Source organism: Symphalangus syndactylus, chromosome 23, assembly GCF_028878055.3.
Source record: "Symphalangus syndactylus isolate Jambi chromosome 23, NHGRI_mSymSyn1-v2.1_pri, whole genome shotgun sequence".
NCBI classification, from domain to species: Eukaryota; Metazoa; Chordata; class Mammalia; order Primates; family Hylobatidae; genus Symphalangus; species Symphalangus syndactylus.
The window spans coordinates 44,755,579-44,897,471 of NC_072445.2; the positions used below are offsets into that span (position 1 = coordinate 44,755,579).

Here is a 141,893-nt window from a genome sequence, read left to right on the forward strand (position 1 = left end):
GAATGTTTAGAAGACTGAATTTCCTGACTGGGCACAGTGGCTTATGCCTATAATCCCAGCACTTTGAGAGGCTGAAGAAGGAGGATCACTTGAGTCCAGGAGTTCAAGACCATCCTGGGCAACACAGCGAGACTCTGCAGCAAAGTAAAAAGAAAAGAAAAATTGAAAAAGGAAGACTGAATTTCCTTTGGGCAAGTCATGTGACATTCCTGTGCCTCAGTTTCTTCATCTATGAAGTTAATTCCTACATTTTTGGAGGAGGGGGAGAAAAACTTAGGATAGTGACTGGCACAGGAGAAGCACCATATACTATATATATGTGGATATAATTTGCTTTTATGGTACCATTTTAGCTATCTAATGCAAAATATGAATCTTTTTTTCCTGGGTCTTAAATTATGGAATGTAAGAATTTTCTAAATTCTCTAATTCTGTGTTAGTTTTAAAGCAATGGAGTAACATATCTGTCAACTTGTAAGCCTGATCCACAATTTGACCCCTAGCCACTAATATTTAATAGTACAATGCTCAGAAATTATCAAAGGTCAGAGAAGCCAAACAAATGTAAAAACATACAGGTGCTCAGAAAAGATGCACCTGTAATCTCTCTAAGGAGAAATATTTTCCAAACTGAGTGACAGTGCTTTAGTGAGTTGTGAAGTCAATCTCATGATTTCCAACCTAGTGTTCTTTTAAAAATGAACTAGTCCAAAATAAAACATACTAAAGTGCTGATGCTAAAGATAGTATTGTTTTCTGAAAAAAAAAAAAAAAAAATTTTTTTTTTGAGACAAAGTCTTGCTCTGTTGTCCAGGCTGAAGTGCAGTGGCACAATCATGCTCACCGCAGCCTTGACCTCCTGGGCCCAAGTGATTCTCCCACCTCAGCCTTTTGAGTAACTGGGACCACAGATACGTGCCACCACACCCAGGTAATTTTTTAATTGTAGAGACAGGGTCTTGCTATGTGCTTAGGCTGGCCTTGAACTCCTGGGCTCTAGTGATCCACTAGCCTTAGCCTCCCAAATTTATGGGATTATAGGCATGAGCCACCTTACCTGGCCCGTTTCCTGAATTTTTTTTTTTCAGGTGTTTATGCATATGTGTGTGTGTATGGGTATAACAGAGAGAGAGAGAGAAAGAAACTTTTCTATCTCACTTTGCAATCAGAAGTTTGAAGTCTTATCTTTTGGGTTTTGTTTCAGAAATACTTGAAATGTAGACTCTCTCCTTTACCACACTGTCCTCTTAGGCAAGGTCTTTGCCATTCTTCTGAGACTATTGCAACAGACTCCCAACCTCTGACTGTGGGCCCTTCTCAATAATGATTGTTTATGCAATAAATCTAAACCCAAGACAACTACAACAATACAACAATTTCTCTGCTTAAAAACTTCCAATGTCTGCCCGACGCGGCGGCTTACGCCTGTATTCCCAGCACTTTGGAGGCAGAGGCAGGCAGATCACCTGAGGTGGGGAGTTCGAGACTAGCCTGGCCAACATGATGAAACCCATCTCTACTAAAAATACGAAAAATTAGCCAGGCGTGGTGGTGGGCGCCTATAATCCCAGCTAATTGGGAGGCTGAGGCAGGAGAATTGCCTGAACCTGGGAAGTGGAGGTTGCACTGAGCCGAGATCACACCATTGCACTCCAGCCTGGGCAACAAGAGCAAAACTCTGTCTCAAACCAAACCAAACAAAACAAAACTTCTAATATCTGCCAAATGTCTCACACAAGTATTTGGGGATCTTCACAAAATGGCCCTTATGGAGCTTTCCTTTGCTGAGACCCTATGCTCTGGCCACACTGAACTCATTCAGCATCCCAGAAAGGCCTTGGCCTTTGTGAGCAAGCTCTTGTCTCCAGGCCTCTCACAAAGACCTGTTCCAGTAGAAGCTCAGGGGAGCACACTGTACATTATTCCAACAACCCTTTCCCCACAGCTATGCAGCCAATTCTGCCAGCTCAGTTAATTAATTAAGCAATTCAGAGATGAGGGTCTGCCCAGGCTGGAGTGCAGTAGCTGCAACCTCAAGCTCCTGGGCTCTAAGTGATCCTCTTCAGTCTACCCAGAAGCTGGGACTGCAGGCATGTGCCACCACACCCAGCTAATTTATTTATTTTTTTTGGTAGGAACCAGGCCAACCTAGTCTTGAACTCCTGGCCTCCAGCCTCCCGAAGTGCTGGGATTACAGGCATGAACCACTGCACCCAGCCAACCCGCCCAGTCTTGTTAGACATGGGGTCTGTAGTTTCTAGTAGGTTCTTGAGTCTAGAGTTCCTACTTCATGTTTTATAGTTAATTTAGGGGAGGGACTGTGTCTGTTTATCTGGGGAGGTAGGGGCGGGCAGGGGGATAGAGGGGACTTCAATTAATGAAACCTGAAGCAAAACTCAGTTGAGGGCACTGGTCATGAGAGTGGCCTGATTATGGCCAATCTTACATAATGTGTGAGATCTTGATATTACCCCATCCTTGAGAGTCCTCTATAAAGCTACAGGGACTTGGGAGCACCTTTAATTACAGACAACCCATGTTCCTGTGGATTATGGTTTATTAGATTGCACATGCCTAAATAAAGACATCCTCTGCAGTCTTTTGACAATTCTATAAGCATCTTCTGACTCCGCAATTAGACAGCTAAGAGATCTGTGTTACTTCCCTCACATATATAAATAATTTTAAATAAAAATTATGGCGTGAATAATTTATTTCCTCTACCGATTTGAAGCTATCCATTTGGAAGACCACTCTGAAGAGATGAAATAAATCTTCTGCCAAAAATTACTTATCAATTTACAAGGAAAAGGGGAAGTTTTGTTCCTCTCCTTGAATTTGACTGAAAATCAAGGGCTTTCTCGAATAGTTTTGGCATCCAGGGTCATTTTTCATTAAAAAGCAAAAAGTCATGTGAAATATGAATTTCCGCAGATTATTCAGCACTAGACCCTGGGAGATTCTGTAAAGAGGGGTTTTGTTATAGTCAACTTTTCCGGGTAAAACAAACACAAATACTCCTCCTCCAAGGGGCGGGGGCGGTGCCTAGGTGATGCACCAATCACAGCGCGCCCTACCCTATATAAGGCCCCGAGGCCCCGTGGCGTTTTTTGCTCTTCGCTGGTTATTACGTCTTGTGTTTCTCTATTATGTCTGAAATCGTACCTGCATTTTCTGCCGGTGCTGTTCCAGCCGCTATGGAGAAACTTTTAGCCAAGAAGCGAGGGAAGAAGTCGGCTGGCGTGACAAATGCAAGTCGCAAAGCGCCGAACCTCTCTGTGTCCAAGTTGATCACTGAGGCCCTTTCAGTGTCAAAGGAACGAGTAGGTATGTCTCTGGCTGCGCTCAAGAAGGCACTGGCCGCTGCTGGGTACGACGTGGAGAAGAATAACAGCCGCATCAAACTGTCCCTCAAGAGCTTAGTGAACAAGGGAATCCTGGTGCAAACCAGGGGTACTGGTGCCTCCGGTTCCTTTAAGCTTAGTAAGAAGGTCATTCCTAAATCTACCAAGAGTAAGGCTAAAAAGTCAGTTTCTGCCAAGACCGAGAAGCTGGTTTTATCCAGGGACTCCAAGTCACCAAAGACTGCTAAAACCAGTAAGAGAGCCAAGAAGCCCAGGGCGACAGCTCCTAAAAATGCTGTTAGGAGCGGGAGAAAGGCTAAAGGAGCCAAGGGTAAGCAACAGCAGAAAAGCCCAGTGAAGGCAAGGGCTGCGAAGCCAAAATTGACCCAACATCATAAAGCTAATATTAGAAAGGCCACATCTAAGAAGTAAAGAGCTTTCCGGGAGGCCGATTTGGAAAGAACCCAAAGGCTCTTTTAAGAGCCACCCACATTATTTTAAGATGGCGTAACACTGGAAACAAGTTTCTGTGACAGTTACCTATAGGTTTAAGTTGTGATGCAGCTGAGCTGAAAAGTCTTGAGGTTGGAGAATTAATTCAGGCCAGGCTTCAAGACCATCCTGGGCAACATAGCCGGACTACCATCTATACCAGGGGTCCTCATTACCCCGGCCACCAACCCGTAACCGGTCCCTGTCCGTGGCACGTTACGAATTGGGCCGCACAGCTGAGGGGTGAGCGAACATTAACCAACTGAGCTCCACCGCCTGTCAGGTTAGCTGCAGCATTAGATTTTCATAAGCTCAAACTATTGTGAACGGCACATGCAAAGGATCTAGGTTTCAGGCTCCTTGTGACAATCTAATGCCTGATGATCTGAGGTTGGAGCAGTTTTAGTCCGGAAACCATCGCCCCCAGCCCCTGCACCCACTGGTCTGTGGTATAATTGTCTTAGACAAAACCGGCCTAAAGGTTGGAGTCTACTGGTTTTACAAAAAGTAAATTAAGCACGGTTGGCCTGCTCCTTTAGTCCCTGCGCCCAGGCATTTAAGGATACAGTGAGCTATGATGGTGCTACCTCACTCCAGCCTGGTTGACAGCGAGTCAGACCTTGTCTCCAAACTTAAAAAAGTTAAAACACAAAAAGGGCTTCTTGTCAGAGACTGGTTTATATCTAGAGGTCCAGGAACTAAAGTCTGATGTCCAGTCCTGAAAAGCTCGATGGTGCACTAGAGTAGGCTTTTACATATAAGAGCATCTAAGTTCTGTCAGGGAAGGGAAGTGGAAAGCAATTCGGCATCCAAACATAATTTGCTGATACTTCTTTTTTTTTAACACAAGTAGTTTTTCTGTGGTGTAATTGTAACTACTGTTTCTTTATTATGCTGTCCATTGACTTCAAGGGATCAATAAATAGGAATCAAGATGTCCCAGAATATGGATTAGAGGAGGTTTTTTTTTTTTTCCATCTATTCATTAACCTGTAGTTGAAACTTAGAATTTTCTTCCATTGGGTGTGACTGATAGAAATAACAAATTTGTAGGTTATAGTTGTTGCAAGAATCTTGAAATCGTGCTTGCTTATTTCCAAAGTACTGTTTATTATTAGATATATCAACAAAAACACACATATTACTGTCAAGTGGTTTGATAATTATTTTAATATTACTGGTCTAATACAATTGTAACCCTATGAATTACTTTAAGTATCTTATTTATGAAAAGAATCTGTAAGTTTCATCAGACTGCCAGAGGATTCCGAAGACTGAAAAATTTTAAGAATCCAAACCTTAATGGAAATGTTGGAGGCTGCCCAATTAGGTTCTGAATTCAACCTTCCTGAATCACAAAATTGTTTTAACTCTTGGTCTGAGCTAAAGTACGTTTCTCTTTAAACAAACATAGTTTATTTTAATATTCCTTTGATTTGTGATTTAGTATTCTTACTGATCATAAATACTCAATGCTAATGTTAGTCTACTTTGGACCATAGTATTTCGAGAAACTTTGAACAAAGTCCCATGCAAAACTGCATTGCATTATTTCACATACATTTATGTTTTCCAGACGGTTCAATGGTACCTCACTTTTCTGAACTTATTTGTATAGTTTGGCATCTTTTTAAAAATTAAGTTGTGTCCTATAATGAAAGGTTATAAACATTATGTTTTAAATTTGTATAGATAAAATCAACCACAGACCTTTCCTTGCTTGGATGTAATTGTCATTGTTTCCCAATGAGTTTAGAATTACGAGGATTGTGCAAAATATGCCTCACTTGCCTGACATAGCAGAGAGCCCTTTTGTCTAAATGCTGTGCCCAGCAATGGACTGTCGCCAGATTCTCATCACATACAGTGAGGATGAACAACTGGCCTCTCCCAGCAGCTGGCCGGTCTCTCAATAATATGTGAATCCCTCAAGATGGCTTCCTGCACCTTTGCTCCTCTAGCCTTGTATGTATACAAGGCTAGCATGCCTGGCATACATAAGGTTAAAAACAAAATCAACCAGTTATGGTTCTTCCTCCAGTTCTGGGGATTATTAGACCACTTTTTTTTTTTTTTGTATGGAGCCTCGCTCTGTCACCCAGCTCTGTCACCCAGGCTACAGTGCAGTGGCACAATCTCGGCTCACTGCAACCTCCGCCTCCTGGGTTCAAGCAGTTCTCTGGCTCAGCCTCCCAAGTAGCTGGGATTACAGGTGCCCGCCACCACGCCCAGCTAATTTTTGTATTTTTAGTAGACGGAGGTTTCACCATCTTGGCCAGGCTGGTCTTGAACGTCTGACATCAGGATCCACCCGCCTTGGCCTACCAAACTGCTGGGATTACAGGCGTGAGCCACCGCGCCCAGCCTTAGACCACTTTGTTTTGGCCAATAGGACAACAGCCATAGAACCCTCCGCAAATGAGAGCTTGTGCCTAAAGATGCTTTATTTACATAGCTGTGTGCCACATGAGCCAAAAGGTGATAACCTTTGTTCAACACGCGCCTCCAGCCCTTGGCTTAAGTCCGAAGTACCATTCTTAGAATGCTCTAAAATACATTTTTTTTTTTTTTTTTGAGAGGGAGTCTCGCTCTGTCGCCCAGGCTGGAGGGTAGTGGCGCGATCTCGGCTCACTGCAGCCTCTGCCTCCGGGCTAGCTGGGCCTACAGATGCAGACCACCACGCCCGGCTAAGTTTTGTATTTTTTTTGGTAGAGATGGCGTTTCACCATTTTGGCCAGGCTGGTCTCGAATTCTTGACCTCAAGTGATACACTCGCTTTGGCCTCCCAAAGTGCTGGGATGACAGTCATGAGCCACTGCGCCCAGCAAAATGCTTTTGTGGAGCCAATCACTTTATTAGCGCTTACTTCTCTACGCCTACTTTATGCTTTGAAATTTTGTCACAATGTGGCCGGTCATTGCAAACACAATTCATTGTTATGCAAGCTATCACAGTGAATTCTGCCATCCAAACTCCCGTTCTCGCAACGCATTTCAGCTCTTTAAACGACTTTCTGAGCGGCCCTGAAAAGGGCCTTTGTTTTTTTTGAAGTTCCCAGAAGACCGCGTATTAGCCACCGAAGCCATACAGTGTGCGTCCCTGACGTTTCAGGGCATATACTACATCCATGGCTGTGACAGTTTTGCGCTTGGCGTGCTCCGTATAGGTGACGGCGTCTCGAATAACGTTCTCTAAGAAAACCTTAAGCACACCTCGAGTCTCCTCATAGATAAGACCGGAAATGCGCTTGACGCCACCGCGCCGAGCCAAACGGCGAATAGCCGGCTTTGTAATGCCCTGGATGTTATCCCGGAGCACCTTACGATGGCGCTTAGCACCACCTTTCCCCAAGCCTTTTCCGCCCTTGCCGCGACCAGACATGATTCCTATCGCAGTGAAAACTATGAACTGAAACAGTCCCTTAAATACAAACTTGGCGGACCTGATTGAAAACAACATGAGTTGGCGCGGATTTTTTTTTTTTTTTTTTTAATTAGGTCACCAAGTGGGTGGAGCAAGAAAACTGTTTCATTACGAGTTCATTGTTTTGATTGGCCAGTGAGAGCTCGCTCATTGTGGGACTGGAAGGGTGTCTGCAAGTTGAATGCACTGTATTCCCCTCAGCTTAATGATACTAAGCACAGCCCCATTCCACATTTCTTTTTATTTCCACTTACTAACTAATAAATTACGGAATAGTTTATTGGGGAACGTACAAATAATGTTTAAAGGAGGTCAGATTTATAGGTCAAGGGATTTACCTTCCCAATCATTTTAAAATTTTTATTTAAACCAGGCATTTTGATGGCCTTCTCTGTGCTGGACAAAGTATAAGTTTGGCTATGAAGTTTCACTCCTAAAGACCCTATGTTTTGGGAAGGCAAAAAGGTAGCCAAATAATTGCAAATTAAAACCTCGTAAGTGCAAACTTCTTCCTCGTCACCTTCCCTATCTCGATTCAAATATTTATTGAATGACTTATTTTTCTGCAAAAGTCTGCGAGAGACAGGGAACATAAACTTAAGTCTGGATAATATGTTTTCCCGGGACGCTCTTCCTGGTCTGCTGTACCTGTTTGGTGTGCCTGAAATTCCAAACACTCTTCCCTTCCCTCCGTTTTTAATCCCCTTTCAACTTGCTCCAGCTTTAGAGAAAAGAACATACGTTTTGTACAGTTGGGGATTAATTGAAGTGTAGGGCTAATACTTGATTAAGGTCATTACAAAATCTACAGGGTCTTCCTCTGGGAGGTTTTTGTGATAAGATTATTGGTGTTAAAATAAGGCTAATGCCCTTGAAAAATAAATAGAATAGCAGAATTGGGTCTGAATGTGGTTTGAAGAAAGGGACTTCTCAATTCAAAATTTTATTCTTAGCTTCCTGCCAGAGCTTTCCAGAATGCCCAAAAGATCCACTTTTGTTTAAAAAACAAAAACACAACCCCACCCACCACTCTCTGGTTAATAAATGAATTTCTATTGGGAATATTTAGAATGGGGCTGTGGCCTGTGAGAGACATTATATTGTAACCTCAGACTTGCTCACATGAAGAGAAGAAATCCAGGAATGGAGAAAAAAGACCAAAGAAAGGCCAGAATGCTCTACATGTCATATTGTTTGTATCACTTCTGAAATAGATTACATTATTCTGCCCCAAATTGAGTTCTTAAGTTTTTCCACTCACTGTCCACATGCCACAACACAGACCTTATAACTAGAGACTTAGCTAGGAAGAAATGTCAAACATTACAGAGAAAAAATGCAGAGTCTGAGATCGTAAGTAAAACTCTGAAATCTCAACATGCCTTTTAATTCATGAAAATAAAAAATATAGCAGCATATGCAATATGATAATTCTCTGAAAACATACATCATGTGAACTATCCTGGAACACATCTCGCCAAGTGCCATCTTCATTTAAACCAGAGGTCTAGGATGCCTTTCCTTTATTTTGCCTATTATATCATTTATAAAACTCCATTTTGATTTTGATTTTTTTTTTGCTTTCTATTTCCTGCTCCTAATATCTCCTTTCTAAACTTTTCTCAATGACAGTGACTCAAAAACAATGAATGTCAGAACAAATATTTAAAGGATCTATATATGTAGATATATATTTAAAATGGATTCTTCCACTCTAGGAAGAATTCAGGCATACTCAATCTTATAGTTTGGGAGAGGGGTGGCTCACTCGCCGAATCTGTATGGCTTCTCATTCCCTTTCCATTTCACCTTCCTCTCTTTTCCATTTCACCTTCCTCTCACCCATCAGATCAAACTCATTCATTGAACAAGAGACCTAAGTACTTCAGATTAAAACTCTGCAAACAAGTTGTGATTGAGAGGATACGTGAAGCATTCAAACAAATAAACCTATGATATTAATTAGAGGTCTTGCACTGATGCAGTGGTTCACGGCTGTAATCCCAGCACTTCAGGAGGCTGAGTTGGGAGAATCGCTTGAGCCCAGGAGTTCAAGACCATTTTGGGCAACATAGCAAGTCTTCATCTCTACTTAAAAAAAAATAACCAGAGGTCTTATGAAAATATAAATTGTCCAGAACTACCGTCCACAAACTAACTCTCTCAGAATATTTGATATGAGGAATGGAATATGGCCTGTGTGTATGTGTATGTGAGTGCGTGTGTGTGTGTGTGTGTGTGTGTGTATATGCACCTATATATGGCACCTGTATATTCAACAAACAATTCTGATAATTGGCCAGGGTTGAGAATGACTAGCAGTCCTGCATACACTATCAGTTTTAAGTATATAATTGCGCTTTAGTAAAATGTAAAGAAATCCCAGAATAGAAATATTTTTGAGCTATATTACAGGTGAGAAAATGCATAAGTATAGTCTCACCCAACTTAGACTATGGGGGCTTTATAATGTCACAACAGTTGTTTACAGGCATTTGGGGACATCACCATTGGTCTTGGGCAAATAACTCCTCTAGCCAATGGCTGATTTATCTCACTCCCATCTAAGGCTTCACTGCATTTTTCTTTTTCAGCAACCTAACTTATTTAAAAATATCCATTTTCTGATTAATTTTTTTCTGAATTAAACTGTCAGTGCCATTGGCACACCTTTGGTTCCGTAGTATAACCTATGTCTCTGATGTGGTTTTTTTTTACCTCCACTCCTTACTTTTCTAAGAAAAAAATCTCTGTTTTTTCTTTTCAGTTTAAATTACTTTACAAAAAGTTTTCTTGACTTGCACTTCCTAGGCTTGCTGTCCTTGTGTGGGCACTCTCCCATAAACACTATTAATACACTTCAATTTGTTAAAAATAAAGATATTTGGACAGAAAATTTCTTTTTCTTTTCTTTTTTTAAATTTTTTTAATTTTTAATTTTTATTTGTTTCCTAGACTAGAGTACAGTGGCACCATGATGGCTCATGGTAGCCTACACTTCCCCGGGCTCAAGTGATCCTCCCACCCCAGCTTCCCAAGTAGGTGGGACTACAGGTGTGCACGATCACATCTGACTAATTTTGTTTTTTTGTTTGTTTTGTTTTTTGAGATGGAGTTTCGCTCTTGTTGCCCAGGCTGGAGTGCAATGGCACAATGTTGGCTCACCGCAACCTCCGCCTCCCAGGTTCAAGCAATTCTGCTGCCTCGGCCTCCCGAGTAGCTGGGATTATAGGCATGCACCACCACGCCTGACTAATTTCGTATTTTTAGTAGAGACAGGGTTTCTCCATGTTGAGGCTGGTCTCGAACTCCTGACCTCAGGTGATCCGCCCGCCTCGGCCTCCCAAAGTGCTGGGATTACAGGTGTGAGCCACCATGCCCGACCACTAATTTTGTATATTTTGCAGAGATGGGCTTTCCCTGTGTTGTCCAGGCTGGTCTTGAACTCCTGGTCTTAAGTGATCTGCCCACCTTGTCCTCCCACAATGCTAGGATTACTGGCGTGAGCCACCAGGTCTGGCTGGAAAGATAATTTCTAACATTATCCTGTCTTAAACATTTGTTTCAAAAATTTTACAAACATGATAGTAATTAAATTTGATTTTCGAAATTCCCTTGAATACTTTCTTAATAGCACACAAAAAGCACAAAGTATTTCACATTTGTTTTAATGATGAAATTGTGAACCCAAACTTACACAAAGAAAAACCCGTAACATTATACCCATACTTAAAACAGATGCCCTCATATACATAGTAAAACTCTTGGGGGCAGTAGTGAAGTTGATTATTTACTGTTTTATGAAAGTGCCATTCAGCCGGGTGCAGTGGCTCATAACTGTAATCCCAGCACTTTGGGAGGTCGAGGCAGGCGGATCCCGAGGTCAGGAGTTTGAGACCAGCCTGACCAAAATGATGAAACCCTGTCTCTACTAAAAATACAAAAATTAGCTGGGCATGGTGGTGTGTGCCTGTAGTCCCAGCTACTCAGGAGGCTGGGGCAGGAGAATTGCTTGAACCTGGGAGGCGGAGGTTGCAGTGAGCCGAGATCGCACCACTGCACTCCAGCCTGGAAGACAGGGCAAGCTCCGTCTCAAAAAAAAAAAAAACAAAAAAGTGCCGTCGTAGTGACTCAGTTTTAAGGAAGAAATCAAAGATATTTAACTCAATAGACTACAGTTAGCTAACGTGACTTGCACTGAAAGTTATACAAATATTGGTACTTATTCCCCTGCCCCCAAAGTGTGAATTAAAGACTCCAAAATTCTTTTTAGAATCTTCAGAGTAAAAGCTAGAATTCGATTTTTTTTTAAATAATGAAAAAATACTTTGCATCTAAATCTGGTGTGTAAAATAACTTGGTGGATGACGCTTCAAGGCTATCCATCCCCAAATTTCTCCCTGAATGATAAAGAGAATAAATGAATATGTCATTTCAAAAGTTAGAAATTTGGCCGGGCACAGTGGCTCACTCCTGATAATTCTTTCGGACACTGAGGTGGGTGGATCGCATGAGCTCCGGAGTTCAAGACCAGCCTGGGCAACATAGCCAGAACCCATTTCAATAAATAATAGAAAAAAATGAGCCAGGTGTGGTGGTCCCAGCTACTCAGGAGGCTGAGGTGGGAGGACCACTTGAGCTCAGGAGGTAGAGACTGCAGTGAGCCGTGATTGCACTACTGCACACCAGCCTTGGTGTCAGACTGAGACCCTGTCTCAACAACAACAAAACAAGTTAGAAATTTGGCTGGGCGCGGTAGCTCACGCCTGTAATCCCAGCACTTTGGGAGGCCGAGGAGACCGGATCATTTGAGGTCAGGAGTTTGAGACCAGCCTGGCCAACATGGTGAAACTCTATCTCTACTAAAAATACAAAAAAATTTAGCCATGCGTGGTGGCATGCTCCTGTAGTCTCAGCTACTTGGGAAGCTGAGGCAGGAAAATCGCTTGAACCCAGGAGGCAGAGGTTGCAGTGAGCCGAGATCATGCCACTGCATTCCAGCCTGGGTGATAGAGTGAGACTCCGTCTCAAGAAAAAAAAAAAATTCTGTATGAACGGAACAAAATATCTTTAAATTTTAAAATACATCTGAAAGATATTTCAAAATATTTAGGAAAAAAATTATAGGGATCAGGCAAATTCTGAGATTCCTTTTTCCCTGCAGGAAACATTAGGAGTGCTGCTATTCCAAAAAAGATGGTAACAGTTGCCACACCATATGTTTCCTTGGCTCAGACATAAGGTTGTGTAGTTGTTATTCCAGAATGGCTAGAATAAAAATCCAGCACAATCATTTTCTTCAGCAAGTTAACTATAACCTCTCTGTGCCTTGGTTTCATAACAGCAACATAAGCATAACAGAATAGCAGCCATAGCTCCTACCTACCTCATAAGATTCTTTGGAGGAATTAAATTAAGATTCAGAACAGAGCCTAATATCTAGTAAGTAATAATAATTGGCTAAAAAAAATTTCTAAAGATTGTATATATTCATGGGGTACAAGTACAATTTTGCTACATTCATATATTGCATTGTAGTGAAATCAGGGCCTTCAATCCAACCTGGAAAAAAAAAAAAGTTTTTGAAAAGATTTCTGCCATGGAAAACTTTTAATGTACAAATTCATCCATCCAAGAAATAGAAAATATATAAGTATCGACTCCAAATCTACCATATCTATCTCTTCTACACCTTAAACAATTACTCAGAAATAGAATGCTTGAGATACCAGAATACATGCATATCAAGTAATAAATGTATGCATGATGTCAAGGCATCCTAGGCCTTCAAATAAAATTGTCATACAAAATACTTTAATATTGTAGTAACATTCTACATGTTAGAGTGTAGAAGTTAATCGCTGATGCAAAAAAGGAAAAGAACACATTATACCCAAAGCCTACGGAGAGAATCACAATTACAAATATCAGCCTGCATGTGAAAATCTTTAATTTGAAAGTCAGAAACATTTAAGTGATAGTCATTGTTAAATCAGATTGTGGTTTGAAAAAAAAGTTAGTTTAAAACTGAGTTTATGAGAAATTTGGGGATTTTAGAGACAGTGTGTTGTTTTTAAATGTGTGTGAGTTTGTGAAGAATGTTTTATAAAATACTGACAGTACTATAAGATGACATTATTATAATACAACATAAGAATTTTGGCCTGTACCTCTCAGCAGTCCTCAATCACCTGCTGTACTTGACTCAATGATTATCAGAGTGGCTTGTTTTCCTTCTGTTGTGTTCCCAGTTCAGGCAGCTCAGCAATGGCCTGTGATTCCAGCAATTCAAATAGGTAGTAAGTAGTTTCTTGTTTGTTCTCTCAAAATTTCAGGGGCTTTTCTCTACAAGTGATTTCCAGTTCACGCCCCTCCACCCATTGTTTATTCCTTTACCCTCAGGAAAACCCTCTGCCCTGCATCTCTGGTCACCAGACCACCGTGGTACGTTTACCTATGGCCACCAGGTGTCACCCTTCTCTTTACTACCATGGTTTGTGACTGGTTTTGCCAGAGGTGAATAAGAAAGAATTTAAAATGCAGGTCTTTGATTTTTCAAATGTAGTTGACCTTAAGAATTTATGAATAAAGCCAGAAAAATTAAGCTTAAAAAACACTGAAAGAAAATGAGGACTTAAAATTTCTATTAAAAAAATTAACAGGCCACAGTTGCTGATGTTTAGTAAATGTGTTACCGAAATGTGTTACTGTGAACGCTGGGGTGTTTCTTGAAATCTCAGCCCAGGTGAAATAAAACCAATATAAAACAAATGCTTACCTAATGAATTAATTGTAACATATTCCTTATGAGGTAGAAGAGTAAGTGAAGCCTTATAGCAGTCTGCTTTCAGTATAGTACGAATTAAGAGAGAAAGAATTTGTCATATGCTTTCAGAATAGTTTGTTGGTAAAATAACCAATGTCTTACAACTTAGACGACAATGTCCCTAGAGTGAAGAAACACAATTAATTCGGCTACCACAGTTGAATGAAAATATTCCATAAGACAAAATGTAAAGAAATTAGAAGCAAAATAACTGTCTCCAAAATGACAAAGCGATTAAGTATATACACAAGATGAACAAGAACATCAATAAAATCATGCAGTATACAATACAATGTACATTTATTAAAGTATATGCATTTTTTAAGGCAACAATAATACTAACAGGTAATAAACAAGTTGTTAATAGTTTATCACTGGCTAATTAAATAAGTTTTAATTGTATTCATTTTATAGCTTTTCTACAATGAGCATAAATCACATTTACTTTTTTCTACATAACTTTTCTAACCAGAAAAAAGAAAATGGTTTAAAAGAAGAGATCAGATATCTTTGCTAAAATTTAATGCCTACAGAAGAAACTTTTGAGCTGTACATGGTATCCTGAAGCACCTGCCCTTCAAGACAGAATGCTTGTACCACATTTATGCAGCCAAATGCATGTAGCAACATAAAGTAAACACATGCCATCTGGACATATATATTAAGACTCTTTTGACGGCCGGACAGGGTGGCTCACGCCTGTAATCTCAGCACTTTGGGAGGCCGAGGCAGGCAGATCACAAGGTCAGGGGAGTTCGAGACCAGCCTGGCCATCACGGTGAAACCCCGTCTCTACTAAAAATACAAAAATTAGCCGGGCATGGTGGTGCATGCCTGTAATCCCAGCTACTCGGGAGGCTGAGGCAGGAGAATCGCTTGAACCTGGGAGGCAGAGGTTACAGTGAGCCGAGATCGTGCCATTGCCCTCCAGCCTGGGCAATAGAGTCTCAAAAAAAAAAAAAAAAAAAAAAGACTCTTTTGAACATGGTGAACTGATTTCCCAGAATCTAGCAATTCCTGAGTATCCTGGTTAGATTTTTTTTTTAATGTGCACCGGAACCCCAGTGGCCCCATGGCAGGACCTCGGCATCCTCTAAGCCACTTGGTGGCTTCCATTGTACCATCTCAAAATGAGAGAGCTTACTCCACTTCATCGAGGGAAATACCACCAGAGTTCTGACTCCAGAGGCACTGGCCTAGGGAGGACACTGTGTGTGAAGCCCAGCAGGGCCACTAGCTGTCCCCACCAATTACAGTCCTTGTGTAGGGTCCAAAGAAATGAATGCCAAAGAGAGCAACAGAGGAGCAAGGGAGTCACATTCCAGGACCTTCCTTCAGGGACTTTTAAAGGAAACATGACAACTGAGGATCAGCTGGTTGTTTTCTGCTGTTTCCCTTCATGTGATTCAAGCTCATTCAGAAGAAACACAATGAGACAAGAGAAGAGCCATCTCCTTCCTTCTCTATTTACTCTAGGCATCTAAACTACTGAATGTAGTGGTGTGTGAGAGGTATCAAACGGTCAGATTGACTGAGTTTGAAACCTGTTTCTATCACTGACAAGCTATGAGATACTCTACACTTCACTTTCTTTTTTTTTTTCATTTTTTTTTTTTATTTTTTATTTTTTTGAGATGGAGTCTCACTCTGTCACCTAGGCTGGAGTGCAGTGGCACAAACTCGGCTCACTGCAAGCTCCACCTCCTGAGTTCATGCCATTCCCTGCCTCAGCCTCCCGAGTAGCTGGGACTGCAGGCGCCTGCACCATGCCCAGCTAATTTTTTGTATTTTTATTGGAGATGCGGTTTCACCATGTTAGCCAGGATGGTCTTGATCTCCTGACCTCGTGATCCACCCACTTTGGCCTCCCAAAGTGCTGGGATTACAGGCGTGAGCCACCGTGCCCAGCCTACTTCACTTTCTTCATCTAAAAAAGAAATGGGGATAATAGTACCTATCTCATAGAATTATTGTAAGAATTGCATGCAGTAATGCATGTAAGTAGGTGCTCGGAAGAGTCGGACACAAAGTAAGTGCTTTTATCATCATTATCATCATCCTTATCATAATTTTCATTATCAGAACAAGGAGAGACCAGGTAGAAAGTTACTGTGATTCTTCAGGTCTGGAATACTAGAGTAGCATCCCAAATGAAGGCACCATTAAACTTTGCAAATCTGTATGACACCTTCATGCCAATTAGAAAAAGACACCTCTTCAAAACCCCTTTCAAGATGTTTGCCTCCTACCTGCTAAAAACACCCATCATACTACCCACAGATAGCCATGATGCTTTTTCTGGGACAGGTGCCTCTTCCATTCGTGCAGTGTACAGCCTTCATAGCTGTGCAATTCACATCACAATCAGATGGAAGAATCCCCATGGCTTGGTGACAGATAAGTTACTGGGTAACACAGAGAGAGGATTCAAAGGAAAAGTCGAACGGGTCCAGAAAATGCATAGATACATGTGTAAAATTCTGGTAAGGTTATGACTAGCCATGTCCCAGGGTTCAAAGCTTATCTCAGATGTTAAAATGAATCATGTAAGTCCCCCAAATTTAAGGAGTCCTCTTCCAAAAATAGGAAATGAGATGAGATAGGTGTATGTGTCTGAGGTGATGGAGGAAATGAAGGAAGCCTCTAGATGCAGATTGAGGTTCATGAGAGGCAGTTCCAGGGGAGAGGTCACAGCTAGGGAGAGGTCACAGCATGCAGGAACTCAGAAACCTAAATGGGGAAATCTTTTTGAGGAAATGAACAGAGAAGGCTAAAAGCAAGGAGTTCTTCAGGCAATTTCTATGTTTAGGTTCAACTCTGTCCTGAAACATGAAGAGATCATAAATGCACTCCCTTTTTGAGTCTCTAGTTTTGTCTCCTTCCCACAATGAGTCTGCAGGCTGCGTGTCACTCACGTTCAGCTAAGACGTAGTGCCCCATGGCTCCTCCTGTGGAGACAAGAGACCCAGGAAAGAGGCATCACAAACCTAGGCATCATCTTGCCTCTTCTCTGTTCCTTATTTTCCTCATTCACCCATCTCAATTTAGACCTACGCACTATTGGATTTCAAGAACCATTATCTCTCATCTGGAAATGCTTATTGGCTTTCTAACTGGTCTGCTCACCTCTCATCTAACTTCTTAACAACACATTCACCATATAAAGGAGATTGTGGTCCTCCTTTCTTAGGATCCTTGAATGACACCTCAGTGATCATAACCCAATATCCCAAAAGACCCTTGGACTCTGTATGAGCTGGCTTCTTTCTGATTCTCTTTTCCCTACACCACAGATGTTCAGGGAGTAGAAATGCATAATTGGTGAATGATAGCTATGCAAACTCAGGGTTAAGGTACAGTAATTATTTCTAATCTCCCAATATGCCTTATACTCTCCTACTTGACATGGTTGCTCCGTCTGTGTAGACCTCCCATCATCTTCAACCTCATCTAATGGAATCAAGCTTCTCTTTCAAGATCCAGAAGGCTTTCTTGATCCTCAGCTGAATGTGATCATTCCTTCCTTTGACAACCTAAGCATTTGCTTCCTGCCTGCTTTAGGACTTCATGGTCTTCTTTAACTACATTTACTTGCTATCAATTTCATTCCCTACCAGATTTGCGTTCTGAGAATAGCCACAGTGACTTCTCAACCTCAAAGCCCCTGCACTACCTTAAACAGCTCTTGCAAAATAGTAGGTGCTCTGAAGATGTTTGTTGAATTACAGACTTTTATTCTGGGGAGAACCATTATTTTCTGTCTCCCAGGGAGCTGCTGGTGTCCCCAAAGAATATAAATGAGAAAAATGCTTTCCATGGATGCCAGATCCCCTCTGCCCCTCTTCCCACGGTGCCCTGGGGCAGAGGTACTAAGAGACATACCCCTTGTTCCTACTCACTTGAACTCTGCCTCTTCCTTAATATTATGAACAAAATTCCAATGAACAAGATGACGACAAAAACAGCAATTCCACTGATGACTCCAATGACTAGGGTGCCAGACGGTGAGGGCTCTAAAACAGAAAAAGCAAGTTAAAGCCTTTGATTGCCACCCTCAGCCTACCCCCTAACAAAGAGCAGATCCTCATCTCACTGCCATAATTACCCCCTCAGGCACTCCTCTCAACCCTCAATAGATTTTCTCAGCTCCTGGCTCTCATCAGTCACATACCCCAGATCGCAAGGAGGGGCTGATCCAGGCCTGGGTGCTCCACCTGGCACGTATATCTCTGCTCTTCCCCAGGGGGTACAGCCAAGGTTATCCAGCCCTGGTAGGTCCCATCCCCATTGGGCAATACGTCTTTAGGTTCGAACTCCTTGGCATCCATTGGCTGCCTATCCTTCAGCCACATCATGGTGATGTTCTGGGAGTAGTAGTTCAGGGCCCGACACCGTAGAGTGGTCACTGAAGAGGTCACATGATGTGTCACCTTCACCAAAGGAGGCACTTGACAGGAAAGAGGAAGGATGAGGAGAGGGGATCTGTTTACCCTTGCCAGGAAGATTGGAACTTTCACTTCCTTCTATAGGTTGGAGGAAGGAAATACCCTTTTCAGAAAAAAACAAGCTACAAGAGAGACACCATTTTGTGTCCTAAGATTGGACTCTTAACACAGTGTCACTTGGAGAGCAGTCAGATCAGCTTGTTCTCCTCATATTTAAATATACATATCTGTTACCCATGATCTTTGTTCTGACAGATAAAATTGCCCTTTATGTGCATTGAAAATGATTGAATACAGATGGTCAGTTTCACCTGGGTCAACCTAGGAGGCATTGTTATAAGAAGGGGCCTTGTAAGATAGATATCTTCAGTGATTATTGCTATGTTCTGTGAAAGAAACTTTTAACCTAAAGGATTCTGCTACTCTGATAGTGGCCTCACTTGATATTTTGTCCTGGTATTCATATGATATCTGACATCTCTGAATTCTCTCTTTTTTTTTTTTTTTTTTTCTTCAAGATGAAGTCTCACTCTGTTGCCTAGGCTGGAGTGCAGTGGCATGATCTCGGCTAAGTGCAACTTCCGCTTCCCGGGTTCAAACGATTCTCCTGCCTCAGCCTTCCAATTAGCTGGGACTACAGGTGCGCATGACTGTGCCCAGCTAATTTTTGTATTTTTTTAGAGACGGGTTTCACCATGTTGATCAGACTGGTCTTGAACTCCTGAACTCGTGATCCACCCACCTCGGCCTCCCAAAGTGCTGGGATTACAGGGGTGAGCCACCGCGCCCGGCCTTGACATTTCTGAATTCTTAACAGGTATAAATATACAAAAGATTATTGGTTAAATAAAAAGCAAGGGCCGCAGACACTTCCCTTTGAGTCACATGCATGGAGAAAAGAAATTAAACCCATGACTTGTGGCTGTCTCATACATCTCAATTATAAGGTAGAGACTCTAGGATTGAGAAAGTCCCTTCCCAGAATTTGGAGAGGCACACAACCTCAGCCACCTCTGAAACTCCAACCAGGGATTCCATGCCCTGCATCTTCCTCCACTCTGCCACTAGAGTGTGGGGGCAGAAGTGTGTTTCCACCATACCTTGTTGGTCCAAAACACCTCTCCCCAGCTCCAGCAACTGCTGCAGCTGTGCAGGGCAGTCCCTCTCGAGGTAGGCCCTGTTCTGCCTGGCCCGAATCTTGTGCCTTTCCCACTCCAGCTTGGTGGGCCAGGCCCTGGGTTCTGCTGCTCTCCAATCCAGCGTGTCAGGGCAGAATTCAAGATGGTCCTGCCCATCGTACCCGTACTTCCAGAAGCCGTCGGTACTGTTGTCCTCTTGCATTTCACAGCCCAGGATGACCTGCAGGGTGTGGGACTCTGGAAAAATCCCCAGCCTTGTTACTGCAACCAAAGGAGTAGGTCCCTATTTCCACCATCCCCAAGGACCAAATGATCTCAGGAAGCACATTCCTTCCCTCTTCCCTGCTCCCACAAGACCTCAGACTTCCAGCTGTTTCCTTCAAGATGCATGAAAAGATGAAAAGCTCTGACAACCTCAGGAAGGTGAGGCCCCCTCTCCACATACCCTTGCTGTGGTTGTGATTTTCCATAATAGTCCAGAAGTCAACAGTGAACATGTGATCCCACCCTTTCAGACTCTGACTCAGCTGCAGCCACATTTGGCTTGAAGTTCTCCTGGAAACCCATGGAGTTCGGGGCTCCACACGGCGACTCTCATGATCATAGAACACGAACAGCTGGTCATCCACGTAGCCCAAAGCTTCAAACAAGGAAAGACCAAGGTCCTGCTCTGAGGCACCCATGAAGAGGTAGTGCAGAGAGTGTGAACCTGGAGACAGAGCAACAGGCCTTCACCATATGTAGTAGGAGGGGAGCAGGATGTTGAGGCTCCACACACCTGCATCAACTCATACCATCAGCTGCGTCTGGTCCTCATTTTGTGAAGGGTGAGTTGCAGTCCTGTCTTTCTTCCATATGGTAGTCCTGGCTGCTCTTTCCTTGTGCGCCTTTCTCTGCCACACGTGGCTGCCACCCCCTGGCTGCCACCCCCTCACTGCCCCCAGATCCTATTCCAATACTCATGATTAGACAAACTCCACTAAAGCTGGTGGATTCTAGAAAATGTTAAGGTGTCTCTAGCCATGGTAGTTGAACTCAGGAGTTGGTGCTCAGGGCAAATTAGACCCAAATCCTGAGGAATTCATTCAGTTTTGGTTTTTTTTTTTTTTTTTTTTTTTTTTGAGACGGAGTCTCGCTCTATTACCCAGGCTGGAGTGCAGTGGCACAATCTCAGCTCACTGCAACCTGCACCTCCTGGGTTCAAGGGATTCTCCTGCCTAAGCCTCCTGAAAACCTGGGACTATAGGCATGTGCCACCACACCAGGCTAATTTTTGTATTTTTAGTAGACATGGGGTTTCACCATGTTGGCCAAGCTTGTCTCAAACTCCTGACCTCAAGTGATCTGCGTGCCTCAGCCACCAAAGTGCTGGGATTACAGGAGTGAGCCACCGTGCCCAGTCTTGGCCCTGAATTCTTACACTGAACTGCCTATGTGGCCTCACCACTTGGAAGCCTGACTGGAATCTCAAACTTAACATGTCCAAATGCAGATCCTTGATTTACCCCAAACTGCTCTTTCCTCTGCCTTCACCATCTCAGAAATGGCATTGCCAATTACCCCACTGCTCAGGCCAACAAAATTAAAATAAAGAACAAAGCCAACTTTAACTCTTCTCTTTTCCAGGGGGTCAGGGGAGACAGGGTCTTGCTCTGTCACCTAGGCTGAAGTACAGAGGCACAGTCATGGCTCACTGCAGCCTCAACTTCCTGGGCTCAAGCAATACCCCCCACCTCAGCCTCCCGAGTAGCTAGGATCACAGGTTCATGCCACCACACCAGGCTAATTTTTGTATTTTTTGTAGAGAAGGGGTTTTGCCGTGTTGCCCAGGCTGGTCTTGAACTCCTGAGCTCAGGAATCTGACCTCCTTGGCCTCCTCCTTGGCATGAGCAACCACACCCAGCCAATTCTTCTCTTTCTCTCACACAACATAGAATCCTTCAGCAACTTCATTCAGAATATATTCAGGAGACAAGGGTTTGTCAATCCCTTTTCTGTTCCCACCCAGCCCACTCCACCATCTCTTGCCTGGACTGTGTAACAGCTTCCTGGCTGGGCTCCCTGCTTTTACTGTTGCTCCCTTCATTCTGCTTTCCACATAGCAGCCAGAGCAATCTTTTAAAAGCCTGTGACAGATCACTGTTACTCCTTGGCTAGAATTCACACCACAGCCTACAGGCCCCTGCACAACCTTGTTTGTGGCTCCTCTTCTGAGCCCATTACCTACTTCTTGGCCTCTAATCCCCAGCACTACTTGTTTTTTTTTTTTTTGACCCGAGCTTCTTAACCAGCAGTTTGTCTCCTAGGTGACATGTGGCAAAGTTTAGAGACATTTGTGGTTGTCAAGACTGGGGGAGTGCTCCTAGCACCTAGTGAGTAGGGGGGACAGGATACTGCTAGACATGCTACATGCAGATGGTAGTCCCCCTCCCCCTCCACACACACACGTGAGTAGTGCTGAGAAAACCCACTTTTTAATCCAACTTGCCAGGTCCACTCAGTTTGCCTGGGAAATACTGCCCCCAGTCAATATCATTCTTATTTCCTTCATGTCTCTGCTCAAGTGTCAGCCCCAGAGTGACTTGCCCTGACTTCTCTGCTTCTCACAACACCCATCCTTTCCTGATGTTGTATATCTTTCTGCTTATTTGCTTATTGTCATCTCTCCCACTCGAATGCAAAATATCAAAGGGTAAAGACTTGTTTCCCTGCTCTCTCCCTTGGGGCTTGAACAGTGCAACACATGGTTGGGACTCATTTACACTTGTAAACAATGAAGATTTCTGCTCAACATGAAATTTTATTATTCCACCTCTAATGCAGTGTGATGTTTAAGAATCATAGCTATGAAGTGGAGACATGAGCTCTGTCATCAAAGCCCAGTGTACCATTGAATAAATTTGCCAGGAAGCAGGCCATGCCATATCTCATTCTTGTCATGTGCAAAATGTGGATACACGTAGTACCAAAACCCAAAGTGCTGTGCTGAGGCCGGCGTGTGACCCACAGAACACTGTGCTAGACTACAGGACAAAATCACTGTCAACTAAGATTAAAAGCAGCTGTAGTACTTGAAATAACATCAGAAAACCAGATTACTTATGTTCTTTGTAACCTGAAAAGAGTTATATAATCTGAATTCCAGTTAACTTCTAGTAAAATAAACGTATTATTAGCTCCTACCTCCCTATGTCTAGTGAAAATCAAATAAGATCAGATATGAATGTAACTTACAACTGAGTGCATTGCTTACATGTTCATTATCAGTACTTTGTAGAGAGGCCTCTTAATTACCCAGCACATTGCAAATCAATAAAGCCTGGCCGAAAAGAGAATTGTTCAGTTCAAACGTTCAAAACTAACATATACTTAATTTTCCAGGCAAAAGAACAATTGCCAAAAGTGGGGAAAGGCCCAAGGTAGGCCTCTCTCAGGAGCCTCCCGCCCCAGAGACCTCTACCCCAGGTCTCACCAAAAGTGGGTGGAATGGTGAAGAATTCAGATCTCCAACGCCACTCTTTCGCGCCCCCACCGCCCAGCGCATTCGTTCTGAGGTGGAAACCCCCTGCGGATCCTGCTGTGGGTTCGCTCAGCCTTCTCGGCAAGCTCTCAGGGAAGAACTTCCTGTTTGGAGATGACTGGGGAAAAAACTGCACAGCTGACATTGGAAATAAACTCGAGATCCAGGTCCAAGGAGCCCCAGGCTTAGCTCAGCTCAAGTGAGGAACTACGAGATTTATTTATAAGCATTCTGGTTGGGGGAAGGGAGTGGGCGGTTCCAAAAGTCACTCCGAAAAGCCGGGACAGCCGGGGGAGGGGGCAGGTCCTGGGGCGAGGGACCCCTATCTGCAGTTCAGTGGTAGGCACTCCCTCACGGGGTCTCGACGCAGAAAGTAGGGAGAGGGGCTTGCGGATAGGGTTGAGCAGGTCCTCCAAAGTTAGCAAATTCCCAAGGGCAAAGAAAAGCTAGTTTCGATTTTTCCACCCCCGCCGCGCCCCTAGTTCGCCCGCAGCCCTCGGACTCACGCAGCAAGCGCCCCTGCAGGACCGCGGTCTGCAAAAGCATCAGGAGGAGAAGCGCCGGCCTGGCTCGCGGGCCCATTTCCCCAGCTCTGACCGCACGTCCCTGTTAAGTCTCCGCTTCTTTGGTGGGGCGGGGAAACGGGGATGGCTCCCGAAGTCACCCTACAGCTATTGCCTAGGCTCAGGAGATGCCCAGTAAAACTTCCTGGTGAAAAGCAATAGGTCTTCAGAACTTTAATTCTCTCTCTCCTACAGCAGAAGGTACCTGCTTGTGAAACACTAGGTGATCCAGTGTCCCCCTTGGTTTTTCAATCTTGAAGGGGTGTTGTTGATTGGGGAAAGTACCTTCGCAATGTTCTGATCTGAACTTTAGATATTTAAATATTTATTATTTTCAAAATTCAATTATACATTTAAAAATTTTATCTCAACCTTAGACCAACCTGTGTCTTATTTGACTTAGAAATATAAAGCTTTTTCATTTTGTTTTTTGATTCAAATTAATTAAATCATAATATTAACCAATTAGATCCTACTGAAACACCTTCCACAGCCTTCATAATTGAATTATCTGACAAGTGTTTCACAAACTTTACAGCATTGGGATTATCTGGAGATTGATTAAACATATTGAGGCCTGCTCCTAACCCCAGACACACTGATTTAATGGGCAATTGTTAGGTAGTTAGACATTAGCAGTTGGGAGGGGATGACAGAAGAGAGCGGAAAGGCTGTCACTAAGACAGCCACTGGCCCACCTAAGTTCAGGCCGAAGAGTACCCTAATGCCACTCTAAGGGATGGAGTTTATGATAAAGTCTGTGGCCAAAATATCCTGGAGAAAGAGAAAGGAGGGTACAGGTGGAAATTCCCTAAAGTGGCACATGCCCAATAACACAAAAGCCTGTCCTCAAGTTCACCCCAAGTTCATCATACCATCATTATAATAGAATTTACATACAGTTTTGCCCCCCCCATCCCTGGGAGGCTTTTCTTAATGAATTATAGGTAAGAACATGCACAGTTCAATTTTAGATTATATAGCTATAAACTTCAATCAAATAACAGCATCCTGTCACCCAGATACAGCCCAAACTTCAACTCCTCCCCACAAACCCCATAAAAGCACCTTGAGCTCTGTAAAGAAGTGCTGATTTCACTTCGCAGAAATCAGCCCGCTCTCCCTCAGAGTGTATTATTGTGCTTCAATAAACTTTGCTTTAAGCTTGCATTTTGGTGTTAGTTTGTAGTTCTTTGCTCACTATCACAAGAACTGAGATTGCTGGTTCAGAGCTCCAGCTCTAATAATCTCCTTGGTTAAAGGATCCATCCCAATGCATAATTCCCAGTAACAGTATGGGATGCCACCTGGGCAATGGGATTTTAAAAGCTTTCCTCCTCCCTCAACGAAGTTTAGGAATTATTGCCTTAGACATTTCAAACTATATTAATAAATTTAATACACCTGATTTGCTCCAAACCTTTACATATCTAGCAAATTCAACAGGCATTATTTTTGTAAGCGTGTATGCAGATTTTGTCAATTCAAGAAAATCAAACAGGATATCAGGGCCTCAACTGTAAGTGAACAGATAAAATAACATTGGAAACATGTAGAATATTGATGATGGGCACATTGGGGCTGATAGTACTATTCCTTTTTTTCAATTTTTGGTAACATATAATTCGCATACCATATAATTCATCTGTTTAAAATGCAAAAATTGGCCCGGCTCAGTGGCTCACGCTTGTAATCCCAGCACTTTGGAAGGCCGAGGCAGGCAGATCACCTGAGATCAGGGGTTCGAGACCAGCCTGGCCAACATGGCAAAACCCCGTCTTTACTAAAAATACAAAAATCAGCCGGGCGTGGTAGCAGGCAACTGTAATCCCAGCTACATGAGAGGCTGAGGTAGGAGAATCACTTGAACCCAGGAGGCAGAGGTTGCAGTGAGCTAAGATCGTGCCATCGCACTCCAGCATGGGAGACAAGAGCGAGACTTCATCTCAAAAAAAGAAAATTAGCCGGGTGTGGTGGCATGCGCCTGTAATTCCAGCTACTCGGGAGGCTGAGGCAAGAGAATTGCTTGAACTCGGGAGGCGGAGGTTGCAGTGAGCCGAGATTGCGCCACTGCACTCCAGCCTGGTGACAGAGTGAGACTCCGTCTAAAAAAAAAAAAAAAGAAATAATAAATTGGATGCATTTTATCCTATTAATCTTCCTCTTGTCGGTGGTTTTCAGCGACTCTTCAGAGGCCAAAGAGTAAGTTTTCCCTTAGCCCCTACAGGTTCTTATGTTTAATTTGTTGCTCTCATTTAAGACATAATTAAAGTGGCTTCTCCATGAAGATTATTTCTGCATCCATTATTTGGTAAGATTGGCCATTTTCTCCTTTGATCACTACTTCAAACTGACCCACATAAAACATCACTGCCTGTTTTGTTTTTTTTTTTTTTGAGACCGAGTCTTGCTCTGTTGCCCAGGCTGGAGTGCAGTGGTGCGATCTCCGCTCACTGCAAGCTCCGCCTCCCGGGTTCATGCCATTCTCCTGCCTCAGCCTCCCGAGCAGCTGGGACTACAGGCGCCCGCCACCAAGCCCGGCTAATTTTTGTATTTTTAGTAGAGACGGGGTTTCACTTTGTTAACCAGGATGGTCTCGATCTCCTGACCTCGTGATCGGCCCTCCTCAGCCTCCCAAAGTGCTGGGATTACAGGCGTGAGCCACCGCGCCCGGCCCCGTTTTTTTTGTTTTTTTGCATGTCTTTTCCCTTTTACTGTAAACTATTCCTACTACCAGCGTAGTTATAATTTCTACTGCTTAATAATTGTTTTGGGGAAGTGAATGAATCAATTCACATGAGTTTCTTGTCTATAGGTCCTGGGAGCCAGGCTCTGTATGCTCCGGGGTCCTACTTCAGTTTCCCAGCTTCTCAGTACTGTCACTGTCAATTGTGGGTAATAATTATTTTTGTCCATCAAAAGACTGTATGTGAATGAGTTTTGAAATCTGCTGAGTAATACAGTGTCAACCCAGTTAATGATTTGCCAGGCGGCTTGATCAGCGGCTGTCCCACTACCGGCATTTTGATTTGGAGCGTCATCTAGTGTCTGCAAGCACAAACAACAGCCTACATTGTAAATGCCTTTGGCTACAGAGATTGAAACCAAAGCAAACCTATGTTTCAAATTGTTATTCTTCAGCAGTTCTGCTAGCCTTGAAAAATCTAAAAGTTAAAAAAAAGCTTTATATTTCATTCTCTGCCTAAACTCTTTAAAATTGCTAGTTGACAATTAGATATTTTCAATTTAATGATTTTTTTTTTTTTTAGTTCACAGATTAATATACAATGGGGGAGGGTTCTTATTCTGTTGGACTTTTATATAACCTTCACTTTAGTGCAGTCTGCTTTATGGGGTCTTGTTTAAGGTGCGTGTGTGTTTAAGGGAATGTGGTTTACAATCAAAATATTGGGTTGCTCTTAGGCACATTGTAAAGTCACAAACCTGTATTCTTATTGATACATAATGATTAATAACATTATTATTACAGCCATGATCACCATCATTATTGATATACCTAAATAATGAATTTTATAATTTTGCTTCCTGTCAGGCAAGAGCCAATTTCAGCGCTACCATGTTTGTACAGCAGTATTTATTTCTGTCATCTTCCTCAGTGTAATCATTTTACTTCACTTGATCTTAGCCAAAAGGCCGAGAAGCGATGGTCATTTTACTTCAAAAATGAAAAGAATTAATATTTTTACGTTTCCCTTAAAGACCCTATGTTTAACCTCCACTCCCGGGTAAAATGGTCTAGTCCCTCCTTTTCATATCATCTCTGATATCTTTTGCACAGCCACTATTACCTACCTTGTTCTAGATCCCTATTTTTCAAACACCACCATGAAGGTAGAGCATGTCTTAATTACTGTCTTGTCCCCTGAACTCAGTACATTGTTGGGCTTCTTGAAGATGTCGATCAGTTGTTTGTGGAGTGAATGAATCAGCTAGCATATTTTTCTAGACCACTGAGACAAGAGTCCAAGACACTTGTTCCCTCCCATGTTCTTGCCTGCCTGTGCAATCCATGCAGTCTCATGACTTCCCAGTGCCTCAGAATTATCCCCTGTCAAACAGGCATTATAATTTCTGTCCACTGAAAAGGACAAAAAACTAAGTGTATAGCTAGAAGTTAAAAATTACCGGCCAGGTACTGTGGCTCACTCCTGTTATTCCAACATTTTGGGAGGCTGAGGCGGGCAGATCACCTGAGGTCAGGAATTCCAGACCATGCTGGCTAACATGGCAACCCCGTCTCTATCAAAAATTTTAAAATTAGCCAGGTGTGGTGGCTTGCACCTGTGGCTCCAGCTACTCAGGAGGCTGAGGCAGGAGGATCACTTGAGCCCTGGAGGTTGAGGCTGCAGAAAAATAGGAATATACTCTCTTTCAAGAGTTCCCGGTTTTGACTGCCACCTAGCGTACATCAGAAAAACAGCATGACGTAGGAAATGCCTGTGACAGAGGGGTAAGGTGAGAGAGGTTGATGAAGAATGTACTGAAGGAGTGAAAACACTTCCATCCCTCTACTTACTAAATATATTCGTTAAGTAGTTGGGGCATATTTTAATTCATGCATTTTGTAGATAGAAAGACAAAAGTTTTATTGTTTGATTTCAGTTGATACTTTAATATGTGTGTGTTTAGGATGCATGATTTATAATCAGTCTGCTGCACTTCTTGGAGAAGTCTGAATTCTCATTCTCCACTTCCTTATTGGCAACGTGAGAATGATTACAATGGTGGTTGTCTCACAGGGTGTAGGGAGTCAGAATGAAAATAGTGCATATAATGCCTGGTGCAGAGGAAGGGTTCAGTTAACTGTCTGTATTAATATTACTGATAACATTCATGACAAACAAAAGCTTAACAACAACACCAACAACAACAGTTGCAGAATTGAGCCACCAATTTGCACACAAGATTGTAGGTAAGATGTTTTAGAAAAGTTATTATTTAATATATGTATATATTTTTGTACTTAAAATATTTCAGAGGTTGTTCTAAGAACTATTTAAATATTAACTCCTTAATCCTCATAATGACCCAAGAAACAGGTAGGCTTATTATTGTCCTTTTACAGGTGAGAAAACTGAGACATGAAAAGGTTTATTAAGTCATCCACAGTCACACAGCTGGTAAAACGGCAAAATTGAATTTGAACTCAGACATTCCAGGTTCCAAGCCAGTCTAATTATTCTTTTGACTAATATACTAAGCTGCCTCTGTATTTTTCCTTGATTACTTTGTAAAAGTATGAGGAAAATATAAGTGCTTCAAGTAACCATGAAAAATATAAACAATCTATGTATCAACTGAATCATAATTACAAATCCTTCGATAAGCAAACGTAATAAAACTTTGATATCAATCAAAAATTTTATGTAATGTAAGCAGGTTGAGATGAATTCTATAGTAAAAAAGTGCAGAGTGCTGGAATACCATGCTCCTAATGTATTGGCTAGTCACACCTGCCTGCTATCAAAGGTATGCAGACACCTGGGATGCAGAATGTGGGGACTGGGTAGTTATGTGAGTGTCATCAGAATTCTTTCCCACTTGGGAAAGAATTGTCCATCATAAGCTTGGATGATGGACAATGAGTGAGCTCCCAGAACAGCGATGTGGGGATACATCCTCACCTCACAGTGAGAGTGAGTGTTCTAGACTGTTTACGCACCTACCACTCCTAAATGCACACATATAATTGCTTGCACACACACACACACACACACACACACTCATCTCTTCTCTGATGGTCCAGCTCTGTCTCTAATCATTAGGCGTCTTGGGGCTAGTACCTAGGGCCTGTATCCTTTCAGAGGCAGCTAAGGGAAGCACACATAATTAGAGAGAACGAACCAGCTTGTTGGATTTGGGCTCTTCCCATCTAGCCCTCCAAGTTAAGGAGAGTATCATCTTTCTTAGGGTCACCAAAGGAAATAAAAAAAAGAAACAGAAGGCTATCATACAGCAAGGATCTAATGCAAATATGCCTCAAAAGAGAGGCTACTGTGTGCTTATCCCAATCCCAGGAACTGTATGCACATTATCTAATTTAATCCACACTATATTTCTGGGAGTATTATTCCCATTTTACAGAGAAGGAACTTGGCAGGGTAACCAAGCTCATGAATGGAGAAACTGGGATTAAATATAAAGCTTCCTTGCTCCAGAACTGCTGTCTTTCAGCTCTTCCACACTACCAGCTCAGCTGTGTTCTCAACATGCAGGCAGCTTTACAAGTTTCAGATTAGCCTGGGACTTCCAGGGTTTTGAATGGGTTAGGGAATGGGGAACTTTCGGGTTTACTTTCCATTTTTTCTTCATACATATGTAATATATAACATAAATCTATGGTATATATGGTAATTATATAGCTACATATGAACTATATAATCACATATATGCATTATGAATAAATATTAATTATATAATATTTTTAAAGGTTATCAAATAAATATTAATATAAATAATTAAAAACTTAATACTCAGCTTTGTTTTCCAAAGTGATAAATGCCTATATTTAGCAAAAGATTTTTTGGAGGCCTGATAATTTTTAGGAGTATAAAGAAGTCCTGATATCTAAGTGTTTAAGAACCACTATTTTAGGCTGTTGTCTTCTGTCTTATTTTCCCAGCTAGACTGGTAAATACTTGAAGGCAAACGTTTAACCAGCACATTAACATTTTTATGTTTTTATTCTTTTGTTCTCTCAGTGGCTGTGTCTTTCCTTTCAGATTTCTCACACTATGATGGTTATATTTGTCTGTATCTGTCCCACCAGGTATAAGTTCTTGAGAGGACACACTGCTAGGCTGATCTTAGTTTTTATTATTTCTCCTGGTGTCCTGTGCTTAACAAGTGCTCATTAAGTGTGTAAAAACACAGCACAGTAAAAAGCTAGACATTAAAAAATAATGTCAACCAATCTATTGAAATTTGCATTTCCATGTTTCTTCCAAAATAGTCATTGTGTCAGGTTATGTACTTATTCTGATGAAGACTATTGCCTAATATATGTTTGCATCTTGTGCTTTATAACTGCCTTCATATAGACACAGATTTAGAAGGTGTAAAAATGTGCATATCCTCACAATTGACAAACTCTTATCCTTTGAGGGTAGGTTTGACTTTCTGAAATGCTTTGACATCATTTGAAAGAAGCTTGAAGAATAAGATAGCTGTTAATGACCCAGTTTCCGCCGTCACTTATACAATTATAATGGCAATTTCAAAATGTTAGGTAAATATATTTTGCAATATATTGTTCCTTTTATAATACTTCCTATGTATTTATTTATATTTGTAAATTTTATATTTATGTATTTATTTTTCTGGACAGATGCTTGCTCTGTTGCCCAGGCTGGAGTGAAGTGTTGCGATCATAGCTCTCTGCAACTTCAAACTGCTGGGCAAAAGCGATCCTCCTGCCTCAGCCTCATGAGTAGAGTAGCAGGAACTGCAGGCGCATGCCACTGCACCCAGCTAATCAATGTATTTATTATGCTCTCACTGTGTGCTTTAGTATATTTTCTGTTGTTGTCTGCAACCCATTTTGAAGGCGTGTTAGAGAATACAGATTCAGTAACTTTGGTCTCAGCCCTTGAGGTGAGGAAATATTTAGCCTCAGGTTTAATCTCCTAATTGTTGGCCATCATTTGCCTTCAAAGATTGAAAAATGAGCAAAACTGTGGCTCTGAGTTATATGTTAAAAAAAAGTTTATGGGGCTGAAGCCAGGCAACAGACAAGAGCCCCTACAATCTTATTTAGGCTGAAAATATCCTGGAGTCCCTGTATTGTTGGTCTCACGCAGATAGCAACACTAACACTTACTCTTTGAGGCAGGCACTGCCAGTGGGGTGGCTGTTATTATTAGCCTCATTAATTGGTGAGTCAGGAAAAAACAGCTTTAAATCATTCGAAGTTCTGGCCTATACAGGATATATTAATATTAGGTTAGCTACATCCAAAAGCTGACAGAACCCTACTCTAAGGCTGGGCTTGGTGGTTCACACCTATAATCTCAAAACTTCGGGAGGCTGAGGCAGGAGGATCACTTGGTGCCAAGAGTTTGAGACCAGCCTGAGCAACACAGTGAGACCCCTGTCTCTACCAAAAACAAAGAACTCTAGTTGGCATAGTAGAAGGAAAAAGTGAAAGAAAAACCAGCTGTCACCCTCATTCCTTACGCCTGTCCCAACAACTCCTCTCACTATCCTTTGAATGTATCTTGGCTGTTTGAGTCTCTCTGTAGCCCCATTGCTGATGTTTGAACTTGACATTTTGCTCTGCATTTTTAACTTTTTCTACCAGGGTTTCCAGAGCCTGAAGAGTGTGGCATGAAACAACACTAGTCGACCTATAATATTTATGATGTGTGTGTAAATACAAGAATACACAATATATTGCATTACAATATTTTAACTGTGTCCTCAATTTGTTTGTGGCTTTCTTGAGGACATGAGTTTTGGGTGGGATGACCATATGCTTAATCTGAACTTTCCCTTGGAGGTATTCTTTTGTTTTTTGAATAGAATCTCGCTCTGTCACCCAGGCTAGAGTGCAGTGGCGCAATCTCGGCTCACTGCAACATCCGCCTCCTGGGTTCAAGTGATTCTCCTGCCTCAGCCTTCTGAGTAGCTGGGATTACAGGTGCACGCCACCATGCCGAGCTAATTTTTGTATTTTTAGAAGAGACGGAATTTCACCATGTTGGTCAGGCTGGTCTTAAACTCCTGACCTCATGATCTGCCCGCCTCAGCCTCCTAAAGTGCTGGGATTATAGGTGTGAGCCACCCCGCCCGGCCGGAGGTCATTCTAATAGACTTTTCTGTTGTTGTTGCTCACAGGCTTGTTCAATCTTATTTCAAAATTAGAGAAATACAGTTTCCATGGAACAGCAACCAGATATCAGGTTGCTATGGAGTTAATAGTCAAAAGCTTTGTATCTTCCAGTTTTTCAGAATGGCTTCTAAAGGTTCTGATTCAGAGCTCTTAGGCCAAATTGAACAACCAAGTGTCAAAGCACAATATTCAGGAAGTTAAAAACATGACTGACATATATGTACTATATATAGTGAGCTTGTGTACGTGTCAAAGAATGATTTAATTCATTAATGAAGGAGGAAGCAGAATCACAATTAGGTCAAAGGAAGATATGGGAGAATAAAATAAGTATTTGGTCAGGGAAAGAATGTATACTGGAAGAGGAATGGAAAATCAGATATAAAGTTGTTTAATGCCTTATTAGGCAATACAATAATAACTTTTAGGGTCATTTTTTCTATATTAAGAATTCATTTCCATCTCTACGACAAAATACTTATTAATTTATTAAACTTCTACCAGTGAATGTTTACTTTTAGATAATCTGGAACCAATAAAATGTAAACATAAAGTCAGAGTTACTTTCACGTAGGACAGTGTTGTCCAATAAGGTACCACTAGCTACATGTGATCATTGACCATTCGGACTGTAGCTAGACTGATTTAAAATGTTCTAAAAGTGTGAAATACACACCAGGTTCTGAAGATTTATCATTTAAAAAAGAATGTCAACTGTTTTTTTTTTTTAGCTTATTTATTATATGTTGAAGTGATAATAGTTTAGATATATTAAGTTAAATAAAATATCTTAAAATTAATTTTACTTGTTTCTTTTCATTCTTTCAATATGACCACTAGAAATCTGGAAAGTATTTATATGATTCACATTCTATTTTACTGTCTAGTATTGCCTTACATCATCAGGTACCCCATAAGTAGGCTTTTTAGATAATTCTCTAAATAGCTTGGAAGGATACGGAGAAATATTTTTGCATTGCTTTTAAGTTTTGCAGAACTTTTTCAACACATTTTATAAAGGATCTAGAAAAGGGTTGGTTACATGTTTCTCTGTCTTCTGGCCTCCACCATGTTGCCAGGAGGTTGGGGACAAGATTCTGGGTGGCTGGATGTCCTAATGGCTTGAGGTGTGGACTTCAGATTTGCATATAAAGAGATGTGATTAGATTGAGTCGACTAGAAAAATCATATTAGAGAACTGAATCACAGCGATTAAATTTACATGTCAATTTATAAACCAGGACACCAATTTATAGTGAAAGAAGGTCCAGTTACCTGGTAATCAAGACGTTTCATAGCTATTTTCATGATGGATATACTTAGCTGAGTTTTAAATGAGAAGGGGGTTCATTGCACATAGAATAAGATCTAAGTGAAATGTTCTATTTTTTTTTTTTTTTTTGACATGGAGTCTTGCTCTGTTGCCCAGGCTGGAGTGCAATGAGGCAATATCGGCTTCTGGAGTGCAATGAGGCAATCTTGGCTCACTGCAACCTCCACCTCCTGGGTTCAAGTGATTCTCCTGCCTCAGTTTCCCGAGTAGCTGGGATTACAGTTGCCTGCCACCATGCCGGGCTAATTTTTGTATTTTTTTTAGTAGAGATGGGGTTTCACCATGCTGGCCAGGCTGGTCTCGAACTCCTGACCTCAGGCGATCTGCCCCCCTCAGCCTCCCAAAGTGCTGGGATTACAGGCGTGAGCCAGCAAGCCTGGCCTAAGTGACATGTTCTTATATTGTTTCTTTCTGTTTTTTTTTTTGACTGTCGCCCAGGCTGGAGTGCAGTGGTGTCATTTCGGCTCATTGCAACCTCTGCTTCCCGGGTTCAAGCGATTCTCTTGCCTCAGCCTCCCGAGTGCCACCACCCCCAGCTAATTTTTGTACTTTTAGTAGAGATGGGGTTTCACCATGTTGGCTAGGCTGATCTCAAATTCCTGGCCTCAGGTGATCCGCCCCCGAGTCTCCCAAAGTGCTAGTATTACAGGCGTGGGCCACGGGGCCCAGCCTTATATTATTTCTTTTACTATAATATATTGGTATGATGCAGGTGCTTCAATTGTTTATACACTTTCCATAATTTTGTATAATTCTTATACCCTGTCACTCTGAGGAATGGCCGGTCTAAAGTGTTTTTCCACCACTGCTAATTCATCCATCACTAATCTCATTAGACCGTTAATTCCCAGAGGACATAAGCGCACAAGCAGACAATGTTTACAAATGTTGGACAAATGTTATTTAATAAAACAATGGGGTCACCCTTAAGATGTTTCACTTTTCATTTGTCATTGAACTCAATTTGTAGGTTCCCTTCTCATTTTCCCACAATTTAAGGCTGTTCTCTTTAACACATATTTTCATGAAAACATATATTTGAGCAGAAATTGTTGGTGAGTTGTAATATTACCTTTGTCCCTAAATATGAATCTATAATTATATCAAATATATGGGCAGACAATTTACTTTGCCTTTAATCTCAAGAAAAAAATAGCAATTACTTGGGGTTGGAGAGTAAAATAAGAAGTAGTGAACCTTAAAGTAGCAAACTTTAGAACAGAATAGTTTCAGAGGGGATGAGAAGAGGTGATTTGTCAGCTCATCAACAACAGATCTTATAATAAATTACGTGTTCTGGTACTTTTCTTGTCTTTCTGTGTTAAATTTTGCTATTTAAAAAATAAATTTCAAATATATTGCTCATCTTAGAAGTCAAGAGTGGGTTTTATTAAAGTCAGTTGCTTTATTTGCAACTCAAAAGATATATTTGAGTTCCCAACTGGAGACTGTCCTATAAGGTAACTTGTGTAAGGTATGGTTACTGAAAGTAACCTACAATTTTCATGGGCTGAAATTCATATCTATATTGCAGTGTACAAAAATAAATAAATAAATAAATGCTTGTTTTCTTTGAAAACATATTATCTCAGTGCCTCTAATTGCCAAATCTATTGGCTTTTTTGCAGACTTAAGGGGTCTCCCTTGTTCTTTATTATCTCTATCTTGAGGGCCAGACCTCCTGCCTTACACAACTCAGAAGGGGACCACAGAGCTTTTTAAAAAGAGCCCAATTTCTCGCCTGTAGAGAAGTGAAAAGGATGCCCCGCCCCCATTTATGAAAAGAGGGATTTGATAGTTTCAATGTCTTCAAATCAAAGATTTAAGTCTGTAGCCCCCCACCACCCCGGACCCTACCAAGGCTCATGAACCCCCTCCCATCCCGCCCTAATTGCTTTGGACTGGCCCTGGAATCCTTGTCCCAGTCCACAGTTCCTGTGCGACTGCACGAAGAATTCACAGAGGACCTGTGTTACTTCCCTTGTGAAGAAACAGAATTATCATGAAAATTTAGATGGAAACCATTTCGTTTTTTTTTTCAAAAATAAGGGAAGCATGTGCCCAACCACCCCTGGGAAAAAGAACTTTCAGGGGCAAAGGAGCGAACAGGTAATTTATAAGAAAAACAGAAAGTGGTCTCTGACTGCCCCAGACTTCCTTCGGAGTTGGGGGAATTGGGGACGCCTGGAAGCGTTGTTTTTGTGGTTGTGGAAAAAGTAAATGAAGAGCATGAAGCCCGAGACTTCTGAGATCCTTTCCTGACCAAACCCGGATGATTTGGTGCGGGGAATTTTAATATTTTTCCCCTTTTGTGAGGTGGAACAAACACAACTTGGGAGCAGCGCAGCGGCGCAGAGCCTGCCAGCCAGGCGGGCGACCAGAGCACCAATCAGAGCGCGCCTGCGCTCTATATATACAGCGGCCCTGCCCAAGCACTGCTTCATCGGCGCTTTGCCACTTGTACCCGAGTTGTTGATCTTCAACATGTCCGAGACTGCTCCTGCCGCTCCTGCTGCCGCGCCTCCGGCGGAGAAGGTCCCTGTAAAGAAAAAGGCGGCCAAAAAGGCCGGGGGAGCGCCTCGTAAGGCGTCCGGTCCTCCTGTGTCCGAGCTCATCACCAAGGCGGTAGCTGCCTCTAAAGAGCGCAGCGGAGTTTCTCTGGCTGCTCTGAAAAAAGCGTTGGCTGCCGCCGGCTATGATGTGGAGAAAAACAACAGCCGCATCAAACTTGGTCTCAAGAGCCTGGTGAGCAAGGGCACTCTAGTGCAGACGAAAGGTACTGGCGCTTCTGGCTCCTTTAAACTCAACAAGAAGGCAGCCTCCGGGGAAGCCAAGCCCAAGGTTAAGAAGGGGGGCTCAACCAAGCCTAAGAAGCCAGTTGGGGCAGCCAAGAAGCCCAAGAAGGCGGCTGGCGGCGCTACACCGAAGAAGAGCGCTAAGAAAACACCGAAGAAAGCGAAGAAGCCGGCGGCGGCCACTGTGACCAAGAAAGTGGCCAAGAGCCCAAAGAAGGCCAAGGTTGCGAAGCCTAAGAAAGCTGCCAAAAGTGCTGCTAAAGCTGTGAAGCCCAAGGCTGCAAAGCCCAAGGTTGTCAAGCCTAAGAAGGCGGCACCCAAGAAGAAATAGGCGAACGCCTACTTGCAAAACCCAAAAGGCTCTTTTCAGAGCCACCACTGATCTCAATAAAAGAGCTGGATATTTGGCTTTGCTACCTGCCTTTTCTTGCTCTGCCTTGTTACTAAGGTTAGTCGCATGGGAGTTAGAAGTTATCAGAGACGAATTGGGTAACGGAGTTGGGGAGTGGCCGTAGTGAGGTTACAGCACTTAAACTTTTATTGCGGTTTCTACGTCCTTACTTCCGAGGCGTTTCCCGCTGGCGGATGTTTTTGGGATGGCTGTCAGCCCCGCCTCAGGCCTGTGAACGGCAGAAAAGACCGCAAAGCAAGAGCCAGTTTCTTAGTCCAAAGGAATATCCGGATTGGACTAAGAAAGTTCAAAAGTCCCGCCCTGCTCCCGGGTTGGTCCCTTCTTCTAGTACATGACTTTCCTTCTGTATTTCAATTGGATGGTGGCAGACGTTGCTTATTCTGTGTTTTGCTTCACTGTGACTTAAAGTTTTGCCTCTTTTTCTCTTGATATTAGTGTCCGGGATTTCGGACGCTTTCCATGTTGTTGGTAGTCAAGTTGATGTCTCCTGGAGGTAGTGGCAACATCCAGCCCTGGGAGGAGAGTGCGTGCAGGTACCTTTGTCCTACATTCCTCTGCTGTTAATTTCTCATTCCTGTGGCAACGAAGGAATGCATTTAAAAAAGCCACAACAGCGGCAGTAGCCCTTCCTCCACCCAAGGCAATCGTGGACCTAGGGAGCTTTTTGTTCCTCATATCATATAGCGTTCCGCTAAACTGAAAGATTTGAGCGTATCGATTTTGATCATATCGAAAGCATAACTTTTAGCCAGCCATTTTGTCCTCGCATGACGGTTACTTGCCGTGTTTAGACAGACACCAACATTTAAAAATCGAAGTTCCTTTAAACGTATTTTGTTTGGCAGTCCAAATGTTTCTATGCAGAAAACAAAGTATTTGTACTATTAACTATTTAGTGTATGGATAAATGGGAGACATTTCTAATAAAGGCTTCGTTAATGGTTCCCTCTATTTGACATCCATGCTGCTTCTGAATACAGAAAGCCTATCGTGTTATATTCACTTCTTTTAAAATCTGGTGGGCACATTTTGGTGAGACCCTAAATTATGGGGACCGGGGCTTCTGGAGTTAAGCTGCTCAGTTATTCTACCATCTCCACAATGATGAATGTAGTGAGTTAATTTCTCTGTTAGTGACCACGGATTCATCCCAAGAGAAAGGGGAGGGAGGCAAGAAGAGAGACAGGGAGACAGAGGCAGAGAAGAAGGAAAAAACATTCTCCCATGGTTTAAGTAATTTTGTGTTGTTAATTTTACATTACAGCACAGTTCACGTGGTGAACCCTCTATTTTGGTGTAAGGTTTAATATATGGACATATTTTCTCCCAAGACCATTTATGAACTTTCGTTTCTGCTTCTCCCTTCTTCCTCCCATGGCACCCGCCACACTCCTTTCAATTTTGGCTGTTTTGTCATAGGCTAATAGGCTAAAATTGCATGGACAGCTGGACTGTCTCAGGTTTCTATTTTGTTCCTTTAGTCATTCCCACAATTCTTAAGGTAGAATTGTACTGTTTTAAACATTGTGCTGTGTGCTATCCTCAATGCTGAGATGATTATGTGACAAATGGCAGGTGTCAACTAATACCTAAATCTGTAGTACCTTATCAAGCCTAAGGCTACTTCACAATGCCTACTCCATTCACCTCAGTTTATCGCATTACAGGCATTCTATCATCTCACATCATCACAAGTAAAACAGTAAGCTATTTTGAGAGAGATCACAGTCATATAACTTATATTTATATCTGTATTTATATTTATATTTATTTGTGAGACGGAGTTTCCCTCTGGCACCTAGGCTGGAGTGCTATGGCACGATATCGGCTCACTGCAACCTCCGCCTCACAGCTTCAAGTGATTCTCCTGCCTCCGCCTCCCAAGTAGCTGAGATTACAGGGACCTGCCACCATGCCCAGCTAATTTTTGTATTTTTAGTAGAGACGGGATTTCACTAAGTTGGCCAGGCTGGTCTCGAACTCCTGACCTCAGGTTATCCGCCCACCTCGTCCTGCCAAAGTGCTGAGATTACAGGCGTGAACCACCGTTCACAGACTCAAATAATTTTTATTACAGTATATTGTTATAATTCTGTTTTATTATCAGTTATTGCTAATCTCTTACAGTGCCTGATTTATAAATTAAATTCATCATTGCCATGTGTATATAGAAAAAAACTGTATATACGGTTCAGTACTATCTGTGGTTTCAGGCATCCACTGGGGGTGCAGTTTATTAAACACGCATTTACATTAGTGTCCCCTTTGGGAGACTAATTAACCGAGATGTTGTAACATGACTTTAATAGCTGATAGAGCTAATTTTCTCTCATTATTCTTCTTTTTCAGAATTTTCCTGGTTATTCCATTTTTTTATTTTTCCATGTGTATATTAAGATCTCTTCCACCTCCTCCTGTTTCTCCATCTCAACATAACACAATTAAAAAAAAAAAAGGCCAGGCGCAGTGGCTCACGCCTGTTATCCCAGCTCTTTGGGAGGCCGAGGCGGGTGGATCACGAGGTCAGGAGTTCAAGACCAGCCTCGCCAAGATGATGAAATCCCATTTCTACTAAAAGTATAAAAATTAGCCAGCCATGGTGGCAGGCGCCTGTAATCCCAGCTACTCGGGAGGCTGAGGCAGAGAATTGCTTGAACCCGGGAGGTGGAGGTTGCAGTGAGGCGAGATCGTGCACTCTAGCCTGGGCGACACAGCAAGACTCTGTCATAAAAAAAAAAAAAAAAAAAAGCCGGAAGTGGTGGCTCATGCCTGTTATCCCAGCACTTTGGGAGTCTGAGTCAGGCGGATCACTTGAGGTCAGGAGTTCAAGATCAGCCTGGCCATGAAAACACACAATAAATTAGCTGGGCGTGGTGTTGCACACCTGTAATCCTAGGTACTCAGGATGCCGAGACGGGAGAATCACTTGAACCCAGGAGGCAGAGATTGCAGTGAGCTAAGATGACGCCACTGCACTCCGCCTGGGTGACAGAGCCAGACTCTGTCTCAAAAAACTAAATAAATAAAAATAAAGTTATGGTACATTGAACTTCTGTGTTCCTTTCTCCCTTAGATACTATCATGGCTACCCAATTAGTTGATGTTTTTATCATCTCCCAGAGTTAGTCAGGAGAGGAATCAACCCAAGCAAAAATAGCTGATTTTCTAATTTTCCTTCAGTGCCCTTTGGGGTCTTAATCTATTTGATTTATGTACTTTCAATTAATCCTAACCTCGAATGTCTTCTGCAAACATGTTTCCACAGATGAAAGCCGTAAAATGAAACACATTCCTTTAATTTATAGAGTTAAAAATTAGAAAAATTTTCAATTCTACTTGGCCTTTAGATTCAGTCTTCCATATGTTTTCTCAATTTTGTTCATGTTCTTTAGTTTTGTTTTATTCCATCACAATTGTTCACATAGCTTACTGGCTTAGGTCTAAGGAACCATTCATTTGGAAATTAAAATTCGCCATTTTAAGATGAAAAAGATTCTTGCCTCAATTTTATTTAGTTTTTGAAACTGTCAATGAGGAAACATTTTTTTCTGTACTGTTAGATTCACTAACTAGGGTCTTGCAAATTTAACTGACAAAGGACAGATAAACATGCGAAAAAAAAAGCATACAATTTTATTAGTATATTACATGCACAGAGTTCCCAAAGGAAAAAAAAAAGTGAAACCTTAAAAAAGCAGTTAGACTCACGGACTTATACACCATTCCAACAAAGGAAAGGGAGTTTGCACTTCATGGGATGACAAATTTGGGAATGTGACTAGGAAATACATGGGCAATAAAAACCATGGAAGATAAAATGAAAGATAGAAATAATTGTAGTAAGGTTTGTTTTTGCAGATTCATTTCAGTGCCAACCTTCCATATCTAGTGATAAGAATTGCTCTCTTTTTCCTGGTATAGCAGTTGGGGACACTTTTACAAGGGAAATTTCTGTCACCTTCACAAAGGGAAATTTGGGTAAAGACAGAGAACTCTTCCTACACCTGTTGATTTTCAGTTGCCTTCAGCTGAAAATAACTTTTATGCCAAAGTAGAATAATTTGGGGGTGACATCCTGATATTCTTCAAAACTTATATTTAATTTCATATTATTAATTATATCATTTTTGATTTTTAAATGTTTTATAAAATAATTTTGAAAAACAGTAATAATATTCAAATAATTCCAGAAACACTGCTGATAAGCCAAAAATGTCAATGAATATTGCATAAACAACTGATAATTCAACGATGAAAATTTATGACATTGTTCATGTGTGATAAAACTATGAGTAACATAAAAACTAGAGGCTACTTGTAATGCATTATTCCAAACTTTCTGTTATTTATTTATTTATTTTGAGACATACTGTCTGTCACCCAGGTTGGAGTGCAATGGCGTGATCTTGGTTCACTGCAGCCTCCACTTCCCTGGTTCAAGCGATTCTCCTGCCTCAGCCTCCTGAGTAAGTGGGATTACAGGTGCCTGACACCAAACCCGGCTAATTTTTTTGTATTTTTGGTAGAGACGGGGTTTCGCCATGTTTGCCAGGCTAGTCTCGAACTCCTGACCTCAGTGATCCACCCACCTCGGCCTCCCAAAGTGCTAGGATTACAGGCGTGAGCCACCATGCCCGGTGCATTATTCTAAACTTTCATACACAGTGCTATCATGGCTACAAATTGAAGTATATTATACATCCCTAGGCAAATCTCTGGATATTTTGGCTATATAAGCCTGAGGGAAATGTAGAAAGGGCATTGTGGTTGAAATTCATACTAGAGATGAACAGGCCCAGTGCAAGACAGAATTACATCACTAAAGGATATCAGAAGAGAATAGGGATTTAGGGTACAGTGGCAACAACAGTTTAGGGAACTAGCATTTCTTGAGCACTTATTTACAATATGCCAAGCACTGTTGCTGATTACTCTATATTTATTTTCAAACACATTCTTGTCACAGCACTTTGAAGTACATGCCATTGTCATTCCCACTTCAGGATGAAGGACTAAAGCTTGGTGTCACTAAGGATGTAGCTAGTTAGCTGTGTGTGCGCGCATTTTTTTTTAAATTTAAAGTCAATAAATTTTTATTTGAAGAATTTCACAGCAAGGTAAACTTTGTTCCTCTAAAGAGCTGGAGTCAAAAATGTATCTTCAAAAGATTCATCTTCAAGTTAGCCTTTCTTAATAGAACCGATGCTTAATCCACAGTTGTCAGCCCACAATTCTTTTATTTTGACTTTTTTTTTTTTTTTTTTTTGAGACGGAGTCTCTCACTGTCACCCGGGCTGGCGGACAGTGGTGTGATCTCGGCTCGCTGCAACCTCTGCCTCCCGGGTTCAAGCGATTCTCCTGCCTCAGCCTCCTTAGTAGCTGGGACCACAGGCGCATGCCACCATGCTCGGCTAATTTTTATATTTTTGTTAGAGACGGGGTTTCACTATGTTGGCCAGGCTGATCTCGAACTCCTGACCTCATGATCCGCCTGCCTCGGCCTCCCAAAGTGCTGGCATTACAGGTGTGAGCCACCGCACCCGGCCTTATTTTGCCTTCTTTAATCTCCATTTGAATATGGATATACTGATGAAAACTTCAACATTCTTCACCAAAAATCTTTGGGATTTAATTTCTTCAACCACTTTACTTTGGGGTCATTTTAAGATTAGGTGTATCTGCCTGGTTCTCAATTTGACACCCTTTCTCTCTAAACATGAATGAGTTCCAATCATATTTATTCCTAAGCTATCACACTCAAGTATGCTACAGATCTGTGGAATATGCCAAAAGTTAAGGTAAAAAATTAAATTATTACGTATTTCATACTTTTTGCTAGTTTTTGATCTGTGAGTGAATATAACTATCCTCTATGTCCTGGCACTGTTCCTCAGAAACATAGGGTCCACATATGTAATTTTAAATTTTTTAGTAGCCACATTTTAAAAAGTTAAAAAAGAAATCTATTTTAATGATTTTAATACAGTGTAACCAAAAATTGTTTCAACAAGGTATCCAATATTAAAATATTCAGCTTTTATTTTGTTATTTTACTAGGTCTCTGAAATCTGGTGTGTATTTTACACTTAAAGCATGTCAGTTTGGAGTAGCCGCATTTCAATGCTTAATAGTTACATATGGTTAGTGGCTACCATCTTGGAGAGGACAGCTTTTATACTCTGGGAAGATGCAAGCAAATACTTCCTCTGCAGCAGAATCCAGATGTTTTCCAAGAAAACACTTTTTCTGACCTGTTCCTGAAACCCAGGGAGTGTCTCTAATACTTTATATTTTATTGGCTTGTCCTATTGTAAGCACCCAACGGGCTCTCCTTGTCCACTTCCTAGACAGAGCTGATTTATCAAGACAGGGGAATTGCAATAAGGAGCCGGCTGTACAGGAGACTAGAATTTTATTATTACTCAAATCAGTCTCCTTGAGAATTTGGGGACCAAAGGTTTTAAGGATAATTTGATTGTAGGGGACCAGTAAGTCGGGAGTGCTGCTTGGTTGGGTCAGAGATGAAATTATAGGGAGTGTAAGTTGTCCTCTTGTGCTAAATCAGTTCCTGGGAGTGGTCGGGTGGGGGACACAAGACCAGATAATCCAGTTTATCTATCTGGGTGATGCCAGCTAATCCATTGTGTTCAGGGTCTGCAAAATAGCTCAAGCATTGATCTTAGGTTTTAAAATAGTGATTTTATCCCCAGGAGCAATTTGAGGAGGTTTAGAATCTTGTAGCTTCCAGCTGCATGACTCCTAAACCATGATTTATAATCTTGTGGCTAATTTGTTAGTCCTGCAAAAGCAGTCTGGTCCCCAGGCAGGAAAGAGGTTTGTTTCTGAAAGGACTGTTATTGTTTTTGTTTCAAAGCAAAACTATAAACTAAGTTCCTCCTAAAGTTAGTTAATCCCAAGCCCAGGAATGAAAAGGACAGCTTGGAGGTTAGATGTTAGATGGAGTTGGTTAGGTAAGATCTCTTTCCCTGTAATAATTTTCTCAGTTATGATTTTTGCAAAGGCGGTTTCACTGTCCACCTCACATCAGGCCTCTGACTAGAGGATTCCAATACTTAGGCCAAGACACCACCATGTCTCCTTATCCACCCTGAGGCAGTCCAATTTCTGAAACAAAGGAAACTATGTATGATAGTATGAAACTATATATGAGAAGGAAATTATATATGATAATCAATTTTAGGGTTATCTTATTGATTACAAGATATTAAAGTGTGACACTGCCTGGCAGTGATATCTGCTGGTAGTAAGAATTTGGGCAATTTAGTGAAATTCCTGAGGCTGAACCTCCACTTCTGTAAAATGGAGACAGTGAGATAATTTGCATTACAATGCTGAAGTAAGAATTTTATACAATAATTCAGACCAACCACTTCATGTGGTACTTGGCCCATGGAAAACTATCAATGGCAGTTTATAGTTTATACTATTAATGAATCCTTTGTTTCATTGTTATTTCCTTCTACACATTGACCTCTCTAAAAGAAGGTAATATTCAATACAAATAAAGTTATAGCAGCTTGCAAAGTTGTCCCAGGGAACTCACTTAACCACTGAAGTGTTCAAATTGCTTATGGTTGACTTTATATTCTCCTAAGTTTTCTCCTTCTGGTATTTCTTCTGAGAACAGCACCACCATCGAAAGCATCATGCAAACAGTGGTCATCCCAGACCAGTAATTCTCAACTCATAGGGTGCTCCTGCAGAGATGTATTTGAATAGAGTGGTAGGATACTGAAGAAGGCCACGTATAATTTGGCCAGTGATCTGAGGCAGATTTATCTTGAAGCTAATGAAACACAAGTGTAAGGGCCTGTGCTTCCAAGGTGCTGAGAGGGGCCCTACAAATGTGTTAGTTTGTCTCTCTGTCTCTCTTTTTAAAATTTGCAGTATTAAGGTATTTTAATCACAGATGGTTAAGACTGTTATTTCCACTCAATCCTCCTTTTTATTAAAATTCACCATTGTCTGATTATGTTGGAATCCTGATTAAAATATTTGGAATTTGAGTAAGAGAAAGTTTAGTTGAAGATGTATCTAGTATGGAGATAATAAGTTACGTGATTTGCATATGTGTTCATGTGTACTTCATTCGTCGCCAGCCAATCTGACGTAAGAATGGCTTCAAGGAATGTTCCTACTGTTCACTGGAATAACACCTAAATTCCTGGCAAGATGCAGGTCTAGATAAAATGTTATGACATCTAAGTATTCAAAACACCTTCCCAGCACTGAGAGTGAGTGTCTAGTGGAGCGTAGAAATGTATAGAGCCAGAAGCTAGTCTGGAAAGAATTCTTACAAAGTTTACAACTTACATGTGAAAGGAGCTTGACAGAAGATTTTCCAAATTTGAAAACAATCTTAAAAACTTACTTGACATTACCAATAATGTGTTTTGAAACTGAAACACTTCTAAGTTATCAAGAAAACATATTATCATCAGCCACCCGGAGGAAAGATTGAATTCTATTTCCATTACCTATAGACAACATTACAAATTAATTTCGAGCTGAAGATGGAATCAGAGTATTCAGTCAAAACTATAGGAAAATACACATTGTAGTGTCATATTCAGAAGTTAATAAAATAGGCAATTTTCTGAATTTTGTGATGGCTGTTGTTTTGTCAGCTTTTATAAAATTGGAATTTGATTTTATTTTCCCATCATAATTTATATTTACGGTCTGCAGTACCTTTGCATTAATTTTACATTATAGTTTTTAATAGTTTATGAGTTGTAACAGGTTTGATCCCCAGAAAACCTTGATCTACCCCATCAGTTAAGTATACTAATATATTTAGAAAATGGATGAAATTAGCATTTAAATACATTTTTAAATACTTATTAAAAGAGGACATGGGTAAAAGAGTTTGCAGTTGCTACCCTTCATTCTCAAATTCCCTGGATAAGGATGACTGCATAATCTGTGGATGATCGTACGCAAGTCTTGTGTATTTGTTACATAAATCTATTTAGTGGACTTCTGGCAGTGTGTACTGAGGCGTTTCTTCCACCTGAGCTCTGACTCCACTTCCAGTAGCCCAAAATCAATACTGAATTTTGGGGTCAGATACTGTTTTTGTGGACTTTAGTTAACTATAAACACATTGTCCTTATGGTAGCTTTAATACTGCCATCAGACCTAAAATTTGTCAGGGGGATTAATAGGAGTGACGGTGTCGCCAGGAGCCTGTTTCAATATGTAAGTATGAACACATGTACATGTTAAAAAGACAAGACCCCTAGGAATTTAACAAGGGCAAAAAAGTCACCCAACTTGTTTTCACAGTAAAACCGGTTCAAAAGGCCTGATAGACTTGTCTGCAGCTAAGTGTGTAGTTTTCACTACCTTTAAATCCTTTATGTCACCTGGGAATTAAGATGAACAACCGAATTGGTTACAACTGTTTTTAGGTGAAATTTTAAGTGGCTCTGAAAAGAGCCTTTTCAATTAGGAAGAAATAGGCAGACTTATGCCCTTTCCCCACGGATGCGACGTGCCAGCTGGATATCTTTGGGCATGATGGTGACGCGTTTAGCGTGAATAGCGCACAAATTGGTGTCTTCGAAGAGCCCCACCAGGTAGGCCTCGCAAGCCTCCTGCAGCGCCATCACCGCTGAGCTCTGGAAGCGCAGGTCGGTTTTGAAGTCCTGGGCGATTTCTCGCACCAGGCGCTGGAACGGCAGCTTCCGGATCAGCAGCTCGGTGGACTTCTGGTAGCGGCGGATTTCGCGCAAGGCCACGGTGCCAGGCCGATAGCGGTGAGGTTTCTTCACGCCACCGGTGGCCGGAGCACTCTTACGGGCCGCTTTAGTAGCAAGCTGCTTGCGCGGCGCTTTACCGCCGGTGGACTTGCGAGCTGTTTGCTTCGTACGAGCCATTTGCAAGGAGAGCACACACAGAAGCGTAGTGAACTGAGATCAAGTGGCCTTTAAATATAGTGAGAAACATTCTGATTGGTCCTGTAATATTTCAAAAGTCCCGCGCGATAAAATCATTGGCTGAAGAGTGACCAGACTGATTGGTTCATTACTAGACAATCTTATTGGATGAGTTGCCCCACCGCCCATCCTGTACTTTTCGTTTCAGCTATCTGCAGCGACAAACTGTCTAAAATTCTAGCTCATCCAGTCCTAAAGAACAGGGTGCATAACAAAGCATCTAAGGATTTTTAAAATGTAAATTCCGATTCGGTAAGTTTGAGTAGGACTTGAAATTCTGCATTCCTGACGGCCTCGCAAGTTATCAATGCTGGTGAACACTCACTAAACCACCAGAAACGTTCACTGACTCATGTCGGGAAATAATGCTTATATTCAGAGAATGAGAATTCCATGCTATTTTGTTACTGGCGAACAGCAAGTTTCCTTGCCCTTTGTTTTCTAAGTCCAAGTCACATTCCCACCGTGCCTGTTCTCAAAATGTCTTATTTCGGTTGGCCTGAAGTTTCACTTTGTATACTCCGAAATGTAGGTTCTAAAGGAAGGTGTTATTTTCTCGAAACTTTTTAATACCATTAGGCTAGGAGGGGCGGTGGCTCACGCCTGTTATCCCAGCATTTTAGGATGGGACGATCACTAGAGGCCAGGAGTTCAAGACAACCCTGGCTAAAATGGCGAAAACCCGTCTCGCATAAAAATACAAAAACTAGCTGGGCGCGGTAGCAGACGCCTGTAATGCCAAGTACACAGGAGGCTGAGGCATGAGGACCGCGTAAAGCCGCGGGGTGGAGGTTGAAGTGAGCCGATATCGCGCGGCTGCACTCCAGCCTGGGTGACAGAGCGAGACTGCCTCAAAAATAAACCAATCCGAACGAAAACCAAAAAATATCCGTAACACAAGCAAGTTATCATCCTTTCTTGTGAAACTATGAACTCTGAAAAATGCCATTTCAGGTGTAAGCTACGTTTTCTAATTTGAGTGGAGTTTACTTGACCTCCGCCTTATCGTGACTCTCGGTTATTTTGGCAACAGGACGGCCTGAATATTGGCCAGGACGCCTCCCTGAGCAATAGTGACGTTGCCCAGCAGCTTGTTTACCTAGTCGTTGCGAATGGCCAACTGCAAGTGGCGGGGGATGATGCTGCGGGTCTTGTCACGTATGGCGCTGCCCGCCAGCTCTAGGATTTCGGCGGCCAGGCACTGTAACTACACCGGGGCGCCGGCTCCGACCGGCTCAGAATAATCGCCCTTTCGAAAAACGACAAAACCTGATCTATTGGAAACTGCAAGCCTGGTAGCGATGAAGAAGTTTTTTAGCTCCGTTTTCCACGTCCGAAAATAGCCACCTATGAAAGCAGCTGAAAACTGTGAACGACAAGCAAACTGGAATGGCGCCTGAACAAATCCTTTTATACAAACCGCAAGGCTGCAATAGGAAGCTATCCTATTGGTCACTTATGTTTTGTGCTTTATCCAATAGAAAAAGATAACATAAATTCCATATTTGCATAAACCCCACCCCTCAGTGAAACCGTGTTTCTTTTGTCCAATCAGAAGTGAGGAATCTTAAACCTTCATTTGAATCTCAGGACTATAAATATATGGGCTCTGAACTGTTCTCTGTGGTGGAGAGTGTTAGTAGCGTTTCTATTCTGTTTAGGAATAGCAATGCCTGAACCATCGAAGTCTGCTCCAGCCCCTAAAAAGGGCTCTAAGAAGGCTATCACTAAGGCGCAGAAGAAGGATGGTAAGAAGCGTAAGCGCAGCCGCAAGGAGAGCTATTCTATCTATGTGTACAAGGTTCTGAAGCAGGTCCACCCCGACACCGGCATCTCATCCAAGGCCATGGGGATCATGAATTCCTTCGTGAACGACATCTTCGAGCGCATCGCGGGCGAGGCTTCCCGCCTGGCGCATTACAATAAGCGCTCGACCATCACCTCCAGGGAGATCCAGACGGCTGTGCGCCTGCTGCTGCCTGGGGAGCTGGCTAAGCATGCTGTGTCCGAGGGCACCAAGGCAGTTACCAAGTACACTAGCTCCAAATAAGTGCTTATGTAAGCACCTCCAAACCCAAAGGCTCTTTTCAGAGCCACCTACTTTGTCGCAAGGAGAGCTATAACCACGATTTCTTAAGGTGGTGGTGCTGCTGCTATTCTGTTTCAGTTCTAGAGGATCAACTGAAATGTTAGCGAAGGCAAGTTTTAGAGCCAAGGTAATAACTTGGACGGGGCCGCGCGCGGTGCCTCTCGCCTGGATTACCCAGTATTTTGGGAGGCCGAGGCGGGCGGATCACTTTAGTTCTGGAGTTCGGGACTAGCCCGGCCAAAGTGGCGAAAGCCCGTCTCTACTAAAAATACAAACGTTAGACGGTCGTGATGGCGCTCTTTCTCATCTGCCTTTAGCAAACTTCTTTGTTCCCCCTGGGTAAGCCTTCGGGTACTATGTCTAATTCCTTTGATAAGACCACTACTCCCTCCCTGGTCTAGTACAGGAAACTTTGTTTTCTGGATAATGAAACAGGTAATGGAAATCAGGGTATAGTGTTTCTGTAGGATTCATTAGCCGTTAACCTCTTGTGAGATGCGTGGGAGGGGAGCAGAAAAGTCTAAGCGACAAAAGGGCATTGTAGGCATATTTGCTTCTGCAGCTTGCCTGTGCTGTAAATTCTTACCTCAAGTATTGAGGAAACAGCGAAGTCTGATTTCCCGGGCGCCTTTGTACGGAGTATTTCCCGCTCCACAAAATGAAATCGCAGTAGTTATGCGTTATAATTGTTTGTCAATGACAACAGCTATGTAGTTTACATATTTCATGCATCCCAGAAATCCAGATTCCCATTTCCTAGGCCACTTAACGTTCGGATTTCCAGCTCTGCGAGATAACAAAAGGGTTTGGATTTTGTGCCTTTCCCCATCTGGCGCCACTGCAAAGCTTACTAGGAGGGCCCCATTTGGAGAAGGAAACCTTTTTCGAGAAATCCAGGACGCCAAAAACAATATAGCTAAAAAAAAGGCAAGAAGAGCACTAGTTGAGGAGGAAAACTCACTGGGCCAATTCTGGGTCTGGGGCTGGGGGAAGAAATGCAAGAAGAAAAGACACTTGTTGACTGCACACTAAGTAGGAGGGGGTGGGGGAATCGGAGGGGAGTATTTTCAGCGAATTTATGAGCATTATATGTAGGTGACATTCAGCAGTGTCTTTGGATGAAGAAATAAAGTTTCTCAAACAGTTTTTTTTTGTTTTGAGAAAGGGCCTTGCTCTGTCGGCCAGGTGCCATCATAGCTCACTGCAGCCTCGACTTCCCCAGCTCAAGCTATCCTCTTACTTCAGCCCCTTGAGTAGCTGGGACTACAGAAATGCGCCACCACACCCAGTTAATTTTGTAATTTTTTTGTGGAGGCAAAGGGTCTTACTTTGTTGCCCAGGCTAGTCAAGCGAACTCCTGGGCTCAAGTGATCCTCCCGCCTTGGCCTCCCAAAGTGCTGGGATTACAGGAATGAGTCACCGCGCCCGGCCCAGATTTAATTTTTAAGAATCTTTTAAAAGAGGTGCTGGGCCGGGTGTGGTGCAGCTCACCCCTGTAATACCAGCACTTTCGGAGGCCAAGGTGGGAGGATCACTTGAGCCTAGGAACTCAAGACCAGTCTGGGCAACTTAGTGAGACCTTTTGTCTCCACTAAAAATTTAAAAATTAACCACGCCAGGTGGCACATTTCTGTAGTCCCAACTACTGGGGAGGCTGAAGTGGGAGGATCATTTGAGCCTGGAAGGTGGAGGTTGCAGTAAGCTGTGATGGCACAACTGCGCTCCAGTCTGGGTGAGGACAGACCCTGTCTCAAAAATAAAAAATAATCTGGATGCCACACAAAATGTCAGTGAACAACTGTAAGTGAAGCACTTCCCATCCTAGTACTGTATATGCAAACTACCGTTGTGAAAGTGACGCTTGGCTTAAAAATCTACATTTTTTTAAATTATAAAACGACCACCTCCCCCAAAAACATTACTAAGGAATTGAGGCTGCAGTTTAAGAAACTGATATTTAGGATCTTTTCCCGGAGAAGTGAGACCTGGTAATACAAGCATTTTCAAAATGAACTTTTGGGCCAGGTGAGGAGCGTCATGCCTGTAATCCCAGCACTTTGGGAGACCTAGTCAGGAAGATCACTTGAGCTCACAATTCGCGACCAGCCTGGGCAACATGGCGAAATCCAGTCTCTACAAAAAATTAGCTGGGCGTGGTGGCATATGCCTATAGTTCCAGCTACTGTAGAGGCTGAGGTGGGAGGATTACTTGAGCCCGGGAGGCAGAGGTTGCAGCAAGCCAAGATCGCGCTGCCACAGCCTGAGCGACAGAATGAGATACGCACCCCCGCCAAAAAAAAAAACAGCATGACTCATTAAAAAAAAATTTAAAAAATATGAAGTTTTGAAGTAGAAATTATTTTGTCGTATGTTCTTTCATAAATTTTTTGCCTGCCTGCCTTCTTCCTTTGTTACAGAACTCCAACACTTACCCAAAGGTAGCTGTTGGGTCAGGGTTTCTGTACTATAGTCCCTTCTGTGGTGACCAGAAATATGTTACAGGAAAGAGGTCCCCATCCAGACCCCAAGAGAGGGTTCTTGGATCCCGCGCAAGAAAGAGTTCGTGGTGAGTCCGCAGTGCAAAGTAAATGCAAGTTTACTAAGAAAGTAAAGTGGTGAAAGGACAGCTACTCCATAGACAGAGCAGGACATTCCCGAAAGTAAGAGGAGGAAGGCATCCACCCTAGGTACAATGCTTGTATATATGGGGAGATGTGCTCTGCTACAGGGGTTTGTGATAAAGGATTAATTTTGTTAGTTACTATATTTTGCAAGAATCGACATTATTATCTTTAAACAAAATTAAGAATGCCTTTGTTCTCCAGATATAGGGATATCTGGACACTCCCAAGTCTGAGTCTGTTTAGTAAACATTATTTATTTTTTCCCTTAACCGTAAACATCTAGAAGCTAGGAATGACTGACTTTCTGGGAATGCAGCCCAGAAAGTCTCAGCCTCATTTTCCTAGCCCTCACTTAAAATGGAGTTACTCAGGTTCAAATGACTCTGACACTTTTCTTCTCTTTTTTTCTTCTTTTTCCCTTCCTTTCTTTCTTTTTTATTTTTTATTTTTGAAATCAGAAATCAAGAATACTTGATGTTTTATCTAAAACAATACCCATAATTGATAAGCCAAAACAAAAACCTAGGTCTTCTAACTCAAAACTAGAATGTTTTGCTGTCTCTGCTGATACTCGGCTGATGGTTAATAGGTAATTAACAAACAAGCCTGGCTATGTCCCCCTCAGTTTATTACCATTAGATTATATGCCTACTGTCAATCATATTAATCCACAACTATGCATTTCACAAAACTTACCATAAAAATTCACAGGTTTCCCGCTTCCGTCGAGTTTTCATTTCTGAAGGGTCCCATGTAATATAAAACTTATATTAAATACATTTGTTTGCTTTTCTCTTGCTAATCTTTTTTTTTTTTTTTTTGAAACTGAGCCTTGCTCTGTCACCCAGACTGGAGTGCAATGGCGCGATCTCGGCTCACTGCAACCTCCGCCTCCCAGGTTCAAGAGATTCTACTGCTTCACCCTCCTGAGTAGCTGGGACCACAGGTACGTGCCACCATGCCCAGCTAATTTTTGTATTTTTAGTAGAGACAGGGTTTCACCGTGTTAGCCAGGATGTTCTCAATCTCCTTACCTCGTGATCCGCCCGCCTCGTCCTGCCAAAGTGCTGGGATTACAGACGTGAGCCACTGCACCCGACCAATCTGTCTTTTTGTAGAGGGGCCTCAAGCATGAACTTACTGATGGGTGAGAAAAAAAGAATTTTCTTTTCCCCTACAATATGAACATTAATTGTAATTTTATCATTCAGGACATTTTGGTGACCAATCTTACAGAAATTTTATCTTGTGCAAGTCTATACAAACCAATACGTAAAGTGAGATTATATTTCACATTTCTAGGATCCTTTTAAATTAATAAAAGAGATTCTAATGATTATTTTCATTACTGCATTTCATTCTAGGAAAGTAGATAATTGCCCTTTATTCATTGACCTTCCCTTTTTAAAAATTATAAACCATGTTACCATGAAAATGCTTTTCAGTAGTTCTCTACACACAAGATTGCTGTAAGGGCAAAAATAGAGATAGGAATCATGCATCCATTGATATACATATTTTGGTTTTTAATGTATGTTACCAAGTTGCCTCTTGAAAGTCTGTTTACATTCTCACCAACAGGGTGTTTTTTCCTGACATCCGCAAATGCTTTTGAACAGTGTGTGTGTTGGTCTGTTCAAATTGAAGACATGAACAATTAAATCTCATTGTTGTTTTTATTTTTAAGACAATTATTATTTGAGACTGTACATTTTGATAATAACATTTCTTCTATTATGGTTTGATTACTCATGATTCTTGCCAAGTTTCTTTTGGGATGTTGCCTTATGTACATTATTTTAAATAGATAGCTCCATGTATTAAAAGATTATTATGTTTTAGGGCTTATGCTATGTCAGTTACATTTCTAAGATTTTATTTATTTTTTTTTTTTTGAGACAGAGTTTCGCTCTTGTTGCCCAGGCTGGAGTGCAATGGTGCGATCTCGGCTCACTGCAACCTCCGCCTCCAGGGTTCAAGCAATTCTCCTGCCTCAGCCTCCCCAGTAACTGGGACTACTGGCATGCGCCACCATGCCTGGCTAATTTTGTATTTTTATTAGAGATGAGGTTTCTCCATGTTGGTCAGACTGGGCTCAAACTCCCGACCTCAGGTGATCTGCCTGCCTCAGCCTCCCAAAGTGCTGGGATTACAGGCATGAGCCACTGGGCCCAGCCACTTTTCTAAGTTCTTTACAAGTATAAATTCATTCAGTCTTCACCAAAACTCAATGAAGTGTGAGTACTATTATTATCATTGTTTTACAGATTAGAACAAGTAATATAGCCACTTACTGAGTTCTATACACTTGGTAATTTTTTTGTTTCGTTGTTCTATCAATTATTGGGGGAGGGGTGTTGAAATCTCTACCTTTAAATCATGTTATGTGTCTATTTCTCCTTTTGGTTCTATCAGTTTTTGCTACACATATTTTGCAGTTCTGTTATTTGGTGCATATACATTTAGAATTGCTTGTTTTTCGTATTGGATTGACCCTGTTATCATTATGTAATATCCCTGTCTGTTCCTAGTAATTTTCTTTGCTCTGAAATATACTTATCTGATATATCATCCAAAAGACCACCAGGATGGCCAAAGAGTAGAAAGGAGAGATTTACTGGCGATACTAATTTGCAAGCCAGGAAGAGATGGTCCCAGAACCTGCCAAAATTACTCTCTCTTTGGGGAGAAGGAGCAGGCTGGTTACTTTTATGCTTCATAGGATATACATCACACAATAGAGCCATACATATTCAGCACGTTTGGGGGGGTAGTTATATATATTATGAGGGGTGCCAAGTGCACTCACAATGGATAAACACATGTAACATACCTCCCATGTTCACTTTGAGGTTAAATTTTAGATTAAGATGAGGTAGAATTTAGGTCTTTACATCAAAAGGTGAACTATAGGAACAAAGACAGTTTACGTGCTGCCTCTATAAGCTGGCTGAAAATGGCTTAAGGTCTACAGTTACATGTAAGAATAGAATGTGTGTCAAGGCGGTCCTCTGTCCAATCAGAGTTGTAGTGGCCTGGACTGAAATCAGTTAGGAGGGTTTCTGATAGCTCCTATAGTTAAGGAATTTAGCAAGTGTGAGTTTTTTGGTAGTCTTTGGAATTTAGGAATTTGCCATGCCAGCCAAGCTATGAATGCTCAACCAGTAGGTAACTTTGTTTCCTTAATCTTAGAGTCTGTCTTAGTTGGTATAGGGGCATGTATTTTGGTCTTTCAGATCACAGATATTATTAATACAGATACTCTTGCAGTTTTGGGCTGATGTTTATATGGCTTATCTTTTTTGCAGCCTTTAATTTCAACCTGCGTTATGTTTATATTTGAAGTGAGATTCTTGCAGACAGTGTACAGTTGTTTTGTTTTTTTTTTTTGAGACAGAGTTCACTCTTGTTGTCCAGGCTGGGGTGCAGTGGCACAGTCTCAGCTCACTGCAACCTCCGCCTCCTGGGTTCAAGGGATTCTCCTGCCTCAGCCTCTTGACTAGCTGGGATTACAGCCATGCGCCACCACGCTCGGCTAATTTTTGTATTTTTAGTAGAGACAGGCTTCACCATGTTGCCCAGGCTGGTCTCGAACTCCTGACCTCAAGTGATCCGCCAGCCTTGGCCTCCCAAAGTGCAGGGATTACAGGTGTGAGACCTTGCGCCCAGCCAAACTGTTTTTTATGGGTGTATTTACACCATACACATTTAATGCAATTATTGATATCTTAGGGCTTAAGTTCATGAAGGGTAGTGTGGGAACCATAGTCTCCTGGCCCACTAAATGTTTGCCAGAAATCACTGACAAGGCAGATTGATTAATAGGTGAAAAGGCATACCCAATTATCTAACATGTCTACGTGGGAGCATTCAGAATTAACTACCTAACTTTCCAGTGAGTTATAGACGCTTATATACCATTTTCAGATCACAGAAAGAATTGGGGCTTAGATTCTGGTAAAACAGGTTATGGGAGGAAAAAGAGGTTCGGCTTGCAAAGGTGGCCTTGTTATGTAGGTGAAGCCTCCCTCAGAAAGAAGAGATGGTAAATGTTTCTTTTACGATTTTTAAGTGTCAGACTCTCAATCTCTCCTGGATCTGGGGAAAGGTATAGAAAGGGGAGGAGGCATGGCTGCATTAATGGAGATTCTCTACAGATGTAAAATTTTTCCCATTTAAGGCAGCTTTGCAAGCCCATTTCTGCCTGCTGGCCAAGCAGCAGCCATTTCAAAATATGTCATAGAAATATATTTTGGGGTAAAACATTTTGATTTCCTTTAGACTGGTGGCTTTATAAGAAAAGGAAGAGACACCTGAGCTGACACACATACTCTTGCTCTCTCAACATGTTATGATGCTGTAAGAAGGCCCTCACCAGATACTAATGCCATGCCCTTGGCTTCCCAGGTTCTAGAACAGTAGGAAATAAATTTCTTTTCTTTAAAAGTTAGCCAGTCTGTGGTATTCTGTTATAGTATCACAAAATGGACTAAGTAACTACATTATGATCATCTTACATGACTGATCCCTCCTACATCATACACATACACAGGCCACATTTGGAACACTGTTAGAGGTTCCACTGTCCAGTAGAAATGTACTACAAATTACATATGTATTTTTAAATTTTTGAATATCTTCAATAGTATATTTTCTTTAACTTTTATAGTCAAAATGTCATTATAACATGTATTCAATATGCATAATTATTAGTGAGATGTTTTACATTCTTTCTTCATACTAAGTGATATGGTTTGGATATTTGTCCCCTCTAAATCTCATGTTGAAATGTAATCTCTGATGTTCAAGTGAAGCCTGGTGAAAGGTTTTTGGATGGTGAGGGTGAACCCCTCATGAAGCGCACTCTTCAGGGTAACGAATGGGTTCTCACTTTGAGTTCACAAGAGATCTGGTTCTTCAAAAGAGTGTGACACCTCCCCCATCTCTCTCGCTCAGCTCTCACCATATGATATGCCTACTCCCTCTTCACCTTCCACCATGACTGGAAGTTTCCTGAGGCTTTGCCAGTAGCAGATGCCTGCACCACACCTCCTGCACAGCCTGCACAACCGTGAGCCAAAAATAATTACTTTTCTTTATTAATTAGTCAGTCTCAGGGATTCCCTTATAGTAATGCAAGAACAAACTAACACACTAAGTCTATTTCATATTTACAGAATAGCTCAATCTGAAGTACCCTTTTTCAACTTCACAGTACCTACTTGTAGCTAGTGGGCACTGATTTGGAGAGTGTTCAAGGGTGAATTGTATTATGCAATTAAGAGTTTTTTTTATTGTTTTTGCAAACCACAAGGCATCAGACTGTCTTACTTTCTCTGCTCCTGGTGTTGGAGTTGTTATTGGGAAACAACTTATTTTCCTCTTATATTTATATGGAATAAATAACCCCCAATATTTCCCTCCCCAATATCTGCCTTTTGTATGTTTTTTGAAGTTTGAAGGCAAGTGCCTAGAATTTACTGTTTTTGAAGCACTTACTGAAAGGATTGCCATCAAGTTGTTTTGCTAATAGCACACGCCAGGCACTCGTTGGTTTGCCAAATTCAAGGTAACTTGGATGAGAAGAGTTTTTAACATCCATGGCTCGGTGGAGTATATAGATTACTGATATTGTGACTGGATGTACTCCTGCTTTCTAGTCTGAGTTTTTGAAGCTACCCTTAATCTTGGTTTCAATTTTATCTAGCCCTGTACATATCCAAGGCTCTTTCCAAAATGGTCTACGATTTGTTTAGGAAGTTAGAATAGCTGTACCTTCTGACCCATGGTTCCTGACATTTTCTGGGCTTCGAACACATCCAGCATTTTATCGAAGTATTTATCCTTCCTACTTGGCTGGCTTCTTCATTGCCCTCAGGTCTGAATTCAAATGACATTCTCCTGATGAAACTTTCTCTCCTTATTCCTATTCTTTTTTCTTATCTCCTTTATTTTTCTCCATAGCACTCATCACTTATCTCTACATTTTCACTATGTATTTACCTTATTGTGCACCTCCCCCTACAAGACAAGTAGCACCCTAAGGAAACAGGTTGTCTGCTTTTTCATTGCTATGCTCCCTGCACCTAGAACACTCTCTGGCACTTAGCAGGTTTTCAGTAAATATATGCTGAACTAATAATGCTGGATATACATCTCCCTCATGAACTCTCTAACTCCTTCTAATTTACAGTGATCAATCTTCTTTTCCATGTGCTTTTGTATGATTTATTGCTCAAAATCTTTATTTTGTGTGCAGAATGTGCACTGCTATGTAATCTTCATGTATGTAAGTCCTCCCTTCTCAGAGTATAATCTCTTTAGGGCAGTATCTGAGATAACTTTTTAACATCTCCATCATGAATCTTGCACCTTTTCAAAGAAAATGAGCCAGTGGTTACTGATGTTTACAGCTATTGTTGAGGGTGAAGATCATTATAATTTTGAAAAGGGAGGTTGAATATTGTGAAGGGAAAGATATCACCAGAGTCAGAAGACTGGGGAATTGGGAAAAGGCAAAAAACAAACTAAAAATGAGCACTTTTAGTCTCTTGACAGTTTCTCTGAATCAAATCCATAGTTCTGTGACAACGTTGGCTTAGAAGCAGATTTTTTTTTTTTTTTTTTTTTTTGAGACGGAGTTTCGCTCTTGCGCAGGCTGGAGTGCAGTGGCATGATCTTGGCTCACTGCAACCTCTGTCTCCAGGGTTCAAGCGATTCTCCTGCTTCAGCCTATGCAGTAGCTGGGATTAACAGGCTCCCACCACCACGCCCAGCTAATTTTTTGTATTTTTAGTAAAGACTGGGGTTTCACCATGTTGGCCAGGCTGGTTACGAACTCCTGTCCTCAAGTGATCTGCCCACCTCGGCCTCCCAAAGTGTTGGGATTACAGGCATGAGTGCCCGGCCAAGAGCAGATTTTCTTACACTCATGTTTCTTTTTCCTTCTGCCATCCTGTTTCAGTATAAGTAGACGACAGATAGAAGTAGTAGATACCTCAGAAATTCCTGGAATAATTAATCCACGTTCATCTGTACTCCATCTGCTCCTATCTCATAGAATATAAAAGGAAAAACACCAAGATTTCTCTAAGCAATCTGTCTTGATTTTAGGTTCCTCAACAGGAGAGTCAGGCAATGACTGTAATAATATTGTCCGGGCCAAGGAAAAACTTCCCCTTTGCTCTCCCAAGGTTTATTGAAAATTACTGGCAAAACACAGATTAATTGGAGAAAAGGCATATACCTTTATTTCATCACAATTTTACAGGAGATTTTAGAATTAAGACTGAATGATACAGGGGAAATTGGCCATTTTTATGCTTAGGTTCAACAATATAAACAGCTGTATAGGGTACGATCTAATGCTAACAGAATCAGTGGGGAAGCCCCGCAAGGCTTGTCTGTCAAGATTCTTTTTGACCTCTCAGTGCAGCATTCCTTCCTTCTGGTTATCGGAAAAGACCCTCTTTTAGAATGGGGGGTCTTATGACCTACAGGCAAACAAGGTAGGTTAGAGTAATATTTTTATGTTTTATGGCTGGCTCTGGGGAAAAGGAGTTTTGGTTTGTATGGCCTACCTTGAGGAGGAATTCTGGTTTCTATGGCTAGCCTTTGGGGAGAATGGGACTTAGAGACAGGAAGGCAGAAGGTCAGATAAACACTTTTATAATAAGAATCCCATTTTGAGTATTTCTGTATTGTGGAATGTTTGTTCTCTCATTTCCTGAAAGATTCCAGAGACTCCTCATTCAGTGTTGTGAAAAAGTTCAGGAAATGCAACTCAAAAATGTGCCACTTTATTATGCTGATTTCTTTGAACTGAGGGCACCTAGGAAACAGTAAATTCAAGGAGGAGCTTTCTCTGAACTCTTCTAATCAAAAATCTCAAAATTAAAAAAAATTCAAAAAGGAATTTAGTTGTTCAGATTCACTTCCCTGGGGAATCTCATCAACCAGAGATTAACTGTATCACAGGAGAGGACACTGGCGGTTAACACCATCTAAACAGACTTTGTCACAGCTGTCACCTATTCTTTGACACACCCATTTATTTTTCTCCCAAATCATATACTCTCCCCTAAGTTGCCTATATCCCCCTTCTCTCTCTTATGAATCAGAGAGCTTATAAGCTTCTACAGTTCACTGGGATTTGGGGTATTCGCTTTTCTTCCCTCCTCCCCTTTTTTTTCTTTGAGACAGTCTTATGGCTTTGTCGCCCATGCTGGAGTGTGGTGGCTCTATGTGAGCTCACTGCAACCTCCTCCTCTCGGGTTCAAGCGATCCTCCCACCTCAGCTTCTCGAGTAACTGGAACTACAGGCGTGCACTAACTAGCAAGCCCGGCTTTTTTTTCTTTCCCGTTCCTTTTTTAGTATTTTACTGGAGACAGGGTTTCTCCATGTTGTCCACGCTGGTCTCGAACGCCTGGCCCACCGTCCTCGGCCTCCCAAAGTGCTGGGATTACGGGCATGAGCCACTGCGCCCGATTTGAAGGACCTCTTAAATATCTATTTAGAAATTGGTAGGAGTCCACTCCTTTCCAAAAGCATGAGTCACAATCCCGGAAAAACACGAGCAGCTGAAAATCAAAATACCCAGAACAAAACCTCCACTCATGCTTAAAAAAGGTATTTTGACAAAATTCTAATTCGGTAAATTGTTAGTAGTATTCAAGTCGAAGGCTCGTCAAGCCAGACAGGGGATTGGGTCAAACATAAACCTTACACCAGACGGAAGGATTACATGCAAATGAAGGATGCAGATTCTGATTTCCCATTGGGTATTTCACATTAGCCAATGGGAGAATTCCCCACAGCCTACCTCCAGTCAGTATAAATACTTCTTTGTCTTCCGTCCTAATGTAGTTTCGTTACATTTTCTTCTGGCCATTTTTTCATCTTATCTGAAGTAGCTATGTCTGGTCGCGGCAAACAAGGGGGCAAAGCTCGTGCCAAGGCTAAGACTCGCTCTTCTCGTGCAGGTTTGCAGTTCCCCGTGGGCCGAGTGCACCGCCTGCTCCGCAAAGGCAACTACTCCGAGCGCGTTGGGGCCGGCGCGCCGGTGTATCTCGCGGCGGTGCTTGAGTACCTGACCGCCGAGATCCTGGAGTTGGCGGGCAATGCGGCCCGTGACAACAAGAAGACCCGCATTATCCCGCGCCACCTGCAATTGGCTATCCGCAACGACGAAGAGCTTAATAAACTTTTGGGGCGTGTGACCATCGCGCAGGGTGGCGTTCTGCCGAATATTCAGGCAGTGCTGCTGCCCAAGAAGACTGAGAGCCATCATAAGGCCAAGGGAAAGTGAAGTGTTAACGCTTCATACACTGCTGTTTTTCTGTCAGCAGACGAAATCAGGCTAACAACAAAGGCTCTTTTCAGAGCCACCTACGACTTCCATTAAAGGAGCTGTTGTGCTTTAGATTATGCCGCCCATAAAGATGTTTTTAACGTGTTTTTAATGGTTTCGAGTGTGGCACTTTTAGTAATTTGTCCTGCAGAAATTAGATCCATAGAAGCCCCAGGAACTCTAGGTATGTGGGAGAAGTGCCATGCAGCACGAAAAACATGTTTACAGGGGTGATTCATGTTAAATTTCACACACGGTAGTTACTGCATTTTAGAGGAAAGAAATTACACCCGTAAGTGCATTCCTAGCTATTTTTAATGGAAGTGTTAAAACCCGCCTACCCCACACGTTAAAACAGTTTGAAAATGTCATACCATTTGCTGTAGCAATTGATGGCATACACAATTGAGAGCATATTACCACTGAACATTTGAGTATGTATTTCCCAAAATAAGGAGCTTTTTTCCAGTTTGGGTATGTTTTGCTTTGTTTTGAGGTGGAGTCTGCCTCTGTAGCCCAAGCTGGAGTGCAGCGGCGTGATAACAGCTTACTGTAACCTCGAACTCGGGCTCAAGCGATCCTCTTGACAGCCTTCCGAGTAGCTGGGATTACAGGCGAGAGCCGCCACGCCCGGCCAAGAGCATTTTTCCAATTGCCCACACTTCTTATGCCACGCCCAGGAAAATGTCATTTTAAATAAAGCGCATATGCAAATTTCCCTAATCGTCTCCGATATGCTCTGATTTCTTTTTTATATTTTAACTAGAAACAATTGGAGGTTTCCGCGTTGTTTTGTGTGGTTGTAAATTTTAAGACTTTAGGAAGCTTTTCCAGTACAAGACTTGTCCACAGCGGATATAGCAGCTAAGGGGTTAACAAAATGACGTCAGAGTAGCTACGGTAATGGGCAGGAGCCCCTCTCAATCTGCAACCAGGCACAGAGATGGACCAATCCAAGAAGGGCGCGGGGATTTTTGAATTTTCTTGGATCCAATAGTTGGTGGTCTGACTCTATAAAAGAAGAGTAGCTGTTTCTTCTCCACAGACGTCTCTGCAGGCAGGCTTTTCTGTTTGTTTGCTATGGCTCGTACTAAACAGACAGCTCGCAAGTCCACCGGCGGTAAAGCGCCGCGCAAGCAGCTGGCTACCAAGGCTGCTCGCAAGAGCGCGCCGGCTACCGGCGGCGTGAAAAAGCCTCACCGCTACCGCCCGGGCACTGTGGCTCTGCGCGAGATCCGCCGCTACCAGAAGTCGACCGAGCTGCTGATCCGGAAGCTGCCGTTCCAGCGTCTAGTGCGAGAAATCGCCCAGGACTTCAAGACCGATCTTCGCTTCCAGAGCTCAGCGGTGATGGCGTTGCAGGAGGCTTGTGAGGCCTACTTGGTAGGGCTCTTTGAGGACACAAACCTTTGCGCCATCCATGCCAAGCGCGTGACTATTATGCCCAAGGATATCCAGCTCGCTCGCCGCATTCGCGGAGAGAGAGCGTAGACGTAAATTTGCTTTTTGATCAGTTTTAAAACCCAAAGGCTCTTTTCAGAGCCACCCAATTATTCCAACGAAAGTAGCTGTGACAATTACGTTTTTGTTGTAACAGAACAAACTTCTAAGGACCCCCAGAAAGCGTTAGACCATGTTCTTAAAGTTCTTTAACAGAAATACGATTTGATAAGTTTTGCATGTAGGCTATTTCTAACCTTAAAGGTGCTATTTGGAGAGAAGCTGTATAAGTCCACTATCATTCAGGCCTCTAGCTTGCTATGATTAGCGTTTTTCTAAACAACTTTGTAGGACTAAGAATGTAAGGGAAAAATCTGGTAAGTAGTTCCTGGCGCTTACTACGCATTTTTGCAAAGCTTTGAAAAGATTGGAAAGTTGAATCTTGTGAGTTCCAATGTCTTCCTCAAAATGCTTAGAAGGATTTTCTCAGCTCAATACATAGTCCCCTAGGTTTTTTCATATTATATATATATATATATATATATATATATATATATATATACTTTTAAATTCATTTGGCTGTTCACATTAACCTGAAATTTATTCTGGTGCAAAATGTGAGGCAGGGATCTAACTGGCTCTCTCATTTTATCCATAGCTAGCTACCAACTTTAAATCTGTCAGTCTGTCGACCAAGCATAATTTAATCCCTTATATATGAATTATTTTATATGTGTGGCTTTGCTTGTAAATAGTCTAGCTGCTTGCATTGCTTTGTCTCCTCTAGGACTATGCACCATGACATGCCACATTTTTTTTTTTTTTTCAGTAGTTCTTGCCTGTAGTTAACTATTAAAATCTAGAATTTACAAGTTTTAACCATTTTATTTCTGTTGATCTTGCTTTTCGGTTTTTTGGAGGTTGGGGATTGAGTACTGGAAGAAAATTTATAGGGATGGGAATACTGTATGTAAACAGAAGTAATGTTTACTGTAAAATTTTAATATTTTATATGATTGTAGGTTTTTTATCATATAGCTTTTACATCACATTTTACAAACTAACTTTAGAACAACCACAGAATGTCCAACATTAAAACTACTAATTCCAAAGACCTTGCCTCACATTCTTTTTTACAATAAATATTTTTTACACCTAACATTCTTTCTTGGCCTACATCTAGAATGTAAATTGATGTACCATACTAAAATCACCTGACCAACTGTCAACAACAAATCACACACACAAAAGATTAAATTTGAATTGCATCGTTTACTTAAATTCATTTGTGTTCCAGCTTTTAATAAAGCAGTTTTGGGTTTATAAAGTAGTATTTGCATTTTAAAAACTATGAAAATGAATATGTCTGTGTGTTTTATGTTTTGTTTTTCTTGACTCTTATACAAGCGACTCTACCTGGCATAGACATTTGTTATCCATAGAGTATGTTAGAGATGCCAATGGACTTGGTCTATGCCAAGGTGACTGACTACCCACAAGCTCTGGGCCCAGCTGAAGGTCAAGTATTTTCTTTCCAGTTATAGGTGTGCTGGATCTGATGTATAGTGCTTGACTTTTTATATTTTCTTCATCTGTAGGAAACAAAGGTGTTGGAGGTACTGGGTCTGACGAATAGCATAAAAGAAAAAAGTGACATTACTGTCTGAGGATCAGATGGACAGGGCGTGGTAGCTCAGTCCAGCTGTTCACTCCCTCACTTACATTCTTTGCCCCCTCCTCAACAGAACAAGGATTCTGCTGTAACTCTTCATTTACAGTTGATATTTTAAAATTAACGAATGGATGAAATTCTCATTTGTGAAAGAAAATTTATTGAGCATTTTGTATTTGTGAGTAGTGCAAATATGTTAATATTATATTAAGAATCTATTGTTTTGTATTAGAGGAGTAATTAAGGTGAGATTGGAGACAAAAAGGGGGTGTTGTTTGCAGAACATACCATCCAAAAATAGACCACTGTGGGATCAGGATTCTTTTGAGCTAAAGGCACTTCAAAAACAGCAATTTTAAAGGAATTCTTCTAACATTTTCTTTCTGAAAACAGGAGATAAAAGTTCCAATGTGAAAAATGCTCTCCTTGTACCAGGAGAAAAGAAATATTCTTCAGCACAGAGTCATAGATGAGATAACTCTGCACAAACACAGCAGGGAGTCATAGCCGAGAGACTTCTATACACAAACAAACCTTGTTAAAATAATATTTTCCTTTAATCTCCTCATATGGTTTACTTTCCCACAATTGCCTCTTTTTAACTTAATGTGAAAGCATTTAGCTGTTGCCATTCCTTTGGGTCTTCACTTTTTCATGAGGGTTCTCCTGTCCCATAAAATTTACATTAAATACATTTGTATGCTTTCATTCTGCTAATCTGTTTTATGGCAAATTAATTATCAGGTCCAGTTGGAGACCCTAACAGAGTAGGGGTAAAATTTTGCCTCCCTACAACATAGAGATTGTGAGCATTAAATGTTGATTGTTCCCAGTTGTTCAGTTTGTCAGGCCTCTGAGCCCAAGCTAAGCCATCATATCCCCTGTGACCTGCACGTATGCATCTAGATGGCCTGAAGTAACTGAAGAATCACAAAAGAAGTGAAAATGGCCTGTTCCTGCCTTAACTGATGACATTACCTTGTGAAATTCCTTCTCCTGGCTCATCCTGACTCAAAAGCTCCCTCACTGAGCACCTTGTGACCCCCCACCCCTGCCAGCCAGAGAACAAACCCCCTTTGACTGTAATTTTCCACTATCTACCCAAATCTTATAAAACGGCCCCACCCCTATCTCCCTTCGCTGACTCTTTTCGGACTCAGCCCGCCTGCACCCAGGTGGAATAAACAGCCTTGTTGCTCACACAAACCCTGTTTGGTGGTCCCTTCACACGGACGTGCCTGAAACAGTTTAACAGGGTTTTTCCTGCCCAGTCACGACAAAGTGATGTTATGCTGCAGGCTGAAGTTTACAGTTAATGCTGTTGAAGTCTAAAATCAGTTTTGGTTTGTTAGATTTGGATGAGACGGCTAAGATTCTCAGAGAAAGAAGTCAAGTTTGGGGTGCCTTTTTCAGACTTAAAAATTTAGCAGTAGCCCTTGCAGTTTTTCCAATAGAAGTGATTTACGAATGTTTTCAGGAAATTTAAAACAACAGTGAGAACCGTGTGTGGAGATTTGAACTACACTCCAGGCTTGGCTATAGGAAAGCACAAAGGCTGCTATTCTATTGCACCTTGGAAAAGAGAACAAAGGAATATTTTCGGACAATTTTAACATGTCACATATGAAAAGCAAAACAGAATCTGTCAACATCTTTTACGTTATTACAGGCTGTGATTTTAAAAAAACAATCCTTACTAATACATACATAGTTGCTGCTAGCGATATAGTGTTGGGAGTAAAAACACGGAAGTGAGAGTTCAGGACAATATCCCAACTGTGAGCAGATTTTTTTAAGTAGTAATATTTAAAATTAAACCATATTATGTAATATTTATTTCTTTTCCACAGTCTCTTTTCTCATGCCTCGTTCACATTAGCTAATTAAAAGTCCCCTGAGTATCATCATAACCCGATTTACAGATGAAGGCACGGTTGCAATGAGCTAACAATCACCCTCTTCTGAACGAGACAGTACAGTGTGAAAGATAGCAAAACTCCACCCCCAACCTCTTAGGGCTCTGGCTGGACCAGCAAATTAAATTAATATAAAATGGATTAACAGGAGAAAGGTATATGCATTTATTTAACACAGGTTTTACGTGACACAGGTGCTCTCATAAGGTAATGAAGGCCCAAAAAAGCAGTTAGCTACTTATATAATGAATTGGACAATTAGTAAAATGTAAAAATGCGCTAAAGCAAAGGGATTTAGGCTAGAATATATAATTGTGTAGAGAAGCGACCAGCAAGGGCTAGTGCAAGGTTTGTACAGAATTCTCTTGGCCTCAGCCTCCCATCCTTGAGAAGAATGTTGCTTTTTTTAAAGTACAGTGAGAACATCTTTCATATAAGAATTTCACCTACTGCTTCTAAGAAACAGGTCAGCTTTCAAGTAAACATAAGGCCAGAGTGATCGTTTCAAGCCTGCTCTTTCGAGTACCTTTAAATAGTGAATATGTCTTCAAGCACTTGAAAGACTTAAAAAGTTTACCACTCTGGCATATTAATGAAAGCCCTTAATATAAGCCCTTACTAAAATTCTCAGTCGAGGGTATAAATTCACTTTCAAATAGTAGTGTCGTAAACGGGAGGGAAAAACTAAAGGGATTAAAAAGTGAAACTATTGTGTTCTCCCTCGCAGTCCTTAGGTAACTGCCCCGCGAGGGGCGGAGCGAAGAGTGAGGCAGCAACGCCTCCTTATTCTCGCTCCCGCTTTCAGTTTTCAATAAGGTCCGATGCTCGTGTATAAATGCTCGTGGCTTGCTTTGTTTTTGCATAGCTGGTTGCTTTGTTCTAAGCTGTTTAGCGATGTCTGGTCGCGGCAAAGGTGGTAAAGGTTTGGGTAAAGGAGGTGCTAAGCGCCACCGAAAAGTGCTGCGGGATAACATCCAAGGCATTACTAAGCCAGCTATTCGGCGCCTTGCTAGGCGTGGTGGGGTTAAACGAATCTCTGGTTTGATTTATGAGGAGACTCGTGGTGTTCTGAAAGTATTTTTGGAGAACGTGATTCGGGACGCCGTGACCTACACGGAGCACGCCAAGCGCAAGACTGTCACTGCTATGGATGTGGTTTACGCGCTCAAGCGTCAAGGACGCACTCTGTACGGCTTCGGCGGTTAATCTGTTCGTCAGTTTTCTCCCAATGGCCCTTTTCAGGGCCGCCCACTCCCTCTTAGAAAGAGCTGTGATTGTATTCTTTCGGATGGTAACATCTTAATGGCTTTACTCGGCTACTTTGCCTAGTATGTGGAACTATTATAAGCCAGTTGGTAAGAGACCAGGTTCTTTGGTTTGAGTAGCTGCTAAAGCAGAAATCTGCTAAGCAGAAGAGGTCTCTGAGATAAGTGACCTATGAACTTTAATGCTACAGTTTTGACATGTCACGCAACTTAACCGTGCAGCGCGAGTCCGATAAATGAGTCCTCGGCTTTTTAGTTTTAAAAGCATTGCATTATTTGTGAGAGAGCCTAAGACGCTAGCCGCCTGCAACTGAGTAGGCGGGTTAAAATAGATGTCAGGTGTTTTTCCAGGTGTATCTGACTTAAGCAACGTCCGCAAAAGCTGTACTTTTAGCCTCCGTAGTAACACCTGCCGTCCTTAACCGCCCCCTGCACGTAGCGCCAGAAGCCTTTACTTCCATTTCTAGTTGAGCTTGGCGTCCTGCTGAGTGACGTCACCTCTCCCTTCCCTGGAGGTTAAAGCTGCTTTGCTATTTTCAGTCCTCAGGCTGGAGGCTCTACTAAGCAGGCTGCCTACGCAGTTTGTAAATTCCCACTTAGTAGACTAAGGGAGTCTGTTTTATAAATAAGGACTCAAATTTCTTCTGACTCCGAGGTCCGTGGCAGTAGCTATAAGATGGAAGCTCCTCTGATGTGAGATTCTTAGATGACTTGCATCTTCACTGTTCGTGTGAACCCAATAGTCTTCTATTCCTGCCTTAAATTGTAAATTCCAAAACTGATTTAATTGTGAAAGTTTCAAACTGTACGACCTAGGAAGTGTTTCAAAGTTAGGTGACCAGATTTTTAGAAGTCAGCCAAATATTCAGCATCTTTGATTTAATAACAGAAATATACTGATGGCTACTTCAGAAAAACAACTTTGTTGTCTGGTTACTTTGCTAACAAGCCTCTCCTGACAGGAGGACATACTGAACAGGCAGTTGAATAAGTGAGTTCAGGTGAGAGGTCTGAGCTGGAGATAAAAATGTGGGAGTCACCAGCAGATAAATAAATGCTGAGACCAGATGAGATGGCTAAAAACTGAAACATAATGTAGTGCAGCATTGTTTGTAATAGTAAATGAGTGGGAACTGTAAAGTTTTCATCAGAAAGGACTAGAGTGTGATCTGTATATCCATAAAATAGAGTATGTCTCTACACAGCCCTACTAAAGAATGAGAAAGCTGTACTCCACTACATACTCTGGTGTACTCTGGCTCAGTTCTTGGACTTTTCTTGGCTAACTCAACTAGCCTCACCACTTACATGCTCTGTGCTCTGTGAAATAGTTTGTTCAACAGAACACCCTGGCCTAGCTGTAAGTGCCACGTTAACTTCTAGCAATGTCAAAGCCTGTGATAGTGGCAGCTTCCGGCTGTTTCTCATTCCCAGGATGCCTAACCACCTCTTCAAATTCTATCAATTTGCTTCCACCCACTTCAAGCTTCAGAACGAAACATAAAGCTTAAGAAAAATAGGCCCGGCACGGTGGCTCACGCCTGTAATCCCAGCACTTTGGAAAGCTGAGGTGGGTGCATCACCTGGGGTCAGGGGTTCGAGACCAGCCTGGCCAATATTGTGAAACCCCCATCTCTACTGAAAAAAAAAAAAAAAAAGCTGGGCATGGTTGCGGACGACTGTAATCCCAGCTACTCGGGAGGGTGAGACAGGAGAATAGCTTGAACTCGGGAGGCAGAAGTTGCAGTGAGTTGAGATCATGCTATTACACTTAGGCCTGGGAGATGAGTGAAAATGTCTCTAAATAAATGTTTGCAATTATAAACCATCTCCCTGACTTTAAATCTCTAGACTCCTATACAACTGCGTATTTGATGTATCTATTTGAATATCTAATGGGCATCTCAAACTTGTCCAAAATAAGTATGTTTATACATAAACACCAAGTCTGTTCTTCCTCTGATATTTGTCACGTCAATCAATAGAACTCCATTCTTCAAGCAGCTTGAGCCAGGAATTGTGCAATGTTGTTTGTCCTGAGCTTCTTACAACTTTCATCCAATGCAGTCAGCTCTGTTGAAAATCAATCAGAATACCTTTCACTGTTTTCTTTGCTGCTTCTCTAGGAGCAAGCTGCCATGGCAGTTGTCTGAATGAACACAGTGACCCCAAACTGATCTTTGTTTTCACTTTTAATCCTCCTGTCATACAGTTTTTTTTCTATCCAGCATCAACAGTGATCCTTTTTGAAGGTATTATGTCCACTGTCTGCTGAAAACATTCCACTGGCTTTCCATCACCTTCATAATAAAAACCAGAATCCTTATCATAGCCTACAAGTAAGATGACCAACCATTGCAGTTTGCCTGACTCTCGGGTTTCTCAGGGTGTAGGACTTTCAGTGCTGAAACTTAGAAAGTTCCAAGCAAACTATGGTGAGTTGCTCAACCTACTTAGGAGTCCCTACTAGATCTGTACTCTGGCTACCCTCTGACCTCATTCTCTTCGGAGTTCTTTCTCTTCACTGACCTCCTTGCTGTTTCTGGAATGGACCAAGCATTTCCAGCATCAGCACCTTTATATTTATTCTTTTTCCCTAGAAGGGTCTTGTCCTGGATATCTGAATAGCTCTAGATCTCATTTCATTCAAGCCTCTCCTCAAATACCAACCTTAAGAAAGAGACCTCCCGGCCGGGCGCGGTGGCTCACGCTTGTAATCCCAGCACTTTGGGAGGCCAAGGCGGGCGGATCACGAGGTCAGGAGATCGAGACCAAGGTGAAACCCTGTCTCTACTAAAAATACAAAAAATTAGCCGGGCGTGGTGGCGGACGCCTGTAGTCCCAGCTACTCGGAGAGGCTGAGGCAGGAGAATGGCGTGAACCCGGGAGGCGGAGCTTGCAGTGAGCGGAGATCGCACCACTGTACTCCAGTCTGGGTGAAAGAGCGAGACTCCGTCTCAAAAAAAAAAGAGACCTCCCATAATCATCCTTTGTAAAATAATAAGCTTTTCTGCTCATTTAGCATGTATATATAGCTGACTATCCTCGATAGCATATATATATAACATTTCCCCACCTATAACTATATATGTAACAATATATTTAACAAAAAATACATATGTGAATATTTACTCAGATGAGAGTAAGATATTTCCCTATCAGCTAATCTCAAGTTCACATCCCTTTTCCAGCTGAGTTCTGAAGCTAGATGTACTTAACTGGAACACATAACTGCATCAGGAACATCCTTTAAAACTATGGCTACAATGGCTTGACTGGACAAACCCCAGGCTTCCAGGTTTAGCACAGGTGGCCCTTCACAGACCAACATTGCCTATGCTACCAACCTCATGTCCTGCCACTCTGCTTGCATCATTCTCTCTCTGCATATATAAAAATATATGTGTATGTATATAACCAGCTTTATTGATATTTAACATACCACAAAATTTGCCCACTTTAGGTACAATTCAATGAATTTTACCATGTTTTCTTAGTTGTACAACCATCATCACAATTTAATTTCAGAATATTTCTATCATCCAAATTTCCATTTCTACGTAAAGGAAAAAAAAAAAAAGGCAAACTGCTGAAGGCCGCGTTAACACTGAAAAAGGTGCCTTTTCTCTCTAAAACAGATTTTAATCTCCCCTGAATTCAGTGTTCTGGGTATTCCAGGAGTCTGAATGGGGTTTCAATTTTCAGGGTCTTTTTAATAGAGGCAAATTGCATTGGTGGCGATAAATTTAGTATTGCTCTCAGTACATGATTGAGGGATACTTAAATGTCTCATTTAATAATCCCTAAAAAAGATTTTTTTTTTTTTCCTGAAACAGGGTTTTATCGTTTCTCAATAAGCTTCTTAGCTTCCCCTCCGGCTCTCTGGCTTGCCTCAGGAAATATTAGCTCATCAGTTCTGATTGGTTGACAGCTACGAATGGCGCTCATTGATTGGGCAGCGCTTCTCTTTGTCCCTTGTAAACTAATACAAATTTTTAACACTTTTTTTCCACTCATTCTTCAGAGTTGGAATATCGTTGCTCCCCTACCCACATGTAGTGAGTGGAGGGCAAACTTGGAGTTCCCGTAATCTTTCCTTTTTAGGATGTCATCTCAGTATCATTCATGTTAATTATACATTGAGCTTCTTGGCTTAATGGATACAGTTCTTCTTTTGTTTAGTTGGGCGGCCCTGAAAAGGGCCTTTGGTTCAGAAATGCAAGCTGTGGAGAAATCAGCAACCTTAACCGCCAAAGCCATAAAGGGTGCGTCCCTGGCGCTTGAGCGCGTAGACCACGTCCATGGCAGTGACCGTCTTGCGCTTGGCGTGCTCCGTATAGGTGACAGCGTCACGGATCACATTCTCCAAGAACACCTTGAGCACCCCGCGAGTCTCCTCGTAGATCAGACCAGAGATCCGCTTCACACCGCCACGCCGGGCCAGACGCCGGATGGCCGGCTTGGTGATGCCCTGGATGTTGTCACGCAACACCTTGCGGTGGCGCTTGGCACCCCCCTTACCCAAACCCTTCCCGCCCTTACCACGTCCAGACATGACTTCCCAAGAAGTGAACCAAGAGCAAGTGAGAGAGAATAAGGGAACTGATCTTTATATATCTACGTTACCCCTTCCCCCACCTCCAGCGGACACTGAGAATGAAAAGCGCGCAGGCGGGAAACGTGACGCCTACAGTCCCCTCCCTTAACCCCTCCTCCAAGCCCCAAGAAATGGCCGGAGCAGCGATTGGGGGAGGGTGGGGAGACGGGGGTGGGACCAAGCTGGCTTGACCAATGGCCTTTATTTTCTTAACAGAGCTACAGGCTTTGAGGAACTGGTTTAAGAATTAAACGTAAACCCATTCTGACTCCAGAACTATTTTAAGTCGATTTTTTTTTTTTTTTTTTTTTTTTACTGAATCTCGCAGTCGCCCAGACTGTAGTACATTAGCGTAATCTCGATCCGCTGAAGCCTCTGCCTCTCAGGTTCAAGAGTTTCTCCTGCCTCAGCCTCCCGAGTGTAGCTGGGATTACAGGCGCTCGCCATCGCGCCCGGCGTGTTTTTGTATTTTTCGTAGAGACGGGGTTCGGCCATGTTGGCCAGGCTGATCCCGAACTCCTGATCTCTGATCCGCCCGCCTCAGCCTCCCAGAAAGCTTGCATCACAGCCGTGAGTCACCGCGACCGGCCGAAATCGAACGATTTTGAAGCCTTCAGTGGCGAGCATTAAAACGAAAAGTGCTCCCGATGCATTCCCTTTGGTCTTAAATTGGTTTCTTACAGCTACTTTACTTGAAAAGGTGGTGGCTCTGAAAAGAGCCTTTGATTGGACCGTCAAAGCTGCCAGAGTAATCACGCCCGCTCTCCGCGGATGCGGCGGGCGAGCTGGATGTCTTTGGGCATGATAGTGACGCGCTTAGCATGGATGGCGCACAGGTTGGTGTCCTCAAACAGCCCCACCAAGTAGGCCTCGCACGCCTCCTGCAGAGCCATCACAGCGGAGCTCTGGAAACGCAGGTCTGTTTTAAAGTCCTGCGCAATCTCGCGCACCAGGCGCTGGAAAGGTAGTTTACGAATGAGCAGTTCAGTGGACTTCTGATAACGACGGATCTCGCGCAGAGCCACAGTGCCGGGCCGGTAGCGGTGGGGCTTTTTCACGCCGCCGGTAGCCGGAGCGCTCTTGCGAGCTGCCTTAGTGGCCAACTGTTTGCGTGGCGCTTTGCCACCAGTAGACTTCCGAGCAGTTTGCTTAGTGCGAGCCATGACAGAAAGACAGCACAACGCTGTACCCGCCAGTAGCGCAAATATGCCCACTAACGTCCCTGCTATTTATAGTATGTAAAGTGCAGTGATTGGGTGATAGAAGACGCTAAATATGACGTTACAAGCTCTGATTGGTCTATCTTTAAGCCATCAACAATCGTGCAGTTTCACCGGCTATTCCAACTCTACAGATTATTATTTAAGTGGCATTTTATTACTACTATTATTTCATTTTACTTTTGCTTTGTTCCCCAAGCTGGCCTTAAACTTGGGCTCCAAGGATCTTCCCGCCTCAGCGTCCGGAGTAGCTGGGATTACAGGGGAGCCCCACTGCGCCGGCTTGGACTTTAATTTAAACTTGTCCTCTTCTACATCTGGTTTTCATAACCTGAAGGCTGTGTTTATTTTCTATAAAACAAGGCATTGATTCCAAAGGTATTATAATTCCCCAATTCCGTATAACCTTCAGCTCTTTAGGAAAAACAAAAAAAAAAGATGGAATACTGCTCACCTCCTCTCCGGAAATGTAGCCTTTACGGGAATTTCTGAAACCTTTCACAAGAATTGGATTCCTTTGTAATGCTTTAATTGGCTTAGGAGTGTTATTGAAATCTACAAAGCATCTCAAACATAGTAGGATTACACTATTACTCATAGAAACATTTTCTATGAGACGTCTTTCTCTTGATTATGCTCTTTGAATCCTAAACTTGCAGCGTTCTGCAGCTTTTGTTTTCTAAAGCCTAGGTGTACTCTGCCAGCCCAGCACTGCCGCCAGGTACCACCAGCTGGGAGTTGTTCCTCTTGCAGAGCAGGAGGTGGACTTGGCCCAAGAGAAACTGGATAGTGGTTCTCAAGGAACATAATTTAGCATTGCCAAGAGCTAATGCAATCATTTTAAAAGTCTCAAAACACTGAAAAGTGGATTGTGACCTTTTTAAATTCACAGGAGACAGGCCACATTCTATCTTTTGATTGGCTTAGGCTATTTTCTTGAACAGCCATTTAGAAAGCAGATCTATCATCCTTCATTTGCATGGAGCGGTCCCATTTTATTTGACACCAGTTTAACCCAATAGAAACAAGGGAGGCAGAACCCATTATTTAAAGTGGAAACTCCTGAATCAGATAATAGGGAGTATTTCCTTTTTAAAATTTGCGTTTTTTCAGATACCTCGCTTACTACACTAAGAAAGGTTTATATTTTTCACAAAGGGTTTACTTACAAAAGCCTTCCAATTTTGTATACCTGTGTTTCATAACTGACTAGCCGCCAAACCAAGATGTAGAGTTTCCAACTGTTATTTTCCAAATTTTCAGAAATTACGTGAAATATTTGAATGCATGGGTTCTCAATAAAATGGGACGTAGGAAGCACTGGTGCAAAAGATGGGTACAATACTTATCTGGAACCACTCCATTATTTGGTTGGCATGTTGTTTGAACAAAAAGGGTAAAAGCTCAGGTTACTTAGCATGGTTCGGACTTATTTGAAACTACCACAGCACGAGCAGAAATAAGACCGCATCACCTCACTCTCCACTGTGCTAGCGGGTTATCCAGAATAGGATTGTAGAAGTGGATGTTGATTTAATGGCTTTTTATTCTCTCGTTAGCTGAGTCTCTGATTGGCAATGTGAGATTGTTTTAGCTTATTGATACTTTGAAATGCTCTTAACAGCCACAAACAAGTTAAAGGGATGTTACCATAAAATCTTATCCCCAGGGTGTGCTTGCACTTATCCCCCGTGTTTGTTTTCGCACTAAGTGGACTTAACTCCCCAGCAGAATGCCTGTCAGGGAACCCGTTTCGTGGACCCAGCATTTAACGCCTTTCGCAGGCTTGTGAGGCCCATAAATATTTGTTGAATAAAAGAATGAGTTGACCATGTCATGGTGCGCTGATTGCATGTGCTGACATGGAACACAGGTTGTAAACCTTAATACCAATTTGGGGCATGTTGTATGGATGAAAAGGGCATTGGAAATTCCTGAAGTGCATCCCACATTGGACTGTGGAAATAAGTTGCAAGTGCAGAAACGTTTCCACACTTGCAGTTTGAGTATTAACTGCAGCGTTAGTGAATTCTGGTGTTGTCTACGATTCATTCTTCTTTGACGTGAAAGGTATTCGCGAGACACATCGCTCTAAAACATTGCCAGAAAATGTGATAGAGTTGATGACGACTAGCCCTAACACGGCCTAAAACTCGCACTTTCCTCTCCCTCCCCAACTATTCAAAACACTGTATTTTACATTTCTTGCAAATTAAAAACTAACATATCTGGCAACGGACCTCTAAATATTTCTAATAAAACTCCTCGGATGCTTGTGGGACTGCATTTGTAAACCGCTCCCCATCAACCTACTCCCTAAAACAGAGCTGCTTTTTGAGAGAGAAGCGGTACCCTCTGATGTTACTGGGCGGCAGTCTGCCTACAATTTCCTTCACAATGAGGCAACCGGAGCGGCTTTTTCGGTGTGTTTGCTTGCGTTGAGGGGAGCAGTACCATAGGCCCTAGAGGCCCCCAGCTGCCTTCTGAGACTGGGCGAAACCCTCGGCAGAGCGCAGGGGGCGCTAGGGCGCGAGGGGCGGGCACTGACGGGCACCAATCACGACGCAGTCCCACCCTATAAATAGGCTGCGTTGGGGACTTTTTTTTTCCCCCCCCAATCCTGCTTCGTCAGGTTTATACCAGTTTACTTGGTGTGCTGTGTTAGTCACCATGTCCGAAACAACGCCTCCCGCTCCCGCCGCTTCTGCTGCTCCCGAGAAACCTTTAGCTGGCAAGAAGGCAAAGAAACCTGCTAAGGCTGCAGCAGCCTCCAAGAAAAAAGCCGCTGGCCCTTCCGTGTCAGAGCTGATCGTGCAGGCTGCTTCTTCCTCTAAGGAGCGTGGTGGTGTGTCGTTGGCTGCTCTTAAAAAGGCGCTGGCGGCCGCAGGCTACGACGTGGAGAAGAACAACAGCCGTATTAAGCTGGGCATTAAGAGCCTGGTAAGCAAGGGAACGTTGGTGCAGACGAAGGGCACCGGAGCCTCGGGTTCCTTCAAGCTCAGCAAGAAGGCGTCCTCCGTGGAAACCAAGCCCGGCGCCTCAAAGGTGGCTGCAAAAACCAAGACAACGGGTGCATCTAAAAAGCCCAAAAGGGCCACGGGGGCTAGCAAAAAGAGCGTCAAGACTCCGAAAAAGGCTAAAAAGCCTGCGGCAACAAGGAAATCTTCCAAAAAACCCAAAACTGTAAAGCCCAAGAAAGTAGCCAAAAGCCCTGCTAAAGCTAAGGCTGTAAAACCCAAGGCGGCCAAGGCTAAGGTGACGAAGCCAAAGACTGCCAAACCCAAGAAAGCGGCACCCAAGAAAAAGTAAATTTGGTTGGAAGCTTCTTCTAGTTAACCCAACGGCTCTTTTAAGAGCCACCTAAGCATTTCAGGCAAAGAGCTGTAGTACACAGATGAAATCCCCCAAGCAGATGCAACACGCCCTCAATTATATTAGAATCACTGAGAGTCAATAGGAACTTTTAACATAGCCTCGTCTGGTAAGAATTTACTACTGGACCTATCAAAGATAGCTAGGTGAATCCAAATGCACCGAGTTAAGAAAATAGTTTTAAAATAATCTGGGTTTTGTTTTTCTTTTTTTGTGGAAGTAGCCCAAAGTCCCGCGTCTCACGACCCCAAGCTAATTAGTCATAACCGTATTGAACCAAGGTTGAAGCCCAGTCCCAGGTTTGAGGCTTTTTATTATACAAGGTTAAAGTGGGGATATTGCGTTTTGGGGTCAATATTGCTAAAGTAGCCTTTTCCGAAATTGGGTGGTCCTAAGAAATGCTTCTGGGATAGTTGGCAAAATTCATGGCTTAACCACGCCCTCTCCACAGGAGTGGCTAGCGAGCTGTCTGTCCTTGGGAATGACGGTGACCCTGCTGGCGTGGCTGGCGCCCACGTTGGCGTCCTCTGAAAGCCCCACCAGGTAGGCCTAGCTCGCTCGCTTTCTGCAGCGCCATCATGACAAAGCTTTGAAACGCAAAATGCTCTTTCTTTGTGCAGCGCCTTACCACGGGTGCACTTACGGGCTGTGGACTTGGTTTAGGCCCTCGTCAGGACAAAGGAGCTTAGTTTGTTGGAGTTTTAGAGCTGCAACCCAAAAGCCCTTGCTCGGTTTCTCTGTTTTTAGAAACGGAAGCGCCCTGATTGGATATTTTAAAATTACTGTGCTTAACTGGATCGTGTTTCATCAATCGTGCAGGATTTTCAACCTTGGTGGAGCTCACACATTCAAAACTGAAGATCCTTTTCTCAGAACTGCCCCTTTAAGCTTTTGCAATTTTAATTCTGGGGTTCAGATTTTAATAATTGGACTTTTGTTTACATCTGACAAGAGTATATGATAAGCCAAGTTTACTCACTTTTACTTAGTGCAGTTCAATTCTAAAAGTTTATTTTTGCGTGTGTGCATATGAGTTAATAATCAGTTGTATTTTTCAAACGGTCTGTCTTTTTTCAATTGTTTTGCCTAGCTCCTTCCATCGTCTAAAGTCAGGGATACAGGCGCATCACATCCCTGTTCCCCCTTCCTCAAATTAATACGTAGCTACCTAAGTTTATCCTTTAAAAAAAAAATTCTCACCTATTTTTGTGAGAAATATACATGTTTTTCTTTGAACTAAGTATTTTACATACACCTATCTATATATATGCATACTTGTGGTTTTTTTTTTTTTTTTTTAAAGTTATCTTTTGAGACTGGGTCTCAGTCTGTTGCCCAGACTGGACTGCAGTGGCATAATCACAGCCCACTGTAACCTCCAACTCCTGGGCTCAGGCTATCCTGCAGCCTCAGCATCCGGGATAGCTGGGATTGCATGCACGTGCCACCACGCCGGGCTATTTTTTTGTTTTTATTTTTTGTAGAGACAGTCTCACCATGTTGTCCAGGCTGGTCTAGAAATGACGTCAAGTGATCATCGGCCTCCCAAAGTGTTGGGATTAGGGTCACTGTGCCTGGCCTTGTATGCCTAATTGTTTTGTCTTTTGATTAGGGTTATTAATTTAAAAAACAAAAAAAGGCTGGACGCAGTGGCTCATGCCTGTAATCCCAGCACTTTGGAAAGCTGGATGGGCAGATTGCTTGAGTTCAGGAGTTCAAGACCAGCCTGGGCAACATGGTGAAATCCCATCTTGACAAAAAATACAAAAAATTAGCAAGGCCCAGTGGCACGCACCTGTAGTCCCAGCTACTTGGGAGGCTGGGGTGGGAAGACGACTGGAACCTGCGAGGTAGAGGCTGCAGTGAGCAGAGATCATGCCACTGCACTCAAGCCTAGGTGACAGAATGAGACCCAGTCTCAAAACAAAAATGATAAAATTTTTTTACAATAATGTTATATATACTTCTGCATGTTGCCTTTCTCTTAACCAAACTTCTAAAACCCTGTCGTGAAAAAAATCCTTCACATGGAGTAGCGTAAGTTATTCATCCATTTTTATTAATAAGCATTGATGTTTCCAGTTACCACTGCTGAACATGGTGCAATTGAATAGAATTCCAGGGCTGAGATTGCTAGGTTTTAGGTTGTATTTTATTATTTTATTTATTTAGACAGAGTCTCACTCTGTTGCCCATGGTGGAGTACAGTGGCATGACCTCGGCTGCAACCTTCACCTCCTGAGTTCAAGTGATTCTCATGCCTCCGGTCTCCCGAGTAGCTGGGATTACAGGCACCTGCCACCACGCCTGGCTAATTTTTATATTTTTAGTAGAGATGCGGTTTCACCGTGTTGCCCAGACTGGTCTCAAACTCTTGGCCTCAAGTGATCTGGCCACCTCGGCCTCCCAAAGTGCTGGGATTACAGGTGTGAGCCATGGCGCCGGACCTGGACTTTGTCTTCTGTTTCATCAGTCCTTCTGTCGGTTCAAGCACAGTATCACACTGAAGACTGATGATTCTATATAAATATGGTAAAGACTGCATACCCTTACTGTTCTTATTTTTTAATTTTAAGGCAATTTTAGATTCCAGCTTTCCAAAGAATTGTGGAATGCTTAGAGCTAGAGAAGCCTTGGAAGTCATTTAGTTTCTGTTTTGTCAGAGAAAAATGCTGTAGAGACTGTCCTGCTCTCACTGAGTACCATCCCATGGTACCCCCAATCAGCTTTAAAGGGCAATAATACCTTATGGACAGTATGCTTTTCCTCAAATATATTCTAAGCCATGGTCCATGCAAAAGAGTAAGAAGGAAAGTAGAATAAGTTGTTATCTAAGAATCAGTGGGTGCTCTCTTTAAACTGATTTATCACTCCCCCTTCCTAACTCTCTTGAAGGTCACTCTGCCTCCCTTTCTACGTAAGAACTCCTAACTCCAAGGGAGGAAGGTAAGTTATTCTTATTCCATGCTTAGAAAAAGAGAAAATAGGTTTGGTAAGCGTCCGCTTTCTGCTACCATTCTCTATGTTTCTGTGTTTTTTATAGGATCATTCAATTATTGGTTGGCTCTTGAGAGGGAATGCAAGGTTCGAGGATACAAGCCTAGATCTTGCCTGTATAGAACCTCATGATGTTACGCTTCTCTAAAATGAGGCCTGGAGGAGACATGTTGAAAGTGACCCATAAATCTGCAGTATCTCATGTCCCTTAATGGGGAGAAGGAGTACCATGGGAAATAGCATTAGGTCAATGAGAGTAACAACTCCCAGGTGAGTTGATTTATTCTTTTATTTATAAAGTTGTTAATATGCTACATAGTCCCTAATTTTGCCACAAATAGTCATTATTTTAATTTCATATTTCAATATTGATAAATGAAGGAAAAAATGAGTAGCAGTTAAGTAGTCCATAAACCTACATATAAAGCAAATTGGAGATTTTAAAATTGATTCTGGATGCTTAAAATCCTTCTCATTGAAAAAAGAAATTTCTCATTAGAAGACTTCAACATTCTTTGAACTGAGAAGCATAACTTATAAACAGAAAACCATAGCAAAACAAAAATGCAAAGCTCAATAAATGAACACAAAGTGAACACCATAATAATTGCCACACAAGTAAAAAAATAGAAAATCAGCTGGCCGGGCGCGGTGGCTCAAGCCTGTAATCCCAGCACTTTGGGAGGCCAAGGCGGGCGGATCACGAGGTCAGGAGATCGAGACCATCCTGGCTAACACGGTGAAACCCCGTCTCTACTAAAAACACAAAAAATTAGCCGGGCGTGTTGGCGGGCGCCTGTAGTCCCAGCTACTCGGGAGGCTGAGGCAGGAGAATGGCGTGAACCCGGGAGGCGGAGCTTGCAGTGAGCCGAGATCGCGCCACTGCACTCCAGCCTGGGGGACAGAGAAAGACTCCGTCTCAAAAAAAAAAAAAAAAAAAAAAAAAAAAAAAAATAGAAAAGCAGCCAACCCTCCCAGAGCCGCCTGATGCTTGCTTCCAGTCACATATCACTCCATCTGCCCTAAACATAACCCCTATTTTGATTTCCAGTGCTGTAATTTAGTATGCCTGCTTTTGAAACATATAAAATGGAAATAAATGTAATCCTATGTACCTGATGTATTTCACTCCAGAACATTAGGTTTGAACAGATTAATCATCTGTGTTGCTGTGTATAACTTTAATTCATTTTTATTGTTACGTAATATTCCATTTTATGAGTGCAACAATTTAGGTGTCTACTGTTGATGCATATTTGCTTCCTTTTTTCAGCTAATATAAACAATACTGTGAATATTCCTGTGTATGTGTCTTGGTATAGATAGGAATACATATTTTGCTTGTATACCTAGGAGAGGAATTGTTGAGTCAAATGCTAAACTCTTTTTGAAAGTGGTGATATAGGTTTACGTGCGATGAAATGAAAATTAAAACCACAGTTATAAACAGACATGGATGAACCTCACAAACCTAATGTTGATGGAATCTAGCTGGGAATTCCTGTTCTTGCATATACTTCCCAATATTTTTTTTTCAATTAAAATTGTTAGTCTTTTGAAGATGTTATCCATTGTGGCAGATGTGCAGTATTATCTCATTATGGTTTTATTTTACATCTTTTGCTCATTTTTTCTTAATTGGATTGTATATCAGTCTACTTGGGCTGCCATAACAAAAATACCAGACTAGGTAGCTTAAACAAAAGGAATTTATTATCTCACAGTTCTAGAGGCCAGGCCAGAAATCCTAAATCGAGGTGCCAAGAGATTCAGTTTCTAGTGAGGGCTCTCTTATTGACCTGAAGATAGTTAGTCTTAGATTGTTTGGTGCTGAACAGAATACCAGAGACCAAATAATTTATAAAGAATACAGATTTATTTCTTACAATTCTGGTGGCTATAAAGCCTGTGGTTGAGGGGCCCACCTCTGGCAAGGGCCTTCTTACTGTGTCATCTCATGGCAGATGTGAGATGTCATCTCATATTCAAACCACAGCAGTCACTTTTTGTGTCCTCATGTGGCCTCTTCATATGCCCATAAAATGATCTCATGTCTTTTCCTTTTCTTATAAGGACACCAGATCTATCAGACTACTGGTCCACTCTTATGACCTCATTTAACCTTAATTATCTCCATAAAGTCCCCAAATCCCTATCTCCAAATATAGTCACATTGGGTGTTAGAGTTTCAACATCAATTTTGGGGGAACACAATTTAGTCCAAACAGATTGTGTTTTTTCTTGCTGGTTTAAGATAGCTGTCTTTTTGTCCTTTTTTTTTTTTTTTTTTTTTTTTTTTGAGGTGGACTCTCACTGTGTCACCCGGGCTGGAGTGCAGTGGTGCTGTCTCAGCTCACTGCAACCTCCGCCTCCTGGGTTCAAGAAATTCTCCTCCTCCCAAGTAGCTGGGACTACAGGTGCATACCACCGCACCCTGCTAATTTTTGTATTTTTGGTAGAGACGGGGTTTCACCATGTTGGCCAGGCTGGTCTCAAACTCCTGACCTCAGGTGATCCACCTGCCTCGGCCTCCCAAAGTGCTGAGATTACAGGCATGAGCCACCAAACCTGGCCTGTCTTTTCTGTTTTAAGTTTTTAAATTTTGCTCATGACCCCTTTGTCCATTTTATGTGTTTCAAGTATTTCTTCTGTAACTTGTCTTCACTCTGTCAGAGGCTGGAGATCAGTGGCACAATCACAGCTCACTGCAGCCTCCACCTCCCAGGATCAAGCGATCCTCCCACCTTATCCTCCTTAGTAGGTGGGACTACATGTGCAGGCCACCATGCCCAGCTAATCTTTGTATTTTTTTGTAGAGATGGTGCTGTTGCCCAAGTTGGTCTCAAACTCCTGGGCTCAAGCAATCCATGGACCTTGGCCTCCCAAAGTGCTGGTACTAGAAGTGTGAGCCACCACTGCATCCAGCCAGTGATATCTCATGATGCATCAAAGTCATTAATTTAATGTACTCAAATTAAGCACACTGCCCTTTTATGCACAAGCTTTTTTGTATCTTATTTAAAAAATCATTTTCTATTTCAAGGTCATGAAGATCTTATTTTATAATACCTTCTTGTGAAATTAGTTCTCAAGATTACCCTCACTTCTAACACCAATTATAAGTTGGGAGGTCTGTGGTTCCCAACCAACCTTAGGTTAGTAATTTGCTAAAAGGACTCACAGAACTTGCTGAAGCTGTTAGCCTCATGGTTACAATTTATTATAGGTATATAGCTTATTATATGTCATTCCAATGCAATGTAAAATTATACAACTACTTTTAAAAAGATTTTAGCATTTGACCCAACAATTCCACTCTGAGGTATACAAACAGCAGATATGTGTGCACATATATACCAAGACACATACACAGCAAAATTCATTATTTGTAATAGTTGAAAAGGGGAAACAACTCAAGGAATACAGATTAAAATCAGTGGAGAAAAGAAACACACAGGGCAGTATTATGGATCAAATTGTATGCAGATCTCCCTTGCCCCCAGAAGATATGTTTAAAGTCCCAATTCCCAGGACCTCAGAATTGTGGACTTATTTGGAAATAGGATAGTTGCAGATATAATTAGTTAAGATGAGGTTATAGTACAGTATGATGGGCTGGTGACTTAGAAGAAGTAGTATATACATATTTTTTAATAGAACTAGTATTCTTCTAAGGTGGTCATGTGAAGACAGACACACACAGGCAGAGACTGCAGTTATGCAGCTGCAGGCCAAAGAATGTCAAAGGTTGCCAGCAAGTAAGAGAAGCTAGGAAGAGTCAAGGAAGGATTTTCCTACAGGCTTCAGTGGAAGCATAGATCTAGTGATACCTTCATGTCAGATTTCTAGCTTCCAGAACTGCAAGAGAATATATTTGTTGTTTTAAGCCACCCTAGCTTCTAGCTCTTTGTTACAGCAGCCCTAGGAAACTAATATAGGCACAATCCAGGCAAGTTCCACATATGAGCTTCCAGTTATCCTCTCCCAGTAATATTATGAACCGTATTACTTTCCCAGCATTAATGTGTGACAATACACATGACGTACAGAGCAGTCCCCACTTATGCACAAAAGATATGTTCCAGGACCTCCAGTGGATGCCTGAAACCATGGATAGTACTGAACTCTATATAACTGTTTTTTCCTATACATACATAGCTATGATAAAGCTTAATTTATAAATTAGGCACAGTAAGAAATAACAATAAAATAGAACAATTGTTAACAATATACTGTATAAAAGTTAGGTGAATGTTTATTTCTGAAATTTACCATTTATTATTTTTGGACTGCAGTAGACCACAAGGAACTAAAACCATGTAGAAACTAGATACAAGAGAACTATATTTCACCCGAGCCTCAGTGTGCAGTTTTAATGGCCTTCCATGGTTGACTGCTCACATGGCTGATCTTTTAGTCTCCCTCCACAGGTAGAGCTGATACTGTGTGGCTCAAAGTTCCTATTATAAATCACATTGTTGACTGTGTGGTGGTCAAAACCTCCAGGTAAACAATGACACACTTATCAGGGAGGACATTTCAAGGGTCTAAAATTCATCTCCCAGTAGCTGAGGGCAAAGGCTAGACCTCTTTTTGGGTAAGATAAATTTTTTACCATATACTTCATTTTGCTTTTCATGTTTAGCTTTATTTTGCTTTTCATGTTTAGTTCCCCTGGAATTGTTTTTTGTGTATAGTGTGAAGTAGGGGGTCAAGTTTCTTTTTTACCCTTTTTGTTCTTTTTCTGTTTAAAAGGATATACGATTGTCCCATGCCATTTATTTACAAGAGTCCTTTCACCATTGTTGTATGGTGCCACTTTAGATGTAAATCAATGTCCATATTTGTTTGAGCCTGTTCCATTCGTTTGTCTATTTTTGGACAACACTGCCCCGATTATTGTCATTTTATCAGTTTTGATATTTAACAGAGCAGTGCATTTGTTTTATTTTGGGCCCTTGGATTTGTGTATTAAAATTGAACCCTGTTTGTCAATTTCTATAATAAAGCTTATTGGGAATCTGATTAGGATTACAATGGTTTTGTAGATCAGTTTGGGGACAATTAATACCTTTAAAATATTGACCACTTCAACTGTAAATATACTCCTCCATCATTTAGTTTTCCTGTTTAATTTCTCTGAGTAATACATTATAGTTTTCTTCATAGAAGTCAGATATGTAGAAAATTCAAAGGCCAAGTGTGGTAGCTCATGTCTGTAATACCAGCACTTTGGGAGGCCGATGTAGGTGGATCACCTGAGGTCAGGAGTTTGAGACCAGCCTGGCCAACATGGTGAAACTTCATCTCTAGTAAAAATACAAAAATTAGCTGGGTGTGGTGGCGGGCACCTGTAATCCCAGCTAATCAGGAGACTGAGGCAGGAGAATCACTTGAAACCGAGGAGGCAGAGGTTGCAGTGAGCCAAGTTCCTGTCACTGCACCCCACCTGGGCGACAGAGCGAGACTTCATCTCAAAAAAACAAACAAAAAAAAGAACATTCAAATAATCAACGTAGATAACTCAAATAACTAAAAAATGAACAGTTATTAAAGTATCAGGATATAAAAGCAAAAAAATCAATAACCTCCATATATACAAAATGGCCAGTTAAAAAAAAAAAGAATAGGCGAGACTTAAAAAGGCTGGGAATCTCCCTGAAAATCTTTGAGAGCCTTGGCCCTGCCCTCAGGGATTTCTCTGGCTTCATGCCCAGATACAGGTACAGTTCCTTGTTTAAAAAAATTTTGCTCCATCAATCAAGAAGGGGCTCCTTCCCCACAGCACAAGGACCTCCATAACACCGGACACTAGATGTCTAAGGGGATACCTCTTAAGGAAGTTAGCCTTCCAAAGAATGGTGTTTCCTCTGTCCCCAAACCCTGGAACTCAGCACAACTGCTCCTTGGAGTTCGGTTTCAAATCTACAAGGCCGTCATGGAGGTTGCAGACCAAGTCCATGGCCTCGGTGTCCGGATGTACGGTGGCCTTGGCACGTGAATGTGAGAACATGACCTCCCTGAAACCACCACAAATATTGTTTAATGTTATGTGTATTTTTTCTTATCTGAAATTCCTTTCTTTTTTTTTTGAGACGGAGTCTTGCTCTGTCGCCCAGGCTGGAGTGCAGTGGCGCGATCTCGGCTCACTGCAAGCTCCGCCTCCCGGGTTCACGCCATTCTCCTGCCTCAGCCTCTCCGAGTAGCTGGGATTACAGGCGCCCGCCACCACGCCCGGCTAATTTTTTGTATTTTTAGTAGAGACGGGGTTTCACCATGGTCTCGATCTCCTGACCTCGTGATCCGCCCGCCTCGGCCTCCCAAAGTGCTGGGATTACAAGCGTGAGCCACCGCGCCCGGCCTGAAATTCCTTTCTTTAAAAATTCAAATTACATATTTTTCAAGCCCCTGAGCAAGCTTCATGAGCATTTATTGAACCCACAGCTTTTAAAACCTACTGAACACTTTGCCATATGTTGTCATTCACTATCCACCAATTATTTTTGATTAATATTGTTTCCTTAGTGTTGGGATCATTTATACATGTATTTCTTTTATATTGCATATTTTATATTTCTGCATTACAGTTATTACATATTACTTTTGCTACAGTAATAGTTCAGAAGTGTACATCCAAAATTTAGCTGTGAAGTGAATGGACTGAATGAGGCAGAACTGGAGGCAAGAAAATGTCACAGTAATTCTAAAAAAGATAATGTACAATTAGAGCAAGAGAGTAGCACTGAAATTGAAGAAAAATAGATGCGTTTGAGAGAAAATTAGGAGGTAGAATCAACAGCTTAGATGTAGGGATGAGAAGGATCAAGGATGGCACTAGGGTTTTTAACTGGAGCAAGTAGGTAAATAGAACATTTCTTCCTGAAAGGGCAGGTCAGATCATGTGTTATCTCAAAGGGCAAGAGGAGTAGAAAGCCTGGGACAGATCCTGAGATGACCAACACCCATGGTGCAGGGAGAGGGAGGGAGATCTGCTAAAAAGACTGCAAATGTCAGGATAGTAGAAAATCATGAGTGTGTGATGTCCTGGAAGTTGAGACAGTATCATGTTTGAGAACATTTAAATGGTAACTCTAACAAAAAGCTGGAGGCCAACTGTGGACGCCCATGAGAGTGAGAAGCTCCCACACTTTTGTGGACATCAGAAAGCCCACCAGGTTCCTGCAGTGAAGATCTGAGAAGGATCCTCTTGTGGTTTTGGCAGGGAGAGAAGAATTATTATGAAACGCACCCAGAACCTTCTTCAAAACAAAGGCCTACTCTCAAGGGGAAACCATTTTGCCAGAGTCTTATCCCAGCTGGGAGAATATAATTCTTCCCACTGCAGCTTCATCTAGGCTTTCTGTCTCACTTAAGGGAGGAAAAATAGTCAACAGGGATCAGAGCGTCATGAAAATAAATTGGAAATGGTGCAGCCAGGAAAGGAGCAAAGGTCTGAGGAGGAGAAGAAGGAGCTGTATCATTATAAACACTTGAGGAGGAGGAGGACAAGAAGGAGGAGGAGGAGGAGGAGTTGTATCATTATAAGCACTTGTGAAGGTCCCAGCCCCAAGTTACAGGCGTGCTAATAAACTGAGGCTTAACACTTTGACTACAGAATGCTGCTTCTCCCTAACACCATCAAGGCGCCAGTTGAATAACAATGAATTATGAATGAAAGAGCTGTAAGGAGAGACAAAAATTAGAATGAGACAAGTATTGATATCTAGAGATGCCAAGAAGGCAAGGAAGATAACTAAAAAGGCACTCTGGATTTAGAAATAGGAAGTCATTAGTGACCTTGTAAATAATGGAGCCAGAGGAATACCAAGGGCAGAAGCCTCACTATAGTGTGTTGCACCTGTCAGAGGTCAGGAACAGAGGCAGGAGGTGTAACTGACTCTCCCACAGTGTGGCTTTGGAATAGAGAAGTCAGCAGCTGCATGGAGATTTGGGAGAGGGAAAGCTTTTTTTTTTTTTTTAAATCGGAAAAGACTGAGCTATGTGTAAATAGAATAAGACATTAATAGACGGGAAGGGTGTAGACACAGGAAAGAGGGCAGACAAAAACAAGTGCACAGTTATCTAAGGAGGGAAACAATGGGATCAAGCTGCAAGTATATAAATTTGTCTTGATAGAAGAATCCTTGATCTGGCTTATTCAGTGTTTGGTCCAAACCCACATCCCTGTTCTGCCTGTCTCTGACTTGCTCTGTGCCCCAGAAGCCCAGCTTCTACAGATGGCATTAGCTGGGCAGCCCTGCCCTCTGGCACCAGCTGGATTTGGCCAGTGATCAGCCCAGCAGGAATGCAGATGGCAAAGGAGAGAGAGGTCAGTGTACTTATTCCCTGCATCACCCCCCCTGCTCGGTGGGCAGCTCTTCCTCCACAGTCCCAGCTCTGGCCTAGCTCTGGTTACAGGTTCCCTCCCATTGCCTCTTCAGATTTAAAGGTGTGTCTGTCAGGGTATAACTGGGAGCTAGAAATTGCACGGAAATTGAACAAAGAATTTTATGGGAATGGTTGTTAACTGGTTATAAGAGGACTGAAAATGGAAAAGTGGAACTAAAGTATCAGAGATAGTAATGACAGAAAGCAACTACCACCTCCAGATTTAGGAGAAAAAGGAAAAGATTCTTTGAAGAGATCCCCAGAACTAGGACCTCTGAGGAGTGGATGCTGGACCAACGATGATGATATGTCTGTAGATAGAGGCATGTTGAGGCTGATTTTAGGAGCATGGAAGATCTCCAAACTGAAGCCAACTGCTGTTACTGGATTCAACTGCCACTGCCAGGTTGAAGAACCCATTCTGTGAAGATGTCAACAAACAAAGTGGGAAATCTTTTCACATCCTTCCAGCCCTCTAGGCTTCCTCCAGTGCTTCCTATTGGTAGGGTTTGGGGAGGCAGCTAGCAAAGCGGGATTGGAAAAGATAGAAGAGACTAAATCTTCATAACCAGCACAAGGTGACACTGGATCACTACTGTTGCTGATCTTGGGCTGCCTCATATCCCCTGTTCTTCCCGTTAGCCCTGTCACAACTTTGTAGATATCCCTTCATTATATGCCCTTCATATATTCTTTTGGTTTAACTTTTTCTGTTGGAATCCTAATATGGCACTCCTCCATTTTTCAGGACTGAAAGAGTATAAAAGATTATCTTTTACTAAAAATAAGACAAAAAACTGATCTAATTCCTGATTTGATCATTATACAATCTATACATGTATCAAAATATCACATAGTACCCCATAAATATATACAACTGTGTCCATTAAAAATAAAAATTAAAAGATGGTAAATATAGCTTTGTCAGGCAGTGGGCATTTTACCACGATGGCTTTTATTTCCCCCATGAAGGGGGGCGTGAGGGAGCAGCTGAAAGTAGGTGCTTATAGGGGTTTAGAGGGGCTCAAAGCTTTGAGAGAGGAGAATGTCTGAAAGAGCTGCCAAATAGCATGCAGGTCCCTTGAGGGCAGAGCCTCTACTCATTCACCAGTGCCTCCTCAATATCTACACTTAAGCCTAACACAAAGTGTGTGCTTAATAAGTATTTGCTGAGTATGTAAAGTGGAGACAGAACCAATCTGGCAAACTTTGTAGGACTGGTGGGCAATGAAGATCAGTCAGGTAAAATCTGTGGATATAAGTTTATATTGATCAAAACATTCAAGGTTAGGTGCTTTTCTTCAGTCATGCTCAACGATGCTTCCGCCATGCTCAACTCTTCCTGTAGCCACAGAAGAAGGTTTACCCATAATCGAGCTGTGTCTGTGTCTGAATAATGAAAAGACCATGATGCAAGGGATTGGAGACACAGAAACAGTGTTTGAAGTAATGGGTAATGAAAGCATGCTACCAGGAAAAGGAAAGAAGTGGCAATAGGAAGGAAGAGAGATCTGTGGTCCCCTATGTCCCCTGAGCATATTCCCATGTTAAAGCTAATTCAGTTTTCAATCATCATTAAAATTTTGTTCCTAAATGTATGGCCATTATTTTCCACAACCACACTAAAACTTTATTACCTCTGGCAAGTGACTATGCAAGTAACTAAGAGCAAAAAAATCCACAACTACCATTTGAGCTATAAATTTAGGGAAAGTCATCTGGATATAATCTAAGTGACCCTCCACTGAATGTCAGTATCTTTGCATATGTGATTTAAATCTGGGCCTTCGCAACACCATAAACTGTTCTTGTCTTGAATATCCAGATTGAAGGGAATAATCTGAGTAGTTACGAGTCCTGAAGCTGGAAAGATGGAAACCCCATTTGCTCATCAGAAAGCCTTAGAGCTTGGGGGCTGGCGGGTCCTGTCTCACTGGGACAGAGGGGCTCTTTCCTCCCCGTCTGACAGTCTGATAACTAGAGAAGCCGGCCAACTTATTCTCCAGGAAGGAGCCATCTTAGTTCCTCCTGAAATGTTCATATTTAGAAATTATTGTTTGTCAGTAATTTAACCCCTTATGGGCTTGCCTTGTGGTCCATACCACTGAGTGCAGAGCTTGCCTGGAAGAATTGTTAGGGCCATCCCATCTTCCAGGCAGTAGAGTTCAGTACTTCTTTAAAATTGATGCTGAACTCTGTATTTGAAAAGAAAGAATCATTTGGGTGTGGTAGCTCACACCTGTAATCCTAGCACTTTGGGAGGCTGAGGTGGGAGGATCATTTGATGCCAGGAGGACCACTTGAGACCACCCTGGGTAACACAGCAAGACCCTGTCTTTAGAAAAAAAAAAATACAATAAAAATAAAAGCAAAAAGAAAGAGTCCATCTTAGGGACAGACTGTAACTGCTCACTGGAGCTTACCTTTACATAGTTCAGGATCAATTATAATAAAATACTTTTGTGCAGATTCAATAGGATTATTTTAATCCCCATCATCTCTCTGAGTTTCCAGTCAGTTTCTCTCCACGTAGACCCCCTTCTCCAGCCCACCATTGTCTCTCCTCCTATAGCTCCACTAACCAATCAGAGCTTTTTCTAACTGCACCTAGTGCACCTAGAGTCTACTCCAGAATGCTCATGGAGAAAGTTTCTGAAAGGTAAAACTCAGAATGATATTTGTAGCTAAAGGGAGACTTTCTAGAGACAATAAGCTGATAGTCGTAGACTTCAGTGGAAGAGGAATGACACTGTAATGTCAGCGTGCAGGACTTCAAGAGGGCAGAGTATGGAAACCCAATGGGAAAAATGCTCACCAGGAACATGAAGAGAAGGAATTACGTGTAAGGATTTCTCAATGTGTTCCCAAATTTGCCCAGCAGAGGGAGGCCTCGGGTTGATGGCAGGCTGACCACACAATTAAAGAAGGCTGAACCTGGGGGCTTTTAACAACCATCGTGGGCTCTACTGTAAGCATTTAGAAAAAGAAAGTTATCCATTCAAAAATATATATATTTTTAAATTTCAGAACAAAATTATGAAGAGCTATATTTACTTTTCTACATTCTAATTTTTATAAATCTGAGTATATTTTGCATAATTGTTAAAGTACATATTCAATTTTATATTTTGCTTTTTTCACTTAACCATTTTTACTAGATTACTATGTGTTTATAATCACTTTTTTTAAACTTTTTTATTTTTTGAGACAGAGTCACACTCTGTCGCCCAGGCTAGAGTGCAGTGGCACGATCTTGGCTCACTGCAACTTCCACCTCCTGGCTTCAAGCAGTTCTCCTGCCTCAGCCTCCTGAGCAGCTGGGATTACAGGTGTGCACCACCAAGCCCGTCTAATTTTTGTATTTTTAGTAAAGACGGGGTTTCACCATGTTGGTCAGGCTGGTCTCCAACTCCTGACCTCATGATCCGCCCACCTCGGCCTCCCAAAGTGCTGGGATAATCACTTTTTATGCTGCATAATTCTTTAAATTTGTTGGTACAACTGTATTTACACTCATTTGTTTTATTAGAAGGAATTCCAGAATATTTTGGCTGCCCTAATTAATTTTACAATTAATACGATTTTGAAATTGGGTATTGGCTCCTTCTGAATTGGTTTATTAAAATATATTCTAATGTAATTTATGACGTTTTCATCATATTAGCATATTTATTGTTAGAATTTCATAATTTATAAAGCTACGAACTATATGTGATATAGTTGGTAACTTTATCTCATAACTTTATGCAGTTACAAGTAGAAATGTTCCCCTCAAGATTGTTTAAAATTTTATTATAAACAAGTGTAAAAAACAAACTCACTAAAACACTCTCTCTTTTTTCCCCCAAAATGCATGTTTCCATTTTAATAGAACCCGTGTTTAATCAGCAGATTTCTATGGTGGCTAGATTTGTAGACTAAATATTGAAAGTCCCAAAGCAAATGCATTTTTCTCTTAAATTTTACTGACTTTTTTTTTTTCTTTTCTTTTTCTGAGATGGAGTCTTGCTCTGTCGCCCAGTCTGGAGTGCAGTGGCACAATCTCGGCTCACTGCAACCTCTGCCTCCCGGGTTCACGCCATTCTTCTGCTGGGACCACAGGCGCCCGCCACCACGCCCAGCTAATTTTTTGTATTTTTAGTAGAGATGGGGTTTCACCGTGTTAGCCAGGATGGTCTCGATCTCCTGACCTCGTGATCCACCCGCCTCAGCCTCCCAAACTGCTAGGATCACAGGCGTGAGCCACCGCGCTCGGCCTACTGACTTTTATCCAAAGAAAATATAAGAGCTCTTCATCATAACGTATGTTTCTTGCTCTTGTTATTAAATATGACATATTTAGGATTAAACTGATTTGAAGGTTTATGACATTGTTTAAGTTATTACATAATTAATTCATAAAGATAATGACTAGTTTGAACTACTGACAGCTCACACATCATCAGTTGAACAGCAGAAAGCTTATTAAGCTACTTTCTTATGTTTCTGTCACCCAGCTACTAAAAGAAACGAAACCCTTCCAGGTGTTAAGGCAAAATTTTCCTCCCCTTTTCTTCCATAAATCTGGTTCCATGTTAGTGAAATTTCTACTGATGGCTTTGGTTTCCTCTATAGTAGGATAGAGATCCTGTGGCAAAAGTCATGTCTGACATGGTAGCAAATAGAAATGGGGAAAAGGAAGGTCTGCAAGAGCCAATGTGGGAAATGGGGAGAGGACTGACTACAAAAACCCAGCAAGAATTCCAGAAGAAAACTCCTCAGGCGGGGCACATTGGCTTACGCCTGTAATCCCAGCACTTTGGGAAGCCGAGGTGGGCAGATCACTTGAGTCCAGGAGTTTGAGACCAGCCTGGTCAACATGGCGAAACCTCATCTCTACAAAAAATAAAAAAAATTGTCAGGCGTGGTGGCAAGCACCTGTAGTCCCGGCTACTCAGGAGACTTAAGTGGGAGAATCACTCAAGCCTGGGAGGTGGAGGTTGGTGAGCCGAGATCACGCCACTGCATGCCAGCCTGGGTGACAAAGCGAGACCCCATCTCAATCAATCAATCTCCTCGAAAAGCAACATTATGGAGAGACAGGATTCTGCCAAGGCCTGGGGCACGCAGGAAAATATTAAGGCAGAAGAGAGTTTCCTTCCCACACCACACTGTATCCCACAGGCACTGCGGATGTGCATATGCAAGAGGGGTTGATCCTAAGAATTTAGAGTCACAGAGGAGGAGGCACCAAGCAGACTGTGGAGAAAATCATGACCAGAAAGGGACAGAATGTAAAGCTTCACCGATTATCTGGCCTCAGGGATTCCAGAGGAACTGGTCCCAATGGTCTCCTGGTGATGTAGGTTCTTAGGTTTCTTTTACAGGGGTTTTCTGGGAGAATGTTGACCCAGATACCATTCAAGCAACTTCCACCCTGCACTTTCATTCTTTCCCCTTCACCTGCTTAGGTTTTATCTGTCCAGGCAATAATAATAAAATTATTGAGCCCTGGACATGTACCTGTAAAGCTCCTTAAAGATGATGCCTTCTAACTCCTCATTCAACAGATACAAAAACATTACAATAAAATGACTCATGCAAGACGCCCAGGTAGTTTATAGCAGCTAATAAAAGCAGAATAACTATAAAATATGGTAAGTTTATAAAGGTTACATTGAGTATACTTTATAAGAACTGCTTATTGAGTTTGCCTAATAACCACACAGCACAATAATATGTATATATTTTTAAATATGTGTAAATATGTGTAACACAAACTTGTAGAAGGTATATCTGAGTACAACCCTATTCTCTTTGGTTAGCTTTTCTAGTTCATTATGTAAGTGGGATAGCTACCTAAGGACTTAGGCTTATAAATGTTTAAAAACTCAAAAAAATACAGAGGACATATGTGGATAGATAATGGAAGAGATAAGATAGGTAGGTTGAAGGGGTGGGTTGCCCCTCCACACTTGTGGGTGTTTCTCCTTAGGTGAAATGAGAGACTTGGAAAAGAAAGAGACACAGAGACAAAGTATAGAGAAAGAAAAAAGGGGGCCCAGGGGACTGGCGTTCAGCATATGGAGGATCCCACCGGCCTCTGAGTTCCCTTAGTATTTATTGATCATTATTGGGTGTTTCTTGGAGAGGGGGATGTGGCAGGGTCATAGGATAATAGTGGAGAGAAGGTTAGCAGGTAAACATGTGAACAAAGGTCTCTGCATCATAAACAAGGTAAAGAATTAAGTGCTGTGCTTTAGATATGTATACACATAAACATCTCAATGCCTTACAGAGCAGTATTGCTTCCCCCATGTCCCACCTCCAGCCCTAAGGCAGTTTTCCCGTCTCAGCAGATGGAATATACAATCGGATTTTACACCGAGACATTCCATTGCCTAGGGACAAGCAGGAGACTGATGCCTTCCTCTTGTCTCAACTGCAAAGAGGCATTCCTTCCTCTTTTACTAATCCTCCTCAGCACAGACCCTTTACGGGTGTCGGGCTGGGGGACGGTCAGGTCTTTCCCTTCCCAGGACGCCATATTTCAGACTATCACATGGAAACCTTGGACAATACCTGGCTTTCCTAGGCAGAGGTCCCTGCGGCCTTCCTCAGTGTTTTGTGTCCCTGGGTACTTGAGATTAGGGAGTGGTGATGACTCTTAAGGAGCATGCTGCCTTTAAGCATTTGTTTAACAAAGCACATCCTGCACAGCCCTTAATTCATTTAACCCTGAGTTGACACAGCACAGGTCTCAGGGAGCCCAGGGTTAGGGGTAGGGTTACAGATTAACAGCATCTCAAGGCAGAAGAATTTTTCTTAGTACAGAACAAAATGGAGTCTCCTGTGTCTACTTCTTTCTACACACAGTAACAATCTCATCTCTCTCTCTTTTCCCCACGGTAGGTGATGGCCAGAAGGACATGGCAGAGGGCAAAACAAAAGAGCGTTGGGAACAAGCTCTGTTTAAAAGGTGACTTGTGAACAGCAAAGAGTAGAAAGGGTTCTCTTACAACTGAAGCCCACAGGAGACAGATGGAAGACAAATGTGTACCGCGTGAGTTTTAAGGCAATAGGAGTAGTGGGACCTAGGGCACACCAGAGAGCATATTAACTTTCAAACTTTTAAAAACATCATAGCTGCTGGACACAGTGGCTCACACCTGTAATTCTACAACTTTGGGAGGCCGAGGCGGGTGGATAGCTTGAGCCCAGGAGTTCAAGACCAACCTGGGCAACATGGCAAAATCCCGTCCCTACAAAACAAACAAAAAACAAAATTAGCCAGGCATGGTGATGCGCACCTGTGGTCCCAGCTACTCAGAGGCTGAGGTGGGAGGATCGCTTGAGCCCGGGGAGGTTGAGGCTGCAGTGAGCCATGACAATGCCACTGCATCTCAGCCTGGGCAACAGAGGGAGAACCTGTCTCAAAACAAAAACAAAAAAACACACCATACCCAACCACAATGCGTCTATCTTAAGTACCAGTACCACACCCCTCTACTCACTACTAAACAGTTGAGTTCCCAATCCCTGGTAGCAGGTTTAAGCATGTTATATTAAAGATCTTAGGCTAGTGACTCATTCACTCATTAAACAAATACTTATTGTGCATCTACTATAAACTAAGTACTGTGCTAGGTACAAAAGCAAATAATCTAAGCTCTATAAACTTTACTTTCTTCATCAACAAAATGGAGATGTTTTAGGCATCTACTCATCGTTCTGAGCTCCATCTTTTGTGACAGTAGTTGGCAGAGCTTTTTATCAGTTTCTCTAAATAGCTCTACCAGGCCCTGGTGGATGCTGGCATGCCCCAAGGATCCATCCTGATGGCCCTGTCCACTTACCTTAGCTGCCTGCCTTTGCAGCACCACTCTGCTCTTCTGCAGGACTTCCCTTACCCTTTGGGGTCTTGCTGCTCTTAGGCTGCTCTGCTTGTTTTGATCTGCTTTGCATCACATGTATGTAAAGGCCCTTTCCTTACTTACCCATGACCAAGATATTATGAGATTCTGGAATTTCCCCAAACCACATTGATTGCTGGGAGAATAAAAGAAGTGGATTACAAGTGGAACTTAGAAGGGGAGTATTCGAGAAGACTTCTCTGCAAATCCATTTAGAGAGATCTTTCTTCAGTGGTGACTCAAAGATGCAGCTCCTTTCATCCTGTGGCTTGGCCATCTTCAGCACATGGCTCCCAAGGATGTCCTCAGGATGGTCTCTAATCCAAGGAGCCTGAGGAGAAAAAAAGGCATGGAGTATTATGAGTGGTAGGTGGTTATGGACCAGTTATGGAAGAATACACATCACTTTTGCCCACCTTCTACTAACCAGAACTCACACAGCCATAGACACTGACAAGTAGGACTTAATAAGAATCTAATTTTGAGTCTAGGAATATGATTGTAGCAAATATTTAACAGCTTCAAACACAGGTGCATTGCTATCACTATGCCTGGCCCAGGCCTGTCTCCCTTTCCTACCATGTCATAGGGGCCAGCATTTATGTCTAGATTGGGTTGGTTGGGATATTAAGACAATAATGAACCAATACAACATCTTGAGCATAAAACCGACTGATACGATGATGTACAAGTCAGATGATTCTGATGATTATGAATTATGTCAATAAAAGAAATGTGATAACTAAGGTAATTTTTGTTTTGGCAAATTTTTGTTTGTTCATGACAGGATGAAATCCTATTATTTGTAGCAACATGGATGGAATTGCAGGATACTACATTAAGTGAAATAAGCCAGAAACAGAAAGTTAAACACCACATGTTCTCACTTATATGCGGAAGCTAGCTAACTAAATAAATAAGTTTATCTCATTGAAGTAAAAAGTACAACTGAGATTACTAGAGGCTGGGAATGGTAGGGGAAAGAGATGATGAAGAGAGATTAGTTAAAGAAAATAAGTTACAGCTAGATAAGAGGAATCAGTTCTAGTGTTCTATTTGTACTACAGAATGGCAATAGTTAACAGTAATAAATATTTTCAAAGAGCTAGAAAAGAGGACATTGAATGTTTCCAACACAAAGAAACGAGAAATGCTTGAAATAATGGATATTCTCATTAATTACCCTGATCTGATCACTATACACAGTATGTATAAAAATACCACTATGGGCTGGGCGCAGTAGCTCATGCCTGTAATCCCAGCACTGAAGTAATGGAACTATGCATACGCACCTCCTAGATTTTTAAAGGTTAACGTGTGACTGTGTTTACTTCAGATGTTCCTGAAATAAATGAAAATGACAAGTTAAATTGTCATTTTAACTTGAGGCCAAGGTAGGCAGATCACTTGAGGTCAGGAGTTAGAGACCAGTCTGGCCGACATGGTGAAATCCCATCTCTACTAAAAATACAAAAATCAGCCAGGCGTGGTGGCATGTGCCTGTAATCCCAGCTACTCAGGAGGCTGGGGCAAAAGAATTGCTTGAACCCAGGAGGCAGAGGTTGCAGTGAGCTGAGATCGTGCCACTGCACTCCAGCCTGGGTAACAGAGCAAGGCTCCGTCTCAAAAATAAATAAATACATAAATTTTTTTAAAAAACATCACTATGCACCCCATATATACATATAATTATGTCAATTTGAAACATTTTGAAAAATGAAAAAATGAAACACATATGAATCAATCCTCTCCAAGTTGATAAAAGGAAAAAAGTCCAAGGGCTTAAACTATTCAATTTCAAAATTTTATTAAAATGCTATAGTAATCTGGAAAGTATTTCAGAATGAATTAGTATAAGGTTAGACACAAAGATCAGTGAAACAAAATAGAGAACCCAGAAATAGATTCACATATCTATGGACAACTGGTTTGACAAAGGTGTCAAGGCTATTTAATAAGTAAAAAAATCGTCTTTTCAATAAATGTTTCTTTTGTTTTTTTTGAGACGGAGTCTCGCTCTGTCGCCCAGTCTGGAGTGCAGTGGTGCAATCTCAGCTCGCTGCAAGCTCCACCTCCCGGGTTCACGCCATTCTCCTGCCCCAGCCTTTCTGAGTAGCTGGGACTACAGGCGCCCACCACCACGCCTGGCTAATTTTTTTTTTTGTATTTTTTAGTAGAGACGGGGTTTCACCATGGTCTCGATCTCCTGACCTCGTGATCTGCCCGCTTCGGCCTCCCAAAGTGCTGGGATTACAAGCGTGAGCCACCGCGCCCGGCCTAAATGTTTCTTGAACAAGTAGATATCCTGGTGTGGGGGAGAGGAGCAGGAGCCTTACCTCAAACTTTATGCAAAAATTAACTCAAAATAGACCATAGACTTAAATGTAAAAGCTAACATTATAAAACTTCTTTAAAAAATAGGAGAAAATCGTCAATACCCTAGGATTAGCAAAGATTTCTTTAAAACAAAACAACAGGTTTATAGTTTATGAAACATAAATAACAAAATGATGAATTTCATCAAAAGTGAAAATTTGCTCATCAAAAAACATTATAAAATGAAAAGCAGGAGGCTGAGGCATGAGAATCACTTGAACCCGGGAGGTACAGGTTGCAGTGAGCCGAGATGGCGCCACTGCACTCCAGCCTGGGTGACAAAGTGAGACTCTTCCAAATAAATAAATAAATAAATAAAAAGAAAAGAAAAAGAAAAATCACAGGCTGAGAGAAAATATTTATAATACATGTATCTGACAAAGGACTCGAAAATATAAGGAACCTTATAACTTAGTAAGATGACAAGCCAAAACAAAGAGTAAAAGTTTTCAACAGACATTTCACAAAAGAAAACATACGAATGGCCAGTATGTACATGAAAAGATTTTAAACATCATTAGTTACTAGAGAAATGCAAGTCAAAACCACAATGAGATACTTCACATTCAACAAAATAGCTAATGTTAAAAGGACTGACAATCCCCAGTGTGAGCAAGGGTGTGGAGGAAACTACTCTCATATATGGTGGATGTAAGAGGACAATGTTACAACTACTTTGAAAAAAGTTTGGCTGTTTCTAACATAAAATTGAACACTTATACAGCCCAGCAGTATTTCTGGGTCATTTCTCCCAGATAAATGAACACATGTCCACACTATGACTTATGTACAAATGTTCATACTGGCTTTGTTTCACAATGCTATAAACTGGAAACAACACACGTGTCCATCAACAGGTGAATGGGTAAATAAATTGTAATATATCAGCCGGACGCAGTGGTTCACACCTGTAATCCCAGAACTTTGGGAGGCCAAGATGTACGGATCACCTGAGATCAGGAGTTTGAGACCAGCCTGTCCAACATGGTGAAACCCTGTCTCTATTAAAAATACAAAAATTAGCTGGGCATGGTCACGGGCGCCTGTAATCCCAGCTACTTGGAAGGCTGAGGCAAGAGAATCGCTTGAACCGAAGAGGCAGAGGTTGCAGTGAGCCAAGACCATGCCATTGCACTTCAGCCTGGGGAACAAGATGGAAACTCCGTCTCAAAAAAAAAAAAAAAAATTGCAGTATATCTTTATCTTGGAATATTATAAAGCAATAAAAGGGAATAAACTACTGATATATACACAAAAGAGATGAATCTCAAAAATGTGAAGGAAAATAAAAAATACATATGATATAAACTCCAGTCATATGAAATTTTAGGAATAGGAAAACTAAGCTGTAATTATGGAAAGCACATCAATGGCTGCTTGGGGCCAAGAGGATGGAAGAGGCGGCACAGGTGATACTACAAATGGGAACTGTCTAGGTTGACGGAAGTGTTCTGTAACTTGATTACAGTAGTAACTGTTTGGGTATATAAAACTCATCAAATTGTATAATTAATACAGGTGTATTTTACTGTGTCTAAATTATTCCTCAATAAAGTTGATTTTTCATTAAATATATTATTTGTTAAAATGAGGAGAGACAACTATTATCTTAAAATAGTTAAGCACAATAAAAATACTACAATCAACTCATTATATATGGAAATTAAAGGAGAAAAATAGTGGTATGATGAATTAAAATAAAAAGAAAACCTTCTAAATTTTATCTTAGCTCATAGTTGTAAAAGCTGCCATCCCTAACCAAGGCCACCCTTGACCCTTTCTCATGGTCCATCTTTCTGTTTCTTTCATAGTTTATGTGTCACCAAAATTATCAGATAAACGTATTCATATGAAGATTTAAATATATTACATGTTAAGCCTTAGCGAATACTTCAATATCTAAAGAAGGTACAAACAAAACAAAAATCAACACTTAGTAATAAGAGATTACATACTCTCCAGGGAAGACCTGAAAACTAGCCCCTTTCTGGATCCTCCCCTCACCCCACTCCAAGCCCTGCCCTCCAATCCCATATGCACTGGGCATTCATACAAATAAGACCATCAGCTCTGGATGTCTGTACGGATTGATGCTCCTGCTAACTACCTGAATGATTGCGATGTAAGGACAGCACTACCTGAATCCTATTTATCTCTCACTATGCCATAGCTGCCTTCCATGCTGATGGCGTGTTTGAGGATCCAGAGGGGTCTTTCGTTGGCAGGATTGTTTATTTCCCCAAGGGGAGAGCCTTGATGCAAAAATAGGTGAAGAAATCAGTACAACAAAACAGAAAGCCTAGAAACTACCACGCACACAATAGAGTAGAAGTAGCCTTAAGAGCTGGTGGAGAAAGGATGGTCTATTCAATTACCTGGGCTGAGAAACTGGCTTTCATATGGAATAAAAATAAAATTGTAGCTATACCCCATATCATACACAAAAGTTTCTACATCTAACAAAAACACAGAGAAAATCTTTTAAAATTTTACAAGAAAATAGTGCAGAATTTTAGTGCAGAATTTCTTAGACTAGAAGCAAAAACAAAAATGATTAAAGTGGCCAGGCACAGTGGTTTACACCTGTAATCCCAGCACTCTGGGAGGCCGAGGTAGGCAGATTAGTGGAGGTCATCAGCCTGGACAACCCCATCTCTACTAAAATACAAAAATTGGTAGGGTGTGGTGGCTCAAGCTTTTAATCCCAGCTACTTGGGAGTCTGAGGCAGGAGATTCACTTGAACCTGGGAGGCAGAGGTTGCAGTGAGGGGAGATGGCGCCACTGCACTCCAGCCCGGGCGACAGAGCGAGACTCTGTCTCAAAAAAAAAAAAAAAAAAATCTAAAAAAAAAAAAATTATTTTAAAAAGATATCCTATTTTAAACGAAAAAAAATCGTTTAAATGATATCATACACTACATCTAATATTTGGAAAAGTACTTCTTAATACTTTTAATAAAAACAGGCGCTGAGAGCATACAACCTATCCTCAGAAGTGTTTGACCTCTAGGAGGGACGCAAGCGAGTTCTTCCTTCATTTTAACTTGTCATTTTCATTTATTTCAGGAACATCTGAAGTAAACACACGTTAACCTTTAAAAATCTAGGAGGTGCGTACGCATAGTTCCATTACTTCAGTTTTCGTACTTTTGCATTTTAAAATATCAAACGGAAGCTAGGTACAGCTTCAAGGCTAGGAGGGGTGGCTCTCTCTTAAGCCCTGTCTCCGCCAGCCCCAGACCTCTCGCCCCGCCCCCATTGCCCAGTCCCCACCCCCACTTCCCCATTTCCCCACTCCCGCGGTCTCTCAACGCACCTCGTTTTTCGTCCATTGGACTCAGACCTGTAGTCTTCCACCAGGATCGGCTCCTTTCCCGGAGCTCTCGCCCTTAGAGGAAATTGAGAGAAGCATCAGCGGAGACCCATCTGTGGCTCTCCTGAGGGCGCGGCATTCAGACCTCAGATCCAGCTGTGAGAACGGACCCCAGGCTCACACCAGGCCTGCGGGAGCCGGCCCATCAGAGGCGCTAGAAAACAAGCCTCGCGGGGAGGCGTTCAGGGCGACTGCAGGCTGTAGGGGGCGCTGGCGCCCGCACAGACCAGGGGCAGGGCCGGCGCTGCGGGCGGGGCTCCTGCAGCGTGAGGGGCGGCCCCAGGCCAGCAGCTGCGCCCTGGCTGGGAGCCGGGGAGCATTTGCTGCTCTGCTGGACCCTGAGTCTGGCGGCGGGCGGCCTCCTACCCGCTCCCCGCCCCCCATCCCCCAACTCCCGATCTCTCTGCTGCGTCTGGCCTTAAGCTGAGACCCAACGAATCATCCCCCGCATCGGAACCCTTTATGATATAACTGAATTCAATCTCATGTATAACTGAATTACGGATGTGAGAATCGCAAATGAGGACGAATGGTTTTTACGCACAAAACATGAGACACAAATCTGTAAGAAACATAAAGTCGTGACCACGTCCTTTCAGAACTTTAACCTGTTTTCTGAAGTACGTCAGTAACAATGGCAGGGAAAAGGTATCTTAAATTTCACCACAGCCTTAAAGAGGCCAGTTCGTGGATCCGCTGAGGCTTGGAGTCGGCGTTCTGACCGCGAGTCCCGCGGCTATGAAAGAGGAAGCCGCGGTTCAGGGTGTCCTCGCGAGTCGCGCAGCCCGCCCTACTCCAGCTGGGGACACCGGTGGTTACGGCGCTTTCCAGCCGCAGATCCAGGCGGCAGCCCCAGGTTTGGTCCAGCCGCCAAGAGGTGGCTTGCGTGACCGATGGGCCTTGAACGCTCCCAGGATCCACATCTGGAGAGGGGGGTGGGGTGCTGAAGTCATTCTTGGGGCCCCTGGGGGCGGGCATGGACCTGGGTAAGGCCAGAGAAATTGACACCTCGTGACATCCCGGGAAGAGAAGTATGTTCAGTGTCACTCCAGAGCTGAAATATACTGCCTTCTGGCTGGTCCCTCCTCACCTACATACTTTTCTAATTTGTCTGGAGCAGGCCGGGCATCTGTATTATCTGGTTATTTAAATATCTGGTTATTTAAAAGCTCTCCATTAAATTCACATACACAAAAATAAAAATTAAAAAAAGAAAAAAGAAACAAAAGCTCTCTAATGACCAAGTCCTACGCAATAGTGAATACATTTTTTTGTGTGGTCCCTAAAATTGAGTTCATGCCTTTTCTGAAGTAATAAGACGCCCAGAGAAGGGATTGACTTACCCATCATGCCACAGAGATTAATTGGCCCCAGAATTCTTTAGCAGACCGTGTATATGAACGGCCTTTGCAATCATATAAATTAACGGGGAAAACCTCATTTAGTGTGTTACATGCCTAACGTTTTGTGCCTGAACACCTTACAAGAATCAGGGACTATTGCCCCAATATTATATTTCAGGAAAGGAAGGCCCACACAGATGGTGTCACTGGTCCACTTTCACCCAGTTGGTAAATGAAACCAGAAATTATAGCTGTACCACAGAAAGGTGAAAACGTTTCTTTTATAATTTCACATACAATCTTTAATGGACCCAGTGTCCAACACATTAAAGCAAGTGCTCAGGAGTGACATCAAGATGTAAAAAATAGTCCTGTCCTCAGGGAGTTTAGGTCTTGGAGAAGAGATGCAAGGAGACACAAGACAAAGGGGAAAGAGAAGGAGCGCTGAAGACTGAGGACCCTGCCTGTGGACTAGAGTGAGGATGGGGACACCCGATGCCCAGAATATGACAGTTTGGAGGGACCTGAAGGACTCTTCTATTCTTTATCAGAAAAACAGAATTACTCTCCTAACCAGAAAGGGTATTTCAATTTGTATTTTCCATCACAGCACTTTTCTGGTGATAATTTAATGTGTTTTAAAAAATGTATCACAGTGATGGCCTGGTGTGAAATAAATAAATAATAAAATTTTAAAAATTAAAAAATATAAAAATATTTTATGCAGACATTAGGAGTTACAAGGATAACTGTGAATTATAATTAGTAATTAAATTGAAATACTGATTATTTTCATTTTTAATTATTTAATAAAACCTATTTAACATTTAATATTTATCAGTAATTAAATCTAATTGTTAACATTTATTATTATAAATTATTTTAGAATTAAAAATAAGTGTAGAAGCGAGGCATGGTGGCTCAAGCCTGTAATCCCAGCACTTTGGGAGGCTAAGGTGGGAAGATTGCTTGAGCCCAGTAGTTCAAGACCACCTTGGGCAACATGGAGAAACCCTGTCTCAATACAAAAAAATGAGCCATGTGTGGTGGTGCGTGCCTGTAGTCCCAGCCATTCTGGAGCCTGAGGTGGGAGGATGACTTGAGCCTCGGCAGTCAAGGCTGCAGTGAGCCCTGATCTTGCCACTGCACTCCAGCCTGGGCAATAGAGCAAGACCCTGTCTCAATATACATATGGACAAACTTAAAATTTAAAATGAAAGCATACTACTGATACAGAATTGAGTGGAGATGCAAAGCTAGTCCTATAACCAGAACAATAAAGATAAAAAGGAGAGTGGAAAAAGGTATGTCATGAATTTCATGATAAATGGCAATTGCAAATATCCTGTAGCAGAACAAAACAACAAAGTTGTAGATAAAACATATCCAACCATCACTTTGGAAGGCCAAGGAGGGAGGATTGCTTGAGCCCAGAAGTTGGAGACCAGCCTGGGCAACATAGTGAGACCCTGTATCTAAAAAGGAAGAAAGAAAGAAAACAAAGGATGATAAAGTAGACAATATGGAAAGCCATTTTCTGCAAATACATAGTGAATTTGATCAGTAATTTTCTTCCAACAGTGCAAAAATGAATAGATATTAGTTGCCTGAAATAAAAATCAAATATCCAACAAAAAATGTTGACTATCTAATAGTATCTAAGCTAGTAACTTTGGCCAGTTATAAAATGTCTTAAATTTTTATATAAAAAAAGAAAACCATATTTATAAGAAGAGGTGATAAAGAGAAATTATTTCAGTTATGAAGCTTTTGTTAGAAAACTATGAGAAAAAAACTTTTTTTTTTTTTCAAAAAGTGAAAGATTAAGTTACCAAACAGTTGCTAAAGAATACCGGATGGCTGAGCGTGGTGGCTTATGCCTGTAATCCCAGTACTTTGGAAGGCCAAGGCAGGAGGATCATTTTAGGCCAGGAGTTTGAGACCAGCCTGGGCACTGTAGCAAGACCCCTGTCTCTATTTAAAAAAAAAAAAAGAATACAAGACTTTGCTAACAATAGCAAAGACCAATTAATTCAAAATTTGAAAAACTGTAATTTATTTAGATTTAGAGTACTCTTGTGATATGAGATTGCCAAATTAATAGTTTGGGTACATTTCTTTTCTCAAAGGACTTGCAAATTTACAAAGAAGTGTTGAAGAAAAGCCACACATTGGCAGATAATGTTTGCAGAAGACAGATTTGATGAAGAACAATATTTTTAGAATATACAAAGAATATTTAAAACTCAACAGTAAGAAAATAACCTGATTTAAAGCAGGCCAATGACCTGAACATCTGTTCACCAAAGAAGATACGCAGATGCAAGTATGAGTATGAAAAGATGCTTGACATCATGTCATTAGGGAATTGCAAATTAAAACAACAAGTAGATACCACTACATACCTAGTAGAATGACCAAAATTTAGAACACTGTCAGCACCAAAGGTTGCAAAGATATATAGCAATAGTAACTTTTTCATTACTGGTGAGAATGCAAAATGTGCAATCACTTTGGAGGACAGTTTGGTGGTTTCTTACAAAAGTAACCATACTTTTACCATAAGATCCACCAATCACACTCCTTAGTATTTATCCAAAGGAGCTGAAAACTTATCTCCACACAAAAACCTGCACATAGATGTTTATAGCAGCTTTATTCATAATTTATCCAAAACTTGGAGACAAGCTGTCTTTCAGTAGGTAGGTGGATAACTCTGGTACTTCTGAATAATGGAATGTTATTTAGAGTTAAAAAGAAATGCATTCACTTTGGGAGGCTGAAGTGGGTGGATTGCTTGAGGCCAGGAGTTTGAGACCAGCCTGGTCAACATGGGGAAACCCCAATTAGCCGGGCATAGTGGCGTGAGCCTGTAATCCCAGCTACTCAGGAGGCTGAGCTATGAGAATCGCTTGAACCTGGGAGATGGAGGTTGCAGTGAGCCAATGCCACTGCAATTCAGCCTGGGCAACAGAGCAAGACTCCTGTGTCTCAAATAAAGAAAAAAAGAAAAGAAAAGAAAAAAGAAAAAGAAAAGAAATGATCGAGCCATGAAAAGACATGAAGGAAACTTAAATGTATGTTACTAAAAAGCCAACCTGAAAAGATTGCATACTATATGATTCCAACTGATGCAGGGCAAGCAAGCCAAAAATTAGGGCTTAGCCCAGGAAAGAATTCAAGGGTGAAGTGGTGGTAGCAACTTTTATTGAAGCAGCAGTGTACAGCAGCAGAACAGGTACTGCTCCTTGTTGAGCAGGGCTAACCCATAAGTAATGTGCCCAGAGTAGCAGCTCAGGGGCAGTTCTGCAGTCATATACCTGCTTTTAGTTACGTGCACATTAAGGGGGATTATGCAGAAATTTCTAGAAAAAGAGTGGTAACTTCGGAGTAGGTACACAGGAAAGAAGTCGATAATGTCCCGTTGTTGCCATGGCAACGAAAAACTGACATGCCGCTGGTGGGCGTGTCTTATGGAGAGGTGCTTTAACGTCGTCCCTGTTTCAGCTAGTCTTCAATCTGGTCCGGAGTAAAGTCCCTGCCTCCAGAGTTCACTCCTGTTTCCTGCCTCACAACTATATGACACTCTAGAAAAGGCAGTAACTATGGACACAGTCAAAAGATTAGCAGTTGATAGAAATTGGGTGACAGGAAGGGTTGAAAAGGCAGAGCACAGAGGATTTTTAGGGCAGTGAAACTTCTGTGATACTATAATGGTGAATACATGACATTATACATTTGTCAAAACCCATAGAAAGCACAACACCAAGAATAAACCCTAATGTAAATTACAGACTTTAGTTGATAATGACATGTCAATGTAAGTTCAATTGTAATAAATGTACTACTGTGGTGCTGGATGTCTATGGTGGGGGGACATTTTTGCTGCAATAGTTACAGTTGAAGTAAATGTTTGTGTTTCCCACAATTCATATGTAGAAACTCTCACTCTCAATGTGATGGTCTTTGGAGGTGGGCTTTTTGGGTGATAATTAGGTTTAGTTGAGATCCTAGCAGATGGAGTCTTCATGATGGGCATGATGGGACTGGTCTCTTATAAGACCAGAGAGCTAGCTCTCTCTTTGCCATGTGAAGACATAGCAGGAAGGTAGCCATCTGCAAACTAGGAAAGGGCCTTCACAAAGAATCAACTCAGACCTCAGAACAGTGAGAGATAAATTGTCATTGTTTAAGTCACTCATGCTGTGGTATTTTGTTTCAGCAGCCCAAGCTAAGACTGTTAATTAGATTAGAATTTCCTTTTGGGCATGGTGTGTTGGGGGGAGTACCTTTGTTAAGCTTTTATATTAACGAGTTTGTAGGCTTTTCTTTTTTGGCCATTGACTAGGACAGTTTAAATAGTATGAGTGTGAAGGAGATTGTTGGTCATCTATTCAATGTCCATTCTGTTTTTTAATATGAGAACTCCTGATTTTCAGCCAACCACCCTGGAAAAAAAGCTAATCTTTCTGACTTAAGTGTGGCCATGGACTAAATTCTGGCTAATGCAAGGCAAGCCAAAGGTTTTATCATAGATTTTAGGACACTAGAGTAAAAGAGAGCTGTTGCACACATGCTCTTCACCCTATTTTTGTGTCCTTTTTTCCATCCTACAACTTGAGTTGTGAGTATGATGGCTGGAACTTTAGTGGCTCTCTTGGATCCCAGGGGTAATTGAGGGGTGGCTGGAAGGAATCTGTGATTTCCTGGAGTTTCCATACACAAACAAGACCTGGATTTTCTGGGCCTCCCAGACTTCCACATCTGACTTGCTTTAAATGGGAGAGAAATAAACTTGTTTCAGCCACTGTCATTTTGGGCTATTGTATAGAACTTAATCTAATCTTCAAGGGTATGTGAATTGCTTTTCCTTAAAAAAAAAATCAGCCATAAAATCATCTTTCTTTTTTCTTTTGTGCCCCACATTATTTAGTTGGAGCTCTGTAAGTTTTTTGTTTTGTTTTTTTTTTTTTTGAGACAAGGTCTTGCTCTGTCACTTAGGCTGGAATTCAGTGGCATGACCATGGCTTACTGCAACCTTGCCCTCCTAGGCTCAAGCAATCCTCTTGTCTCAGCCTCCTGAGTAGCTGAGACTAAGGCACATGCCACCATGTCCAGCTAATTTCTTTTCTTTTAGAGATGGAAGCCTTGCCCAGGTTAGTCTCAAACTCCTAGCCTCAAGTGATCCTCCCATCTCAGCCTCCCGAAGTGACAGGATTACAGGTGTGAGCCACCATGCCTGGCAGCTCTGTGGCTGAATTTCATTTTGTATTTATGAGTCTGTTTAGATTTTCTTTCCCTTCTTGGGTTAGGCCATTTGTTTCTTTTTAAAGGTTTTCAAATTTACTTGCATCTAATTCTTCAAATTACTCTAAAAATTATTCCAGTATATATTCTTTTGTTCCTATTTTCTTCTGTATTCTTTATTAAAATAGCTAATGATTTATCTAGCAGGACTTATATTCTTTCCATAACTTTCCTGCACCCCAATTAATCTCCAATTTTATATTTATTCTGGCCTTCCTTATGGTTTCCACAGGTTTATTCATTTTTTAAAACGTTTATTTAATTGTTTATTTTGTTATCATTCTTTCTTATTCAGCAATCTAAGTGCTTAGGGATTCAGAATTTCCTCTAAGTAGCATATGCTAGGCTTTAACAGTGTTAGGGAGGCCTCCCCTTTCTGGGGAAGACCACACTTAGATAACACAGGACTGTGGGATGCCAAGAGGTGGAGAAGAGCTTATGAATATCCAGATTATATCTTCACTGATCGTGCACAAAGGTGGGGTTCCTTGGTTACCCACTGGGTCCTATTCCCCAAGTCTGGGTCTACAGGGGATATAGAACTACAGACTACAGGGATATAGAACAAGTACGACTGGGGATAATCCTTCTATTGGGGAGAAAAATCTTTTTTTTCTATTCATCTTAGGTTCTCCATCTGCAGCCCTGTCAAGTAGACTAAAACAGACAGATTGACAAGACAGAAACAAAGCATGTGCATTGCACAAACACAGGGGAGTACTGAGATGAATACTCAAAAGAGGATTTAGAACTTGGGCTTATACAGCATTTTAACAAAAGAATACATTTTTTAAGTGACAAGGAAGAGGAAACAGACTTTGAGTGTCTAGTGCAGTAAATTGTGGGAAGGCAACTTTTTCTTTCCCTTTTTTTTTTTTTTTTTTTTTTTTTTTAAATAAGACTTCTCGGGTGCTATGTCCAGGCTGAAAAGAGTCTAAAGTCTCTGGTGACTAACTTTTGTTCTTCCCGGAGTAAGAGGACACCTTCACAATTTCATATCCTGCTTTTAGGCAAATAGGGAGAGGGCAGAGGTGTTTGTTTTTTTTTAATCTATTTTTTTCTCAATTGTCTTCAGCTCAAAATACTTCTTATGCCAAAGATGGCATATTCTGCTACCCTTCACTTGCTAGTTACAACCCAGCCTCTATCATCATAATTAGAACTTCTGATGCTGGGGAACATGGGCAATAGTCTGAACTCTTTTATGTCTCCCTTAGGCAGAGATGGAGGCCCAGCCATGCCTCTGACATCTAGACACAACTGTTGCTTCATTTCTCCTATTCTCAGAGGTGATGTCATAGGACCTCAACAAATATCAGTAAACATTAATTTTTTTTTCCTTGAGGCACAGCATGATCTTGGCTTACTACAACCACTGCCTCCCAGGCTCAAGCAATTCTCCTGCCTCAGCCTCACGAGTAGCTGGGTTACAGGCACCTGCCACTATGCCTGGCTAATTTTTGTATTTTTAGTAGAGACGGGGTTTCACCATGTTGGCCAGGCTGGTGTTAAACTCCTGACCTCAAGTGATCCACCTGCCTCAGCCTCCCATAGTGCTGGGATTACAGGCGTGAGCCACCATGCCTGGCCATCAATTTTTATGTCAACTCTAAATTATAACATTTAGCAATTTTGTGACTTTTTATGGTCATCATTAATGTTGTTTATGTTTTAGTTGTAGTCCTGTCATTACCCACTCGGGTATGGTAATTTGGTCTTTTTCAAAATGAAGTTAAGGTCTATTTGATCTTCTCTGAATCATAGTAAGAACTGCCAACAGCCATTTCAGCAATAACTATTTACTGAGATTTTAAAATATTTCAAGGTAATTGGTCCTAGCAGACTGGAAAATACCAACTTCTTTTCCAGAACTGAATCCTCCATCAAAGTTCAATTTTACTCATAATTCCCTTTTCATTTGAAGCATCTCATTGTAAGCCAGTCTTAACCCTTCTGTCACACTTTGCTTGGCTGTTTCTCAGGTAGAACTCGGTAAGTCCGGTAGCCTCCAGGACTGCCACTTAGATTATTAAACAACATGTCAATGGTTGGAAGAGTCAATGTTATTTTGATTTTTCTGTTTTGTTTTAAATGCAGTTGGCGGATAATTGCAGCTTTCTTTCATTCCCCACATGAGTTCAAATGGCAGCAAACAAACTAGGAGAACGCAGACCTTCTGACTGTGGGTACCCCTACTCATCACCTGAAGACCCTTGGAAATCAAAGCCCTGACCCATTAAAGACTGATGGAGACAGCAACATACGATCATCACTATTATCTTGCTTTGCCCCAGTCCAAGTTAACCATCTGTGGTATTTTTAGTTGCTAAGTCCATATATTCAACATAAATCAATTATATATCCACTAAAATCCCAGCACTAGTCTAAGTACTAAGGAAATGACAGCGAAGAGAACAGACCAAACGTCTGCCCTTATGGGATTTATATTATTTTCTCTGTGCTGGTTAAACCAAGGAGCTTCTGCTCTTTTCCTTAGTTATCTGGGGGAGGCAGAAACAAAGGAGAATATTGATAAACCTGGAAATAGGGCCGGAGAGTATCAGAGAAGGAAGCCTTCGGGAAAGTAAAGATGTGGCAGCCAGTAGTCCCGTTATAAAAGGATACAACTCCGGCCTCATAGTCCAGAAAAACTCCCACAAGCAGGGGCTGCTCATGCAGATGAAGGGAAGTTGGGGGAGAAGTAAGTGCTACATAGCCTTTCTTTTTGCACAGCCTGAGGGTCCAGAATCCAGACTGAGGCTCTTGCTTCATGCCAGTGCCCCTCTGCACGTTTTCCATACAAACTCCTAAATCCCACCCGGTTCCTTCGCCAACATCCACTTCAAAGTAACGTCTTCCTGAGGTGAAGCCTTCAAAACCCAAGACGCAGGGGAAGGCAGTAAATCTCCTGGAAGACATGTCCTGATTCTCCTGGGTGTATCCACGAGTCACTTGTCTCCGATCCTCAGAGAGAGTTAGTTCATGATGAGCTGTGTCTGGATCCAGAGTCACACTAACTGCAAAACAAAACAAAACAAACAAAAATAATTTTGTTGCTGTAAAGAACACAAGTTATTTTATTTTATTTTTTTTGAGATGGAGTGTTGCTCTGTCACCCAGGCTGGAGGGCACTGGCACTATCTCAACTCACTGCAACCTCCACCTCCTGGATTCAGGCAATTCTCCTGCCTCAGCCTCCTGAGTAGCTGGGACTACAGGTGCGCACCACCACAACTGGCTAATTTTTTAAAATTTTCTGTAGAGATGGGGTTTCGCCATGTTGGCCAGGCTGGTCTCAAACTCCTGACCTCAAGTGATCCACCCGCCTCGGCCTCCCAAAGTGCTGGGATTACACAGGTGTGAGCCACCATGCCCAGCTACAAGTTATCTTCAATACAAACAGCCTGTGTTCAAACCCAAGTATTGTTTCTTATAAACTGAGTGAGCTTAGGCAATTCATTTAATTCTCTGAGCCTCAGTTTGTTAACTATAAAGTGGAAATTACCATATTTGTTGCAGAGAATGGTGGGTAGGATTGAACAAGCTTATGTTTCCTTAATGCTTGGTAAAATTCCTGGTACATGGTAACCACCTAATAAGTGGTAGTTGTTGGGGTGATCAGGCCCAACACCAGGCCAGGCCGTGGGGGCTACAAAGTCCAGCGGGGTCAAAGGAATGAGAAAAGACAAGTTAAGAGTGCATAAAGTGGGTCCAGGGGGCTAGATTGGAGGCTGCGAAGGCCCTAAGCTCTGGGAGGCCACACTATTTATTGGTGATCAAACAAAGAAGCAGGTGGTGAGGACGTGAGGGTAAACAGGTGAGGGCGTGAGGACATGGGGGTAGAAAGGTAGTGGTGCATTAAGCGTAGCTGTGACGGTTTAGCATTTTCTTTGACATATAGAATATACTCTGCTGCTTGAGATAATAGAGGACATGTTTATGAGTAAGAAGCAAGGAACCAACAAGTCTGTGCACTTTCCAGAGGCTATGAGGGGTTTTATGCCCTGAGCCCTGGGTGCCATCCAAGTCACCAGGGGTTTTATGCCCTAGGCTTAGATTTGTGGTGTAGCAGGGCAGCCTTCCACCTTTTGACACAGAGCTTGGTGTTCCAAACGCCACAAGGAGTTTTGGACCCTGGACCCTGAACATCTTCCAAGACTCTTTTACATTATGACAGACAAGCCAGTCCTGTTTCAGCTCTTCTAACAACATGTAATAATAATGATATCATCAACATCATCTTTGTCTTAATTATTCAAGGATGCCAAGGTACAGAACTAACCTGTTAATATGGTTACCATCCTGTCCAAAGTTCTTCTCCCATGCAGGACTTCCAGGAATCATGAGACAGTTGAGCAGAAAGATACCTTTTCCCTTCTCTACTGAATAACCACCAACATTGAGAATCAGAGAGGGAAAATGACTCAGCTAATGTCTTAGCTTGTTATTGGAAGACCCAGGTTTCATGACACATACCTAGTCCCATGACTTTTAATTGTAAGCTCTTCTCTTTCCCCTCAGATAATGTTCCATAAGCATTAGTATGAGAGTAAATACTAGGCAGAAAACAGTCTGAACAAATTTCAATAAATCTGTATTACACTGATCATTTTCTCTAGCCTCAATATAAGATTATAATAAAAAGATGACTAAAAAGATTCTAAATATTAGGAAATGTAAACTACTAATAAATCATTAGAAGATGTATAGAATGGAACAATAATCAAATGTTATTTATAAAAATATACAATGAAGCTAAAGCAGAATTTTAAGGAAAATTTGTAGGCTTTAAATGCTTATCTTAGAAAAATTAAAAAGCTGAACATTAATGACCCAAGCATCTAATTTAAATTTTAAAAAGAACATAGAAAGCCAAATATAATTTTTTAAAAAGAAAAAGTAGATATTAAACAATATAACAGTGAAGTTAAAGAAAACAAGAATGCAATAAAGAGAAAAAACAAAAAAAAGTAGCTTCTTTTAAAAAAATTTAATAAAATAGACATACCTCTAATGAGATTTATCAAAGTAAGACAGAAGGCACAAATGGAATGAATACAGAAACTTTTTAAATATTACAGAACTTTATAATAAATCTTATGCTACTAATAAAATTGAAAGCACTGATAATACTTCCTAGAAAAAATATTTCTGAGTAAAACTCATTCAAAAAACAAAGCACGGGCAGACCTAACATTAAAGAAATGAAATCACTACTTTAAATTTTACCGACAGATAATAAAACATGCATCTTTATCAAGCAAAAATGGATCTTGTCAGTTTTATAGGAAATTTAGAAGTCAAGGCATGAGTAATGCCAATCTCATAACAAATCCTCCAAAGAATAGAAAATTATGGCACCCGCTTATAGACATAGATATAGAACTCCTGCACAAAATAATATAACAAACCAAATTTTATATATGCAACTATACATATTATATGTGTATGTATTATATATGTTAACATATATAATATGTATAGCATTATATGTTCTACATATTATATATGTATAGTATATGTATTTTACAATATATAAATGAAAACCCAATCTTTAATATATTCATCTATATTGTCATATATGACATACGTAATACATTACATCAAAAATGTGTACAATAATCAGGCCAGGCACAGTGGCTCACACCTGTAATCCCAGCACGTTGGGAGGCTGAGGCGGGTGAATCACTTGAGTATAAGAGTTTGAGACCAGCCTGGTCAATATGGCCAAATTCTATCTCTACAAAAAATATGAAAAATTATCCGGGCATTGTGGTACACACCAATAGTCCCAGCTACTCGGGAGGCTGAGGTGAGAGGATCATTTGAGCCTGGGAGGTGGAGACTGCAGTGAGTCGAGATTGCACCACTGCACTCCAGCCTGGGTGGCAAAGGGAGACTCTGTCTCAAAAAAAAATTAAAAATTAGCCAGGTATGGTGGCCTGTTCCTGTAGTCCCAGCAGCTGGGGAGGCTGAGGTGAGAAGATCACTTTAGCTCAGGTGGTCGACCCATGATCCCACCACTGTACCACTCGGCTTGGGCAGCAGAGTGAGAGCCTGTCTCGAAAAAGAAAATGTATAAACACACACACACATACACACACAGTAATCAATGTATATATTATATGTACCAATCAATGCTTGACTTTTATATATAATGTAGATTACATCTTATTAGATATATGGTATTCCTTCTCTATAGATAGATAGATACAGATACAGACATAGTATCCTCTATCCATATTAGAGAGAGGATACTATATATATCTGTAGTATATAGAGATGCTGTCTCAAAAAAATATAAAAATCAGCCAGATGTGGTGGCCCATGCCTGTAGTCCCAGCTACCGAGGAGGCTGAAATGAGAGGATCGCCATTGATCTTCTCATTGGTTGAGCCATAATCGCACTACTGCACCACCCAGCCTGGGAGACAGAGCGAGAACTGAGGTGGGAGGATATAGATATAGATATATAAATAAATATGTATAGAGAGAATACTATATATGTGTGTATGTATATATATATTATGAAGACACTGGGAGAGAATACTATATATATGTGTGTGTGTATATATATATTATGAAGACACTGATGGGATGTTTTCATTACCAATTGGACCAAGAGTCCAGATATGGAGCCAACATGCAATGTTGTTGTTGACTGAGCTGGTAGAGCACTGGTCATAGTTACGGGAAAAGAAGGTCTCCAATGAGACATACTTAACAAAATATATGAACTTGCTGTGTACGTGGAGAGTTCTGGTGCGTATATAGCCTTCTCTCACCAACCTAGCAATTATCTTCATCATCATTATAATGCTATCAGAGCATAGATAACAGCTAAATTTTTTGTCCTTTTCTTCTTCTTCTTCTTCCTTCCCCTCCCCCACCTCTTTCTCTTCCTCCTCCTCCTTCATCTCCTTTTTTTTTTGAGATGGAGTCTTACTCTGTCGCTCAAGCTGGAGTGCAGTGGCACAATCTCGGCTCACTGCAACCTCTGCCTTCTGGGTTCAAGCAATTCTGCCTAAGCCTCCAGAGTAGCTAGGGCTGCAGTTGCACACCACCACGCCTGGCTAATTTTTGTGTTTTTAGTAGACATGGGGTTTCACTGTGTTGGCCAGGCTGGTCTCGAACTCCTGCCCTCAAGTGATCCTCCTGCCTCGGCCTCCCAATGTGCTGGGATTACAGGCATGAGCCACTGTACCTGGCCTCCTCCTTTAAGAGACAGGGTCTAGCTCTGTTGCCCAGGCTGGGTACAGTGGCATGATCATAGCTTACCGCAGCCTTGAACTCCTGGGCTCAGGAGATCCTCCTGCCCTAGTCTCCCCAATAGCTGGAACTACAGGCATAGCACATGGGGCTAATAAAATTAATTAGGTGATAAAATTCACTGCCCACTGATGACTAAGCCCTTTGGAAATAAAAGACACAGACCTTGAAGGAAAATGTGTCTACTTAATTTTGAAACCCTATTTATCAAAAAATAGGATAAAAATGCAAAATGTCATCTACATGCCAGAAGATACCAGCTATAATAAGTTCCCATAAATGAGTAAGGAAAAGAACCCAATAAAAATTATTAAACCACAGTAAATCATGGGTAAATCACAGAAGACTGAAGGGCTAATAGACGTACAAAAAGAATCTCAGGGCCGGGCGCGGTGGCTCACGCTTGTAATCCCAGCACTTTGGGAGGCCGAGGCGGGTGGATCACGAGGTCAGGAGATCGAGACCACGGTGAAACCCCGTCTCTACTAAAAAATACAAAAAATTAGCCGGGCGTGGTGGCGGGCGCCTGTAGTCCCAGCTACTCAGAGAGGCTGAGGCAGGAGAATGGCGTGAACCCGGGAGGCGGAGCTTGCAGTGAGCCGAGATTGCGCCACTGCACTCCAGCCTGGGCGACAGAGCAAGACTCTGTCTCAAAAAAAAAAAAAAAAAGAATCTCAATCTCACTAGTGAAATCAGAAAAGCACAAATTAAGTACACAATTAGGTACCATTTTAAATCCGTAAGACTGTCAAAATAATAAATTATATAAGTAAAGACTCAGGGAGTTTTGGAGGAGTGAGAGCTCTTATATTGCTGGTGGGGTAGAATTGGAACAATTTCAAGATCTGTAGTATCTGGTAAAATTATGATATGCATCCCTCACACCAGCATGTCACTCAAGGTATCTCCCTGGAGGAAACATTCACGAGACACAAGGGAGCATGGATAAGAATGTTCACAGTAGTATTGTTTGCAACAGCAACAACAACAAAAAAACCCAACTACACACAACCTCAATGCCCAGTCCACAAGGCAATGGATTAAATACATTTCAGGCCAGAGATAGTGGTTCATGCCTGTAATCCCAACACTTTGGGAGGCCGAGGTGAGAGGACTACTTGAGCCCAGGAGTTCAAGACCAGCCAGGACAAAATAAAGAAATATTGTTTCTACAAAAAAATTTTTTTTAGATTAGCCAGACGTGGTGGTGCTTGCCTGTGGTCCCAGCTACTGGGGAAGCTGACGTGGGAGGATTGCTTAAGCCCAGGAATTTAAGGCTGCAGGGAGCCATGATGGGGCCATTGCACTCCAGCCTGGGTGACAGAGTGAGACCCTGTCTAAAAGAGATAAGTAAATAACAACTTTGCATTTTCTGCCACATTGCAAAATGGTAAGAGAGTGGTTTCTAGACTCTAGACCCCTTCTATGACTACCTTCTAGTTATGAGATCCTAGAACACTCACTTAACCGCTCTGTGTCATATTTCCTCATCTATAAAGCAAAAATGCCCCATATAGAGAGGACTGAACCAAGAAAAGTAAAGCTTTTCTAATCTGTCACAGACTAGAGTGCTCAGTATATGTGAGTCATTATTCCTGGTGCTGGTAGGAGTGTATGTTACAACTTTGAATCAAGTAATATGGTACCATACATTAAGATTAACAACAACCTCAGCAATCCCAGTTTGGGGTATGTTCCCAAAAGAAATGAAAGCACCAGGATATAAGGGTGCATGGACTAGAAAGCTATTGTAGCAACATTGTAATAACTAAGTTCTAGAAACAGCCTGAAGCTCCATCAGTAGGGATATGGTTACATATATTTATTATATACTTACGGAATATTAGACACAAAATGAGTAACATAGACAATGTATATATGTTACAAGTTTGTACAAACTTAGGGAAAGATATAGGTCACCCTACCTAGAGAAGTCAGATTGGAGAGGGGTAGGAGAAACCTTGAACTTTCTCTTTATATCCTTTATATTGTTTGATTGATTAAAATTTATTTGTTGCATCTGCTTGAAGGCAATGTAAAATAAAATAGATAAACATACATTTAAAAATAAAATTTATTCATATCACTTTTGTAATAAGAGAAATTTTAGGCTGGACACAGTGGCTAACACTTGTAATCCTAGCACTTTGGGAGGCCGAGGCGGGCAGATCACCTGAGGTCAGGAGTTTGAGACCAGACTGGCCAACACTGTGAAACCCCATCTCTACTAAAAATACAAAAATCAGCCAGGTGTGGTGGTACGTACCTGTAATCCCAGCTACCCGGGAGGCTGAGGCACTGGAACCCGGGAGGCAGAGGCTGCAGTGAGCCGAGATTGCACCACTCAAGCCAGCCTGGGCAACAGAGCGAGACTCCATCTCAAAAAAAAATTTTTTTAAAAGAAAAATTTTAATAAACAGTGTTTAAGAGGGGAGAAATATTTAGTTAAAATATAGGCCCATTTAAGAAATAGTTTCACTTGACCTGGAAGGCGGAGCTTGCAGTGAGCCGAGATTGCACCACTGCACTCCAGCCTGGGCAACAGAGCCAGACTCTGTCTCAAAAAAAAAAAAAAAAAAAAAAAAAGAAAGAAAGAAATAGTTTCACTTGAACCATATTATGATTCCTTCTGCAAAAGATGAGAGTAAGCAAATTAACTCAGTGAAATCCCAGCAAAACTTACACAAAGTCTTGTTCTTCTTTCCTGTCATCTGTATAGGATGAAATACAGAGTGCTTTTGGGTTTTGTTATTGTGTATGTGAGGGGAACACAGGTCTATAATTCCTTATCTGAAATCCCTGGAACAAAATGGGCTTTGCCATTCCAATTAGTTTAGAAGTTATAAAGGCAAAAAAAATGCATATACTCTAAAGTTCAACCCCATCACAGCCTAAGGCAGAGCCCTGTAATCAAATTGATCAATACATCTTTAGGAAAACATTTATTCAAATTAAGTGGGATAAATAAAGACTTTTAAATAGTCTCATCTCAGTGCAGTTCAGGGTTAGCCACTGTGGAAGACAGACTCAAGGGTGGCCTTCTATGATTCCTGCCTCTTGGTGTTCACACCCTCATAAAATTCCTTGTCTTTGAGTGTGAGCAGGGCTTATGAATTGCTTCTGACCAATAGGATATGGCAAAGATGATGGTATATAATTTCTATGATTACGTTTCATTATGTAGGACTCCATCTTGCTAGCAGATTTTCTCTAAAGAGTCTGTCTCCTGAGCTCTCTCTGAAGAAATAACTGGCCATGTTAGAGGCCGTGTGCAAAGAGCTGAGGGGTGGCCTGTAGAAGCTGTAGGCAACCTCCAGCCAACAGCCAGAAATAACCAGGGCCCAAAGTCCTGCAACCACCAGGAAAGAAATTCTGCCTGCTACCTCAGTGAGCTTGGAAGTGGATTCTTCCTTAGCCTAGCCTCCAGGTAAGAACACAGCCTGACCAACACCTTAATTGCAGCCTTGTCAGACCCTAAGAAGCAGGCCCAACTAAGCTGTGCCCAGATTCCCGAACCACAAAAATTGAGATAATATGTGGGTGTTGTATTAAGGTTCTAAATTATGGTAATTTGTACTAATAGATAACTAGTATAACCACCAAATCATTTCAGGTTAGGCCAGATTTTTGCAGCCAAATGAATCATGATAAAACTTTCCATTTTCAGGGATTTTTTTGATTTTGTACTTATGGATACAAATTTGTGACAGTATAGTCAGCACTGATTTAAAAAATCAAGGGAGCAGGAAACTCAGTAAATGGTTCTAACATTTCAGAATCTGTAAATTGGTTGTAACATTTATCATCTGTGTTATCTAAGTCAAGTTCCTAAAATATGTGAATGATAGGCTATCATACTCACCTACCTTTCTTGCATTATTCTAAGAGTCGGCTGATCTATTAATAATAAACACTATGATCAGCTCTAATACCATTATGTGGTATTATGATCATGTGTCAGTCACAGTGCTAAGCACTTTGTACATGTTGATGCATTTAATTTTGATGACAACTCAATGAAGTAGGAGCTGTTAATATTTTCATTTTTCAGAGGGGGAAACCAAGTCACTTGGAGTAACATGGCTAGTAAGTGAAAGAATAAGAATTTGAAAGGTTTGTGCAGATAACCAGAATGCAATGCTCATCACATTCACTAAGCAGTGAATCCTACTAACTAGAGAAAGTATGAAAGCTCTACTGAAATTAACTAAACAACCTCTCTGGCTGTGAGCCTGCCAAGGGACAGGTGGTAAACTTGGTTACTGCATTAAGGCACCTTCCATCCACAGTATTCAGGAATTCTTTAGTGCACATACCTTGATGACTCCTTAACATTTTCTTCACATCGAAGTAAAGCTTGGAAACATTGCACATAGTATGAAGTTCCAAGGAGACAGCCTCCGATGTTTCCAGCTTCACAGCCCAACTCCTAGAATAAGCAGAGGCCAGAGATTTCTTCAGAGGTGCATTCCATTCAGTTCTACATACACACACCCTTCCCCTCCTGCATTCACACGGGACTTACCTGCTCAAAGTGTCATTCACATTCTATAAAGAAACAAAAAGAAAAAGTGAGCATGGGAACACTGGTATTTCATGGGGCTTGTCATGCAGGGCTATTCTTCTTTGCTCTACCCAAAGAAGTAGAGTTACCCCAGTCTTAGATATTGATGGATACTCAAACAAAGTAATTCCCACCAGTCTTAGATATTGACGGATACTCAGATGGAATAATTCCTACCAGCTTCTGGGAGATTCAGCATGGCAGGATGTTTATCAACATTTGCATCTATTCTCATCCTTGCTGAAGTCTGAGGGCCAGGAGCTTTGTCCACGCTCCCTCTGTCAAGACAGCTTCTGGTGATTGGATTTCCTTCACAGTGAGCCCAGATTAGAGAACACTTACCATAAAGGTCCTAAGTGGTGAATCTGTGCACAGCCCTGAGACTGGGCCACTAAGATGGTGGTGGCAGGTATCACACAGTGGTAAAGCAATCATGCTATACACTCAACCTTACAGTATAGTCACCAATCCTGTTAGTTAGAACCAGAATTAATGGCTCCAGATGTTTATCTTCCTACAGATAAAGCTGTAGATTGTACCATAACAGCTCTGGAGCAAGGGTTCTACAAGCAAATCAGGGAAAAGGTTATCACTCATTTTGGGTGCCCCACTTCATCACCCATCAGTCACCTAGTGGAGTATTTCAGGAGAGAGTCAACAACCAGGGTTCTCTGCACATGGGCCAAGGAGGCAAACAGTGGTGAATGTTATCCTGTGGTTTCATTTGGCCAAGCTATGTTCCCTCAGAAGTTTATTTTTCTAATTGACATAAAGGCACCCTATAGATTAGTGAAGGCAAGCCTGATGACACTGATGTACATCTAAAAGAAACATTACTTTGTCTTCCCATGCTTCCTTACCATTCTCCTTTAATAGCACAATAACAAACCTTTTTTCCCTACTCCAAGTACACAGCCTCACCTGCAGCAATTTCTGGGCTGAGCCCTGACATTTTTCCTCCAGTTCCAGGATATGGCTCTTGAGTTCATTGCTCTTCAGCGCCAGACCAGCCTCATAGTCCCTCAGTCTACTCAGAGTCTGTTGTTCTTCTTTCTCCAGCCTCCAGAGATAAGACTTCTCTTCCTCATGTAGGAAACGCTGGAGATTCTTAAAGTCAGACTGGATTTTTTGTCTCTGAATCTGTACCTTCTCCTGGAGTCAAGAAAGTATGGTCAAAAGGTAGAAGTAAACCAAATGTCCATCTATGGATGAATGGATAAACAAGAATGAAAGTCTGACACACGCTACTACATGATAAGCCTTGAAGACATTCAAGCAAAATAAGCCAGCAACGAAAGGGCAAATATTGTAAGACTTTGCTTATACAAGGCATCTAGAATAGTTAAGTTCATAGAGACAGAAAGTAAAATAGTGGTTACAAGGTGTTGGCAAGACCAGAAAATGGACAGTTACTGTTTAATGGGTAGTAAGTTTCAGTTTAGAAGGTGAAAGATGAAACTGAGTTGCAGTTTGGAGATGGGAATGGTGATGGTTGCACAACAATGTAACAATGTAAAAGCACTTAATTCTACTGAACTGTATACTTAAAAGTGGTTAAATGCTTAAGTGTTATATATATTTTCACACAAACACACACACACACACACCATCAGCCACTGGGACATTATTTTCTCATGAGTCACTGAAGCTGGAAGAATGTCCCCAGTTTCCTGCTGCAGAGTCGTGTGTGGGAGGCAGGCACTCAGATGTGAAAGAGGTTGTCTCAGATTCCTTATAGTCACCCAATTAATTTTCTTGTTCCTCAGCCAAGACACAGGAGAAAGCTGGGTTAGGAGTGCTAGATAATTTAATTGTGAAACTAGGGCCAAGTTCAAACATTTTATCAGTTACAAGGATAAAAAGAAGTTTTTACTTATGATTTAAGAAGTTAGATTTCTGAGTTGGAGCGATTTTCTTGAAGTAAAAGCTTATAATGAACATCACCCAGACTGGATTTTAAGACAACCAGGCTGGTTAAGAGGGTCCATAATTCTTGGCAGGGGGACCTCTGAGTGTGGCAGGCATTTATTATGGTTAACTGTGAAATATTGTTCTACTACCCTAGGGTCGTCTTAAGCATTCCTATGTGTAAGACTGACAGAAATCAAGTGAAACTCTCATCTGAGGAGATGTAAAGTTGCAATTTCCATTAGTGCTGTCTAAATTAATGCAGTGGGAGTGTGTATTCAGGGCAACTTGAATCTATGTTCTCGGATTGCAGTCTTCAAACTCTTAGAAAAATAAAAATTAAAAAATAAAAATAAATTCATACAGTGTTTTGATGACTATGTTGTAGAAGAAGGGTCTTTGACTTAGGATGAGGTGGAATTTTTGTGTAGGAGACAGGTGCAGCTTTAACTCTTATAGACGGGTTTTCATATATGTTAGTTACAATCAAGGTCTTCCCCATTGCCCAAGATCCTAGAAATGGGGGAAGTAAGAGTGTACTCAGGAGCTCAAGAGCAACATCCACAAAGATCAGGGTAGAGGTTAGAAAGGACTCCTGAAAGAGAGAAAATTGGTAATCAGTTTGTGGGATTTTACTGCAAGCTAGTGAGTCATATAAATATAAAGGTTGGTGCAAGAGTAATTGTGGTTTTTGCCTTTGCTTTAATGGCAAAAACCGCAATTACTTTTGCACGAACCTAATATTTCCATAAAAGAATGTGGCTCTGATAATGTGGAGGTTAGTCAGCCACAGAAATAGTCTGAAAGTTTGTAGTTGCAAGTGTGTAGGTTGTTGCATTACTTATGATGTGCTTATAAATCAAGTATAGGCCAGGTGCAGTGGCTCACGCCTGTAATCCCAGCACTTTGGGAGGCTGAGGTGGGTGAATAACGAGGTCAGGAGATCGAGATCATCCTGGCCAACATGGTGAAACCTCATCTCTACTAAAATACAAAAAATTAGCCAGGCATGGTAGCGCATGCCTGTAATCCCAGCTACTCAGGAGGCTGACACAGGGGAATTGCTTGAACCCGGGAGGTGGACGTTGCAGCGAGCTGAGATCGCACCACTACACTCCAGCAAGACTCCATCTCAAAAAATAATAATAATTTAAAAATAAATAAATAAGTAAAGTATATTTCTTTCATCAGCCTCATGAGCTTGAGTAGTGTGAATTTCAATCTGGAGTGATCCTGTTTTCTAAGTGTTCACAAAGATTGGTTTCTGTACCTGTAAAGCTGACAGCCAGATGCTCCACGGTGGTAAAAGTGCCAGGGTAATGAGTTGAGGCTTGCAAACCAGGTTTATTTTGAGGTATTTAAAGTTTGAGACCCAGTCAGTGCTTTTTCTATGTAAATAGGCATACTAATTCTGCTTCTTCTGACTGAAGTATCAGGAATCCCAGCCAACTACGGTTTAAAGATGGAAGGAGTTGGTGCTAAATACTCATGGATGTAAACCTGGAACCAGGGGTATAAATACAAATAATGGTTTCTTCCTTGGGTTTCATTTTTCGATCTGGTTTAGTGAGAATAAATCCTCATTGTGCTTTTCCTCAATCATCCCCTATGCCTAAGTTCTAGAATGGAAAATAGCTTGAGATCAATGAAGTCAGATTCTTACTTTCCATTTAGTTATTCGTATTGCTGTGGACAGCTTCTGCTCCGTACATCTGTCTTCAAGTTGCCTCAATTTTGTCACAGCTTTCTGGAGCTTTTCCTGAAGGAAAAATTTGATAAGTGAAGCCTATTCAATTTGACTCTTCAAGAGGTACCTAGGGGGAATTCCAATCTTCTAAGATATATTTGAATAATAGTGAATATTTATTGAGTCTTCATCGTTTTTTGCTAGAGAGCATGCTAAACGCTATATGTGCAGGAACATACTGATCCCCTTGGCAACTCTGAATAGTTGGTAGGATTTTAAACATCATTTTTGTGCTGTAGAAAATGAGACTAAGAAAGGGGTAAAATAACTTGCCCAAAGGGCTATGACTGCCAGGTGGTGGAGCAACAATTGCAACCTCATCTGCTGACCTAGAGCCTGAACTACATCCACCACTATAGTCCTGCCAGGAAAAAGTTGTACATAGAACAAGGTAATCATCATCTAAAAGATTTTGTAAAATAACATGCTGAACCAAGCAAAACCAATACCAGTGTTTGGCACACATGAAATTTTGTGTCTTATGAGTCAGGAAAAATCAGGATGCCAGCTGGTTATTAGAAACAGTTCATGGAAGAGGGGAATTCTGGTATCTTTTGAACAATGGTATCATGAATCCAATTTAAAATGATTCAGTATTCATGTCAAGCTTTTAGCTTATTCTTCAAAACAGTTTCTCATATTTCTATTGAAAGTGATTTGAAAGGCCGGGCACGGTGGCTCACTCTTGTAATCCCAGCATTTTGGGAGGCCAAGGCGGGCGGATCACGAGGTCAGGAGATGGAGACCACGGTGAAACCCCGTCTTTACTAAAAATACAAAAAAATTAGCCGGGCGTGGTGGCGGGCGCCTGTAGTCCCAGCTACTCAGAGAGGCTGAGGCAGGAGAATAGCGTGAACCCGGGAGGCGGAGCTTGCAGTGAGCCGAGATCGCACCACTGCACTCCAGCCTGGGTGACAGAGCGAGACTCCGTCTCAAAAAAAAAAAAAAAAGTGATTTGAAGCTGACCCAAATTGCTAATTTTAGTCAATGCTAAAAGAATTGTCTCCTGTCCCCTGTAAACCCAACAAGTATACTCATTAATTCTCAAGCGTTCTCAGGAAAGGGCTCTATGTAACTGTTTTAGCAAAAGATGACATTGTCTTTGCTATATGCCAAGTGCTATTCTATGCATTCTATATTTTAATGTCCTCAAAGCTTATAACCACCTCCTGTGTATGTGTTTTAGGGAGGGAGGACACTGCTATTATCCCCATTTACAGATGGAGAAACCAAGGTGTCAAGACATTAAATAACATGCCCAAAATTGCCCATCTATTAAGTGACCAAATTCAACTTCAACATAAGCTGAATCCGTTTCTTACTACTTGGTGGAAAAGTAATTCAAACGGGAATATCATCATCGCAGTTATTAGCTGCTCCATGGAGTTTAAGGAAGAGCTGCCATGAGCTGAGTGGTGGTCAGGATTGACATGTCCTTAGAAAGACTTAGAGCCTTCATACAAGACCACCTCTGCCTCATGGAGGACAGAATAAGGAGCCTGACACTGGGGACAACATTTTCCTCAAATGCAGGCAGGACAGAGAAGGAAAAAGAACATCAGGACTATGCCCATTCCTCCATGCTGCCAACAGCAAAGTCCCACCTTCCTTAATATGCTTTCTGGCAAGAAATCTGGATGGTACACAAAACCTCTCCCTCTGCTTCACCTTCCACAACCAAGCATTTCCAAATCTTTGACTCTTCTTCCTGAATCTTGCTTAAAATCTGCCCTCTCCTCCATTTCTTATACGGATAGTTTGAATTTTACTCCTTGGTATTCCTTTTATTATAGACATGCCAGAGTAGCTGGGCACAGCGGTTCATGCCTCTAATCCCAGTGTTTAGGGAGGCTGAGATGGGAGGGAGACCAGGGGTTTGAGGCCAGTATAAGCAAGAAAGGCAGACCATGTCTCTACAAAAACTAAAAAAATTATCCAGCTATGGTGGGGCATCCCTGTAGTCCTAGCTACTTCGGAGGCTGAGGTGGGAGGATTGCTTGAGCCCCAGGAGGTTGAGGCTGCAGTGAGCCGAGACTGCGCCATTGTACTCCAACCTGGGATACAGAGCAAGACCTTATCTCAAAAAAAAAAAAAAAAAAAGTAGAGGTACCAGAGTGATATTTTCAATGTCACTGACCCTTCATTCCCCAAATGAAAATCCACCAATAGGTGTTCAATTTTTATGTGTCCTTCAGGAGTTACTTCTAAGATGAACCACTCTCTACCCTAAATGTCCCTCCCCACCACCAAAACCAGGGACCTCCAGGCAGACATTTTTGATGGTTTGTTTTCTTTACTAGACTAGATACCTAAAAGGTGATGGGTCTTTCTTCCCTGTTTTCAGGCCCTACTGCATGGCTTTACATATTGTGGTTTTTCAAATGATATTCATGGTGTGAAACAAGAAAAAATGCGGGTGTTTGGTTTGAGAACAACCTGTTCTAAAGCAAAGAGAAATTCATCATAACACAAATGGATAGAGATAAGAGTCCAACCATCCCATTGAAGGTCAGGATGGACAGTCTAGATAATTTAGCAAGAAATCATCATAAACTATTTTTCAGAAGAATGACATGATGAAGGCTGTATTTCCAAGTCATAATGTTAGGTTTCAGGTTAAATCATCTCAGCTCCTGGGGAGCAGGATAAGACTTGGTACTTACCAAGGCCCCCTGGCCCACACACTCACCTTGTAGCCCTGGCATATGTCTTCAACAAGAGCTGTGGTGTGCCCTTTGTGCTGTGGTGCCCGCTCACAGCGCCAGCAGATGAGCTGCCCCTCATCTTCGCAGAACAGGTGGAGCTGCTCTCCGTGTTCCTCACATGACATTCCTTGATCTGTCTCTTTGAGGGCTTCAATGAGGCTTCCCAGCTGCTTGTTGGGTCGGAGGCTATCCATGTGAAATGGAGCCCGACACTGGGGACAGCAGAATGTCTCCTGCCTCAGTTGCTTTGGGCTTGGGTTTTTAAAGAAGTCTGTTATACACAAGTGGCAATAGCTGTGTCCACAGTTGATGCTTACTGGGTTCGTCATCAGGCTCAGGCAGATGGAGCAGGTGGCTTCCTCCATCATCTTCTTGGTGCTGGTGGTTGAGGCCATAGCTTTTATTGAAAAGCTCCAATATTGGCTCTAGAGATGGAGATGAAGCAGCCAGAATTTTCCACCGCGATGAAAATACACCTCACCTGCACCTCTATGTGATGAGCTGGCTGCAACTGACTTCCATAGGTCTTGAAGGTTTTCCTTCCAACCTCTATTATCTCATTTTGTATTGAAGAAAAGAGGACCTAAAAGGAAGAAGCTGAGGCTGAGGTTGTTTGGGCCACGTTTGAGAACTGCAACCCAGGTGCAGAGTTTCAAGTTGCCCTCATTAGCAAGCAGTTACAAGTGCTTGTTTAAAGGAAAAAAAGCAGTTTTAAAGTTGTTTACCAAGAATTTACATTAAAATAGCATAAGCTTTTTACTGGCTATACATTGTTCTTTGTATTACAAATCTCAGGAATATGTAGGTAATAGATGAGACAGCCAGTCAGGAACAAAACGCTTTTAAATATGGGGTCTTAACTGAAGACCCATACTCCTGTCTCACTTGTCCTAATAAATTTTGCATACCTCACATAGCTCAGACTGCTCTAAATTATTTTTCTTTTCTCAGTCTTCTAATTTTTTTTTTTTTTTTTTTTTAGTGAGACAGAGTCTCACTCTGTCGCCCAGGCTGGAGTGCACTGGCGCGATCTCGGCTCACTGCACCTCCGCCTCGCGGGTTCAAGCGATTCTCCTGCCTCAGCCTCCCGAGTAGTAGCTGGGTCTACAGGTGAGCGCCACTACGCCCAGCTAATTTTCGTATTTTTAGTAGAGATGGGGTTTCACTATGTTGGTTGGCCAGGATGGTCTCAATCTCTTGACCTTGTGATCCACCCGCCTCAGCCTCCCAAACTGCCGGGATTACAGGCATGAGCCACCGTGCCCAGCCTCTTTTTCTTATTCTTATAAGGCAAGTTCTCGCTCTCTTGCCCAGGCTGTAGTGGAGTGCAGTTGCATGACCACAGCTCACTGCAGCCTCGACCTGCTGGGTTCAAACAATCCTCCTGCCTCACCCTGGCAGAGTGGCTGGGACTACAGGCATGTGCCACCATGTCCAGCTAAAGTCTTCTCTCTGGAAAGAAGAAATGCATTGGAATTTAGAGGATACATAAATGTCTAGCTGTGTAGCTAATAGAGTAGCCACTATCATGAGTAGGAATTTAAATTTAACTTAATAACAATTAAAATGAAAAAAATTCAGCTTTTCTGTTCCACTTGGCACATTTCAATTGCTTAATAGTTGCATGTGACTAGTGGTTACATAACAGCCTCAATATCACAGAAAGTTACCTGGGACCAAGTGCTGGGAGAAGCAATGCAGGCTTCCTCACAAAAGCTTTAAAAGAGAGAACTCAAGGAGTGTGAAACTCTTTCCTATTCTAGTTAACTTCAAGAATAATTGTTACCAGGCCAGCACGGTTGCTCACGCCTGTAATCCCAGCACTTTGGGAAGCCAAGGGGGGCAGATCACCTGAGGTCAGGAGTTTGAGACCAGCCTGACCAACATGGCAAAACCTCATCTCTACTAAAAATACAAAAAGTTAGCTAGGCGTGGTGGTGCACACCTGTAATCCCAGCTGCTCAGGAGGCTGAGGAAGGAGAATGACTTGAGTTCCAGAGGGGGAGGTTGCAGTGAGCCCAGATTATACCACTGCACTCCAGCCTGGGTGAAAGAGCGAGAATCTGTCTTAAAAAAAAAAAAAGAATAATTGGTACCAAAATTACTCTTTGTAATTGGTAGTAACATTTATGCAATTGGGTGATCTGTGACAGATTCCATTGAAGGAGTACGGGGAGCTTCACCCCAATATGTGACTCCCTGGTATAATGAGTATTTTGAATTAAAGGCCCTTAGAGATCAGCAGATGCTGGAAGAAACTTTTCCCCTATCTACATAAAGACCAGTCAGACTAGACAAGAAGAAAGATTGTTTTTCCTTCCAACCCCTATTATCTCATTTTGTATTGAAGAAAAGAGGACTAAGAATGTAACCAGACCTAATCAGACACTTTCACAAAATAATGTCTGTCTCTCAGGCTCATTCATTTTCCAAAGAGAACCATTTACAAGTTAAACTCTGTTCCTCCATTCATTCATCCTCCCAAATATTCATTTATTCTCCCTAGTAATCATTTACTGCCCCTCAACAGAATTACCTATATTCTCCTGATATCACCCTTCCCCTCTGAAATAAATATGTATACATGTATAAATATGTTATACATACATATTTATACAGTATACATACATATTTATACATATATAAATATATGCATACATATTTATACTTACGTATTTATACATAGGTATTTATAAATAAGGCTATATAAGTATCTACCCCCATTGGCAGAGGGGGTAATCACTCTGTGATTCTAGCCCATGTACTTGTTAATAAATTTGTATGCCTTTTCTCCAATTAGCCTGTCTTTTGTGAGTTGATTTTTCAGTGAACTTCAGAAGGCAAAGGGGAAGTGTTCCCTTGGCTCCTACACCATCATGACAATCAAATTTGACTCCACCTCAATCCCCCCATCCCCCCACAAACCTTATTAACAACCAACACTAGTTAATAAGGTCGGTTGTTTTTTGTTTGTGTTTTGTTGTTGTTGTTGTTGTTGTTTGCTTTCAGGAGCAGAGGTATAATAGGCAAAAGAAAGAGAAAGAAGAATAGTGAATACTTCTCTCTCCTGCAGAGAGAGAGGGGTGCCTAAGTGGGACTTCCCTGGCTAATAACGTCTTGCTAGAGACCCAACCAGGAGGATAATGGAAGCAATCAAGGCAACCAGAACAACCAGAAGAACTAGTTTATCCTTTTTTTGCCCTCTCCCTAACCTGAGGGAATAAGAATTGGAAGAAGGCTGCAGAGCAGAGGGTTTGGTACTGAGGAGCAGTTATTTCTATGGGATCAGAGCTCCTGCAGAGCTAGGGAGTTTACTATTAATATCTCTTCTCCAGGACAGGACCTATCTCAAGAGACATGTTCAGAGTGATTGCAACATAAAGAGTTTGCAGACCCAAGGAGGTAGGGAAGGCAGAAAGAAGATGGGGGAGGCCAGGGATAGGCAACAGAGGAGTGACCAGGAGCGAAAAAGCCTGCCTCTTCTGAGAACCTAGCTGGACTCTCCCTGCACCCCCCATCCCTCCCCCTGCCCGCCCCCACACCCCTACTCCTGGGAGCTCCTCTAGGACAGAGGCAGAGTCAGGAGGAAGTTTGAAGAGTGCCTAGAATAAGAAACAGTAATTTAACTACAGTTACCAGGTAGGCTGTTTTCCTCTCACAATCAGATCAGTCTCTTGAAGCCACACAGAATTTCTTCTGAAGACGTGTATTCCTTGGCGGGCGATTTCCTCCAGTGATACACCAGGCCCCTCTCTGCTGGGGTCACTGCACTTCTGGGGAGATAGGGCTCCCCTCCTTCCAAGGCTCCAGGGTTCCTGTCCTGGGCCCCACTCATCTAAGTTCTGAATCTTCTGAGATTTGGTGTAAAGTCTGGTGAAAGAAAGAGCAGGAAAGAGGTGAGAGCTGTAAAACAAAGAAAGTCCTGACCATTTTCAGAGTTGGAGGGGCCCTGCTATCAGGAAATATATTCCCCACCCCACCTGCCACCAGTACACACTCACATATCCACTGAGAAAACTACTTAGCCTGGACCTTTTCCATAACCTTCACTGCTCAGACACTTACATATTCGCTGCTAGTCCCCTCTGTAGCTGCCACTTCCTGGGTCAGGAAGTTAACTCAGACCGGATTAAACTGAGAAGTGAAACTACTGTGGGAGGCGGGGCTCATAAGATTTAGGAGAAAACTAGTGACTTTGCTCATATCATTTGCACTCAGCCTCTCCAGTAAAGGAGGGGGAAATGTAGGAAAAAAATATCCTTCTTTTACAGCAATAAAAAGAAGAAACCAATTAATAACCCAGTAAACTATCATGTGACCCCAACACAGAGTATCTAAAAACAGGAAGCCTGCAGAGGATCAGTTCACAGACTCTGATTTGAGATCTTTCTACTTTCGCCATCAACTCCCTTGGGAGTCCTTAAGCCTTCCTAGCTGATGTTACTTTTTTGCTATTTCTGGGTTGCTTGTGGTTCTATAACTGCTCTGAAGGGTGTGGTGGAAAAAGGGGTGGTAACAGCAGTAGGACTCATTGGCATCACAAAATTCATCTAAGTCAGCTTTCTATTCTTTTCTGTCCCGTTCTGTGTCTTGTTTTTCTCCTTGCCATCCTTCTGTAGGACTCAGATCTTCTTCAATAGCCAGGGTCAGCCAGGACAGAAAATGGGAGTCACTAGTGGCCCAGCAGTGAGTACTCCCAGCTTAGAGCTGTGTGGGATCCCTGGGACCATCACTCTGCTTTGTGCTCTGTGGAGAAACGGCTGTGGGGTCCAGGGTCAAGCCCTTAATGACTCAGCTCCAGCTTCTCCACTTCAAAATGAAAGGAAAACTACTATCACCACCCAAGTTAGAATTATTATTTCATGGGGAAAAAAGATGGATTCCTATCTCACAATAAGAGCTTGTCACATTTATAAGTCTCAGGTGTAAGAGGCATTTATGATAAGAACATAATAAATGCTGGCTTAAGTAGATGCAGTGGTCCAAGGGAACCAGTAGGGGGAGCTCAGGACACAGGTGGGAGGAGAAATTAAACTTGAATTCTGGGAGCCACTGGCCTGTCTGGGCCCCTGGCCTGTCTGCTGACCCTGATAGCCAAGGGAACATGGAGTTTGGCCCAGCTGCAATCCCTCTGGTCCAACTACTCAAAATAAAGGCAAGATTGGGAAACACGTTCCTTTCTTCCTATACCAAGCAGAAGACTCTTCAGCACTGCACCCTCCTGGATGCTCACAGAGCCTTCTGTTGTTTTGCCACCTACGATTCATCATGCCCTAGCATGATGGTTGCAGACCCCATGCATAATATGGGACATTCTACTCCTGAGACAACCAGCACACAGAGAGAGGAGAAAGAATGAGCCCCTGAATCCTTGCTCCCACAATGAGTTCTTGCAGATAACTACGACATTCATTGTTGTGGACGTGACTCTGTACCCAGGCATGGCTCATTACAGATCTGTTCTATTGTCAGAGGTGTTTGAACCAGAATGACTCCATTTTGAATGGGGGCTAGGTAAAATAAGGCTGAGACCTACTGGGCTGCATTCCCAGGAAGTTAGGCATTGTAAGTCACAGGATGAAATAGGCAGTTGGCACAAGACACACATCATAAAGACCTTGCTGATAAAACAGGTTGCAGTAAAGAAGCTGGCCAAAACCCACCAAACCAAGATGGCAACAAGAGTGGCCTCTAGTCATTCTCATTGCTCATTATACACTAATTATAATGTGTTAGCATGTTAGAAGGCACTCCCACCAGCTCCATAGTGGTTTATAAATACCATGGCAATGTCAGGAAGTTACCCTATATGGTCTAAAAAGGGGAGGAACCCTTGGTTCCTGGGAATTGCCCACATCTTTCCCAGAAAACATATGAATAATCCACTCCTTGTTTAGTACATAATCAAGAAATAACTGTAAGCATCTGTATTAGTCCATTTTCACACTGCTGATCAAGACATACCTGAGACTGAGTAATTTATACCAGGAAAAAATGTTTCATGCTCTTACAGTCCCATGTGTCTGGGGAGACCTCACAACCATGGCAGAAGGCAAGGAGGAGCAAGTCAGGTCTTACATGGATGGCAGCAGGCAAAGAGCTTGTGCAGGGAAACTCCTTCCTATAAAACCATCCGGTCTCATAAAACTTATTGACTATCATGAGAACAGCAGTATAAATTACTCAGGGAAAGACCTGCCCCATGATTCAATTACCTCCCACCAGGTCCCTCCCACAATATGTGGGAATTTAAGATGAGAGTTAGGTGGGGACACAGCCAAACCATATCAGTATCCTTAGTCCAGCAGCTCAAGCTGCTGCTCTGCCTGTAGAGTAGCCATTCTTTTATTCCTTTACTTTCTTGCTTTCACTTTACTGTTTAGACTTGCCCCAAATTCTTTCTCACACGAGATCTAAGAACCTTCTCTTAGGGTCTGGGTTTGGATCCCCTTTCTGGTAACACTATCAAAGGATCAGGAAAAGGAAGCTAGTGAATGCTAAAAAGGAAACAAACTACCATTACCAATAATAATTACCATTTTGCAAGACAAAAGCAAAACGGATTGTGACAGCTGTCCCATCTCACACCTGTTTCCCATTGCAGGAAGGAGGGGCTGGTTCATGCAGAGAGTGGCAAATATTAGAAGCAGAGAGGGGGTGCAGATGAGACTTCAGGAATATGTTGCCAAAGGCAGGCCTAGGGAGAAATCAACCTGAACTATCCCCAAGGAGGAATGCATTATCTCCAATATGTAAAGCTAGGCCTGATCCTGTGATTATGGGATACAGGAGTCCAAAGACTCACAATGGGAAGTAGGTCACTAGAGTCTCCTTCAGAAGCTCTGGACTGTGTGTTCCCACTGTGGGGAAGAGTCAGCACTCAGCTATTCCTAGGATGCCTTTCCTCAACTCCTTCAGATTCTGCCTCTCAACCAACCCTATCCTGACCACTTGTTAGCAAGTGTACCCCTCTCTCCCTCCCAAACCTTCTCAAATCTATTTTGTTCCCATGGCACTTATCACTGAATATTTTACTAATTCATTTTGTTTAGTATTTGCTTCCCCCATGAGAATGCAAGTTCCATATGGGATGGATTTTTTTTCAATATTGTTCACTGATGAATCTCATTGACTAGAATATTTCTAAGCATAGTGATGTGCATTAAATGAAAGAGTAACTTTCTGAGTTGCACTAAACACACATCATAGGAGGTGTGTGCACACGTGTGCATGATGCATGTAGTGTGGTGTGGGTGATGTGTGAGGTATGTAGTACTGTGTGTGCTGTGTGGTATGTGATACATAGTTTATGTTAGTGTGATGCATGTGATGTGGTGTGTGTGTGCATGTCCATGTGTAGTAGGGGTGGCAGGGATGTTAATATGTCAAATGGTACTAGAAAGTATCAGAACCCATGGTGCTTACTGGTTTCCGAGAGAGCTGCTTCTCTCCCTCCTGTAGGATATACTGATGGTTTGGACAGAGAAGAAATAAAAAGAAGGCTGTGATCTACTGGGCTGAGGAAATAAAAACGAAAGTAAAAGAAGAGCTGGGAAAAGAGAGTGGAGGGGCCAAGGGAAATTTCCCCTTTGGCTTCTGGGGAAACTTTGCTGAAAAATCAACTCACAAATTTATTAACATGTACACAGGGAGAAACATAGAATGATTATCCACTTCCCAAGAGGACTTAAAAGCTTATATATTATCCTGGCAAAACAGATTATGGGAGGGGAAGAAGAGAAATTCTGTTGATGAGATTACTGTTGCAGATTTTTGCTCCTTAGCTCAGCTAGGTCCAGGTTCTTGTCTCACAGCCAGGAAGAATTAGGCACGCAGCCATCAAAGAATGAATGGAGTAGAATTTATTAAGTGAAAGGAGAGCTCTCAGCAAAGAGAAGGGTCCTGGAAGCAGATTTCTGGTTTGCTCTTCACAGTTGAATACCAGGGCTTAAGGCTCAAATTCCTGGCAACTCCACCCCATCCTCCCAGTGCATGCAGGCCTTTAGACTGAGCTGCTCCATATTGATTAATTTCCTGAACTCTGCATGTGTTAAAGAAAGGAATCTTCCACTGCAGGCATGTTTAGGCAACCCCCTGTGCAAGTTCCCTTATCTGCACAAAGCATCCGGTGTAAGCACTTGTGGGGCAGGTCAGAGGTTCTCTGGGGACCATTCCCTTACTGTCTGCCTAAAGCAAGCTGGCCAACTCCTTTCATTACTAGGGAGAGTAAGTAGATCAGGGAACAGAGATTAACTTGAACATTATCTTGTGAAAGTCTCTTCAGGCATGGTTACATTCTTGGTCTTACAGGAAGGGGAAATAAAAATAATTGCTCTTTCTGGTGGGTCTGGATCTTAGGTAGATAAAGAAACTTTAATTCCATGGTGTGTTTTGGAAGAGATAGTTGGTGGCAGGGATGTCAGAGAGACTTTGAGGCTTCTTCAGTTCAATATGACCAAGTGCCATATTTTAGGGTATCAATTTCTGAGCCCCAACAAGAGCTTAGAAGAGATGTGATAGCATCACAGTGTGAGAGCAATTTTTTGTTTGTTTTTAGAGACAGGCTCTTGCACTGTCACCCTGGCTGAAGTACAATGATACGTTCACAGCTCACTGTAATCTTGAACCGGGCTCAAATGATCCTCCCATCTAAGCATTTCAAAGTGTTCAGATTACAGGCATGAGTCACGGTACCCAGCCTGAAACTGCACCCACTTGCTGATAAACTTTTCAAATGACTAAAGGGGAGAGAGTAAGCACTACTCAGGGGTAGGAAGAAAGGACACAGGATTATAGGATTAAAACAACCACCACCAAAAAAAACCAGGCCAGGTGTGGTGGCTCACACCTGTAATCACAGCACTTGGGGAGGCTGAGGTGGGGGGAATCACTGGAGGCCAGGAGTTCGAGACCAGCCTGACCAGCATAGCAAGACCCTGTCTCTGTTAAAAAAAAAAAAAAAAAAAATACCTGCCTTGAGCTAATCAGAATGATGGGCCTGACAAAGGACGTCCCAAAGTAAGTCTTAGCTTTTTTTTTTTTTTGATACAGTCTCGCTGTGTTGCCCAGGCTGAAGTGCAGTGGCGTGATCTCGGCTCACTGCCACAGCTGCCTCCCAGGTTCAAGCAATTCTCCCTGCCTTCAGCCTCCCGAGTAGCTGGGATTACAGATGCCCACCACCACGCCTGGCTAATTTTTGTATTTTTTAATAGAGATGGGGTTTTGCCATGTTAACTGGGCTGGTCTTGAACTCCTGACCTCAAGTGATCTGCCCGCCTTGGCCCCTCCAAAGTGCTGGGATTACAGGGGTGAGTCACTGCACCCGGCAAAGTCTTAGCATTCTTTACAAAGAGTTTGTACCCATATCTCTAAAAGAGAGTAGTGAATTTCACCCCAAAATATGGCTTCCTGATAAAATGAGTATTTTGAATGAAAGACTCTTAGAGATCAACAGACACTAAAGAGACTTTTCCCTAGGTACGTAAAAATAGGGTGGCCCCGCCAGCGAGAACAATTGTTCTTTTCTCCCTCCCTGTTATCTCATTATGTATTATAGGAAAGACCAAGAATGTAACCACACCTGAACAGACCCTTTTATAAGATAATCGCTCTCTAAGCATCCTTTAAATTCCAAGGAGAACTATTTACAAATTTATCTCTGTTCTTTGATCCAATTAGTCTTTCCTGGTAGTTATGTATTGCCCCTCAACAGAATTCCTCTTCCTCTATTTCCCATAACCTATTTTGCAAGGATCAAGCCCCTGTTATTTCTGCAACTTCAAGTTGGCATATAAGCTTCTAAATCCCACTGGGATATTGGTACTATGTGCATGAGGTGAACCACAGAGTGATTAAATTGTAAAGCCTTTTCTCTTATGAATCTGCCTTTTTGTATGTTCATTTCTCAGCAAAACTTCCAAGGGCAAAGGTGTAAAACAAAAATAAAATCCTAAAGTCCCCCCCAACCATCTGAATAGACTTTCTCTTCAGTCAGGCTTCTTAAAATGTAACCTGAAAGACTGGCTCAGGCCATTAAGGGAAGTGGGGGTTGAACATGCCTCATTATTCCTCTCCGGCATTAACATCAACACAGCTTTTAAGCCTGATAAGAAACATTTTACCACCTATTCTCTCTGAAGCCTGCTAGCTAAAAAATTGATCCCATAGTACAACTTTGGTCTTCACAACCTGTTATCACAACCTAGTGCTCCTTTCTATTAATCCCAAATTTTTATACAAACTCAACCAATTGTCATCACCTCGACCCCACTTCTCCGCCACTTCCAGTTGTCCCGCCTTTCTGGACCAAACCAATGCACATTTCTTAAACGTATTTGATTGATGTCCCATGCCTCCCTAAAATGTATAAAGCCAAGGTGCATCCCAACCACCTTGAGCACTTGTTCTCAGGACCTCCTGAGGGCTGTATCATGGACCATGGTCACTCAAATTTGGCTCAGAATAAATCTTTTCAAATGTTTTACAGAGTTTGACTCTTCTTGTCATGACACAGGTGACTGCTTCACTGAAGCCTGCTCTGGAAGTGAGTGGGGGTTTTGCAAGGATAATTTTCCCTGGATAGCCCCAGAAGCAGCTAGTAATAATACACTTAAAGGTAGCTAAAATGCATTGAACACTTGTTTTGTGCCAGACCTATGTCAACATTTGCTTTGTGCCAGGCTTATGCCAGTACTCCCGATTTGTTAATACAGTCTTTCTAAATAACAATTCTGGAGTTTAAAATATAATAACTGAAAAACAGAAAATAAATAAAAATATATAATAACTGAAATAACAATTTACTAAGGCTGGGGATGGTGGCTCACTCACACCCGTAATCCTGTTACCGGAAAGGGGTCCAGATCCAGACCCCAAGAGAGGGTTCTTGGATCTCACACAAGAAAGAATTTGGGCGAGTCTGTAAAGTGAAAGCAAGTTTATTAAGATAGTAGAGGAATAAAAGAACGACTACTCCATAGGCAGAGCAGCTCTGAGGGCTGCTGGTTGCCCATTTGTATGGTTTTTTCTTGGTTATGTGCTAAACAACGGGTAGATAATTCATGCCTTCATTTTTTAGACCATATAGAGCAACTTCCTGAAGTTGCCATGGCATTCGTAAACTGTTGTGGCGCTGGTATGAGCATAGCAGTGAGGATGACCAGAGGTCACTCTCATCGCCATCTTGGATTTGGTGGGATTTAGCCAGCTTCTTTACTTTTTTTTTTTTTGCCCAGGCTGGAGTGCAGTGGCACAATCTCGGCTCACTGCAACCTCCACTTTCCCAGTTCAAGCGATTCTCGTGCCTCAGCCTCCCAAGTAGCTGGGATTACAGGCATGTGCCACCACATCTAGCTAATTTTTTATATTTTTAATAGAGACCGGGTTTCGCCATGTGGCCTAGGCTGATCTCCAACTCCTGCGCTCAAGCCTTCCAGCCACCTTAGCCTCCCAAAGTGCTGGGCTTACAGGCGTGAGCCACGCCACCTGGCCTAGCCGGCTTCTTTACTGCAACCTGTCTTATCAGCAAGGTCTTTATGACCTGTATGTTGTGCCAACTGCCTGCCTCATCCTGTGACTTACAATGCCTAACTTACTGGGAATGCAGCCCAGCAGGACTCAGCCTTATTTCACCCAGCTCCTATTCAAGATGGAGTCTTTCTGGTTCAAATACCTCTGACAAACCCAACACTTTGGGAGGATGACACAGGAGGATTGCTTTAGCCTAGGAGCTCAAGACCAGCCAGGGCAACACAGTGAGACCCCATCTCTAAAAAACAAAATACAAAAAAATTAGCCAGGCGTGATGGTGTGTGCCTGTAGTCCCTGCTACTCAGGAGGCTGAAGTGGGAAGATGGCTTCAGCCCAGGAATTCAAGGCTGCATTTTCAGAGGCATTTGAACCAGAATGACTATCTTGAATAGGGGCTGGATAAAATAAGGCTGAGACCTGCTAGGCTGCATTTCCAGTATGTTAGGCATTCTTAGTCACAGGATGAGATAGGAAGTCAGCACAAGGTACACATCACAAAGACCTTGCTGATAAAATAGGTTGTGGTAAAGAAGTTGGCCAAAACCCATCAAAACCAACATGGCCACGAAAGGGACCTCTGGTTGTCCTCACTGCTCATTATACGTTAATTATAATGTATTAACATGCTAAAAGACACTCCTGCCAGCATCATGACAGTTTACAAATACTGCGGCAATATCTGGACTTTACCTTATATGGTCTAAAAGGTGGGGGAACCCTCAGTTTTGGGAACTGTCCACCCCTTTTTTGGAATGCTAATGAATAATCCACCCCTTGTTTAGCACATAATCCAGAAATAACTATAAGTATGCTTATTTGAGCAGACCACACTGCTGTTCTGCCTACAGAGTAGCCATTCTTTTATTTCCTTATTTTCTTAATAAACCTGCTTTCACTTTACTGTATGGACTTGCCCCAAATTCTTTCTTGTGTGAAATCCAAGAACCCTCTCTTGGGGTCTGGATCCAGACCCCTTTCTGGTAACATCTTTCTGGTGACCACGAAGGGACAATACTGAGGAGACTCTGAAGCCAAAGGAAACAGACTGCAGCACCAACTGGCTGACTTTGGGTAGGTGGTGGGGTGCCCGGGTAAAGGATGGGATTGAGTTAGAAGTGCAACTTAGGGGAGATAGGGTCTCTCCTAAGACAGAGAGGGTTTCAGGCCCCTCTTAATAAAAGGCAAGAACGCTTGACCAAACTTGGATTTGAGACTCAACTTAGGAAGGCTACAGTCCTTAAGATTTAAGGGGTTAGAGGCCCCTCTCAGTAACTTTACTCTCTTGGTTAAAAATGGATTTAGCATTAGGGGATGTTAACTGCTATTCTGTCTGTATTAATCTGCCCTGTGCTCTTTGCTGACAGCTATGGGTGACAGGATTAGGCATGATCATGGGACATGGGGAACTTTTCTTCTCTCCAAAGGGGAAAGCTTGAGAGCTGATAGGACTGCTGGAAAAGATCCCTTTGCTATAACAAGCGGCTGCCTCAACTTTTGATTCAGTGTTGCTGCAATGGGTAGGTCTTTCTCTGGCCTCCTTGAACTCCTCACCTTCCCCACCTCACCACAGGCAATACTTTTCTCCCTTTCTCTCCTTTCTCTTTTCTATCTTTTCTGTTACTTGAGACAACCATCTTGCCCAGAGACCACATATTGCAACTCCTGGTCAGAGGTTTGATTAAAGATGAAAGGGCCTATCTGGGGGCAAGTTTGAGCCTTCCCAGTTCGATATTGAGTGCTAAGTGGAGTGGCCAATGTCTATGTTTTGTCACATGTATATTGCTCTGGGTGAAATGGAAAACGTTAATTTGGTTACTTTATGCGGCCATTGGGCAGCATCTTACAAAAGTGAGAGACATTTATTTGTCTGTGGTTCCATGAAACAGAAAAAGTTGGTTTTCCTTTGTGTCGTAGCTTGGCCCCAAGGGCTTTGTAGCGAGCAAGTTTGCTAGCACTGCTCAGTGAAAGAGAACCCTGGCATGCCGGCAAAAGGGTAAAGATTTCTTACCAGTCAGGCTTCTGGCCTCTCTCTCTTAGTGAAAACTGAATGAATGGTAAAAATCACTGTTTATCATCTCTGTAAAGTTTTGATTAATGGGAACAAGGATTTGTGGGACTAGTCTTAAGCTGTAATGAGTCTGGTATACTTTGTGCTATCAATTTGTCTTTCTGTATTACTCTGTCATAAAGAGGAATATCGTAGGATAGAACACGGGCTTAGGACTCCATAAGCCTGCTGTTCAAGCCAGCCCAGTAAACTGGTCAGTTGCAAAGTTTACTACAGATTCCTGAAAAAAAGAATTAAAAACTGGATGAAGTTTCCTTCTCATCTTGTTTTATGTCCTTTGGAGCTTCACCTTGTAACCACGTGGTAGTAATTTCTCTTGGTCTCTGCCATCCAGAGAACAGGAATTTTGGGGTTTATGTAATAGTTAGCTCTAAAAATTATCTCAAGCTATTGCAAGCTCAAAATTGGCTGCTCTGGACTCCTTCTGGGAAGGGCAATGGAAACTGACCAGTGTTGTAGCTCAGCAGCTAAGGATTTGTCATTTTATAATGGCAGCCCAGGTTCAATCCTGGCTTAGGGAATGAGTACTTTCTGATTGATACCTGTGTGATCTTTACCATTTGTTGATTCTGTTCTCTTCCCCTCCACAAACTATCTTGAGTTTTCCTCTCTCTGAGCATCTGGGAGATTATCTTTGGTAAAGTTCAAAAGCCAGAAATAATGGCCTTGTGGGATGGCTAAAGTTGGGTAATAAGAAACTTAAAAGGACTCCTTTTTTTTTTCTTTAGAGTGCTATGGTTTATGGTTAAAAGCTTAATTAAAAGTGGATATTCAATCTCTAAAAGCCAGGGACTCCTTGGGAAAAGCAGAGGAGGCACCACAGACCCCATTTTGGGAAAAACCTCTGTTTTCCTCATGAAACCCCAGGAACTGGAAGTGGATAGATCCTTCGCAAAATCTAAGGCTCTGTTCGGTTTTGCATAGTGTTATCTGATGTTTTTGACTTTTGGGGGTATCAGAAATTACTTTGCATTATGAGGGAGATTTGGTGTGTAATAACCAGGTAGGAAATATACTTTTGGGGATAGCTAAAGGCAAATATAGGTGAATGCTTGACGAATTCACAAGAAGAGAATTCTTGACTACCTAGAAGGTATGGAAATGTCTCCACCCCCACCGAGAGATAAGATTCCCATGGGAGATGGCTGATCCCCCAAAAGAGGGCCGATTCTCTCTTTTTGGGATCCAGGATCTGGTATAATAATGGGACCCTGGCCAGGCACGGTGGCTCACACCTGCAATCTCAACACTTTGGGAAGCCTCAGAGTTATGAATGTCCCTCACCATACTGACACTTTGTGACTGAGCTCCTCTCTACCCTGGACACAAGAGACCCTAATAATTAGGCAGGAATATCATTGCCCCTATTTAACCTGAAGAAGTTATAGAAGACGGATCTTCATCCCACTGCAATCCTTAGGATTAAGGGTTTCCTGGTAAAAGGGAAGGGGAAAATATGTCAGAGGCATTTGAATCAGAGTGACTCCATCTTGAACAGGGGCTGGGTAAAATAAGGCTGAGGCCTACTGGGTTAGGTTAGGCATTCTAACCAGGAGTTTAGTCACAGGGTGAGATAGAAGGTTGCACAAGGTACCCGTCACAAAGACCTTGCTGATAAAATAGGTAACGGTAAAGAAGCCAGCCAAAGCCCACCAAAACCAACATGGCCACAAAAGTGACCTCTTGTCATCCTCACTGCTCATATACACTAATTACACTGCATTAGCATGCTACAAGACACTCCCACCAGTGCCATGACAGTTTACAAATACCATGA

The 141,893-nt window shown here is 42.0% G+C and overlaps 10 protein-coding genes and 2 long non-coding RNA genes across 29 annotated transcripts; 7 read left to right on the top strand and 5 right to left on the bottom strand.

Moving 5' to 3' along the window:
- The first annotated feature begins 3,111 nt into the window (after nucleotides 1-3,111).
- Nucleotides 3,112-3,834, top strand: H1-6 (H1.6 linker histone, cluster member). Its single transcript, XM_055263795.2, has one exon. The coding sequence runs from the start codon at nucleotides 3,150-3,152 to the stop codon at nucleotides 3,774-3,776; it is 627 nt and encodes a 208-aa protein (XP_055119770.2). The 5' UTR covers nucleotides 3,112-3,149; the 3' UTR covers nucleotides 3,777-3,834.
- A 3,038-nt stretch (nucleotides 3,835-6,872) lies between these two features.
- LOC129473358 (uncharacterized) lies at nucleotides 6,873-72,055 on the bottom strand. The gene is made up of 6 exons (XM_055263788.2): nucleotides 71,731-72,055; nucleotides 69,028-69,044; nucleotides 60,861-60,886; nucleotides 46,717-47,046; nucleotides 42,173-42,183; nucleotides 6,873-7,222 (listed from the first exon to the last, which is right to left on the bottom strand). Exons 1-6 carry the CDS (start codon nucleotides 72,014-72,016, stop codon nucleotides 6,906-6,908), a joined length of 987 nt encoding a protein of 328 aa, XP_055119763.1. The 5' UTR covers nucleotides 72,017-72,055; the 3' UTR covers nucleotides 6,873-6,905.
- Nucleotides 14,371-23,957, bottom strand: HFE (homeostatic iron regulator). 11 transcript variants are annotated; one of them, XM_055263772.2, is made up of 7 exons: nucleotides 23,696-23,950; nucleotides 20,115-20,378; nucleotides 19,631-19,906; nucleotides 18,576-18,608; nucleotides 18,257-18,490; nucleotides 17,985-18,098; nucleotides 14,371-17,033 (listed from the first exon to the last, which is right to left on the bottom strand). In XM_055263772.2, the coding sequence occupies exons 1-7, from the start codon at nucleotides 23,769-23,771 to the stop codon at nucleotides 16,993-16,995; spliced, it is 1,038 nt and encodes a 345-aa protein (XP_055119747.1). In that variant the 5' UTR covers nucleotides 23,772-23,950; the 3' UTR covers nucleotides 14,371-16,992. The 11 variants fall into 11 exon arrangements, with proteins under 11 accessions (XP_055119747.1, XP_055119748.1, XP_055119749.1 ...); XM_055263773.2 differs by lacking the exon at nucleotides 18,576-18,608 and having other exon boundaries at nucleotides 23,696-23,949; XM_055263774.2 differs by lacking the exon at nucleotides 18,576-18,608 and having other exon boundaries at nucleotides 18,257-18,532; nucleotides 20,115-20,309; nucleotides 23,696-23,948.
- Nucleotides 20,172-24,922, top strand: LOC134735728 (uncharacterized). The gene is made up of 2 exons (XR_010119152.1): nucleotides 20,172-20,496; nucleotides 23,051-24,922. It is a non-coding gene; the product is annotated as an uncharacterized lncRNA (long non-coding RNA).
- Nucleotides 36,361-37,145, top strand: H1-2 (H1.2 linker histone, cluster member). Its single transcript, XM_055263794.2, has one exon. It carries the CDS (start codon nucleotides 36,421-36,423, stop codon nucleotides 37,060-37,062), a length of 642 nt encoding a protein of 213 aa, XP_055119769.1. The 5' UTR covers nucleotides 36,361-36,420; the 3' UTR covers nucleotides 37,063-37,145.
- H2BC3 (H2B clustered histone 3) lies at nucleotides 48,716-49,216 on the top strand. Its single transcript, XM_055263808.2, has one exon. It carries the CDS (start codon nucleotides 48,775-48,777, stop codon nucleotides 49,153-49,155), a length of 381 nt encoding a protein of 126 aa, XP_055119783.1. The 5' UTR covers nucleotides 48,716-48,774; the 3' UTR covers nucleotides 49,156-49,216.
- On the top strand, nucleotides 60,734-62,503 carry H2AC4 (H2A clustered histone 4). Its single transcript, XM_063632796.1, has one exon. It carries the CDS (start codon nucleotides 60,734-60,736, stop codon nucleotides 61,124-61,126), a length of 393 nt encoding a protein of 130 aa, XP_063488866.1. The 3' UTR covers nucleotides 61,127-62,503.
- On the top strand, nucleotides 62,249-67,452 carry LOC129473361 (histone H4-like). Of its 3 annotated transcripts, none has more exons than XM_055263791.2 (2): nucleotides 62,249-62,595; nucleotides 67,081-67,448. In XM_055263791.2, the coding sequence occupies exons 1-2, from the start codon at nucleotides 62,249-62,251 to the stop codon at nucleotides 67,400-67,402; spliced, it is 669 nt and encodes a 222-aa protein (XP_055119766.1). In that variant the 3' UTR covers nucleotides 67,403-67,448. The 3 variants fall into 3 exon arrangements, with proteins under 3 accessions (XP_055119766.1, XP_055119767.1, XP_055119768.1); XM_055263792.2 differs by lacking the exon at nucleotides 67,081-67,448 and adding an exon at nucleotides 64,277-64,413 and having other exon boundaries at nucleotides 62,249-62,642; XM_055263793.2 differs by lacking the exon at nucleotides 62,249-62,595 and adding an exon at nucleotides 63,971-63,980 and having other exon boundaries at nucleotides 67,089-67,452.
- Nucleotides 72,056-72,243: 188 nt separating the features above from the next.
- Nucleotides 72,244-73,269, bottom strand: H3C1 (H3 clustered histone 1). The gene has a single exon (XM_055263582.2). It carries the CDS (start codon nucleotides 73,219-73,221, stop codon nucleotides 72,811-72,813), a length of 411 nt encoding a protein of 136 aa, XP_055119557.1. The 5' UTR covers nucleotides 73,222-73,269; the 3' UTR covers nucleotides 72,244-72,810.
- Nucleotides 73,270-75,895: 2,626 nt separating this feature from the next.
- Nucleotides 75,896-77,025, top strand: H1-1 (H1.1 linker histone, cluster member). The gene has a single exon (XM_055263581.2). It carries the CDS (start codon nucleotides 75,949-75,951, stop codon nucleotides 76,585-76,587), a length of 639 nt encoding a protein of 212 aa, XP_055119556.2. The 5' UTR covers nucleotides 75,896-75,948; the 3' UTR covers nucleotides 76,588-77,025.
- Nucleotides 77,026-94,052: 17,027 nt separating this feature from the next.
- Nucleotides 94,053-102,360, bottom strand: LOC129473254 (uncharacterized). Its single transcript, XR_008654221.2, has 2 exons — nucleotides 101,620-102,360; nucleotides 94,053-96,258 (listed from the first exon to the last, which is right to left on the bottom strand). It is a non-coding gene; the product is annotated as an uncharacterized lncRNA (long non-coding RNA).
- Nucleotides 102,361-110,109: 7,749 nt separating this feature from the next.
- Nucleotides 110,110-131,290, bottom strand: TRIM38 (tripartite motif containing 38). 6 transcript variants are annotated; one of them, XM_055263321.2, is made up of 8 exons: nucleotides 130,585-131,290; nucleotides 130,156-130,389; nucleotides 126,504-127,102; nucleotides 123,731-123,826; nucleotides 121,081-121,311; nucleotides 120,121-120,143; nucleotides 119,912-120,024; nucleotides 110,110-111,343 (listed from the first exon to the last, which is right to left on the bottom strand). In XM_055263321.2, exons 3-8 carry the CDS (start codon nucleotides 126,912-126,914, stop codon nucleotides 110,820-110,822), a joined length of 1,398 nt encoding a protein of 465 aa, XP_055119296.2. In that variant the 5' UTR covers nucleotides 126,915-127,102; nucleotides 130,156-130,389; nucleotides 130,585-131,290; the 3' UTR covers nucleotides 110,110-110,819. The 6 variants fall into 6 exon arrangements, with proteins under 6 accessions (XP_055119296.2, XP_055119299.2, XP_055119297.2 ...); XM_055263324.2 differs by having other exon boundaries at nucleotides 126,504-127,116; nucleotides 130,585-130,684; XM_055263322.2 differs by having other exon boundaries at nucleotides 126,504-127,971; nucleotides 130,585-130,684.
- Nucleotides 131,291-141,893: the final 10,603 nt, after the last annotated feature.

Bases quoted from the DNA above. Each gene is read 5' to 3' on its own strand.
- H1-1 (XM_055263581.2), top strand. From the start codon at position 75,949: ATGTCCGAAACAACGCCTCCCGCTCCCGCCGCTTCTGCTGCTCCCGAG.
- H1-2 (XM_055263794.2), top strand. From the start codon at position 36,421: ATGTCCGAGACTGCTCCTGCCGCTCCTGCTGCCGCGCCTCCGGCGGAG.
- H2BC3 (XM_055263808.2), top strand. From the start codon at position 48,775: ATGCCTGAACCATCGAAGTCTGCTCCAGCCCCTAAAAAGGGCTCTAAG.
- LOC129473358 (XM_055263788.2), bottom strand. From the start codon at position 72,016: ATGTCTGGACGTGGTAAGGGCGGGAAGGGTTTGGGTAAGGGGGGTGCC. The intron at 47,047-60,860 runs GCTCGGAGTAGT...GCTCTCCTTGCA, and splicing joins CGGCGCGCCGGCCCCAACGC to AATGGCTCGTACGAAGCAAA.
- HFE (XM_063632754.1), bottom strand. From the start codon at position 23,334: ATGTCAGCTGTGCAGTTTTTTCCCCAGTCATCTCCAAACAGGAAGTTC. The intron at 19,907-20,114 runs GTATGTGGAGAG...GGATTTTTCCAG, and splicing joins AAATCACAACCACAGCAAGG to AGTCCCACACCCTGCAGGTC. The intron at 18,533-19,630 runs GTATGGTGGAAA...TTTCCTGTCAAG, and splicing joins AGGTGTTTTGGACCAACAAG to TGCCTCCTTTGGTGAAGGTG.
- H1-6 (XM_055263795.2), top strand. From the start codon at position 3,150: ATGTCTGAAATCGTACCTGCATTTTCTGCCGGTGCTGTTCCAGCCGCT.
- LOC129473361 (XM_055263791.2), top strand. From the start codon at position 62,249: ATGGCTCGTACTAAACAGACAGCTCGCAAGTCCACCGGCGGTAAAGCG. The intron at 62,596-67,080 runs GCGCGTGACTAT...CTTTGTTCTAAG, and splicing joins CTTTGCGCCATCCATGCCAA to CTGTTTAGCGATGTCTGGTC.
- H3C1 (XM_055263582.2), bottom strand. From the start codon at position 73,221: ATGGCTCGCACTAAGCAAACTGCTCGGAAGTCTACTGGTGGCAAAGCG.
- H2AC4 (XM_063632796.1), top strand. From the start codon at position 60,734: ATGTCTGGTCGCGGCAAACAAGGGGGCAAAGCTCGTGCCAAGGCTAAG.
- TRIM38 (XM_055263321.2), bottom strand. From the start codon at position 126,914: ATGGCCTCAACCACCAGCACCAAGAAGATGATGGAGGAAGCCACCTGC. The intron at 120,025-120,120 runs GTAAGTCCCGTG...TGCTTATTCTAG, and splicing joins GTGAATGACACTTTGAGCAG to GAGTTGGGCTGTGAAGCTGG. The intron at 111,344-119,911 runs GTATGTGCACTA...TTTGTTTTGCAG, and splicing joins AATGTTAAGGAGTCATCAAG to TTAGTGTGACTCTGGATCCA.